General features: G+C 39.5%; 1 protein-coding gene across 1 annotated transcript; it reads left to right on the top strand.

Annotated features, from left to right (window-relative positions):
• Positions 1-20,163: 20,163 nt before the first annotated feature.
• On the top strand, positions 20,164-105,863 carry ARMC3 (armadillo repeat containing 3). Its single transcript, XM_045588063.1, has 18 exons — positions 20,164-20,218; positions 32,332-32,449; positions 36,707-36,832; positions 48,550-48,618; positions 49,062-49,237; positions 52,048-52,242; positions 53,070-53,253; positions 65,418-65,570; positions 65,672-65,777; positions 80,627-80,876; positions 84,596-84,732; positions 85,519-85,687; positions 91,179-91,276; positions 91,889-91,987; positions 92,416-92,511; positions 100,114-100,314; positions 102,488-102,650; positions 104,953-105,863. The coding sequence occupies exons 1-18, from the start codon at positions 20,171-20,173 to the stop codon at positions 105,160-105,162; spliced, it is 2,598 nt and encodes an 865-aa protein (XP_045444019.1). The 5' UTR covers positions 20,164-20,170; the 3' UTR covers positions 105,163-105,863.
• Positions 105,864-144,179: the final 38,316 nt, after the last annotated feature.

Raw genomic sequence — 144,179 nt, forward strand, 5'->3', positions numbered from 1 at the left:
GTCATGCTGAATGAGAATGGGATTTAATCCAATGGCAGATGTCTTTATGAAAAGTAGGAAATTTGGACACAAATACTCAAGGAAGAGAATGTTATGTGAGGACAGAAATACAAACACACAGGGGAGAAGGCCACTGAAAGACTGAAAGTAAAAATAAATAAATTTTGTATAGTAAAAAGCTAATATGTTAATTAGACTGAACAGCAGAACGACCATCTGGACGATCTCCCAGACAACCATCCAGATGAAGCCAGGGCTGCAAGGGCCAACCCCCTTGCACAGACTTCGTGCATTGGGCCTCTAGTAAGTAAGTAAATAAATAAATCTTATCTAATAAAAGAGAAACCTGCAAATTGACCATCACTCCGCTATGCCCACCAGTCAATCAGAGAGAGTATGCAAATTAACCAAACTAAGATGAAGGTGGCCATAGAGCTGAAGCAAGCAGGAGGTGTGGGTTGCCCCCAGTGATGGAGGAAGCCAAGCTTTCCACCTGACCTGGCCTGCCTTGGCCTCTGCTCAAGGAGGGGCAGGGAGCTTGGGTTGTCTGGGACAACCCAGGCTACCAGCCAGCCCTGGCCTCCGCTCAAGGCTACAAAGTTTCATTTATAAAAGATAAATAAATCCCAGATACCTGCTTCCAGTTGGCCCTGGACTCCACTTGGGTGGCCAGGGGTCGTGGTCAGCCTGAAAACTACCATAGGCCCCTCGCCTAGGGACCCCCCCCCCCCATATGCCCCAAGAAAACCTCCAGCCTGATCTGGGAAATCCTTCAGGGAAAACCAGCCAGCCCCCACCTATGCACCAGGCCTCTATCCTATCTAATAAAAGAGTAATATGCAAATTGACCATCACTCCAACACACAAGATGGCTGCCCCAATGTGGTCAAAGATGGCCACCACAAGATGGCCAGCAGAGGAAGGAATTTGGGAGGGACAAGACCTGCAATGGAGAGCAATTGGGGATGATCTAGCCTACAGGGAAAGGCAGTTAGGGGGAACACAGGCCTGCAGGGGAAGGCAGTAAGAGGGGAGCAGGCCTGCAAGGGAGGGCATTTGGGGGCAATCAGGCCTGCATGAGAGGGCAATTAGGGGTGACCAGGCCAGCACAAGAGGGAAGTTGGGGGTGACCAGACCTGCAGGGAAGGGCAGTTGGGGGGGACGCATGCTTGCAGGGGAAAGCATTTGGGGGGGGGGGAGCAGGCTTGCAGGGGAGGGCAGTTGGAGGTGATGAGGCTGGCAGGGGAGGGCAGTTAAGGGTGACTGGGTCAGCAGGGGAGGACAGCTAGGAGGGGGGACTAGGCCTGCAGGGGAGGGGAGTTAGGGACAGTCAGACTGGCAAGGGAGCAGTTAGGCATCAATCAGCTGGTAGGGGAGTGGTTAGGGGTGATCAGTCTGGCAGGCAGAAGTGGTTAGGGGCAATCAGAAAGGCAGGCAGGTGAGCAGTTGGGAGCCAGCAGTTCTGGAATGTGAGAGGGATATCCAACAGCTCATTTAGGCCTGATCCTACTGGTCCCAGATTGGAGAGGGTGCAGGCTGGGCTGAGGACACATATCCCCATACATGAATTTCATGCACTGGGCCTCTAGTAAATAAATAAATAAATAAATAAATAAATAAATAAATAAATAGTTGTGGTAAGATATACCATGCAATCATCAAAAAGGTTAAATTAGATATTAATATAAAAAAGTAAATTTGAGGAGGGATATTTCATAAAACGATTCATTTGACAAGAAAACATATAAATCCTAACTTTGTATGCTGCTGATATCATAGTTTGAAAATATATAAAACAAAATTTGAAAATACAATAGAAAAATTAACAAATCAGCATTATAGTTAGAGATTCACAAACCTTTCTCAGTCACTAGGAGGGAAAGTAGGCAAAACATCAGTAAGGATAAAAGATGTGAATAGTGCAATTAACGAACAGCTATGGAATACACATTCATTTTAAGAATACATGGACATTTATCAAAACAGAACATAGCCTCGTTCATAACAAAGCAAGTCTTATCAAATTTCAAAAGAAAAAATTATAGTATGTTTTTTGATCAAGGTAAAAATAAACTAGAAATCACCAAAAAATATCTAAAAATGTTTGAAATGTTTGGAAATTAAGCAAGATACTTTTGAATAAACCATAGTTTAAAGAAAAAAAAAACATAAAAAATACTTTTAATGAATGATGTGTCAAAAGTTTCAGGATACTGTTAAAGCAGTGTATTCTTTCTTTCTTTCTTCCTTTCTTCCTTCCTTCCTTCCTTCCTTCCTTCCTTCCTTCCTTCCTTCCTTCCTTCCTTTCTTTCTTTCTTTCTTTCTTTCTTTCTTTCTTTCTTTCTTTCTTTCTTTCTTTTTTAATTTGAGAGAGAGTAGGAAGAGAAAGAGAGAGAGAGAAACACCAATGAAAGCATGAGCCATTGATCAGCTGCCTCCTGCACACCACCTATCCGGAATTGAGCCAGCAATCCAGGCATGTACCCTGACTGGGAATCCAACTGGCAACCTTTTGGTACAAGGGATGATGCTCAACCAACAGCCACACTAGCCAGGGCAAGCAGTGTGCTCTTAATGCATATGTTACAAATATTTATTCATAATGGTCTCATACTAGAAACTACCAAAATATTTATCAACAATAGGAACAATACATTATATCAATGAAACAGATTGAACTACTGCTATAAGCAACAATGTGGATGAATCTCACAGACACAATGCTGAGTGAAAAAAAGCTACACATAAAACAGTAGATGTCCTATGATGCCGTTTACATGAAGTTCAAAAACAGTCAAAATTGTTCATGATGTTACAGACCAAAATAAGGGTTACCTTTGGAATGTATTGACCGAGAGGGGTCCAAGGCAGCCTTCTTCAGAGCTAAAAATGTTTTCTGTCTTGATCTGGGTGGTTGTTACACAGGCATATGTATGTTAAAATTCATCAAATTACACTTTGCTGTATTTTACTGTGTGTAATTTGACTTCAATAAATAAGTAAAAAATAAATAAATCTCATGAAGTTAATCCAACTTCACTATTCTCTTTGAAATTCTCCTGGCTCATCTTGTTTTCTTTATTTTGCCATCATTAAAATTTTAGAATCGTTGCGGTGGCCGCGGAGATGTACTACTCGGATTTCCTTTCCAGAGGAGCTGCAGTGACATAAGTAAGGGCTGCTTTCATGCTGTCCTTGCCGCCCCCCCACCCCCACCCCCCCGGCCTTTGATGAGGACACAATGAGGTAGTGAGCCGAACAATGTTTGCTTTGGGGATCCTCATCAGGCTGCTGGGGACTTGCTCAGAGCTGCATCGCAGTTTCAGGCTCCCCTTCCACAATGCTTTCCATCCCCCCTCTTGGTTCACAGGTTCAGTCCTGCATGGTGGTCCACCTACTCCTGTTTCCTCTCTGCTTTATCGCTCCCAAGCGTTTCCTCAATAAATCACTTACACATCTAATTCTGTTTTGACATCAACAAGATCGGAAAGGCGGAGCCTCTAGTTTTTTCTCCCAAATAAACAACACTGCCATGCCTCTCTGGTTCCAGCAGCTTCCTGTGGCACTGACTGGAAGCGGAGCTTGGTTCTTTGTTGTGTAAGACCCACAGACATCTCATCTTCCACCAGTCTGAAGGAGACCCCCTCTCACTTGAGAGAAGGCATATGCTGTCACAGCACATCTGTGATCGCTCTTTTTCTTCAAGTGGGATGCACACTGATTTCTCTTAAACCTCACGACCTCTGGCAAACGAGTGAATATCTCAACAGTGCAATTACAGAAGCCGCGTTCAGAGTCAAAGATGTAAAAACCAGACTAACAACTCAATGACAGCTACTTATGGGCCCCGTCCACTAAGTTAAGCTGATTGTAAAGGCCCACGAGCCAAGTACACAATGAGCATCGTTTACTTTGAAACTCTATCCTTCGGGCTGGGAAGTGCTCTTTTCTGTGGTGTGGCGGCCTTTCACGTGAGGAGATCCTGTTTTTCACAGTGGGTGCTGAGTAGCATTGCCCTTTTGAATAGTCTACAGGGTCCCCCACTGTTTCACGACCATTTGCAGAACAGAGTCAGTCCCTGAGGCTCTTCATTTTTTTTCTCCTCAGTGCAAGACAAATACACTGAAATTGTGCCAAGATTTTGCTTAACCAGAGCATCAGATAAAGAGGATTTACAGGCAAAGAACTCCCTTGAACAACAGCCAAAAAAGCAGATAACTTTTAAGAAACACAATGTGGTGGAAGAAGCTGCCCGTGGCAATCCGCTGTTGAGAAAAAGAGCCAGTATTTAGAGTACATGTTGGCAAAGTATACGTGCTTAAGCTCTAGAAAAGGTGAAAGTTCACCATGCTGCTTATGGGCTTTCTTACATTGCTAAGACTGTAACCATGAAGTTAATCCAACTTCACTACTCTCTTTGAAATTCTCCTGGCTCATCTTGCTTTCTTTATTTTGCCATCATTAAAATTTTAGAATCATTGTGGTGGCTGCGGAGATGTATTGTTGAAAGCATTACAGATGTCCCCTTTATTTTTGTTTTTTGCAATTTTATTATTTATCTTCAACCGATTTCAATTGATTTATGACACTCATCTACATGACTAATTCAAATCAAATAAAAAAGAACATATTATGATAAATTACCTAATATTACACATATGTACCCCCTCACTTTAAGCAAATTTAGATTTATAAAATGGATAACTAATAGATAATTGCTTTCCTTTACCAAAGGACTCTTCTTTTTCTATATAAAGTGATTCATCTTCAGATTTCACTAAATGCTTTGAAAGTATAACAAGATTTCAAAAATTATTTTCAGAATCATATTTTCTGGAATATATCTGCTGAATCAAATGAAGTTTGTTATGCTAAAGACTCTCAAGTTGTTAACCTGGGAGACATGATAGTATTATGAGGTTCAATGAGCTTCCAAAATCACAGTACCTGTGGGTGGTGCATGAGATGACTGTACCTAATGACATCGATTTTAAAACATGCTTAATATGAGGAGACAAATGATCTCCTCAGCATGGAAATAACTATGTAGGTTGGAGCAGAGTCCAGGAGAGAAATGCTGAGTCTGAAGGTCAGTAATAATCCAGATATCTGCGGTGGGATAGAAAAATCCATCAGATTTCTCACTCTCTTAGTTCATATTCACCAACCATATTCAGATAGTTAATTTGCTGCTCAAGTACCTTAATATCAGGAAAGAAAGTATACTGATTTAGAGGAAGTGTGAATAGCTCTCATAAATTGTTTAATATGTGTTTGATGATCTCACCGTATATGGATAATGTCAAGTTACTGGATGGAACTGTTGGAGACAAAATCCTCTAGACCCAGAACAGAACTGCTGGTGGTCAACAAGACTTCAGATGAGTGGTTTTCAAACATTTTCACACATGGCAAATTCAGAAAGTGATAATATTTATAAATCACACTGAGATGAACTAAAGGAGATTTGTGGGAGTCAGAATGAGACTAGGCGAAAAATATTATTACATTTTCTTTATAGTACATATTTATGATAAAGAAAAAAGAAAACGTTGTAACAAATTTACAAATAAATTACTCTTACATTTCTATTTTTATTTTAAAATTTATCTTTATTGTTGAAAGCATTACAGATGTCCCCTTTATTTTTGTTCTCCCCCCCCCCCCCCCATGGACTCCCTTCACCCGGCAACTGCCCCTCCAAGGCCTTTGCCACACTACTGTCTGTGTCTATGGGCTATGCATATCCTATGTAACAAAAGCCTAATATGCAAATTGTCCCCTTGACTGGAGTTCCACTGGGAGTTTGACCTCTCGGCCAGTCGCTATGATGCACACTGACCACCAGAGGGCAGAAGCTCCAACTGATAGGTTAGCTTGCTGCAGGCTCTGGTGGGCTGGACTGGAAAGTGAGATTTGAGGTGAGAGCCATCAGAAGTTCCCAGGGTTTGGCCCAAACCCCAGGTAGAGGCAGGGCCTGGAGCGAGGAGGGACCAGGTGGCGTGGGAGGCTGCTTCCCATGATCCCAGAGCTGTGAAAGAGCAGCCCCACAGCCTGTGGATTTCTCAGTGTGCAATTTATAATCTTCAGAGCTGCTTCTTTTTATTTAAGTTTCACTAACTACTCCAGGAGAGTGGGGAGATGGGCCAGGCACACCTGAGGCCAAGGGTAGCCTCGGGGTCCCTGGGATGCAGCAGAGAGGGGGGTGGGACTGAGTCAGAGAAACTGAGTCCAAAACTTGAAAGGAAGCAGATGGTAGGGAGGGGTGCAAGGGCTAGAAAAGCTGCTGGGTGGGCGTGGCCAAGGAGCCCAATGCCTCTCCCATGGGGCAGGCTCCATGTCCCACCCTCCTCCTCCCCATGACCTGTCACCCCAGCTCTCCTCCCAGGCCCGCCTGGGCTCTCCCCACACAGCTCTGTACTGCACCAGTGCATGGCCAGCACAACCTGCCCCGCAGAGCTTTTGGGGAGCTCCCCTGGAGGAGAAAACGGGAGGCTGCAGACAGGAGGTGGCAGGAGGAAGGGGCAGAGCAGGGCCCACCAACTTAGAGGGAGGGGACAGAGAGAGAGACCCCACAGAACTGGGGACAGAGATGGGTGGGGAAGGAGGGCCATGCAGAAGTGTAGCCCTTAGTTGAAGCAAAAATGCTGACCCCATTTTACAGACCCCAGCAGAGTGTATGGGCGGGGAGGGGGGGGAAGGGCAAAGACAAAAGAAGGTGTGAGGGGACTGGATGGATGAAGAGCAGCGATGTTTGATTTATGGTCTATTTATTTTTATTTTTGTTAATATATTTTTATTGATTTGAGAGAGAGAGAGAGAGAGAGAGAGAGAGAGAGAGAGAGAGAGAGAGAGAGAAACATCAAAGATGAGAGAGAATCGATCTGCTGCCTTCCACATGCCCCTTACTGGGGACTGAACCCAAAAACCAGAAATGTGCCCTTGACCGGAATCAAACCCAGGGCACATTCTATCCACTGAGCAAAACTTCTAGGGCGATCCATGGCCTATCTAAAACTGCTGCGGTGGGCTGAGCAAGGTTCTTACCACCATGGTGGTACCTGATAATGAGAGTGTCTCTCCTTATGTTGGAGAAATCAGAAGCACAGGAAAGTAAAGACACACCCATGGAGCCTGCAAAGGTTTCCACCCACACAATGCAATTTACTTCGTGTGGCAGCTGAAGAGGGTGAGCAGAGCCTTGGAAGGACATGAGGTCACCGAGGCCAGGGGCTGGACGGAAAGTGCGTGCCAAGCTCTCTGTGCTGTGAGTTTCAGTCTCTATGTATAAAAGCTTAATATGCTAAGTGTCTGACCCAGTGGTCAACCAACTGGTTGCTATGACATGCACTGGCCACCCAGGGGCAGACAGGTTAGCTTGCTGCTGGGGTCTGGCTGATTGGGGCTGGGTGAGACGGGGCTGGACATGCCTTAGAGCCGCAGTCCCTCCTGTGGTCCCTCTCTAGGCACTGACCCCGATCCGCCCTAATCAACCCCTATTGCTGGCCAGGTGGAGGGATCCCACCCATGCATGAATTCCTGCACTGAGCCTCTAGTCTGCATATACGTTTCCCCATTAATTTCTCTCCTTCCCATCCCCTGTATTCCCTTTGAATTTCATCAGTCAGTTTCATGCTTCTATGTCTCTGGTTTTATTTTGTTGATCAGTTTATTTTGTTTATTAGATTCCACATATGTGTGAGATCATCTGATACTTTTTCTCTGACTGGCTCATTTTGCTTAGCAAAATACTCTCCAGGTCCATCCATGCTGTTGCAAATGGTAAGAGTTCGGGGGCCTGATGCGGCAGGGGCCAGACGTGGCAGGGAGACATGGCGGGGATCTCCCTTTTCTGCATCCTGCACAGAAAAAGGCATGAACGAACCAGTTCTACATGGAGGTGGTCAGGGATTGAGAAATATTAGAAATAAGGAGAGAAGACACAGAGATAGATTTTAAGCTGGGAGCTGGGTGGACCGCCATTTTGTCTGCTGGAGAAGCAGGAAGGCAACGAAGACAACCCCTCCCAGTGCATTTATTCTATACCCCCAATACAGGAAGTAACACCAACTTATTTGAATTCTTAAGTAGGCCCTAGCATGCCTGGATTTACATATCTAGTCCTGCCCCTGCCAACACCTGGGCTGATATGAAGGCCAAGCTGACAACATGTTGCCCATCTTGGGGAAGCATGCTCCCAAGGCATGGCTCTGCCTACACCCTGAGTTCAGCTGGCGATAATTAAGGGAAATTGCCCATGTGCCTTCCCAGGCGGCCCTCTACATAAGAGTTTTTCTTTCTTTCTTCCTTTCTTCCTTTCTTTTTTTTTCTCTTTTTCTTTTATTCTTTCTTTCTTTCTTCTTTCTTTCTTTCTTTCTTTCTTTCTTTCTTTCTTTCTTTCTTTCTTTCTTCCTTCCTTCCTTCCTTCCTTCCTTCCTTCCTTCCTTCCTTCCTTCCTTCCTTCCTTTCTTTCTTTTTCTTTCTTTCTCTCTCTCTCTCTCTCTCTCTCTCTCTCTCTCTCTCTCTCTCTCTTTCTTTCTTTCTTTCTTTTTTTCTTTTACCAAGGCAGCAGAGTATTCCATTGTATAACTATACCACAGCTTTTTTATCCACTCATCTGCTGATGGGCACTTGGGCTGTTTCCGAATAGTTTTTCATTTTTAAATGAAAATGTTGAGTTTGCTTCTGTAAATATTTTACACACACACACTCACACACACACACACACACACACACCTGATTTACAGCTCAAAATTGTTATATGTAATTCCTAATCAAAACCTTTCATATTCTTCACAGTTACCTTGGTCAGAATTATATTTACATAAGTAGAAATAGTAAATAGCAGATTATTATTATTATTTTCAATGAGTGAAACTTGCTTTCTTGACCTTTGTCAGATAATTTGATCTTTTAAAATTTTACTTATTACGGTAGTAGCATGGCTGCCTTTCATGTTTATTTGATTAACCCCAAAATAAATGTACTGCTATTTCAGAATTGTTAAACTTTGTAAATCCCTGTGAGGAACAACCTTACCAAGTAGAATACACTACTTAAATATATATCGATATATAGTTCATTTGTCTTCAGTCAAAACACAATTTTCCAAAGTTATTTAGGTCAGCTCTATTTTCCCTCACCCCTTTCAGTGAGATTATGTCATACACTTTTAATGCAGTTAAATTATTTTATCTTAGTCTGCATTAAATATTAGTACTTTTCAACCTCCTGATTAATTTTGCTTAATTTGCATATAATACATTAAAGTTTCTTCTTTGTGCTATAAAGTTTTATGGGCCTTGACAAATACATGGCATCATATATCTACCACTATAGTACCATATTAATTCCATGACTTTAAAAATTCCCTATGCGTGCCCTAGTCAAATACTCTCCTCTCCAAAAAGCCCTGGCAACCACTAATATGTTTTAATCACCACAGTTCTGCTTTTTTCCAGACTCTATAATGAATGGGACATTTTCTAGTCCTTTTAGGTTGTCTTCTTTAACTGATCAAGATAAATTTAAGATTCATCAGTTTTGTTGTGTGAATTAATAGTTCATTTCTTTTATTCCTGAATAAAATTCTATTGTAAAATATTTTTTCAGTTCTCACTTGAGGATATGTTTTTATTGATTTAGAGAGTGAGAAAGAGAGAAAGAAACATGAATGTGAGAGAGTAACATCAATCAGCTGCCTCTCATATGTACCCTGACTGGGGATCAAATGTACAACTTAGATATGTGCCCTGACCGGGAATGGAACCCACAACCTTTTAGTGGATGGGACAATGTTCCAACCAACTGACCTAACCAGTAAGGGCCCACTGTAAGAATATTTGATATACTTTTTATTAAATCACATATTGAAAGGCTTCTTGGTTGGTTCCAAGGTTACAAATAAAACTGCTATAAACTTTCACGTGCAGTTTTTGTATGGATATATCATTTTAAATCAATTTCAAAGTGACAACATCAATAATGAAAGAGAAAACATCAGTATAGGTACTATAGATATTAAAACAATAAGAAATATTATGAAAATTTTATATTAATAAATATGGCAAACTATATATAGTGGACACATTTCTTTAATTACAAATACTACCAAAGGCCACTCAATGATAATAGATAACCTAAATAATTGTGTATCTATTTTTAAAAAGAGTTCATCATTTGAAACCTTTCCAAAGAAAATATTCCTGGCTTAGATAACTTCAGTGATAAATTCTAAAGAAGCAATCTTACCAATTCTACATAAACACTTCCAGAAAACTAAAAAAGAAGAAACATTCCCCAATTTATTTTATGAGGCCAGCATCATTTAGATACCAAGACCAGGCAAAGACATTCAAATAAAAGGAAATTACAGACTAATATTCCTCACAAACATAGATGCAAAAACTTTAAGGGAATGTTAACAAATCAATTAAGTTTTATGCACCATGATCCTATATACTAAAGAGGTAATATGCAAATTGACCCTCATGCCCTCACAAGATGGCTGCCTATGACCAGGCAGGGAAGAGGGTTAATGAGGGATGCCCAAACGACTGAACAAGCAGGCTGTGTGGAGTGACCAGGCCTGCAGGGGGGTTAGTGAGGGATGACCAAATGACTGAACATCAGGCTGTGTGAGGCAACCAGGACAGCCAGGAGGGTAGTTAGGGGCAATCATGCCAGCAGGAGGGGTGCAGTTGGGGGAGACCAGGCCAGCAGGGGGGACAGTTGGGGAATATTAGGCTGGCAAGGGGGGTAGTGGGGGGTTACTAGGCTGGTGGGGGGCTGTTGCGGGCAACCAGGCAAGCAAGGGGGGCAGTTAGGGGTGAACAGGTCAGCAGAGAGGGGCAATTGGGGGCGACTAGGCTGTCAGGGGGAGGGAAGTTAGGGGTGATCAGGCAGGCAGGCAGTTGAGTGATTAAGAGCCAGCAGTCCAAGATTGTGAGAGGAATGGGGATCCCAGATTGAAGAGGATTGCAAGCTGGGCTGAGAGGACCCATCCCCCCATGCATGAGTTTTGTGCATCAAGCTTCTAGTAATACATAATGATCAAATAAAATGTATATCAGGAATTTAAGGTTAGTTCAAAATTTGAAAATAATTTCATGTAATGCTATTATATTAATAGACAAAAATAGAACCATCTGACCATCTAAATAAACAGAGAAAAACATGAGAGAATTAAACTTTATTTATGAGAGAAACCCACCAGCAAACCAGGAATAAAAAAAAATTTTCTCAACATGACAAAGGGCATTTACAAAAACCGTACAGTTTATGGTAAAGACTGAGTGCTTTTTCCCTAAGATTTGGCATAAGGCAAAAATGTTGCTTATACCACTTATATTCAACATTGTACTGGAAATTTTACCTAGTGCAGTGGGCAAAAAAAAAAAGGAAAGACTTCCAGACTGAAAAGAATGAAGTAAAAATGTTTTTATTTATAGATTACATGAATATCTATTTCAAAAGTGTGACTGGTGTGGGTTGTGGTTGAATGTCACCCTATGAACCAGGAGGCCATTGTTTGATTCTGGTCAGGGCACATGCCCAGGTTGTAGGCTTAATCCCCAGATTGTGGTATTACTATAAGGATATATATATTAATCAAGGGAACAGAATAGAATATAGATATAGACATGAATATAAAAAATAAATTTATTTTTATTTTTTAAAATATATTTTATTGATTTTATACAGAGAGGAAGGGAGAGAGATAGAGAGTTAGAAACATCGATGAGAGAGAGTCATCAATCAGCTGCTTCTTGCACACCCCCTACTGGGGATATGCCCGCAACCAAGGTACATGCCCTTGACCGGAATCAAACCCGGGACCCTTCAGTCCCCAAACTGACGCTCTATCCATTGAACCAAACTGGTCCCGGCAAGATAAACTTATTTTTGAAGAAGATGCCAAAGTAATTAAAAAAAGAAAGGGAATTGCTTTCTTCAAATGGTACTGAAACATTTGGATATACATATGTAAAACTGACACCCTCAACCCCATCTTGTACCATTTACAAAATTTAACTTGAAATAAATCACAGACCTAAATGTAAGAGTCAAATTAATAAGAGTTTTAAAGCAAGAAATAAGAAAAGCTCTTTATTTTATACTTTGGCAGTGGTTAGACAAAGATTTCTTAGGGCAAAAGCAAAACAAAAAGTCCTTACCTTAAAAAAAATAAATGAATTGGACTTTATAAAAATTGAAAGTTTCTGCCCTAACTGGTTTGGCTCAGTGGATAGAGTGTTGGCCTGTGGACTCAAGGGACCCAGGTTCGATTCCAGTCAAGGGCATGCGGGCACATACCCAATGGGGAGTGTGCAGGAGGCGGCTGAATGATGTTTCTCTCTCATCGATGTTTCTAACTGTCTATCTCTCTCCCTTCCTCTCTGTAAAAAAAATCAATAAAATATATATATTTTTTAAATTGAAAGCTTCTGGTCTCTGAAGACAATTTCAAGAAATAAAATAAGGCATATACTTCAGAAAATATTTCCAAATTATATTTATATGATAAATGTACTATACCCAGAATATTTAGAGAACTCTTACAATTCAACAGTAGTAAGATAAACGACTCAATTAAAAGTATAAAAGATATTTGAATAGAGACTTCACACACACAAAAAAAGATATAGAAATGGTTAACAAGTATAGAGAATGAGTACAGAGAATGAGTTTATCACTAGTCACAAAGAAAATGCAAATTAAAACCAGATGGAAATACCACCACACAGCCACTAGGATGGTTAAAATTAAAAGGACTGACAATATCAAGTGTTGTAGAGCATATGAAGCAATTGGATCTCTCACTGCTGGTGGGAGTGCAAATATAATTTCTTTGGAAAACAGTTTAGCAAGTTCTCATACACATGGCATAAGACCCAGAAGTTCCACTCTTAGGTAATTTTCCGAGAAGGGAGAAGCATATGTTTACACAAAAGCCTGTATATAAATGTTTAGAGCAGATTTATTTATAACAGTCCAAAATTGGAAAGAACCCAAATGTCCATCACCCGATGCATGGATGTTGTGCATCCATGTAATGTAATCCTATTCACAATCATGAGACAAGCAACACCATGGACAAGTCTCACAAGCATTATGCTAAATTAAAGAAGCATATACAAAAGGCAGCACATTGTGTGGTTCCATGTATAAGACATTCTAGAAAAGGCAAAATTATAGGGGGTAGGTGGGACCAGGCCCATTGTTCCCAGGGTAGTGGGGGTGGAGGAAAGGTTTGATTTCAAAGGGGCAGGAAGGAAATTTGGGATGATGGAAATTTTCTGTACCTTAGTGGTCACACACTATAAACAGTTCTCAAAAGTCATCCGACTGTGTATAGTAAAATAAATAGGACCAAAAAATAAATAGACATTTGTAGTAAAGAGTAAATCTGTGGGAAAAAATTAAGACAGCAGTTTTAGTGATTTCATGAAAGCTCTTTACAATTTGTTATAAGATTGTGTTGGTTCAGAACTTGGCTATAAGGGTCAAGTTGACCTTGGTTCAAGTCTTGCCTTTGCCAGCCATCAGGAGAGAGAACTTATACTAATTATTTCATTCATCCCTCATAAGGTTATTATGGGGATTTAATGATGTACTTTAACCACTTTATAATTGCCTCATCATGAGAATTCAGTAAGTATTAGTTATTTAAAGAACATTTAGAAACAGCTTAATTATCAATAGGTCGAGATACATAGAAGCTAATAATTTATAGTATAATGTGAAAATAGCAGATATAGAACAAGGGTAAAATACAGTGATGGCATAAAATGAGAAATGTTTTATGATGTCTAGAGAAGTCAATGAAGACTGTCTGGAGAAAATCATAATGTAAAATTTGAAAGATCAATAGGTGGTTTTCAGGCCAATTAGGAGAATGAAGGGCATAAAATGCCATGGTATACTTGGAGTATTACAAGCAATTTGCTATTTAAAAAAAAAATTTTTTTAGTGATTAGAGAAGCTATTGCAATAGTGTGCAGTCATTCAGAACAAGGCCTTGAATGCCAATTTAAGAATCTTATTACATCATGGAATACTAAGCAGCAGTAAAAAAAAAAAGGGGGGGGGGGAATCTCTTACCCTTTGGGACAGCAGAGGGACCTGGAGAGTATTATGCTAAGTGAAATAAGCCAGTCAGAGAAAGACAAGTATCACATGATCTCACTTATATGTGGAAAATAAAGAACAAAATAAACTGATGAACAAAATAGATCCAAAGACATAGAAATGTGGAACAGACTGATGAATCACAAAGGGAAGGCCTCAGGGATGGGTGGATGGATGGGAAGAGATTAACCAAAGAACTTGCATGCATATATGCATAACCCATGGACACAGACAATAGTGTGGTGAAGGTCTGGAGTAGGAGTGTGGGTTCAGGCTAGAAGGTCCCAATGGGGAAAAAAGGGGACATCTGTAATACTTTCAACAATAAAGATTTAAAAAAAAAGAATTTTGTTGCATTTCATTATGTATGTGACGGAGCAATTGGGAGCCAGAAAAGAGAGAGGCATATTATAATATAAAGATAACTGATCATCCTGATAAGATGGATTGAAGTTCGGATGAAGCTATTGATAGAAGCTGGGAGAGCTGTCAGAAGGCATGTTAGATGAATACAGTAAGGGATGGTGACATTCTGTAGTTGGGCTATGGAAATGGAAAAGTCAGAATAAATTCAAGGGATTTTGGGGGAATCCAATAACTGACTGTTTATGAAGAATAATGATTCTAGAATAAGTGTTAGACTTCTTGTTGGGTATTTAGGTAGATGGTATTACCCCTTGATAAATAGAAAAAAAACAATGTTTATATTTAGAAAATGATGAGTTTAGGTGGATTAATGTTGATATTTGAGGTGCCTGTGAACATGTAGATGGAGGCGTCCAGAAAGAGGATGGATATATAAGCCTAAAGCTCACTATTGGTGTCTGACTTGGAGCTATATATATATGGCAGTGAAATCACAAATATATAAAATGTCACCTGGAAAAGCATAAAGTATGAGAAGAGATTTAGGAACAGATCCTTGGGAAATATCAACATTTTAGACCCTGTAAAAAAACAAAACAAACAAACAAACAAAACAAACTTAAATAGTAGTCATAAAAATAAGAGCTTAGGAGCAAATAGTATCAAGGAAACTGAAGATGGTGTTTCAAAAATGAGGTATCATCAAGAGCGCTATATGCAGCAGTGAGGTCAAGGAAGATGAAGACCAGAAACCAGCCAATAGATTTTGATACATTCTATGGCTGGACCAAACCAGATGACTATAGTTTGAAGAGTGAATGAGAGGTTAAAAATATGGAAGTATCAAATGCAGGTTACTTTTTGGAAAGTCATGATCAAGAAGAGAAAGAGAAAAATAGATGATCGCTAGAAGGAGATACAGGACCAAAGGAGGTTTATATTTATTTATTTATTTATTTATTTATTTATTTATTTATTTATTATTGTTTGCATAAGGCATAGGAGAGAGTTCACATACACAGAAGGGCAAAGGCCTGGAAGCAAAGGAGAGGCTCAAGGTCCACCAATATCGAACACCAGGTTAATGAGTGTAGGCTATTTGGGGAAGCCAGTGAGCTTTGAGTAGGAGAGGGACACGTCTAGAGCCATGATTTCTGGAAGTTGATCTGTCTGCGGTATGCAGAAAGACCTGGAAGGAGAGAGAAACCAGTTGTCAGTTAGGAGGCCCTGGATTGGGGTGATAGTATGGAGCGAGGGGGCAAACTAGGGGCCAACATAGAGATGGCTCATGAACTCAGCTGCTGATTGCAGTTGGCAGCGGAAGAGGATGAAGACAAGCGGTTCTTGTCTTAGCCCTTTGGGAGGAATGCAGGAAGAGGAAAGAAATGAGGGTTTCGAAGGGACGGGTGAGTTCTGTGGGGAAAGACTAGATGCTCAGTGCTGGGGAGCTGGCAGTGCGGGTCAGCAGCTCAGCGAGGTCCTGGCAGGACTCAGCGATGGGTAGGCTCTCCGCACGGATTCCCACCTCGGCCCGGGTGCACCCATAGCCAGTGCTCGGGCAGCATTGGCTGCTGCACCGCGGCCCCATGTACAGCTTTCTACATCCTCCGGCACTTGGCAACTACAAAGAGGAGGATCCCAGTGTCTATCCTGTCCCCAAACAAGGGACGCTGGAGACTGAGAGCGAGCGTGGCCCCCCAGGTAGCGGCCCCTCTTCCCGGGGCTTGAAGGGAGCGCAGGACCTCGGAGCGCGCTCCCTAGACTGGACCTGGGTTCCCGCTGCGCAGGCGCCTCCCGGCGTCGCCTAGCAACCGGGGACAACCTTGGACTGGGAGAAGCCTTGGCGGGTGCTGTTCGCGGAGTCTAGGGAGCAGTTGCTCGCGGGGATCTCCGGGCAGGTAAAGGGAGGGGGCGGCTGCACGACTTCCACGCGGTTTGGAGAGGCCCAGGGCAGAAGGAAGGCCCAGCAAAACTTGGGGACCGGAGCAGGTGGGGACATCAGGGACAACCAAGGGAACCCTTTGTGAAGGGTGGTCGGTCCCAGTCTACACCCACAGTGTTAGGCTGGGCTAGGAGTGGGTTTCATAAGCATCTGGTCACCTCCCCTTTAACAGACAACAAAACTGAGACCCGAGAAGAGATCTGAGGGGTTCAGATTCCGTTACTTGACTAGGGGAGTGGGTCTCCACTTGCTCTAGCCCTCTCCCTCCCCTTTAAGTCTTCTCAAAATAAACCTCCCCATTGGAAAATATTTAAGATCGCCTAGACTTGAAAGTTCACGAAGGAGAGATGTGAATGATCAATAAACTAAAAAAAATTAAAAAAATAAAAAAATCAAGCAGCTGCAAAATTAAAGCCAACTTGTTTTCATACCCAGTGCGTTGAGTATGAGGTTCATAAACTTTCGTCTAGTTCTTCTGTAGCTAGGGATTTATTCTAAAAAAACAGTTGAGGATGTAGATGAAAATTGTATGTCTAAGGATGCATTTATTTATGTCTAAAGTTCATTGCTGCCTTGCCCATAGTCAGATAAAATTGGAAACAAATGCTCAATAGAAGGATCCTGGCTAAATTTATAGTGGCTTTTTGACTGTTATTTTAAATGACACATGCTGATTCATTGGATATAATTGGAGCAATAAATTGAGGCAGAGGTTTCAAAACCTGTTCATTAATTTAAGAATTTAGTATGAAATGGTCCCAGGAAAGGAAGTTGAGAATAGGGGACAGAAATCCAAGTAGGATGGTAAAATCACTGTAGAAAACACACACACAAAAAAAAGAACTATATTAAAATAGTGTTAACTCACAGAGCTTATTTATGAGTGATTTTTAGTTTATTCCATGTGGCCTTCTGGGTTTTACAAATTCTCTATAGTGAAATGTATTGCCTTTATAAGTGGTACACTAAAAAATGGTTAAAATGGTAAATTTTATGTGTGTTTTAATACAATAAAATAAATCAATGGGCAGGTGGTAAAATAGTCAAGGGAAACAGGTTTAGTTTGCTTCAAAAAATCAAAGGGATTTATTTTTCTTAATTCTACACCTCTGTAGCTTTAAAGGAAAACAAATCTTCAAAGAATAAAGTAAGATAATTTAATTGTATCATATTGATTGTAAGTGAAATAAGTTTAAAAAAAAACAACACAACTTATCTAATAGGATCCATCTCTGAGGCTCCTTGTCTGTGGCCTATGTCAGCTTTATACATTCTCCTCATTAACTATTACATACAATATAGTAATAAAAACACAAACTAAACACTTCCTACTTTATAACAGCTTCCTCACTGTAATCCTGTATGTTTAGGCTCTCCCAGCCTCTGTATTCTTCAACATACAATTACTCAAAAGCTGAAATAGGAAATATAAGTTCCTCAGTGGAACTCAGATGACTTAAAGCAACTTTATGCTCTTAATTGCTTCTCAAATTTTCATAAGGAATTATTCTGTTAAATTTAAGACTACTTTATTTCAGAATTTATTATAAAGAGCTATGAAATCCCATTTTTCTAGAGGTTAATAATTGAACAGACTTTGATTTATCCAAAATAGTTTCACAAAACATTTTAGGCACAAAGGCTAGAGCCTGTGTTTTAAAGCATCAATGAAAGAGGTTTGAGATTTGGGGGAAAGTGGGTCTAAAATATGAAGACAAGGGAAAATTTAATTTTAAATTAAATGTTTTACATTAATATTAAATTTTGAGTACATTTTAAAATAACTTTCTTATTTTGCAACAGTTTTCAAGTGCACAAACTGATTGCTGAGTGGTTTCAACTACAAAATTTTTAAACAGTTAATAATGAATATTATACAGTATATAAGTAGGGGCCCAGTGCACAAATTCGTGCACCTTGAAAAGAACTGTGGGCCACAAGGCTGCAATGGGCACAGGGGCAGGTATCAGCCCATCCTCCACATCCCTGCCCAACCCCTCCCAGTGCAGCCCCAGTCCCCTGTCTACTAGCAGCCCCGTTCCTACTGCTGCCACTCCCATGCACTGGTGGTGGCCCCCCTTGCACCTATTGATGACGATGAGTGATTGGAGCCAGCATCAGTAGTGGGTGTGAGCAGCAGCTGCTGCCCTGATAGCCCCTTAGGAGCAGGGGGAGGTAAAGAAACTCTCAGGGGTGATCAGGGCTGCAGCCTCAGCTTACACCCACTGATGGCACCAAGTGATTGGGACCGGTGCTGGGTGCTGGCAGTGGGTGTAAGCAGCAGCTCCAGTGCTGGCTGCAGGTGCAAGCATCAGGTGGGACCATCGTGCCCAGGAACAAAGAATTTTCAGTAACCACCAGAGGCTCACCCTGATGACAGCAACTCGTGCCCCACCTTGGTCTGGAGCCCCCACTCACCTGCTCCACCATTCTGCTGTGGCTGCCACCCACCATGTTCTGCACTCTGCAACCTGCTGCCAATGACCACCATGTTCTGCGCACGCCCCCTGGTGGTCAGCACAAATCATAGTGATTGGTTGCTCAGTTGTTCTGCCATACAGTCTATTTGCATGTTAGCCTTTTATTATATAGGATGGGGAATGTGGGTATATTTTAACATTTTAATATATTGGATATAGTGTGAGGAAGTACATCACAGAGTAAGCTTGTCCAGGCCATCAAAGATCTTGAAATTTATGTGAACTGAAGTTAGGGACTTGAAGTAGATGTCTTTCAAAAGTCCCTATGAATGTGTAGAAATATGTGGGTTTTAACATATGTGATAAATTCCGGTCAGTGTTTCTCATGCTAGCAGCTGCTTTTCTTCCTTGATAAGCCATTTGAACTAACACTGACATTATAGATTCTCTCCAAGGATTTTCTATTTCTCAGGATTTCTTTTGAGACTGTAGGTCATTTTCTTAAAACTAGAATATATCATCTGAGAGAGATTGCTTAATGCTAAGTATTGTATAATCCCACAAACTCCCATTGGAGAAAATTTGAAAAATTTCTAGGGTTGTTCTAACAATCACCAACATCTTGAAAAGTTTTCTGTACCCAGGTGGAGTTAATCCTAAACTTTTCCACACAGGCATGGACACATGAGGGCAGGTAGGAAAGTTTTTGCAAGGAGTAATCCTTATTTCCTAGGAATGCATTTCTTTAGATTCTCAATTAGTTTTTATTTAGCTTTGTATTACATCAGATACAATTTTGTTATTTGGGAAAATGACACAAATGTTCATCTGGAGTTGTTAAATCTTGGATACAATTCACAAAACCACTACTCCCAGGAAAACAGAGTTAATTATTTTTATAAATGCTGAATGTCTACTATGTGCCAGACACTCTTTAAGATGTTTGGGATAGATCAATGCAAGAAAGCAGACAAAAATCCCTCCTTTTGTGGCAAATATGCTTGCAGATCTCAAAAGTAACTTGGAGTTTGTCTCCCAAGCCCTACATGATAAACTAAAGATTGAAAGTTATGTCACTACTATATTCTCTTTCTTTCCAAACTGGGAGCCAGGACTAATTCCCAAAAATCTTTGAATAGGGATGTAGGTAACATATTTGTACAATCTGCAGTAATTTCTACATGTATCTCATATTCACTTTTTAGGTAAAATGTAAAGGAAATAGATCTCATAAAGATATAGATAACTGAGAAATTTGTACATATATAATATGTAAATGACACTTTAACCATTTACTGCATCTTTTCCCAGAATGGGTAAGAAGATAAAGAAGGAAGTAGAACCCCCTCCTAAGGATGTGGTAAGTTTCTGATTTGTATTCTAGTAGCACGTCAACAACCAGTTTTAAAAATAAATTGTTCAAACAGTTTGGCATGTACCAGTATATACATGTGTACATGGTGGCAGAAGTCCAAAATCTGACTAATGATAAGATTAGTCAGAGAAATCTAATATTATATAAACAAACATTTATAGTATTGTCATTACCTAATTAGCACAATTAAAGAGTAATTATTAGCTTTTAGTGTGTGGATGGCATCTTGATAAGCCAAATTAATGAATAAATAGTTTTGGTTTGTTCTTTTAAATACTTTACATTTGTCAGTCTCTCAATAATCTTAATTATCCAAGTGAATTTTCACAATTAACTGGGAATTATGCTATAGATATTATATTTGTATATAAGGTTGTCAGAGGATGACCTTTTGGATGTCAGAAGATTTGTATTTTCCAATTCTGTGGAGAGAGAAGTCTGGATTCATCATCAATTTCTATTACAAATGCTTAAGTAATGCATTCCTTATAACACAAAGCCCTTTTTCTGTCTTTTAAAAACGTGTTTTTATCTTCTCTCTTCACATTTTTTGAATTACTGAAAAATGGTGTTTAAAATAGAAAATGACCCTGGACAATTTTTAGTTTAGAAATTTGTTTTGAAAGTTACTTGGTATGATTTTCTTCAAATAAAACAAATGGAAAAAAATAAGCATGTATAGTCAACTTACAGCATTTTATAGTTTGAAAGAAACTGAATTTAGTGCATTGGAGCATTAAGCTCCAATTACAAATGAAAGCTTGGTCCCTGTTCTGTCTCTTACAAATGGTGTGTGTGTGTGTGTGTGTGTGTGTGTGTGTGTGTGTTATGAAATTATGAAATTTGGACAAGTTACTTCAGTTTTTATTTATCTCTTCAATGAGAATTGTAACAACCAACTCATTTAAGTTGTTGTATGAATTAAAATGAAATAAAACATATAAAGTTCTCATTACCTGACACATAGCTACTACTAATAAGATTTAAATCATGGGAATCCTTTAGACTCTGACACACACACACACACACACACACACACACACACACACACACTTCAGTACAGTTGGGAACAGAGGCTATGGCAGCACCCATCTGCCCAGGTTTAAGAAAACTTTGCATTGTGGTCTCCTGATGTATTTTCATCACTGTGGCTGCTCTCCTTTGAACATACTCTTAAAACATAACAATTCTTTTAGTTTTCATTACATTCTAGGTTTTCATTACCTCTCCGTTTGCTGCAAAAGAGAATTATTGACATTTTATTACTAGAAAGTGAACTCATGAACATAGTACTTAATGACAAACACTTTGGATTAAAATGAGAATTAAGGGACTATTAATGGATGTATTAGTCTAAGACGCTTTCTGTAATTTTATCATGTATTTCTAATATTATTCTCTGTATCCTAATCCTTGGGTATCAAGACTTGAGAAATCATTCCAACCCTAGCTTTAACAGAAATCTAGCTCTTGCTTTCTAAGTTCACAAAAGCCTTGGGGCAGTCAGAGGCATGTGCAGCAATTACCGTATTTTTCGGACCATAAGACGCACTTTTTCCCCCCCCAGAAGTGGGGGGGAAAAGTCCCTGCGTCTTATGGTCCAAATATAGCCTACACATATACTGTAAAAAAAAAAGTTTTTTTACTTGCCCGGCTCTGTGTGGTCTCTGTGTGCTTGCCTGGCTCTAAAATGGTTCTAAATGCTGCTGTTTACTTTACAGGGTTGATTACATGTGTTTATGACTGTGATGTTGGGTTTTAATGCACATAAAATATTATATTTTAGGACACTATTTGTTTCAGAATCTTTTTTTCTTCATTTCCCTTCTCTAAAAACTGGTGCGTCTTATGGGCCGGTGCTTCTTATGGTCCGAAAAATAGGGTACCAATGGTCCCTGACTACCAATTGCCCTCGGGTCCTTCCATCTTTCCCCTACTCTGACTTTATGCTAAAAAGTTGATAGATTAATATTAAAATATTTAACTATGTTTCTGTCTTGTAAATTCTAATACTTTAATACTACAATGTAAGGCATCTGAACTTGGAATTTGTTACAAAGCATTCTTCTTCAAAGTCTAGGCAAGGTTTGATGTACAAGTTATAAATGAAAACCACTTTTAAAAGAGATACTGCTGAAACCGGTTTGGCTCAGTGTATAGAGCGTCAGCCTGCCGACTGGAAGGTCCCAGGTTTGATTCTAGTCAAGGGCATGTACCTTTGTAGTGGGCACATCCCTGGTAGAGGCTGTGCAGGAGGCAGCTGGTCGATGTTTCTCTCTCATCAATGTTTCTAACTCTCTATCCCTCTCTGTAAAAAAATCAATAAAATATATTGGAAAAAAATAAAATACAAGAGAGATACATAGCCAAGACAGGTTTGGCTCGGTGGATAGAGCTTCGGCCTGCGGACTGGAAGGTCCCAGGTTGGATTCCGGTCAAGGGCGTGTACCTTGGTTGCGGACACATCCCCAATGTGTGGTGTGCAGGAGGCAGCTGATCAATGATTCTCTCTCACCGATGTTTCTAACTCTCTATCCCTCTATCTTCCTCTCTGTAAAAAATCAATAAAATATATTTTTTTTTTAAAAAGAGAGTTACATAACTGCCTGAGAAAATAAACTTTCTGTGTCAGCTAATGTTTTGCTTTTTTATAGATTTCCTAAAATCATTGTTTCCAAATATATTCTTTCTGTCCCCAATTTTAAGCTTTTTATTGAAGCATAATATACATACAGAAAAGTGCACAGATACAGTTCAATTAATTTTTACACAATAAACACACCCATGTAACCAGCACCCAGATAAAAACAAAGCAAAATATGACCAGTGTCCCAGAAATCCCCCAGGCCCGCCAATGACTCTGACATCATAGAATAGTGTGACCTGTATTTGAAATATATAAATGGAACCATAAAATATATTCTCTTTTGTCTGACTTCTGTTTAATAGTGCATTTTTGTGATTTATCTATTCTATTGCATATAATTGTGATTTTTTTCCTTTATTGCTTTATGACATCTCATTGTATGACTATACCTCAATTTACCTATTTATTCTAGCATTTTTAGTAGTTTCTCATTTGGGGTGTTATAAATGTGTAGCCATGAACATTCTAGTGCATGTCAGCAAATTTTATTTTCACTAGTCTTTCAACTACTAGTTAAAATGGGTAAAAGTGCTTAGTGATATGTTTAAAAGAAAAAAACTCCTTTTGCTTTTCTTAATATTCTTCTTGACAAAACATACATTAATATGTGCATATATGGTTTATTGATCTCTGTTCCTTCTCATAAAAGGGAACACTAGCTAAGAAGATGCCTAGATGTTGGAAGATGTGGATTAAATAAACAATACAACTACTGGTATATTCTGCTCCCCCATGCTTGGTTGAAAGGCTGTTAGTAATGCTATAATACATGGCAGGTTTATTGTAGAATGATTGCATAAAATAATTACTAATAGAAATTACCTTAGTGGGAAATACTTATTATAAGGCAAGATATTCAGCAGCTAAAAGTAAGGTTCTGGAATTAAACTATCTGAACCCTCACTCCATCATCCACCATCCATGTTCTGGGGCAAATTTCCCAACCTCTGTATACCTCAGTGAGGATGCAGTGATATCTACTTCACAGGACATCCACTTAATATCTACTCATAGAGGTAAGGTTATATCAATGTAAGATGTTTAGAACAGTGCCTGGCACTAGTTAAGAGCTGAATAAATGCTAATAACATAGTTGAGGGTACTGTTCATTATCCCATAGGACTGTAGAAGTTTGAACCATCAAAGGAGACAAGTGATCAGCTGTGGGAGACCAGCTGGCCTTAAAGTCCCAGGAGGCCTGGTGCATGGCCATCATGATTAGCGGCCAGGTCTTCGAGTTTACGAGCATGGGCATTATATTATCTTAATACTTCAGGGGCAACTGAGCTTCAGTGGACAAATCACAGCAACTAAACTTGAAAGAGAATGTGACCTTGCTCTAATCAGAGTATCAGTGATTAAGTATCAACTGAATATTTATGTTAAAGGGTCAGCACTTCTCCCCATAGTTAATTGTTTCTGGGGAAGCTAAGCTTGGTGAGTATTGAATCGGAGCAACATACAATAGTAAAACCTGTTCCCTCATCTGGGCAACCAAACCCAGTTCTTTGGAAGACTGGGATGTCTCCTGGGGCTTGTTTTTCCTCAAGCTTCTTCATCAACCTCAGAATTCGATCTTAAACATTCTGTCAAAGACTGCCTCAGACTGTTTTCTAGAAATGAAGCCTCATTTTGACTTATTTTCCTTCATCACAGATAAGCCAAGCCATCATGAGTAAGAAATGTAATATAAATTTATTAATATGCACATATATGAAACTGGGTAATTATCAGCTTGCTCCCCTTGCACTAAATGTTTGTTACCTTGAATCATGTTGTAAAGCAAACTAGAGGCCAAACAAATTAGCTGTTTTCATTTTAACCTTTACGCTTTTTAGCAGACTTAAAATCTACTTAGTCTTACTGAAAGTTCACACTGCCTTTTGTATCTGTTTTTCTTTTCCTTTGTAATCGATTCCATGTGACCTGAGACCACTGATGTGGTTAACACCTTCAAAAAAAAAAAAGGCTTTTTATTTGCACTTACCAGCACCATAAAAATCATTCACTTGCCATGATTTATCTACTTTTCACTGAGTTCAACTTTGTAATTTTGTATTCTTTTTAGACTTGTTCTATCCAGTAATCACTAGCCACATGTAATTATTTACATTTAAACTTAAATTATGTAATAAAATTATGCTAATTAAAATTAACAATAAAAAAATTAAAAATCAAGTTCCTCAGTCACATTAGTTATACTTCAAGTGCTGAAGTGTCACATGAGGCTGTGACTACCGAATCAGAGACACAGATCAGCAACGCCATCGTACAAGTTCTGTTAGACAACCTTACCCTGGATAGTCTTATTTTCTTCAGACATATAAAAGTATCCCTATAAATTGATGGCTTCTCTAATAGACTGGGCTTAAAATTCAAAGCTTAGCCAAAATGGTTCCCCCTTCTTTCATTCTTTTTGTAAATAATTGGTTTTATCATTTATTTTGTGCAGAGCGTGAAATTATAATTTCACAGCCAGCTTGTCGGTGACTGATTGTGAGTTTCTCACAGGAAAGCAGATGGGATGTGTGATTACAGCACAGCATTATTTATTTAGTTGTGTGGCATTCTGTTAGAGCTATCATTTTATTCTCAGCACCTTTTTAAATAAAAAATTACTATAATGCTGTAGGCTCTGTAGGAGAAACAAATGCCATGCCAAGTTTCTCCGCTGTCTGCCAAACACTGACATTTCTCCTCCTTTGACAGCTCTGTAGTCTGTGTCTCTCACAGTCACAGATGCCATCTCATCTTTCCCTAATGATGACCAGAAGATGTGGCAAAATACTGAAGTGTTTTCTAAACACTTGAAGAAGGATGAAGGATACTTATTATAGTTGTTGTTTAAATGTATTTTCATGTACTCTAGTCTTTTAAGCATTGTAGACATTCTGCGAAGATATGACATATCCATGTTCCAACATAGTATATTTATGCACAACCTTGAAAATCAGCTTTAAAAATATTGAAATGTCAGAGGACTCTGAAGTGAGAGTTTGAAAATGGAAGGGAAATTTGTTCTGAATGAGGGTTGAAGGAGAAGGTAACCTGCCAGAATGCTAGGGAAACTGTCTTAAGCAGTAAAGCTGATCCAAAGCTGTGACTCTTAAGGATTTGGAGGGGGGGCCTTTTGTGGGTAGAATGGTAATGGTGGACTCTATCCCCACAAAAATCACACCAAAATTTTTGCTTGCAGTTTCAGTGGGCAAATGTGTCCGAGAGCAGCCCAATGATGGTTCCATGAATCTCTGATTTAGAACCTTCTCTCCTCACATAAACAAACAATACACAGTTAAGGTACTTTAGGCCAGAATCATAAAAAAGAAGTTTCCAGAGGCACCTTACAGACTTGTATTGAGTTTCCATGCTGCAGATTTATTCTAGGTAATGGAGATAGAGAAATAACATGGTTCTTAGCCTGACGAAACTAATTCGTTTATTGAACAAATACTGTTTACACCCTGGGCATATACCTGAGACCAAAACAAAGTTAAGGCCTCAAGGCAGCATCCATTCTGGTGGGGGAAAATATTCAATTAACAAATAATAAACGATTCAAGTAGTGATAAGCTCCATAAAGAAAAGGTAGGATGCAGGATGGAGAGTAATGGTATCTGCATCACTTTAAGTACAATAGGACCTACATTAGGGAAAGCCTTCCCAGTGGGGTCTCATTTGAGAAAGACTTAAATGGGATGAAGGAATCTGCTGTGCAAATAGCTGAGTGAGGGCACCCCAGCCTATCAACAATAACTAAGGCTTGACCTAATGTTTGAGGAATGCCAAAGAAGTCGGTGTGCTTGGAGATTGGTAAGCAAGAGATTAGGAGGTGGGTCACAGAGGTGGCGGGGTGGCAGTGATAGGGCCTTTTGGACTATATTACAGATGTTTCCCCTCTACTTTTTCCCTCTATTTTTCCCCCTCTAATCTAAAAAATGGGAGATTCGTTGGGAGGTTACGAGTAGAGGAGTAGCAATAACTAAGTTACATTTAAAACAAAAAAGTAAGGTCATTCTAGCTACTACTAATGTGAAAGAAGAGAGAAAACGGAAAGACCAGTTTGGAGGCTATTACAGTAGGGCAGCGAGGATTAGGCTGTAACTGTGGAGAAGGTGAGACGTGACCAGAATGAGGACACATGCTGATGGTAGATTTGACAGAATTTGCTGATGGATTGTATGTGGGGTATGGGAAAGCGAGAAGCTGAGATGTTTCAAGGTTCTTGGACTGAGTAAATTATGGTAAAATATACTACTAAAATATACATGTAAAACAAAGAAACAGAGCCATGTGCTAAGTGCTATTTTATAGAAATTCAGAGGAATATAGCTGTGGGAAAGAAAAGAAAGCCCCAGAATTTCTTCACCCAAACAACTATGAACAAAAAACAATAGAAAAAGTATGCAGAAAAATGGAGACCTGACTATCAAACGAGCCATCAGCTTTCATAGTTTCAAGTATTATTTTATTACCTTATTTTTTTTAGAAATGAAATAAAACTATCAAAAAGTGGTAGTGATATCATCTCACTGTTGATGCCTTAATGAGAAACATTTTGGTGAGCCAGTGAGGGTGAACTTCAGATAGGAAATGCTTACCCGAAGTAAGAGTGAGAAAATGAATAAAAGTAAATAGTTCATAAGATTTTTGACAAAGAAAAGGATGACTGGGTGCAAATGCCAAGAAAGCAAAAACTAGTGTTCATTCATGGCTTGGGTTTTTGAAAATTGATTTGATGAAAAGATAGAGGGACAGAAGATCTAAGGTTTGGCAGGAATGTTAGTAAAATAATAGATCATAAAATCTAAGCAGCATAATAAATGAAGAAATGAGGAACCCGAGGAAGTAAAAGCAGAGAGAGGATGGGTGGGGGGGTATCCCAATGAAACTGATGGATAGCTGTAGTGAGAGTAGCTGAATAATGAAGCTGAATCAAGAAACCTTAAAGTCTGAACATCATGGGCAGTAAGAAGGCAAAGTGAGTATGAAGAGAAATTGGTGAGACATCAAGCATAAGAGCAGAAAACAAAGATGAACGATAGCTGGATGCTACTGAGTCAGAATGAAGTAGAGGACGTAGAAGAGAACTTTCTAAAGTAATGAGAACATTTCTGCTTCTGGATGGGATGTAGCAGTGGTGGGTAGCAGTAGGGCATTTCCCCAGGATAGCAACTCAAGCTCTAGCTTCTGACAGCAAAGAAATCATCAACAAATGAAGAGAACCCACTCTATGGGAGGACCTATTTGCCAACTATCCATCCAATAAGGGGTTTATTTCCAAAATATATAAAGAATGTGCGCATCTCAACACCAGGAAAACAAACAACCCAATTAAAAACTGGGCAAAGGACCTGACTAGGCACTTCTCGAAAGAGGACATAAAGAAGGCCAAGAGACATGAAAACATGCTCAAAGTCACTATCAGAGAGATGCAAATGGAAACTACAATGCAGTACCATTTCACACCTGTTCAGAATGGCAATCATCAGCAAATGAACTGATGATAAGTGCTGGTAAGAATGTGGAGAAAAGGGAACCCTTGTTCTCTGCTGGTAGGAATGCAGACTGGTATAGCCACTATGGGAAACAGTATAGAATTTCCTCAAAATATTAAAAATGGAATTGCCTTTTGACCCAGCAATCCCAATTCTAGGAATATATCCTAAGATCCTGAAATATCAATCAGAAAGGATGTATGCACCTCTATGTTCATAGCAGTGTTATTTACAATAGCTAAGATCTGTAAACAGCCCAAGTGTCCATCAGTATTTGAGTGGGGGGGGGAGGGGGAAAGCTGTGGTACATTTACGCCATGAAATACTATGTGGCAGTAAAAAAAAAGGAAGCCTTACTATTTGTGATAGTATGGATGGACCCGGAGAATATTATGCTAAGTGAAATAAGCCAGTCAGAGAAAGACAATATCATATGATCTCATTAATATGTGGAATCTAGTGAACAAAATAAACTGATGAACAAAATGGAATCAGAAGCATGAATACATGGAATAGACTGCTGGTGCCCAGGGGGAGAGGGGCGATTATGCTTTATGCTGCTGGATAAAGAAGGTGAAGGAAATGGCTAAAGAACATATATGTATACCGCATGGACATGGACAATAATTTGGAAGGGGTAGGGGGGAAGAGAGAAGAGGGCAAAGGTGGAGAGGGAGACTCCTGCAATAATATCAACATTAAATTTTTTTAAATTAAATAAAAAGTATATGAATTTAAAAATACTAGAAGGTAAACTAAAAAGACTGATAATACCAAGTGTTGGCAAGGATATGGAACTCTTATTAATAAATGTTGAGAATGTAAACTGATAAAACCACTTTAGAAATCTGTTCAACAATATCTTGTGACTCATCAATTTTATTCCTCAGAATATACCCAGAGGAAATGAAGGCATATATTCACAAAAATACAATAACAAGAATATTCATTTCAGCTTTATTTATGACTAAAGACCCAGTGCATGAAATTTGTGCATGGGAATGGGGTCCCTCAGCCCAGCCTGCACCCTCTTGTAATCTGGGACCCCTTAAAGGATCTCTGACTGCCAGTTTAGGCCCAATTCCCCAGAAAGATCAGGCCTACACTGGCAGTCGGACATCTCTCTTGCAATCTTGGACCACTGGCTCCTAACCGCTCACCTGCCTGCTTGCCTGATTACCCCTAACAACTCTGCATGCCTGCCTCATGCCCCCTAACCACTCACCTGCCTGATCACCCCTAACTGCTCGCCTGTCTGCCTGATCACTCCTAACTGCCTCTGCCTCAGCCCCTGCCATTATGGCTTCTTCCAAAAGGACATCTGAAATGATGTCTGGAAGGTCGTTGGCTGTCTGGTCTAATTAGCATATTATGCTTCTGTTATAGATAGCTTCAAACTGAAATAAAAAAAGCCAAACTGGTATATCCATACAACGGAATACCATATAGCCATAAAAATATGACTCAATTATTGGAAAATATGAATGAATCTGAGGGACATTGTGCTGAACTAAAGAAGGCAGATGTGAAAGAGTACATGTTGTGTGATTCCATTTATATGAAGTTCAAGAACAGGAAAAACAAAGTTATGATTTTAAAAATAAGAATAATAGTTACCTTTCTGGGAGAGTTTTGGGGAAGGAGTTTGAGGAAATATTCAGGGTAATAAAAATGTTTTGTAACTTGATCAGAGAGGTATTGTATTCTGAAAGATCAAGTGAAAGAAATATCTATCAGTCCACAAAAAACAGAGTAGAGTTTGCTTTTTAACCCAATCTTCGTATCTTAATAAGGTTTATTTGCCATATAGATAATTATTTAGATCATTGATATATTTTATTTTATTTCTATCATTTTACATTACATTTTTGGTATTTCTTTGCTATGTTTTCATGCGGTATGTATATATTTTGTATCTTCTTTTTCTGAATTGAGCAACTTTCCCTTTTTAACCTTTGTTTTTTGGGAAACTCCTACTACTCATCTGTAGCCTTTAAATACACATATCTAGCCTGGCTGGTGTGGCTCAGTGGTCAAGCCTTGACCTATGAACCAGAAGGTCACGTTTTGATTCCCAGTCATGGCACATGCCCAGGTTTCAGGTTCGATTCCCATTAGTGGATGTGCAGGAGGTAATCTATTAATGATTCTCATAATTGATGTTTCTCTCGCTCCCTGTCCTTTCATCTCTAAAATCAATAAAAATATATTTTTTAAAGATACACATATCTAAATTTGTATTTTTATCAATGTAAAGAATGGGCAATAACAGACAACAGTCCTGTCCCCTTTATGAAAAATTTCCTTTACACAAGTTTTGTTGAACAAAAACTAGAATCTAGCTTTCCCCCCCCCTTCCTTATAACATGTCATTATTACTTTAAGAATCCTTTCTTTAAAATTACATTATGATTCACAACATCATTATGATTGAATTTAACTACATATTTTATTGTCTCAATCCAGCACTAATGTTTTTATATTTTGTCCTCCCCAATTCTGGCTGGAGTTATTTATATACTTGTTGAGTCTGTGAATGCCTGAACATGTCTTTTTTATGTATGAATATCACTTACCCAGGTATAAATTTCTAGTGTTATAATCCTTTTCCTTCTGAACATTGTTGCTTATCCTCAACAGAAAGTTGGTTGAGCCGAAACCGGTTTGGCTCAGTGGATAGAGAGTCGGCCTGCGGACCGAAAAGTCCCAGGTTCAATTCTGGTTAAGAGCATGTACCTTGGTTGCGGGCACATTCCCCAGTGGGGGCTGTGCAGGAGGCAGCTGATCAATGATTCTTTCTCATCAATGTTTCTAACTCTCTATCCCTCTCTCTCCCTCTCTGTAAAAATATCAATAAAATATATTAAAAAAAGGAAAAAAAAGTTGGTTGAAAGGAAGGTCTAGATTATTTGCTGATACATCATCTTTCCTTATTATTCAATATTATTTCTGCTTTCTATTATATATTTTCTATATAGTCAAGTTCCTATTTTATCACTACAAATACAGCATTCATTCCTATTTTAAATTTTCCTAGTATTATTTTCCCTTTTTATTTTTCAAATATATTTTTATTGATTTCAGAGAGGAAGGGAGAGGAAGAGAGAGATAGGAACATCAATGATGAGAAGGAATCATTGGTTGGCTGCCTCCTGCCCTCCACCCTTTTCCACTGGTCTCTGGAAATTTAATAGAAATAGTGTAATAATATATTTTCTCCTTCACAAAGAAAATCCATAGGTTCATTCAGCTGCACGTGGATTCTCACGACTCTCAAGATCACAGCAGGATATACTAACCGGTCTTCTTACAGTCCCATACTTTTTCTTTATATTACCACTTCCTCTGTTCCAGACTTTTTCCAATTTTATATATTGTTTTCTTTTGGGTTTTAATTGTAATAGCTACTTTCTGAGAAAGAGTAGTAATCAGAAAGCAGGTGCAGATTATTGAGACTGTCAGGGCAACTACTATATACATGTACTCAAGGATTCTTGTGTATTGATTAAGAATTATACTTGCTATTTAATAAGTCATATACAGTCATATGCTATTTAATGAGCATTTATTATGTGTCAATATGCTCAGTGTGGTATGTAGATATTCTAATTATCCCCTTAATAATTTTGCCCATTAAACAGAAAGGGAAACTAAAATTTTAGTGGGTTAAGTAACTTGTTTGATTCCACATAGCTAAACTGAGAGACTAAGTCTGCCAGATTCCAAAATGCTTTGCTCTTTCGCCCATACACCAGGCTTTCCAGAGCTGTCAGTGTGGACAGCTGTATCTGTATTAATGATGCTTTTTAAGTAAAAACTTTGCAATGCATTTACTGAGCAGTGACCACATCCTTTTTGTAAGATTGTGTTCTATTTAAGTCTCAAGACACCATTCATTTTTTATGTGCTTTTCAAAGCTCAAATGTGAACCTGATATTTCTCTCTCTGCATTTCAGTTTGATCCATTAACAATTGAAAGCAAAAAGGTAGCAACTGTGGTGCTAATGCTTAATTCTCCTGAAGAAGAAATTTTGGCCAAAGCATGTGAAGCCATTTATAAGTTTGCTTTAAAAGGTTTGGATTTTTTTTTTTTAAGTTGCTTAAAATATTTACTACATAAGGGGCACTCTTCTCCCCAATATTTTACTTACTTCTTATCAGATGAATTCTTTCAGACAACCAGAATATCATTTATTGCATCACCTGAAAGTAATGTATCTCCCTAAGTGCCTAACTTAATATTAAGGAGTAATTTTTTTCACTGGGAGAAGAGTCGTTTTGAAGACTTTATTGTTTAAAAAATTTTAATGACACAGGATCTGAAAGAGCTCACAGTGGTCAAAGCCAAACAATTTGAGCAACAAAATAAAGTAGTATTGGACTATGACCCAAAGTAGAACATAAGTATCCATGAGTATATTTCAATACATAAATGATTGGGTGAATTTATAAATGGAAGAGAAAAGATAAACCTCCCAAGTGGAAGAATTCTGAATAACTTATGTAGATACTATGCTCTCCAGGAGGCAAAATATAACTTCTTTAGATGTGGGCTGTGCCTAGTGACTTATTTCCAAAGAGTACAGTAAGGAAATAGGGAACAATTAATAAATTTATAGTTATAAACCTGGCAAAACTACTTCAGCCAAGTGATCAAAATCAACATCAGCAGTGATAAGTCATGCTGATAATCTTGTCAATAAGTCAAGATTACATTGACACAATGTAATGAAAATGGCACTTTATTTCTGTGTTGTTTTCCCCAAAAACCTATAACCCCAGTCTAATTATTATTTAAAAAGAATAAAATTCCCACTCAGGGACATTCTACAAATATGTAGCCAGAAATCCTGGGTACCTCCCACTGCCAAGAGGAGCTAAGGTATGTGATAAGAAATCTCATGGGGGAAATCCTAGATAAGATCCTGGAACAGAGAAAGAATATTGGGCTAAAATCAAGGAATTCTGAATAAACTATTGCTTTTAATTAATAATAACATCAATAATGGCTCAAATTGTATCAAATGTACCAAAATTGGTATAAAATATTAATAACAGAGGAAACTTGGTGTGGGATATGTGAGAACTCCCTGTATTATCTTTACAATTTTTCTATGAAAATAAAACTATTGTAAAAAAAGTTTATTAAAATATTGTAAATGTTACAAATCTAATTCTATTGAGAGATTTACTCATTGAGGACTTACAAACATAAAATATTATTATACTTTAACTCATTCCAATGGTGGTAAAATTAGATTTTTATTATACTGTATACCATTTTAATTTTGACTATTTGAAGAGTTTAGTGTATTTTTAACAAGATATTTTAAACTAAGGAACAATTTGATTTTAAATAAGTAATTGAACATTGGTTGAGATAGAACAAAAACAATATTCAATTAGCAAATGATAAAATACTCATCTCATTATGTCACTCTTGTCATCACTGGGAATCCAAACAAAATCCAGAGTGGTTCTGGAAGGTATAGTTTATGAACAGATTATATAGAATACTGGATCCATTTCATGGAGACATTGGATTATGCATCTATGGTAGCATAAGTCTTATTCAGCCTTATAGAATCATCATAATTCACCTGGCTGTCCTATGTACCTAATTACATATCATCTTTTATATAACATGAGATAAATAAATAGATAGGCATGTATTTTATGTTTAATCAATATAGAAGTTATTGTAAGTCTGGTGTTTTTACTAGCATTATTTTCTGAAATAGTGTCTAAGATAAATGATGGGACTTTGCTTTCTGGCCAAGATGGAGGAAGGGTCCAGATTTACCATCTAACCAAAATAACCAATAAAATAGACAAAATATATGAAGTAGCAGTTGGCAAAACATTGACTATGAGGCAATGAAGGACAGTGACCATTGAGAGACAGAAAACAAAGGAAAGAAGTGCTATGACTGCCAGAGCTTACTGACTTCAGAGTTTCCAGGCTTCAGCACAAGAAGGGGTAGCCTGTGCAGAGCCTATTGGACTCTCTGAATTGAGAAGTCAGATCTGAAAGTCCTGAGTTTTCAGCAGAGTTAACTGAGAGAGAACTCAGGAGATCTGTAAAGCATCCCAGTCAGGTATTGAGCTGAGTACTGATCAGCATGTACATGTGAGAGAATTGCTTGAAGTCAAAGAATCCAACAGGATTATTGGCAACAGTGCCTGGTGCTCACACAGGGCCAGAAATAGAGCTGACCAAAAACCTCAGGATGACTGGACCATTGTGCACAATACAGAGTCTTGGTAGTTAGAAATAATCTACCCTAGATTGAGCAGTGTTCTGAAAGATCTAAAAGGTTCAAATTGTTTCCAAGAAACTGTGTCCCAGAACAAATTTTTAGAATACAAACATATCTATTACTCAAGTAGGTAAAATGCACAATGTCTGACATCCAATAAAAAATTACTAGGCATGAAAAAGAAGCAGTAAAATATAACCCATAATGAAGATATAAATCAATAAATAAATTGAAAGTAAACCAATAGTGACTAGAATCTCTAAAAGAAATAAAGGAGGGGGGGATTGAAGAAATGATTGAAGAAATACCCCCAATTTGATGAAAACTCCAAACCCACAGATCTAAGAAGCTCACCAAAACTCAATCACTAGGGTATACACAAATGATGCCACATTAAAATATGGATCTACACAAAGAATAAAGGTAGAGTACTAGAAATAGTAACATTTAAGATATTTTTTTATTATTGAAATCGCTTAAAAAGCAAGTTGGTTATTTTAAACCAAAATAATAATCATATATTGTGGTCTGAAATATATGAATATGATATATGACAACAACAATGCCAAGGTAGAAATGGGAAAATGGAAGTATATTATTGTAAGGTTCTTGTATTACCACTTGAAAGTTGACTGTCAGAGGATGTATACTACAAACCCTAATACAAACAGTAAAATAACAGAACAAAAATATATCAAATAAGCTAATGAAGTAAATAAAATAGAAAAATAAGAAATATTTAGTTTATACAAAGAAGGGAAAAAGAAAAAGAATAATGGGGTATAGAAAAACAAATGACAAGATGGCAAATTTAACCCTATCAAAAATCAAATTGAATGTAAAATTGTCTAAGTACTTCAATTAATAGGGAGAGAATGTTATCTTGGATAAATAGCAAGACCAAACTACATGCCACCATCAAGTAATGCACTTAGAATATAATAACACAAATTATTTTAAAGTAAAAAGATGAAAAAAAAATCCTATGATAATACCAAACAAAAGAAATATTTATTTTATTTTTAAAATAAAAGAGCACATTTATTAATATAATAAAAGTAGACAGAAAAGATAGTACAGAGGTAAAGAAAGTCATTTTATAATGATAAAGGAATCAATTAATCAAGAGGCTATGAAAAATCCTAAATAGTCATTACTTAATGTCACATCTTTAAAATACATGAAACTAGAAATTCAAGGAGAAATAGATAGCCACAATTGTTGTTGAGGATTTTGATGCCCACCTCCCAATTAATGAAAAAAAAAATAGTAAATCATTATAAGACTAAAAGATTGAAGCAGCAATATCAATTAATTTAACCTAATTGATGGTTATAGACCACTACAAAAATAGCAGGATATACATTCTTCTCAAGTGTATAGAGAACATTTTTCAAATAAATCATATTGTGGGCCATCAACTAGCCTTAATCAATTTAAAAGAATTCCAATGATAAAAAAAATATGCCATGCCACAACAGAATTAAATAAAAAATCAATAGCACAAATAACTCGAGATCATCATGCAATAGAAAATAAATAACATACTCCTATGAATGTTGATTAATTTTATAACTAACTAAGCAATCATTCAATTAATTATGTCATCACATAACTGGCACTGTGCTAGGCACTGAGTAAGGATATGAGGGAATAGAACAGAAAGGGTATCTGTACTCATGGAAAGTTAAGTTATAGCAGAGTAAGCAAACCGTGCAGAAAGGCCCTTCAGTGGTATATATTTTCAGAGGAAAATAAAGCAGGAGAAAGAGAGATAAGGAAGACTTGGAGGTGGTGACAACATCGGACAGACAGGGGAAGGAGACCTCTCAGGAGGCTCAGGGAGAGCTGAGAACTGAATGGCAAGAGGAAGCCAGCTTGATAAACATGGGGGAAGGAAGAGCAGCAGACAGCAAAGATACCTGTGCTCAAAAATTGAGTCTGGGAGAAAGGCATCTGGAAGGAGAGAAATGGGAAAGGCAGATGGCAAATAAGACATTGGAATAACACGAAGAAGTTTTGGTGAAATTGACGGTAGCCATGCATTATTTTATTTTACCTGTAATGTCAGGTGAGGAAAATAAAGCAACCCTCCTTGAACTTGGAGTAGTGGAACCTTTAACTAAACTGCTCACCCATGAAGACAAAATTGTAAGAAGAAATGCCACTATGATATTTGGAATCATGGCTTCTAATAGTAAGTAAAGATTTTTTAAAATAAATAATCTCATAAATGCCTTGTAAATTTAATGTTAAGATATTTATTTTAATTTTATTTGAACTAAGGTTAATGTTAACAAAAAAGTTAAGTATAATAAGATGTATCAAATGTATGATTTCAGTCTCGCCCGGCTAGCTCAGTTGGTAGAGCATGAGACTCTTAAATGTATGATTTCATATTTTAAGGGATATTTTTAAAATATAAAAACATGTGCAAATACTCTCCAAGTTGGTGATGTTCCAGAATTACCAGTTAGGAGAACAATTATTATTTTTTAAAATTGAAATAGTTTTTTTTTCTTGAGTTAGTATAATGTAATTTGTCTGACTATATGTAAATTACTCTTCATATGTATTTCATAGTGAAGGAAAGTCAGGGTAAAGAGTTTTGATACATTTATTTTTTGAAGTCACAAATTATATTTTTGCCAAAAAAAATTTCAGACATGCATTTAAATCAGATCTATTATTTGTTTGAATATTTTCATATATTTAATAGGATGGAATAATAATATTAGTTAAAATATGCTATTATGTTTATTAGAATTTCAGTTTGACCAAAATCATGCAAATAAAAGCAGTCTCTCACTAATGAACAGGGTAAGTTTTCATGTGTAAGTCATTTTTATGCTGTAATGGTAGGTTTCTGAGTTACCCAACAAAAGCTTTGTAATTATAATATATAAAATGCGAGGGTCTGTTACAGCCAAAACAACCGGATGGATGACTGAACAGTAGGCTGTGTGGGGCAATCAGGCTGGCAGGGGGGCAGTGGGGGTGACCAGGCCTGCAGGGGGTCAGATGGGGGCGACCAGGCTAGCAGGCAGGTGAGCGGTTAGGAGCTAGCAGTCCGAATTGTGAAAGGGATATCCCGGATTGGAGAACCCTGTGCACGAATTTTATGTGCCAAGCCTCTAGTTTATAATAAAAAATTACAATACATTCTTGGTAGAGACTGAATTCTAACATGAACCTCAGGATGCTAGGAATGAACATGTCTCTATTATAGCACTTGGCTAAAACTATCAGACTTTCTCCCTGTGTATATACTTTCCCCCAATGTTCTGCCCTCCTATTTCTCCTTTTCCCTGGACACTGTTGAAAGCAGTGGCGTCTCCTTATTGAGTGGTGTCCAGCAGGACCATGGCCTGAGTGTCTTCAGAGACAGTTGTGAGTGGAGGCTAGGGAGGTAAGGGGGAAGAAAGCTTTGTCTGGCATCTGTGCCTTTACCACCTCAGCTGCGGAGACTACAGGAGCAGCACCTGTGTGGGGGAGAAACTGGATTCCATCGGGAATTTTGGTGGAGGGGTTCTGGCAGCAATTGCAGGAATTCCAAATGGTGGCTGAGGTGGGCTCTGGGCATGTTTCTGGGGGTGAGAGCAGGATGAGGACAGTTGTGAGGGAGTAGGTGTTCCATCAACTTGGATTATGATAACATCGGTCAACACAATGTAGTACTTACCAGGCATTATTGTACGTGCTGTTTATGTATTAAATCTCTAATGAGGTTGGTGCTATTATTTTTTCCTTTACATATGAGGTAGCTGAGGCACAGAGAAGTTAAATGGAGTAGTAATCATTTATATTGCGGGGACTTTGTAAACTTTTCTCAAGGATTGCCATACTGAATGTGCTGTTTTGAATGTATTTATAGCCAAAAAAAGGAAAATTAAAATTTTTCTTATGTTTTTATTCTGTTTACACACTACATAATTTGAGAACCAAAGGTGCTGTGTAATACCTCTTGTACAACTCCTCATTTTAAAAACAAGAATTATCCCTAAAGGATTAGGTTCCTGGCCCAAAGTCATGCAGGTGGCTATTAACAGAACTAAGATTAGTTTTAGAATTGGAACTTTACTCTCTGACTCATAGTTTAGCAGACGTTTTATTTACCAAATATTTTATAATCCTTAACTTTAGTGTGAATGCTAAGTCAGGTTCTCCTTCTAAATGATATTGGAGAAGAATGCATATCATTTGGAAAGGAGAATTATAATTTATTGTTTATATTTATATTTTCTAGTTTAATGTCTAATCCTCTATGACTTCTTCCTGCTTACTTAGCTCTTAATTTCTGTTCATTTTAATTTGAGCACGGGGGGGCAGGGGTTGTCCCTCAGCCCAGCCTGCACCCTCTCCAATCTGGGACATCCCTCTCACAATTCAGGACTGCTGGCTCCCAACTGCTCACCTGCCTGTCTTCCCGATTGCCCTAATTGCTTCTGCCTACCAGCCTGATCACTCCCTAACCATTCCCATGCCAGCCTGATTGGTGCCTAACTGCTCCCCTGCCAGTCTGTTGCCCCTAATTGCCCTCCCCTGCAGGCCTGGGTTCCCCTCAACTCCCTTCCCTGCAGGCCCAGTTGCCCCCAACTGCCCAAACCTTGCAAACCTGGTCCCTCCTAACTGCCCTCTCCTGCTGGTCATCTTGTGGGCAGTCATCTTTGACCATATGGGGCAGCCATCTTGTGTGTTGGAATGATGGTCAATTTGCATATTACTGTTTTATTAGATAGGATAGAGGCCTGTGCATGGTTGGGGACCAGCTGGTTTTCCCTTACGAGTATCCCAGATCAGGGTGGGGATTCCCTTGGTGTGTGCGGTGGTCTGGGCGAAGGGCCTGTTGTGGTTTGCAGGCCAGACACACCCCCTGGTGACCCAAGCGGAAGCCCTAGAATCTAGGATTTATTTATCTTCTATAATTGAAACTTTGTAACTTGGAATGGAGGCCTGGGCCAGCCTGGGCAGGTGGAAAGCTTAGCTTCTTCCATCTCTGGGAGCAACTCAAACCTCCTGCTCTCTTCAGCTCTGTGGCTGCCATCATTTTTGTTGGAATTTATTTATCTTCTATTGTTGAAACTTTGTAGTATTGAGTGAAGGCCTGGGCTGGCAAGGGCAGGTGGAAAGCTTGGCTTCCTCCATTGCTGGGGAAACCCAAGCTTCCTTCTTGCTCTCCGTGGCCACAGCCATCTTGGTTGGGTTTATTTGCATATTTGATCCTGATTGGCTTGTGAATGTGGTTTGTGGGTGTAGCAGAGATACAGTCAATTTGTATATTACTGTTTTATTAAATAGGATTCTCATGTTCCAATATATAAGAAGTTTATAATCTGGGAAGCCCTTCAAACTGGTTGCAAACTCTTTTTCTGAGCAGATTTATAGAAGTAATTTCATGAGTTTCTAAAGGAATCTGTGACAAAAAAATATTAAGAATTATTGTTGCATTTAGGTACTAAATGAATTGACTTTCTTAGACCTACCAAGCCATATTCTGTAAGCTGGTTGCTAGACAAGGACCAGTGCTAAGGGCCAGTGCAATCTGCAACCACCAAGCTTAACAATGGAAAGAACTTTACTGCCTTCAAGGTCTCCATTGAATGCTTGAGTCTCAGGTATGCTGAGTGAACTTCTAAGAGCTTTCCATTGATTCTATGAATTGGGTAAAAAAAACAACACACACAAACCAGTTTGGGGATTAACTGAACTGATTTTTTGTCTGTTCTATTGTGGACACAGATTAAACACATGGCATCCTCAACTTCGTGTGAACTTCCTTTTTTGTTAAGAGAGCCATTATCAGCTATTGCTTCATTTTCACACATGCCCATGGAAAACTTAGAACAAAAAGTAAGCAGTCATTTAATCTCAATGAAAAGTCATGTTTCCAGAATAATCTCTAAATACACAGTTAATTTATCATCTTTGGGAAGTCTTTAAAAAATGGCCGATTCTTCAGAAATTTGACTCTTCATACCCTTTTTATGCACTCAATAATATAACTATGTTCATAATGGATAAACCAACAGAAGTTTCAATAGAATTTCAGGTGCTAAAAGGATTGCTATGAGAGCCATCTTTCTCTTTGGCAGTTGCAAACAAATTCTTGCTTCTTTTTTTTCCCTAGAGTGGTTGAGCTGTGTGCCTATGCTAAGCCTGAGTCATTTGAGACAGGCACATAAATTACTTTGTTAAACATTTTTATCAAAATGGAGCTGCTGTCTTTTTTTAATTGAAAGTTTGTATTTAGTTTGATGAGGCCTTATAACAGAGACTTATTTAATGAAGTCAATTAAAGAGAGAGTTCATCAGGATCCCTGTGAGAAGTAGCCTTCGAAGCCTAGACTTTGTATCACTTTAAGGCAATCTGAAGAGCTTGCCATTTTAGAAAAAGGTTGATGTAAGCATATACAAGGTCAAGGATAAATTAGAGGACCAATATTATGCAACTAACAAATTGTAGGGAAATCCAAGATAGCAGCAGAGTAGGTGGAAGCTATACTCACCCCTTTCCAGGACCAAAATGGAATTACAACTGAATTTTAGAACAGTCATCATGAATAACCAACTGAAGACTAGACTGATAACGAAGAATTTACAGAAGAAGCCACATTGAGCTTGGTAGTGCTGCTGGTGCCAATAGGGCTCGTCCACAGGGTCATGAGAAAAGCATTTCAGTGGCCCATACAATAAGAATGAGATGTACTATGGTCTGTTATTGGAGTAGAAATGAAAGACTGTCCCCAGATTCCTGGTATCTCATCTCCATCAATTCTGCAGTGGTAGAAGGGCCAGGATCCAGAAATTCTGTGCCTCACATCAGTCCCTGACAAAGTTTAGTCCCATTCACTCTCTGTCCCAATTCTTCTAGCTTAGTCTCTGAGCTCAGCTGCATTCAGGCTGGCGCTGTGCTGCTGTACCCAAGCCCACACACATGCCCAGGTGGCAGGATCCATCCCCAGAGAGGGGCATGCAGGAAGCAGACAATCAATGATAAATGTTTCTCTCTCATCCATGTTTCTATCTCTCTATCCCTCTTCCTTCCTCTCTCCAAAGTCAATTAAAAAAATTCCTTAAAAAAAATATTTACAAACCAAATCCAGCAATATATTAAAAAGATCACACACCATGACCAAGTGGGATTTATTGTATAATATTCACAAATCAATAAACATGATACTACAGAAGTGAAACGAAGGATGAAAAAAAAATACATGATCATATCAATCTATGCAGAAAAGCATTTGATAAAATCCAGCATCCATTTATGATAAAAACTCTCAGCAGGAAATAGAGGAAGCAAGCATAACTCAACGTAACAAAGGTCATACATATATCACGAACCCACAGCCAACATCATATAATAAAACCTCAATAATAACAGACTAATTCAGGTGAGAGGGTGTCCGTTAAAGCTGAAAGTTCATTATATAATAAAGTAGGTTTCCTGAATGTGCGTGTTAAAAATCTGACAAATTAGTTTACTTTTTTAAAGTTATGTAGACACATTTTTGTAATTGAAATTAAGTATGTATGAAAAGCTTAATTTCACAGAAAAGTTATCTATATGTATTACAGTAATTTTAAACTTATACTGAGTAGGCCTAGTAAATGTGTGCATTTACAAGTCACTGGAGTAAACAAATGCATCCAACTGGGGCACAACTCACTATATGTAGGAACACTGGCCAGCAAGCATTAAAATTGCTGCAGAAGATCATGCCACAAAACATCAGAACCCAATTACCACATGTGAAGCGGTGTGATCACGTGCTGATCATTCCTTTAACATTTCTTATGAGTGGTGACTCTTGGATTTAAATATATAGAGTATAGTTGTAGATATGTACTAATAATAATTATTTCTGTTGGCAAAATCACTACAGTATTTTTCCAACATATGGCCTATTCGCTATAATTTGTTAAAAATAACAGTAAATTAATAACAAAAAAATAACCTGTTAATTATAAGCAAATCTTGGTTAAAAGCATTTTAAGATTAACATAACAGGGTGTTATTTTTCACATATAACATAGAGACTAGATATTTAATCCATTAAACCCAAAATTCAGTACATTGAGATCTGCAAATTTAAGGGTTTACTGTAGCCAAAGGACAACACTAGAAATGTTTCCCTAAAGATCGGAACAAGTCAGAGATGTCCGCATTCAGCACCCTAATTAAACATAGTAATGGAAGTCCTAGCCACAGCACTCAGTAAGAAGAAACAAAAGGCATCCAAATTGGAAGAAAGAAGTAAAACTGTCGCCAAAACCGGTTTGGCTCAGTAGATAAAGCGTCAGCCTGCGGACTGAGGGGTCCCAGGTTTGATTCCGGTCAAGGGCATGTACGTTGGTTGTGGGCACATCCTGGGTGGAGGGTGTGCAGGAGGCAGCTGATCGATGTTTTTCTCTCATCGGTGTTTCTAACTTTCTATCCTTCTCCCTTTATTGATTTAAAAATCAATAAAATATTTTTTTTAAAAAAGAAGTAAAACTGTCATTATTTGCAGATGACATAATACTACCCAATATATAGAGAGAACCCTAAAGATTCTATCAAAAAACTACTAGAACTGACAAATGAATTCAGCAAAGTAACAAGATACAAAATAAATCAGTTGCATTTTTATATACCAATAATGAACTATCAGAAAACTACCCCATTCATAGTTTCTTCAAAAGGAATAAAATACTTCTGAATACATTTAATCAAGGATGTAAAAGACTTGTATTCAGAAATTATAAGACACTGAAGAAAAAAAAAATTGAAGAAGATACAAATAAGTGGAAGCATATACCATGCTCATGGATTAAAATGCCCATACTTCCCAAAACATATAGATTCAACACAATTCTTATCAAGATACCAATGGAATATGTCACAGAATTAGAATTGTGACAAAATTCCAAAAATTGATATGAACCACTAAACACTCCAAATAACCACAGAATAAGTTCAGGAACCACACTACTTGATATCAAACTATACTACAAAGCTATAGTTAATCAAAACAGCATGGTACTAGCATACAAACAGATATTTACATATTAATGGAACAGAATTAGAGAGCGCAGTAATAAACCCACACCTTTATAGTCAATCTTAGACAAAGGAGGCAAAAACATACAATGGGGTAAGGATAATCTATTCAATAAATGGTTTGGGAAAATTGGACAGACACATGCAAAAAGTTAAACTAGACTGCCTTTTACACCATACACAAGAATAAACTTACAATGGCATGGGAGATGTTCAAGCAATGTGTTATAGAATTGTGCACGTGAAACCTGTATAATTTTGTTAACTATTGTCACCCAGTGAATTCAATAAAAGGAAAAAATGTAAATAAGAATGCAAGTAAAACAGATTTCATGATGTACTCCAGGAAATAAGGTGCTGGCAGTTCTGAAACAACTAAATTTGAAGGTGTCACACTGTTTAACTAGAACATGTTCATGTGACCAAACCACAAGTTGGAAATTCTATTCAGTTGTCATATCTGAGAGTTTCCTCTGTTGAAAAAGAAGGGGACAGAGATCCATATTGTGTTTAAAGTGATGAAAGTAACAGCTTACCCATTATTTTTTTTTGCAGATTTAGCCTTAAGGAAAGATTCTTTGAATAATCTGCTGCCAAAAAGCAGAATAATAAGTTGATCAACGATGCCACCAATTTACAAAAGCTGCCAGTGAATCTGAATTGTCCATTGAACCATAAGGAACTGGTCTAGTGAATGGACTTAAGAGATCTGTTGTTGAACAGATTTGGGCTACATTCGTAGGTGGAAAGGGATCTCATGGCACAGAGAATCCTCTGACAGAACAAGACATGGTGTCACACACAGAGGCAACAAGGGGCCTCTCCCCGTGGGGGAGCAGATCCTTCCCGCAGAGAAGTCAGAGGTGCAGAGAGTACACGCAGCCTGAACCTTCTGGACCTCATGGTCCGTGTTGCAGCAGAAACTTTGAAGCTTACTTGGTGGAAGGTTATTTTGTATACCAAATGGGGGGATGTTCCTGGAGAGCTAGAAGCCCAGAAAAAGAGGAGACTTTATTATGGCCTTCCCAAAAATAATTCCTAGCAATACACACTGGGCTCGTGAGAGAAGAGAATACCAATAGGTTCTGCCAGAGGGTGCAGATCTCCACAGTTCACCGGAACACTTAGAATGACCTATTATTTCTTAGCCTGTGGAGATAACGTGTCTTTTAAATGAGTTTCCACTATAAAATGATTTCCTCCACCTTGGGACACAACACTTCTCAGAAGTTCAATTATTTGTTTGTACTTCAGGCGTATTCACATACATGTAGCTGGCTATCATTTTGCTGGCCCTCATTTAGCAATTTTGAACAGAAACAGATAAATTGAAGAATAGACACGTCCCTAAATTTCACAGGAAAATGTGTCCAAAAAGGGGGGGGGGGGGCAAGAATATCCAGCAATTAATGTGGAAGAATTCATTCAGCAACCATCTGCTTTGGCTGCTACAAAGTGAACTTTTCAAAAATGTTGGTAACGCTAATTTTTGCTTACAGACAAAGATAACTGACCAAGAAGAAAAATTGCAAAACAAAAGTAGCAGCCATGCTCTATTTCTCAGAAAAGGGGGGTTAAGGATGGCAAAAAAGAGGCATGGCCATACCTGTCTAGCTATGATTAGGCTTATATAAATAACACAAACATGAACTTTAAAGAAATCAGTGAACTTATCATTAAGCATTTTTGGCATTTTGATAATGAAATGAAATGTAAACCAGATGTATTAATATAAAAAAGGCTGAAGATAATGCTTATGCATATTCTGTATAACTTTTACTAAAATCAAGTTTAAAAACTCTGTCCCACCAAAACCAGTTTGGCTCAGTGCATAGAGCATCAGCCTGCTGACTGAAGGGTTCCGGGTTCGATTCCAGTCAAGGGCATGTACCTTGGTTGTGGGCACATCCCCAGTAGGGAGTGTGCAGGAGGCAGCTGATTGGTGTTTCTCTCTCATCGATGTTTCTAACTCTCTATCCCTCTCTCTTCCTCTCTGTAAAAAATCAATAAAATATATCTTAAAAAAAATAAATAATAAGAGTAGTGCCCTTCAGAGGGAGAAACCAAGATGGCGGCATAGGGTAGACACCTGAATGCAGCCTACCACAACAAATTTGAATTTAGAACTGGAAAACAGGGGAAACATCTCCCTGAAGCACCGAACGGCTGGCTGAGAGGAGGCTCTACCATCTGGGAAGGAGAGAGAAGGCCCGCTGAACCTCAGGAACTGTGAAGGTGTGGAGAACTGTGCGCACGAAAAGGCGGCTGCCTGATTTTGCTGCTGGCTTGCTTGCGGAGTGCAGAGAGGGCGGGCTGAGTTCGCTGCTGGCTTACTCCCTGCCCACGGAGAGGGCGGACAGCTAATGCGTGGCTGGCTTTCTTGTGCGGGAGGAAAACAGAACCACCCTATTGCTCTGATAGACAGCCCCAGACAGGGAGAGGCCAGACTGTCAGGCAGTGGGCAGAGATCTCTCGGAGGTATGTGAAGCCAGTGGCCATTACTGCGGGACTCAGAAACCAGATCCTCGTAGGGAGGGGCTGAATACAGCTTGTCTGCACCATCCGAGACTCTGCCCCATCCAAGTGGAGCACAGAAGCCCTTCCAGTGGCTAGCTTCCTCGTTCGCTGCCAATAGGACTCTCCTAGGGAGGGGCAGACAGGAATCCAAAGCTTGTCTGCACCTATACCAAAGAGGTGCGCGTGCCTGCAACCAATCTTCGGGTTTCACCAAAGCTTGTCTGTGCCACCCCAAGACTCTGCCCCATCCAAGCAGAATATAGAAACCCTCCTAGCTGAGACACTTCTGATCTTCATAGCCAATTGGCTTGGAAATCAACGCTTCCCAGTGATTCCAAAAACAAGCAAGGCTTAACAACAAGACTGCACCCACAGCCCATAAAGGGCTACACCAAGACTGTCCACCTCAGGTAACTGGGAGGCTGACCCACTGAACCATATAGGACACCACCCTACCAACTCAGGGAAGCTGTGAAAATGCCGAGACAAGGAAATAGATCACAAACAAAAGATATGGAGGACAAGAGAGACTGGATATAGAGTTCAAAACCACGCTTATAAGGTTTTTCAAGAGTTTCCTAGAAAAGGCCGATAAAATAAATGAGACCTATGAGGAGATGGAAAGGGATCAACTAGAAATAAAGAATACATTGTCTGAAATAAAAAATATTATACAGAGTTCGAAAAACAGAATGGAAGATCGCAAGAATCAAGTCAAAGATTTGGAATACAAAGAGCCAGAGGACACTCCTCCACAGAAGCAAGACGATAAGAGAATCCAGAAAGTTGAAGATAGTGTAAGAAACTTCTGGGACAATTTCAAACAAACCAACATCAGAATTATGGGGGTCCCAGAAGAAGAGAGAGAGCAAAATACTGAAAACATACTGAAAGAAATAGTGACAGAAAACTTCCCCCACCTGGGGAAAGAAATAGACTTACAAGTCCAGAAAGTGCACAGAACCCCAAACAAAAGGAATCCAAAGAAGAACACACCAAGACACGTCATAATTAAAATGCCAAGAGCAAAAGACAAAGAGAGAATATTAAAAGCAGCAAGAGAAAAGCAGGTAGTTATCTATAAAGGAACACCCATTCAATTGTCAGTTGATTTCTCAACAGAAACCATGCAGGCCAGATGGGAATGGCAAGAAATATTCAAGGTGATGAATAACAAGAATCTACAGCCAAGCTGGGACCGGTTTGGCTCAATGGATAGATCATCGGCTTGGGGACTGAAGGGTCCGGGTTCGATTCCGGTCAGGGGCATGTACCTTGGTTGTGGGCATGTCCCCAGTGGGGGGTGTGCAAGAGGCAGCTGATCGATGAGTCTCTCTCATCGATGTTTCTAACTCTCTATCTCTCTCCCTTCCTCTCTGTATAAAATCAATAAAATATATTTAAAAAAAAAAAAAAGAATCTACAGCCAAAATACTCTACCCAGCAAAGCTATCACTCAGAATCGAAGGTCAGATAAAGAGCTTCACAAATAAAAAAAAAGCTAAAGGAATTCATCACCACCAAACCAGAATTATATGAATTGCTGAAGGGGGTTCTTTAGGAAGAGGAAGAAGATATAGATAAAAATTATGATCAACAAATATGCAAATATGAACAAGTGAATCTAAAAACCCAGGGAATAAAAAACCTGACGAAAAATATTAACTGGTGAATATAATAGAATCAGAGGTATGGAAGGGGAGTGAACTGACGATTCTTGGGGAAAAGGGGAGTGGGGAGTGTGGAAAGAGTCTGAACAAAAACTGTGCACCTATGGATGAGGACAATGGGGGGTGTGGAAAGGGCAGAGGGTGGGGTGGGAACCTGGTGGAGGAGAGCAATGGAGGGGGGGAAAAATGAGGAACATTTGTAATAATATGAACAATAAAGATTTATTTAAAAAAATAAAAATAAATAAATAAATAAATAAATAAAAATAAAAAAGTAGTGCCCTTCAGGCAGTTTTCTTTAAAAAATAATAATAATAAAAATGAAAACACTGTTCCAACAAAACAAAAAAAGAATTACTCTTATATACTAAACAAGTGTAGGGCACAATTACCAGTTTTGGCATATGTTCTAATCACATTTTACAGTTTTATGGTTATTTTTTCTAGTGCTGTAGACGGTAGCACAATAGCTCAGTGATCAAGGAGCACAGGCTCCTTGTGTCCGGTCAGGCAGGCCTGGATGTGAAACCTGCCCCACTATTTATTTGCAGTGTGGCTTTTGAGCCTCGTTTTCTTTATTTGTAAAAAAAAATGATAGTGGAACCTATCTCATAAGGGACTAATCAACAAACATGGCCATTATTATTAATAGTAATAAACATTAATATTTTGCTTCTGTTGTAGATGATGTTAAAAAACTGTTGAGAGAGTTAGATGTCATGAACTCTGTTATTGCTCAGCTTGCACCAGAAGGTAAATTGGCATCCTATATGTGTTTTAAAAAATGGGACTGGTGAACTTTTCACACTTGATTACACTGCTTATTAAAACTGCTTAAGAAATATCAGTGGTGAGTTGTCATTAAAATCTCTCCAACCAAGAGGGCCTCCAGCCAAGGTAAGATTTGTGGAGCTTTGGTTTTCGGAACATGTTTTAAAACAGGCGTCCTCAAACTTTTTAAAGTGGGGGCCAGATCACGGTCCCTCAGAGAGCTGGAGGGCCGGACTATATGAACTACTAATTCCTACTGTAACACCTCGGCTGCGCTCACTGCCCAAAAAACCTGGCGGGCCGGATCAGACTCCTCTGCGGGCCGCATGTGGCCCGCGGGCCGTAGTTTGAAGACGCCTGAAAAATTTAAAGTAATGGTTGAATAGGTATTTAGCACACTCATGTCATTTATTTTTCGCATGCAGAAGAGGTAGTTATCCACGAGTTTGCTAGTCTTTGCCTAGCAAACATGTCTGCGGAGTACACCAGCAAAGTGCAGATATTCGAACACGGTGGCTTAGAGCCCCTCATCAGACTGCTGAGCAGCCCCGACCCCGATGTGAAGAAGAACTCCATTGAGTGCATTTACAACCTGGTCCAGGTAAGTTTCATTCCTAAAATGTATTTTGACCAAAACTTGATTGTAGGATTTGCTTTCCTATTAAAAAGAAAAAGCTTGAAACTCACCAGTTTTAATTAGTACTTCTTAGTACTATTTAATAGTGATCATTCAGGAATAAAGGAAGTTTAGTGTAGATTCCTTTCAATTTTTGCAAGTATTTTGTCTCCCATGAAAGGGCATTTTTAGAGATGTATTTTTTAATTCTAAAAGAATGGCATGGTTTACAAATTAAGATGGAATTATACTAGATAAAATGTATTTCTTCTGGAACGGGAAATCTAATGTTCATGTTTAACTAGGTTTGACCTATTGATCTAGCCTTGGTGCCCTGAGCACAGTGGGTGTAATAGACGCCCTCCTCGGTGTCTCAGGATTTTGGAACAGGTGTATTCATTGGTGAAAGCCTGTGAGTTGAGGACACTGAGCAGAACTCATCATTCACAACTGTAAGATGTGACCTCACTGTTCTGCTCTCTTTTGTAATGGAAACTGACAACCTTCTTCTCCCCAACCTGGCTTGCTCTCTGTTCCCCACCTCTGCCCCAACAAACATTCAAACTCTTTAAAAAAAAAAAATTTTTTTTTATTGATTTCAGAGAGGAAGGGAGAGAGAATCATTGATCAGCTGCCTCCTGCATGCTCCCTACCCCCCCCCCTACTCCCCCCGGGATCGAGCCAGCAACCCAGGCACATGGCCTGGACTGGAATCAAACCTGTGACCCTTCAGTCCTCAGGCCCATGCTCTATCCACTGAGCCAAGCCGGCCAGGGCAACATTCGAAGTCTTACACCCACAGCAGGTCAGTTCCCTGACACTATGAGCAATTATGGACACCCTTCTCTGCTTCCTTTCTCGCTCAGGTTCCTGAACAATTCTCACACACATTTGATTAGCTTAGATCAACTGAAAATACAAATATACCACTGTAAGTAGCCAGCAGTAGAGTGTGAAAGGGAGAGATGGCAAAGCAAAGATGAGGGAGGGTTCTGGGTAAACTGTCTCGACGTATCATACAGAAAAAGAGAGACCAAGAGGCTTATGCCAAAGGCAGCAAAAGCACTCACTTGTGGCCTAGCAGCCCTTGCACTTGGCTGGGCAGTGACTGGTTTTACCATTGCTTCTCCCTAAAGGGCATCCTGAGAGAACAGCTCAGCTTTGTTTCCCTTTTCTGGTTACTGAAGGCTTTACCTTACCCGATAGGCCAAAATAATCCTCCAAGACTGTGTGTGCTTTATATCCCAAGTTTCTTTCCAGCTCTTTTTGGCAATATTTTTAAGAAATATGTTTTTACTGATATTAGAGAGAGAGGAGGGGGAGGGATAAAATTTTAAAGAGAGACATTGATGAGAGAGAAACATCAATTGGCTGCCTCCTGCATGCCTCCCACTGGGAATGGAGCCCCAAATCCAGCATGTGCCCTGACCAGGAACCAACTGGTGACCTCTTGTGCAGGGGACCATGCTCAATCAGCTGAGCCACACTGGCTGGGTTCCCATATACTTTTTTTTCATCAATAAACAGGAATGAAAAGACCTCCACTATTCATAACAGAAGCACTAGTTAATAATCGTGTTATTAATTTCTCAGGACTGTGGTAACAAAGTACCACATACTGGGTGGCTTCAAACAATAGGATTTATTCTCTAACAGTGCTGGAAGCTGGATTTCTGAAATCAAGGTGTCAGGAGGGGCATGCTCCCTCTGTGATTCTGGGTAAAACCCATCCTTGACTCTTTCCAGAGTCTGATGATGGCATCAATCCTTGGTGTCTCTTGGTTTGCAGCGGTAGCAGTGCAGTCTCTCCCTCTGTCATTTCTTCTCTTGTTACAAAGACACCAATTTTTATAAGGACACCATTAAGAACCCACACTAAGCTATTATGGCCTTAACTTAGTTATATATGCAATGACCCTGTTAAAATAAGGTCACATTTTTTAGGAACTGAAGGTAGTACTTCAACCTATATTTTGGGGGGTACAATTCAACACAAAACCCATTTTTTTATGTCTGAAGGAAGCTGAATATTAACAGTTGAGGATGGCTAGAGGAAAGCTAAGCTGTAAGTGAGGCCTTTTCCACTCATAATATTTTTTTTTTTTTTTTTTTTTTTTTTTTTTTTTTACATTTTGACATAAAATGTCAGAGCTTGGGAGCTTTTTATGGCATTTTGTCTTGTTTTCTCCATTGTTCATTCTAGCCAACCCCTTCCTACCAAATCACACACACCAAATTATAGACAATGCAGAGCAATTTGCCTAGACTCTAATGACCTCTTGATATTGTAAATTTCTTAAATAAAGGTCATGTGTCTGAACTAAACCTGATGTGAATTTGCATGCACAAGGCCTGCAAATAGCATTGCATTTCATAAACGATCCTTTTGAATAAAGATAATAAAGAACTGATGCCATAATTTCATTTTATCAAATACTATTTGACACAGGACAGAGAATGTGAAAAGAATTTCATTATGAGTAGCTTTCATTGTAATACTATTCATGGTAATAAAAACTTGCTATAAAATAAAAAAACAATAGATACTGTATAAGTCATAGATATGTCTGTTTCCTGTTATTGGCAATGTCTGCATAGTTACAATAAATATTTTGGTGTTGTCGAATGAGGGTTTTCTTATTTTCGTTTATGAATTATTTTGAAAAGGAATTTGGAATGAAAGATTTCAAAACTATAACTTAGAATATTCTTTGTTAGAAAATTGAAATTCTCCATTATTGAGACTATATTTTGCTTTCAAATTTACTTATTTGATCATTTGTATTTCATGGCAGGAATTTAAATGTCGAACTACACTTCCAGAACTAAATGCCATCCCTCCTATATTAGAGCTTTTTAAGTCAGAATATCCAATTATTCAGTTGTTGGCTCTCAAAACCTTAGGTGTTATTACAAATGATAAGCTGTCGCGAGCAATGTTAAGAGACAATCAAGGGATGGATCACCTTATTAAGATTCTGGAAACTAAGGTATTTAAAACATTTGTTCAACTGTCTATGAGGAAATGTATCGCTCCTAAATGCTGTTATAAAATATGAAAATTATAGAATATTTTTAATTTTTTAGAAGAATTTGTAAAATAAAATTTTATTATATTTAAGCATGGTACTAAATATAGTGGACTAATTTGCTTATCGCTACATAATTTTATCAGCTTGATTAAATCAGAGTAATGATAAAGGCCATTGTAAAATAATTTTTTAAAATTTCCTTGGAGGTTTCTCAAAAAATTAAAAACAGAACCACCATATGACTCAGCAATTCCACTTTGGGGTATTTATCTAAAGAAAATCAAAACACTGTCGTGGTATTCCACACAGCATCTTTCTGTGTTTCTCTCACTTTAAGGATGTCCGTCTTAAATTTCTAGCTCAGGTGAGGCTGCAGTTTCACTGCTCTGGGGGTTTGGGAGATTCCTCAGGCAGGAAAGCGAATTTTAAGGAATATAATTTTCTTCAGCTTCTGTTTGCTTTTTCAAAATTTTTTTCTCCAGATTTGAACATTGTTTTTGGTGAAACATTGTATGAGTACCTTCACTTGAATATCATTACCAGAAGTTTCCAGGAATTGTTTTTATCTATAAAACCCTTTGGAGTAGGGAGATGAGAAAACCTGGGGCAAACTGTCAGGGAGAGTGATGTCATGTTAATGAGCAGAACTGTTTCCTGGGGCCTCTGTCCCATCAAAATCAATTACATTATGTTCTGAATGACCAGAGTTCCTCTTGTGTAAAATTTGGAAAGTATAAATTTATTTTAGTATAACTTTTTAAAATTGTGTTTGCTTTTATTGTTAGGAATTGAATGACCTTCATATAGAAGCGCTTTCAGTGATAGCCAATTGCCTTGAAGATAAGGATACCATGGTGCAGATTCAACAGTCAGGGGGTCTTAAGAAGCTCTTAACATTTGCAGAAAACTCTACAATTCCTGATATTCAGAAGAATGCAGCAAAAGCAATTACAAAAGCAGCTTATGACCGTATGTCTCAATTTATGGAGTCTAAGCACACATATTCCGTCTGTATTCTTGATTTTGATTAGTACTAGCAAACACTAGAATATTTGTCTGCGTTTAAATGAATAGTTTGAGAATAGTGCTAATACTTACTGTTTAAGACCAAATTTCATCTTAATGCCAGTGAGTTAAAATAGATATTGCTTTGTCAAGGATATAATAAACAGAACATGATTTAATTATAACTCTATTTTAAATGAATAAGTCCTAAATTAAGTTTTAATTCTTTATTTCTCTTGATTTTGGAGTTATGCAGAATATGCTCATTGCTTGTGATCCTGAAAACATTATTTCAATAAATCCACATTTAGAATGATATCTATGTAGTAATTTCAGATTTCAGCTGAGTCAGTGCCATGTTATAGAGCTGTGAAAAATAATATGCTCATACTCTATATATAATGCAATTTCATTTCAGTGGCAAGACATAATGACATAAATCTGTAAAATATGAGAGATTAATTATATCACAAGCTCCAAAGATGAAGTTATAGTTTTAATTTATGTATATTTGGAGTATATGATTTAGTAAAAGATGTGACTTTATTTTTCCCCTTCCACATCACTCCTCATATAAATGATAACAACTCTGACTAGTTTAAGTGATTTATATTCTAAACAAATATACTCATATCTGTATATATGTCTCTGTGTATATTATGGGAAACATTTTCTTTTCAACCCATACTGGATTTCTTCAAGGCAAAGTTTTAATACAAAGCCAAATTTCACTGTCTGGTACATAGTTGATAATAGAGTGTGCCTTTGAGTTACATTATATGTGCCATATCTAAAGATAGGCTATAAAAAACAAGTTTTTTAATATTGGCAAAAGTTGGTTGATGGAACTAGACCTTACCATATCTGGTCAGTTCTGGTTGCTGTCTATCGCAGACCTCAGCTGTCTGAGACCCAATGAAAGGATAGCAGGAAGACAGGAACAAGGTCACACTTAAAATTTGTGTATATCTCAACTTCTCTTTGGATTAGTGTGTCAGCCCCTTTGGGGTTAGTGAGTTCCACGAGTTTATCACCTTCGTGTGATGCAGCAGAGGGAAGAACACTGCAGGGATAGTGTCTGGCGTTTTAGTTCTACTGCTAGTTCCACCGCTGGCACAGCACTGACCTCGATATGTGACTGTGCGTGAACTACAGCTTCTCTGGACCTATTTATTAACTCATTTATTAATGATTTACTGAATCCAGCTCCCTGGTGTCAATAAAGGCAGAACAGGCAGATAAATAGGCAATCACAATGCAAATGGGTTTGATGATGGAAGAATGAGGTCACCCCAGGAGGGCCACCTAAGACAGACTTGGATCAGAGAAGTCTTCCTGAAATAGAAAGGACCCGTTCAGACTAGAACCTAGAGTAAATAATGGAAATTGGCTCGGCAGAGGAGTTCCTGGTGGAAGTGGGGAGGATCAGCAGCACTGAAAGGTGATGGAACAGTGTGTGTAAAGGCCAGAGGGGGACAGAGCCTGGTAAGGTCCAGAACTGTAAGTTTTCAGAATGGTCAGTGAATAGAAGGTAGCAGAAAACTGAGAGTTAAGGTTATCCAGTAATGAGGAACCAAACGCTAATGGATGTTCTAAGTCAAGTTAAGGACTTTGAGCTTTATATTGATAGCAACAAAGAGCCTTGAATTGACATAGAAAGAGGAGGGAACATTGCAGATTTTCACTTTTTAAAGAAAGAGCACTTTTGTTGCAAAGATGAGGAAGGGGGTTGCTGGGGGAATTTTGGAGAGAGGTGAAGGTATCCTGAAACAGAGACATGGTACTTGGAATGGACTCAGAGGCAAGGAGAATGACCAGGACAGTTTGTGTGAGTGACCACATGCACTGAGGGAAGAAGCAGGTGATGCCTAGGATAAGGCCAGCTTTCTGGTCTCCACAGCTGGAAGTAGAAGGGTGAAACTCATAGAAATAGGAACTGAAGAAGAGAAGCAGGTTTTGATGGAAGAAAAGGAAAGTTCTATTCTTTTATTAACTGTCATAGAATACACATAATAGAACTTTTTCATCTTAATTATTTAAGTAACCAATAAATAAATTCACTTAACCATTAAGTAAATTCATGCTACTGTGCTGTCATCACCACAATTCACCCACTGAACTTGCTTCATCTTGCAAAACTGACACTTTCTCCCCATTAAACACTCCCCCCTCCCTGCAGTCCCTGGCAACTACCATTCTTTCTGTCTCTATGATTTCTAAATACTTACGTAAATGGAATTATACAATAATTGTCCCTTTGTGATTGGCTTATTTTACTTAGCATGCTGTTCTCAAGGTCTACTATTAGAATGTGTCAGAATTTCCTTCATTTTTAAAGTTGAATAGTATTCCATTGTATGTATACACCACATTTTGTTGATCCACTCATCCACTGATGGACATCTGGGTTGTTTCCACCCTCTGGCTATTGTGAATAATGCTGTTATTAACATGGATGTACAAATATCTCTTCAAGTCCCTGCTTTTAATTCTTTGGGGTATATACCAAGAAGTGGAATTATTAGGTCATTTGGTAATTCTATGCTTAATAGAGGATTCGCCATATTGTTTTCCCCAGCAGTGCACATGGGTTCAAATTTGTCCACTTATCACCAAAACTTATTTTTCATTTTTAAGTTGATTTTATTGGAGTGACATCTATACTAAAAAAAAGCATAATATGCTAATTAGACCGGACAGCTGAACAACCTTCCGGACATCTGGACATCCTTTTGGACAAAGCTGCAATGGGCAAGGGCCAAGGCAGAGGTGGTTAAGGGCAATCAGGCAGGCAGGCAGGTAAATGGTTAGGAGCCAATTATTTTGATATTGCCAGAGGGATGTCCAACTGCCGATTTAGGCCCCATGTGGAATTGGGCCTAAACCGGCAGTTGGACATCCCCAGAGGGGTTCTGGATTGCAAGAGGGCTGGGCTGAGGGGAACCCCCTCCTCGTGCACAAATTTTGTGCACCGGGCCTCTAGCTCGTTAATAAAGTTACAAAGATTTCAGGTGTACAAGTAGAGAATACATTATCTGTATAATATATTGTGTGTTCACCACCCCAAGTCAACTCTTCTTCCACCACCATTTATCCCCCTTTATTCCCTATTCAACCTCAACCCACCCCTTTTTTTAAAATAGAAGCCATTCTAATGGGTGTGAAATGGTATTTCACTGTGTTTTGATTTGCATTTCCCTAATGACAGCTATTTTGCTCATCTTCTCCCTGTGGTTATTAACCATTTATATATCTATTTGGAGAAATGTTTATTCAAATTCTCTGCCAATTTTTTAACCAGGTGGTTTATTTTTGTTGTTGTTGAGTTGTAGTAATTCTTTATATATTCTGGATATTAACCTGTTATAAGATACAAATATTTTCTCTCATTCTGTGTGTTATCTTTTCACTCTGTTGATTGTATCCTTTGATGCAGGAAAGTTTTTTATTTTGATATGGTCCAATTTATTTTCTTTTTCACCTGTGCTTTGGGTGTCAAATCCAAGAAATCATTTATGATATTAAATCCAATGTCATGAAGTTTTCCCCTTATGTTGTCTTCCAATAATTTTAGGTCTTTGACTTAATTTGAGTTGTTTTTATATATGGTATGAGGTAAGGATCCACCTTCATTCTTCTTAAAAAAATTTAAAAATTAAAATTTTTAAAATTGATTTCAGAGAGGAAGGGTGAGGAAGAGAGAGAGAAACATCAATGAGGAGAGAGAACCACTTACCAGCTGCCTCCTACATGTCCCCTACTGGGGACTGAGACCCCAATCTGGAATTGAACTGTGATCTAGTTCAAAGGTCGATGCTCTATCACTGAGCCCCACCAGATGGGCCAACTTCATTCTTTTGTACATGAATACCCAATGTACTAAGCACCATTTGTTGAAATCCATTCTTTATTTGTAGTACAAAAAAAAAAAAATTGACCAGATAGTCTTTAACTCTCACCTGGCACTTAATATTTTGTAAATCTACTACATTTCAATTCCAAATTGTGTCTCTTGACTATTTTAGAATCTAATACCTAAATCTGTATTTAGTTCACTAATTCCATTTATAATTTTTTTGCAGTCTAAAGAATCCTTGTCTTGTTTAGTCTCTCCCAATAATCATGTTCTCAGGTTATCCTGTAATCATTTTCTTGCCTTTTCTGGACTTCCTTGTGTTCATGATGTACAGTGTTTAATATATTGTGTGTTCATTGTATCTTTTTGAAGTACAGTAACAAGTATTATGGCCAACATTTAAAAAAACATATATCATAATGTATTTTATATAAAGATGAACTATTTTATTATTCATTTTCAATTTTAGTCTTATGGAGCAGGTATTTTAGTCAGGCTTTTGACCATATCCACATATTGAGCCAATCCCAAATTTTATTTTTCATTCAGCATGCAGACCTCAAAGTTTTTAATCTTAAATTCTACATTTTTTTTTATTTTGAAAAAATTCAAGTTTTGCTTTGCATTTTCATTAAGGCCTAGTATAATATATTACCAAATGTGTCCAAGAATCCTACTAGTATACAATCGTGGAAAAGTATACTCTTTGCCTACTATTTTAGCAGATACATGTATTGTATGCATGCAAAACACTATTCTAAAAGATAAGGATAACAATGAGATAAGTGATTAAATATTTGTTGAATAGACTAACAGGTATGTTTTTTGTAGAATGTAGAGCTTGCTATTTATCTTTTAGCTCTACTTTATAAATTATATTGTACAACTCTTTTGTCTTTATATTTTATTTTCTTTGATCTATCACTGATGAAAAGTGGTATGTTAGAAGCTTCCCATTATGTTGTTTCTGTTGCTTTTTTTCTTTATAACTTTAACTTTGCTTAATTTAATATTATTTTATATCCACTACTCATTTAAAAAAAAAATTCACTTACTGCTTTTAGCTTTAAATTCTAATGTATATTAAGATTGCCATGGCCCTACCCGGTTTGGTGCAGTGGGTAGAGCATCAACCTGCAGACTGAAGGGTTCTGGGTTCAATTCTGGTCAAGGGCATATGCCCGGTTGTGGGATTGATCCCCAGTAGGGGGCGTGCAGGAGGCAGCCAATCAATGGTTCTTTCTCATCATTAATGTTTTTATCTCTCCCTCTTCCTCCTCTCTGAAAGCAATAAAAATAAAAACAATCACTTGAAGAAAAAAAAAAAAGGTTGCCGTTTTATTATCAAAAATGGTCTTGACCTAACACAGCTTTGCAAACTCCAGATGGTTTAAATAAAGAGAAAATGAAGAGACTATTTTACAATTAGTTAAGGGAAAAAACAAGAGATGGTGAGGTCCCCAGGAAATTAGCAATATTGAGAAATCCCCACTACCACTAGATTCAAAGGCAAGATATAAAACATTGTTAGACTTATTTTTACAACTTTTATAGTTGGCCTTATTTCTGACATCATGTTTTATTCTTTTTGCTTTTTATTTTTCTATGCTCTCTCCTTGGTTTCCTTTTAATTCTTTTTGTTACATAGATTTTTAAAATCATGACTATTTTTTCAAAATATTTTTTATTGATTTTTCACAGAGAGGAAGGGAGAGGGATAGAGAGCTAGAAACGTTGATGAGAGAGAAACATCGACCAGTTGCCTCTTGCACAGCCCCTACTGGAGATGCGCTCACAACCAAGGTACATGCCCTTGGCAGGAATTGAACCTGGGACCCTTTAGTCCGCAGACCGACGCTCTATCCACTGAGCCAAACCGGTTTCGGCTAAAATCTTGACTATTTTAAAGATAAATTTGCTATCTTAAGATATTTAGCATTTTGCTTTGAAAACTTTTTTTCTTCCTGATATTTGTACATTTCATAGGGTGTTATAGCTTCTCCTCTCTAAAATCTATATAGCTTGACAGGCATGGCTCAATGATTAAGTATTGATATATGAACCAAGAGGTCATGGTTGAATTCCATGCTCAGGTTGCAGGCTCAATCTACAGTGTGGAGCGTGCAGGAGGCAGCCAATCAATGATTCTCTCTCATCATTGATGCTTCTATCCTTCTCTCCTCCCTTCCTCTCTGAAATTAAGAAAAATATATTTAAAAAATAAAATAAAATCTATATAAACCTTTCTTCTTTTAAGAATCACTTAACCATTTTTTCCATTTATTTATTTGTTTATTTATTTACAGAGAATGGGAGGGAGAGAAGAAGATAGAAAGAAACATCTATGTAAGAGAGACATTGATTGGTTGCCTTCTGCATGCACTCCAACAGGGGCTAGGGATTGAACCTGCAACCTAGGTACATGTCCTTGATCGGGAATTGAACCCATAACCCTCTAGTGAGGGGTCCAATGCTCTAACTACCGAACAACACCAGCCAGGGCAAGATTTTATTTTTCATTTGTTTCTCAATTGACCAGAGTATATATTTTTCAGTTCAGTATTTTTTTTTTTCAGGAATAGTCAGGAGTAGCATATTTTTTTAAGTCCTTATCTGTGAATGTCTATTGCCTTTATACATACAGGGTGGGACAAAAGTTGGTTTACAGCTGCTCATATGAAAAAGAATACAATAATTAATAAATAATAATACAGGAATAAACCCTGTTACTTGTACTCACAACTGTAAACCTACTTTTGCCCAACCCTGTTTATGACAGTGTAGCTGAGTTTGGAATTGTTCTGCCATAACATTTTCTCCCCAAAGTCCTATGCACCTTGCTTTTGTAGAGTCTGAGTTTAAGGCCAACTTGTTTGCTACTCAGGATGCTTTCTTTTTGTATTTATAGGTAGAATCCTTTATCCTGTGAGTCAAAATTTTTTGCCAAAGTGTGTCTGAGACTCTGTCTCTCTGCCTATTCCATAGTAAAGCCTTTTGATCTCCAGAATCATGCTTTGTTTTCTATTATACTTTTGATCATTGTTTTTATTTTATTTAATATTTTCCCCAGGAATATTTGTTAACTTTAGAACACCTCTGTCCTCTTTCTTCTATACCTATTCCAAACTCCAAAATGAGGAGTGCTCTGCCTAGACCTGATTTAATAAACATACAGTGTCCTTTGTCTTTTCCCCCATCAGTTCAGATGATCATAGAATACTTTTGCCCAGATTTGGATGATGACTCTCCTCTCTAATATGGCATTGCAACACTAATGTGCTCTTTTCCTCCTGGTCCCATCAGTTATATAGGAGGAAGCTGGTATAAATTTGGATCATTCTTTGGGGCCCATAATTGTTCATTGAATAGGGGTATTTATGGAAATTTATTTCTTCCTCTCTTGCCCATGCTTAGGGGCTTCTTTTCTTCTCAATCAACCTTCCAACCAAAAGATTAGTCAATTTAACCCTAGCCGGTTTGGCTCAGTGGGTAGAGAGCATTGGCTTGCAGACCAAAGAGTTCCGGGTTGGATTCCAGTTAAGGGCACATACCTTGGTTGCAGGCTCCTCCCTGGCCCAGGCCCTGGTCAGGGCGTGTGCAGAAGGCAACCAATCGATGTGTTTCTCTCATATCGATATTTCTCTCTGTCTTTTCCTCTCTCTTTCACTTTTTCTAAAAATCAATGGAAAAATATCCTTGCCGAAACCAGTTTGGCTCAGTGGATAGAGTGTTGGCCTTCGGACTGAAGGGTCCCAGGTTTGATTCGAGTCAAGGGCATGTACCTTGGTTGCGGGCACATTCCCAGTGGGGGGTATGCAAGAGGCGGCTGATCGATGATTCTCTCTTATCGATGTTTCTGGCTCTTTATCTCTCTTCCTTTCTCTCTGAAAAATATCAATAATTTTTTTAAAGGAAAAATATCCTTGGGTGAGGATTAAAAAACAAACAAACAAAAAACTAGCCAATTTAAATAATTTCACCTCTTCATCTTTTCTCCATCCCTTAACCTCTTTCTTCCACCATCCTACAAAAATGGTCATTGTAGAATTTCCATCTAACTTTCTAATTCCTAAATCCTATAGATATATTTTCAGTTTTTTCTTTATTGATCTCTTTGTGGTCTCCCACGCTGTTGACTGCCCCCTCCAGCGGGAACTTCTTACATCCCTTGACTTCCAAAGCACTCCTCTTCCCTGGTGATGATTCTAATCATCAGGCCAGCCCTTTGTCTTTATCAGCTTTCTCTCATCTGACCAACTATCATCTATCATTTCAATATTAAACTTGCCTTCCCAACTTCTGTCTTGTCTTTCAAATCTCCCCGAGTAACCACACTTGTAACTCATGTTTCAGCTGACTCCTTATTTGCTTATTAATCCCAACTCTATCTAATTATGACCTGTCTTCTGAATTCCAGCCTATATTTCTGATGACTTCCAAGCACATTCAACTACATTATTCAAACTCAGTTTTTGAGGGGTCATTAATTCTTTGAAAAATCTAATGAAAGAGACCCACCTCCCAAATACACAAATGCTCAACATTTTGCCTATAACTTCAGGGAGTGAATGAACTGCCAGAAGCTCATCTTTGCCTTTGGATCCAGACTCCATGTTAGTCACTCTTGAACTAGAATAAATAGGATCAAGTCCAGATGCCCTAGCTCAAAATCAGAGATTTTTCCATCTTGTACTATGATATGGTCATTGTTTATCAATGTTTTCTTGCTCAGATACTCTCCAATGTGCTATTCTCAGGTAGTTTGACCTGATACTTTGGAATACCAACCAAGCACAAGACAAAAGTTAACTTCCATTGCTTAGTAGAACCCCCATCTTCCAGATGGAACAAGAGCTACAGCCACTCTGACATCACTTGACCCACTGCCCATGCGTCTTGCAGTAGAGATCCTTCACCTTTGCCTTACAGGCTTCATTTGTTACTCTAAAAACTTATAGTTGGAAACCTTTGTTTATAATTTCTGGCATGGCCTCCTTGCTTCCTAAATTGTTTCCACCTTTGGTGATTGTGCAAACCCTGGAAAAGTGAATCAAATGAATCTGTAAATCTCATGGATGCACAGGTGGTTTAATTTTCTTATAGTCTGGTTTGGCAACTTGATTCTTTGAGCCTCTAGAAAAAGATGATTCCACAAAGACTCAAACTTCCTTCCTATACACATATCCCAAAGAGTGAGGCCTCTCCTGGTTGGCAGGACAGGGCTTTGAGAACATCTCTCCATTTCAAACTTCTGCAGAAGCAGAATTCCCCTTAGGACTCAGCCTTAGCCATAGCATGTGTGGTTGGAGCTGCCCGCTGTGCTGAAAGCCAATCCTCTCCCCGAGGGCCAGTGCCGGAGGGTAGACAGGCGTCTTCCTCATTTACCTGATTTTTTCCTTCTATGTTTGTTGTCTCACTGGCCTTGCAATGCTGTTCACCTGGCCAGCTTCACGCTCCCCACCTCTTCCTTCTGCCTCCATGCTAGACGGCACCTTGTTTCCAGGTCCCACCAGTGTTTCTTGTCTACCCCTTTTTGTATCAGCCATTGCCTGCCTTGCCCTCCCCACAGACCCAGCCAGGTTGGCATGCCTTGCTTTATTTTAGACATGCCTTATTTGATATCAGTAAATCAAATTTGCCTATCAATTTGAAATTAGATAAACTCTAAAAGCTTATAAGGATTAACAAAGTTATCTTCTAATATTTCTGTATTGAAAGCAAATAATCTTGAAGGAGTTTTAAACAATTTTCCACCTATAGAAAATTCCATTCTTAACTTTTAACAAATATTATTCCTTAAACTTTTGTTAAGAACAAAGTACCCATCGGTGCTTATTTATAACATTTTTTTTTTTTTTTTACTTTTCATCATCATAAGAAAAAATCTGTAGGCTCAATAATGCAAAACACATAGCACAAATGCTTTAAGTTTTGCTTGTTGAGTGAAGTTTTAACATATATTTTAAACATGGAAAACCCAAATCTGTATGCCTGTGACTTGGCATCAGGAGGAGGAAGGTGTTAATTACCACGTTGCCAGGAGGTTTATGAACAGGCATTAACATCTCAGCAGGAGCACAGGTGGCACAATAGTGACTTATGGGAAGAGGTGAAGAAAAGCATCATTACATACAGATTTATTTTCAGTCACAAAAGCTCATGGTTTTCATTTTAGGGATATTGAACAAATGTAATTTTTAAAGGATGTTCCTCTTTAATAGCATAATTACCTTGCCATCTTTATTATCTGCATAATTAAAACAGAAATACTTCACTTTTCCCTGTAGCAATTCAATAAAGGTATGTGGTTACTATGTTAATTCATCTTTTTAATTTATTATAGCCACGCTGCAGTCAGCACTTTTGAGGTTTGGTGAACACAGCTGGATTTTGAGAACACTATCAGCAGGGTTGAGAAACTAATTGCCCATTTAAATTATTTAAATTATTTTTAAAAATCTCTCCAATAATTGCATATATACTGTTTTTCTTTTAATACAACAATCACATACTCCAAACTTAGTCTTTTCAAATTAATTATTTTGGCCAATTTTCCTGATAGAATCTGCATTCAGGGTGTTGTGTTTAGTAAAGTTGATTTAGAGCTGTCAGGGAAGTCTTAATTATAACTCTAATCAATTTAGGTCAGAGACTGGAAAATTTTCAGATCTTGATTATTCAGAAAAACAAATAAGGACTATATATATTTTAAAATATTTAGGAACCACATTCTTGTGATATAACTATTAATTGCAGTTTTTTACTGAAACCACTGCCTGAATTCTAATTTTAAATGAAAGGAACAAGGGATTTAAATGATAGGATTACGGGTTATGGTTCATGATTGGTTTAAGACGAATGAACAGAAGTGTTAGTAACTTAGCTTGGTGCCATTCATTATGCCAGATCGCTCAGCACATATCAGTGTATCAGATGAAAGGCGAAAGTATTTACAAATATGGTGGCATCTAAATGTGATACTGCTTCTATGAAAGGGGTGATTTAAAAGTTATGGTTGAAAAAAACCAAATCATATATTAGCTTTTTAAATAAAAACCTTGCAGTCATTTCTGAAAGTCTTCTGAAAAACACAATTAAAATATGTATAAATAATGAATTAACTCCACATGTACTAGTGGCTGTTTTTTCAGTTAGTATCAGCATTTTTTTTGCAGAGATGTTTATTTTAACAGAATATTATCTCATTTATCAGCATCCTAATAACATATATTCACATTCTTCTATTTTAATCATGTAAATTGACTTTATAAAAGTTAACTAGAGAATCAAACTTACAACAAAGTTTAATGAAGGGACTAAATAAATTAGCAAAAAATTATTTGTAAGCTGTTGCTTTTCAGAGTAGTTTCTGGTATTTCTTGTGGCATTAAAACTGAATTTGCTTCAATATATATTTTGTAGTACATACTTTTTAATAGATAGCAACTTATTTAGAATGAACTATAAATACAAAACAAAAAAATAGGTTTTTAATGTTCCAATTTAGTTGAATAAAATATTTGCTTTAATATATTAATAGTAATGAGACTGTAATTTATTTTAAAAATCAAATGAAATAAAGAAAAAACAAGGAGTGGAAAGAACATTAAAAATACTTTGGTTTTTAATTTAGTATATTATAATGGGGTGAATTATCATTGTATATACTTAGTTTCATAACTACTTGTTTTCAGATAAAGAAAACTATGCTGATATATGTTTAGATTATGTGTATAGTAATTTAGCAATTTAATTATTTTAATTTTTGCTATGTCACTATGTATTATAACTTAAGACTTTTAAATATAAACTTATAAATTCCTAAGACTTGAAATAATAGTTTATCATTCATTTTTAATTTCTCTAGCTCACTAATTTATACATCTTAGATATTCTTCAAATATTGGAATTTTATTTAAAATAAACATCAAATAAACAGGTATTTGTTCTTAGTGAGATGATAGTGTATGTGAACACAGCACCATACCAGGCACACGATTGGTGTTCAATAAGTTCTTGCTAAATCTTAAACTTGCCTTTCTCTTATTATAGAATTTTCTTTCCTGAAGTGATATCATATAAGGAGATAGAAAAAAGAGCAATCAACGTTTTGTGTAACCGCTGTGTTCTAAAGGTTAATTAGGTATATTTTTTGTGTAGTTTAGACTTTCTGTGACTAAAGCTAGCAAATAGTTTGAATTCCTATTATATTTTGGACATTTTTGCAGAACATTTCTTATTTTCTTTCTTTCTTTTTTTTTTTTTATGAAAGCTGAAAACAGAAAATTTTTTCATGAACAAGAGGTTGAAAAATGCCTTGTAACCCTTTTGGGCTCTGAAAGTGATGGAACTAAAATTGCTGCTTCCCAAGCGATTTCAGTAATGTGTGAGAATTTAAGCAGCAAAGGATTTTTCAACCATCAGGGTAAGGAAGCTGGAAAAAGCCATTTTGTACATTTTTAGGTTACCACATTCCAGTTGATGTGGATGTTGGCAAAGTTACATTTCGCTTTTCTTTTTCTGTAGGGATCCCACAGCTAGTTCAGCTGCTGAAAAGTGACAATGAAGAGGTAAGGGAGGCCGCAGCCCTGGCCCTGGCTAACCTGACCACTTGCAATCCCACAAATGCTAAGTAAGTACAAAAAGACTCACTCAGCACTGCCTTGTATGGGAAATCTAACAGTGCAAGAGGTGCGCATTTTAATACTTTGGCTTTCAAGGAAGTTTCCATTCTTTCAGATGATCTACCTTGGGATAAACTCTTAGGAAACCTTCAAAACCCATGTGAACATAAGACATCAGATAAGCCTGTTTTGCAAAGATGCAGTCATGTGCCAATAAGGACTTTTCAGTCAATGACTGACCACATACATATATAATGGCAGTCTCCAAAGATTATATTGGAGCCCCTATTATACTCAGTGACATTGTGGTCATTATAAGGTCACAGGACAACACATTACTCACATGTGTATGAGGATGACAGTCATGTAAAAGTACTATATACCATATTTTTACTGTACCTTTTCTATGTTTATATATGTTCAGACACATGAATACTTGACACATGACTATTATAAAATCTTGACTGTTTCTGGGCTTGTTTGGACAAATGTGCAGACCATTTGATTCAGGTAACAGGTTATCTCTTGTGGAAGATTCCAATATAAATAAAACTGGGTAATGATGGAAAACTTAAAGATAACATATAACAACATTTGATAAATGTAGAAAAACTTAAAATATCCATTTTAAATATAAACATAATATACAAACACTAGCTAAATTTGAAAACATTTAAAAAATCAATTTAAAGCAACATATTATGGGTAAATAGTATGAAGATTGGAAAGGAGTGCCCTCTGTATTCCAAGCACTGTGGTATGAAACTTATAGTCAATGAAAAATGTAGTTATAAGAGAACCCTACCGCTAATGAAGAAACTGCTGCTCTGCAAGGTTACCTAATTTTCCTGGTATAAATATTTATTAAAATAGCCAAGCTGGAAATTAAATCAAGGTCTGTAGGACTCCAAAGTCGGTATTCTTTTCTCAACAGGAGAAAACAGAAAGAATTTCCTTATAAATCAGAAAGAATTTCTTGAAGGAAACTTTTATAAGTAAACAATAATTATTTATCCTCCCTAACTATCAATTGGTATGTGTATTAGTCAGTGTTCTCTAGAAAAACAGAACCAATAGGAAGATAGATAGATAGATAGATAGATAGATAGATAATTTTATATATTGGAATTGTCTCATTTGATTATGGAGGCTGAGAAGTCCCACGATCTGATCTCTGTAATCTGGAGACCCAGGAAAGATGGTGGGGTAATTCAATCCAAGTCTGAAAGCCTTGGGAGTCTTCTAGTCATACTTTTCATTATTTATTATCTGCAGAATTCTTTATTATCACTTAAAATGGATAAAAATGTAAAAAGGAAATAGAAAATAGGAAAACAGGATAAGAGCAACCAGATTCACTTATTTAAAATAATAGAAAGAGAGAGAAAAGTAAAATTATTTTTAAGTTAGTAAATAAAAAGTGAGAAGGCTAAAACAGCCTTCTATAAAAATAGATGAAAATAAAAAAATGGAATCCAAGAGCAATAATAAATTTTATGTAAAAATATAATTCACTAGCTGGTATGGATTCTTTATCTATCCTTTACCCTTTATCTATCCTTTCTTGACTCACTGCTAATCTTTTTGACAACTCTCAATTTGCAATGCTTTTTGGAAAAGAAAAAGTTAATGCTTTTTAAAAGAGAAAATGCTATTTTCAGCTAAATTTCATATTATATTTATCTATACTCTTCTATCCAATTCATCATAAAAAAGTTTTACCCTATTCATGCAAATACTAAGAGAATTCTTCTTTTTTTTAAAAATATATTTTATTGATTTTTTACAGAGAGGAAGGGAGAGAAATAGAGAGCTAGAAATGTCAATGAGAGAGAAACATCAACCAGCTGCCTCTTGCACACCCCCACTGGGGATGTGCCGGCAACCAATGTACATGCCCCCTACCGGAATCGAACCCGGGACCCTTCAGTCCGCAGACCTACGCTCTACCACTGAGCCAAACCGGTTTCGGCGAGAATTATTCTTGATTGACATTCATCTGAGGGGCAGATCCTACATATTATAAGAAAATTTTAAACTATTAATTTATAACATCACTGCCATCTGTTGGATTTGATCAGAATTAGAGTTTTTAAGTTATCCCAAGAATGAAAAGTGCTCAATGTTTTTCATTGCCCTTTGCCAACACTAACTAAATTTTGTTTATTGATAAACTATAAAAAGATTACAAAATATTATAATTATTGACTAGATGTTTTTCAAGAGAGACAATTATTTTAGAAAGTAAAACACAATGAATAAAATAAAAATATAAAAGTAAAACCTGTAATTATTTTAGTGCCTATAGGTAAATCAAAACTGCAGTTTTGCTATAAAAATAATCAAGAAGAGTATTTACACATAGATCATACTAACTCAGATTCTTCATCCTTATTCTACATTATCTCCATGAAAAACTGGATGATTTCCCAAAACTTGAGAGTCCTTTTATTTCAATTTCCTTGTTTTTTTATTCTTTATTTTTTATACCCTTTCTTGACTTCCCATAACAGTATTGACTCAATATAGTTCTGATGGCAGCATATATATATATTAGTTACTGGGAAAAATTGATTGATTGCTGGGCCACTGCTGGCCTCCACAACAGCAAACACAAAGAGCTTCTCTCTGGGGGACGGTCCCGCTACTGTGATGTAAGCAACAAAGGAAGTGAAGAGTCAGAAAGGAGTATAGCCCTAAAGGACCCCAGAAAGAGCCAGAATGCCCCAAAACTACACGGATGTGCATTTGAGAGCTTTAGGAACTATGGAATATCCTCATTATAAAGGTAAAGCATTAACTAAATTTTAATACCTACTATCGATAGAATTATTCATGGAGGACCATGCCTAAGAAAGCCATGGGATTTGTAGAGAAAATGTTTAAAAGGTATGCCGCATGCAGCACTTCACACAGAAAGCACTTTAAGAAAGGGCAGTACTTCATTTATTCACAGCGACCCAAACTCTCAAGGACATTTCAGTATTGTCAGCGAAGGGCCTGATCTTAATGAACTTCTTGAAATGTTAAATCTCTAATGTGCACAGAAAGCGCTTTTCAAGGCTTTTGTGTTTGTTTTCATCCCCACCGCATTAAATAGAATTGGGAAGAGATAGTATATATTTATTTTTACATTTCTTTTCATTTCTTTCATTCTGTAAATATAAGTATAGACTAATGTTATTCCTTAGAATTGCCTACATTTCATTGCGCACTTAAGACTGTAGTGCAGTGAGCTGAAAGACATTTTGAAGGAAAAAAACCCTGCCTCTCTTAAAGTTGGCAAAACACCACAATTTCACTCCCCTACACTTCATTCCTTGAGGAAGAGATTGGATATCTGCCTTTGAAATGGGGAGAGAGGTGTACTATCACCCTTTGAAAATAAATTTTAATGTCTGTTTCAGGTCATAGGCCCTGGCCAATAGGCAAGGATTCACTTAGCTAAGCAATCCTGTCATTGAGAATGCTTTTAAAATTATTATTAAAGAACCTCGACCATATAAATAGTCCACGGTGATTTACAAAATTAAAATACAGTCTTATGATAAGTGTAAAACTCATGTTATAGATTTGATGTATCAATCGGACTTAGTAATGCTACAGTTGTGTGGTTATTGTCTTTGTTGCCTGGATTTTTCACAGGGGAATGTTTCTCTGAACCCTTCTCCCTAACAGTGAGAGGAACTATGTCTTTATACTGACCCCTAGTGGTAGTTTGGGAGGAAGTTGGGGGAGGGGTAAAAAAGGTAATGGAACGATTGCTCTGCATTTTAGTGAACCGCACCATAATTTAATTGGAAGCATTCTCCAATGTGCCTAAAATAATATTTTTAAACATTTTTAAAATAGGGTGATCTGGAAAGCATTTAATTGTGATGCTCTTAAAAAGATAATATCCTACTGCTAAATGTGTATTAAGAGATGTTTGGGTTTGTCTTTGTCCTTTTTTTAAGGTGCAATCACTTCAAAATGTGTTGACACATTCATTATTCTGGTGGCTGAATACCTGTTGTGGGTTAATCTTATTGTTACTGTAGTTATTGTAGGGTTTATTTTTTTTTTTTTGCTCTTGACTTTGTATAGGAAAGATGATTTTGTTTTAAAATTCCCATGTATTTTGCTTTGTTGAAAGATACTTTGTTCTTTGAATTAGAATGCTCACGAAATGAGTGCCCTACATGATAATGTGAGCTAGTTCCAAAATATCTCAGGAAGTTCGGGTTCACATTAAGGATGTTTCAAACCTAATGTTTCAAACATCCTTTGTATTAAGGATGATTCTTCAAAGAACTACACAAAATGTTATTTATTACTTTAAATGGCTTCTGAAATGAACAGATTAAGTGGATGGGCACAGTCATCATGGTAAATTTAAGAATTATTTCTGCATTGTTGCTAGCCAAGTTTACTGAATGGATACTTTTCCTTTTCTGCCTGATGGAATGTTGTCATAACATAAACTATTCTGGATTGAGAAAATTATTCTGGATTTGAAGAAATATATAAAATGAAAAGCTGGATTTTGCAATTAAAACAAGTTGACTCCACATCCCCATTTTGGGTCAGTTGATGCCCATTTGACCTTCTCAATTTGAACTTTATTAGTTACCCGTTTTGTGAGGCTAGGTGAATTCCTTGAAATATTCAATTACAAAATTATCCATGTGCTTTTATTACCTAGAGATCAGTGGCTGACTTTTGCATAGTACTATTTTTAAATTGCTGGTACCTCTTTTAGGTTTACTAGTAATTTCCAGTGCTACTGATTTTCAGAGGAAATGAACAGTTTGCCTATCTTTACATTTTGTGAATTTTCTCTCACTCTTTCAATATCAAGCAGTACTTTAAAAACCTATATAAATTTCATTTTTACTCATCCGTGACCTTTTACATTTGCCTTTTCCTAAGATTTGTTTCCCTCTAGAAATTGCCTTTGTTGCTCAATGATTGCACACACCTAAAAGGAAAAACTTGGGTGGAATTCCTGAGGAAATGCCCCAGTTCTAGCACCACACATGTTGGGGCTTTGGCTGTCTAGCTGAGTTGTCTGAAAATGAAAATTGTACACACACACCACGTATGTAAATTTTGAATTATGATCATATTGTCCCATGAGCCAAGAAACTGTAACAGGCTATAGGGAAATCTCTGCCCTTGTGACTCACAGAATATGAGCAGATGACGATGGTGGCTGGCATGTGTGTGCCAGGCATTGAGCTAAGTGCTTGAAATGGATTACATAATTAAATCCTCAAAACAGCCCTCTGGGGTATGGAATATTATTGTCACCTCCATTTTGCAGAGAGGGAAACAGAGACACAGTCTTTGCTCAAGGTCACAGAAGGGGGATGGACTCACACCAAGGCAGTCAGCCCTGTACATCCCTAGAAAGCTTGCAGAGTTTGAAGTTCTTAGTTTCACCTTTGCAACTTCTCTCCCTGCCTTGTGCTCACAGCCTCTTTGACTCTGAACTTCTCCAAATCCTTCCCACCAAAATGTTTCCCTTTGTTGTCCTAATCTCTTTAAATTTCTCCAGATTGGAAGGGCCTGGATCCTTGAACTCCAATAGGCACCTTTGGATGAGTGAGTTTTCTTCTCCTTCTCTCCTTCCTACCCTCTTTCCACTCTGCTCCAGGTTCCTCTCCCTGTTTTCCCTCTTCTCTCCCTCTATTTCCTCTCCCCCCTCTTATAGAGAGTAAGACAAGGCAAAAAAACATGTCCAATGGCTAGTAAAAATTTCCCATTATACTATAAATCAAAATGGTCTGCCTCATTTCTCATTTCCCAAGAAATGGTGAAATGAACCAAGTAGATTCTGACTTTTTAGTTTCCTCTAGAAAATACTCTACTTTTTAAAGCTTAAGAAATTGATAGTCCTAAGAAAGGTAATGTACAAATAGAACACCATAGTTTTGATCCTGTGTCTGTTGATTGAATTGGTTGATGAACAAGTTTTTAGCCTCTCTAAATTTTACCTTTCTTAACTATAAAACAAACAATAAAAAGTGAATCTAGATTATCTACAATATTTTATTCTGTGCCTCTTAGTGATTGCCTTCTACCCAGTATCACAAGTAGTCTAGAGCACAACTAGCAGGAACTTTACCACGTCATCGTTTTATTCCTAAAGCCAAGAAACCTATTACCTCTGAACATAGGCTTCTTTCGTAATCTTTTTCACCGTTACTCGGGTGTTCTTAATGTGGTAGGCACCGGTCTAGGCTGCAGAGTTATAGTAGGGTACATGAGAAAGGTTCCATGAAACTTTTCATGAAACTTACGTTTTTAGTCAGGGAGAGAATCAATATTTGAGAAATTTTAGAAAGGTAATTTCAAAAGTGATAACATTATCTATAATAATAAAAGAGTAATATGCTAATTAGACCGGACATCTTCCGGACGTCCTTTCTGACAAAGCCAGTGCCAGAGGGAAGCCGGTGCTGGCAGCCGGGGGAAGGAAGGCCTACCTTTGCATGAATTTTTGTGCATCAGGCTTCTAGTAGATTAAATAAAACAACACAGTGTCATAGAGAGGGCATGCTTGACACCGAGACTGTGCAAGGAGTCGTAGGCAATGTCACAGAGTTCATCAAAGAAGGCCTTTCTGAAGAAGTGACATTAGAGCTGATGAGGCTAAGCCATTCCTGGCAAGGGCCCAGGGTTGTTTTTGTTTTTTTGTGTTTTGTTTGTTTGTTTGTTTGTTTGTTTTTTGCTGTCTCACTAAAGCATTTAGTGTCCTTATTATTCAGTGAAGAATATCAGCAATAGGATATCTCTAATTATGTTGGGATTGTGTCCCTCATCATACAGATATGTAAATAGACTGATTTCCAGGCTAAACAGAAACATTTGGTTACTGCAAAAGCCATTTCTTATGACTAGAACACCTTAACCATTATATCTATTTTATCAGGAGACAAGTCAGCCGTGTAAAATGAAGACAGTTGTTCTTTCCTGATGGCAGCTGGTTAATTACTGGCAGCCATTCCAGCTTCAGAGACAGAAGGTGGTGTGTATAGATGTGAAGTATTGTGATTGAACAGATAGGTCAATAAGGATTCCATGTCACTAGTAAGAAAATAACGTTTGACTTCCCTAGACAAAAACCTGCATGCTGTTTGCGGAGGTTAGCATGTACTAGCCTCTTTGCAACCAGCATTTCTCTGTCGAGAAACCATGATGTCACAGCAACTACAGCAGGAAAGCACATTCTGAAAGTCTCAAAGTCATGCCTACTACGGAGAATCAAAATGATAGAAACAGTATGGTTTTACATACTTGTAAATAATTTTTGCATTTTTCTTATTTTGCTGTGGGATGGAAAACTTCATGCATTTGTTTCTCTTGCTAGGCTTTTACTTTATTAATTATGTTACTTAAATCCTCTTCATTTCAAGCATTTGCCTGCAACTAATTGTGATTCTCCCCTTTATTACTGATAAGCTTCTTTAAATAATATTTCTTAAAAAGGAGAAAGTTTCCTGGCTACTTTTGTCAGTCCTGGAGTTCAGCCAGAGTTCAGGGGCACATATCCCAGTCTCTGCAGCTGTGGGGCTGCTTTGGGGTCAGAGCTGCTGTGGACTCTGAAACTGATCAATTTAAGGAACAGACATCTTGAATCATTACCTTTGTTGAGAAACTGGCCGGGATGAGAGTCAGGAATCCTGTTTACAGCATTCCAAATCTGGCTGTGATAACCAGGAGACCTGTTTCTCATAATGACTGTGTCCCACCCCTGCACACCTGTATAGACACTGGGAGTCCGAGGCTTAACCACACCGGCCCGCAGTGGCTGCTGCACAGGCACCTCTCCTGACCACTTGCGGTGTGTCTGCTGCCAATGTGTCTTCCTTGGTGTGACAAACTCACGGAGACATATGAAAATCCATGCTGGTGGGAATGGCTGCAATCACTGTTAGCAAACAAGGTTCTGGTTGCCAATATCACCATCTGTTCCACCAGGTTCCACATATTACCCTGTATGTGGGCTCTGTTAAACAGATTTCCACACTACCCAAGGTCACCCTTGATTCATGTAACCAGTCTTTGCAGATGTGGTAAATGGGAACCTCAAAACTGCAGCAAGGGTCAAATTCTGGGAGGTACCAAATAGTGTCATCTGATGACACATCAAAATAAACCGAGTCAGCAATATCTGCAAAGACAAAATATAGACATCCCTTGACGTCTGAATAGGCAGATTCCTAAAAAGTCGTCCGAAGTGCAAGATTTCATTTATTAAACTTCATATAAATTACTTCATGATATAACTGCAGAGCATTGGGAGTGGAGAGGAAATAGTCTGATTTCAACAGCAGCTGTAAAGGGTAAAAGTGAGGATCACAATTTTGTTGGGTCCTCTCCCTTCTTGCAAATGTAAATTTGAGCTGAGTAATTTTTCCTGATCCCTTCTCAACACCCACAGAGGTTTTCTTACATTGAGTTGATCTAAGTCAATTAAAATATATTGACTTGTCAGCACTTGGGATATAAATAAGACTCAAACTCTGCCTCTAAAAAGGAGGTCCGAGGTGCAGACAGAGCAGAGGAGGGCGTGATTAACAAGGAGAGGCAGTGATGCCACAGATGGTTTCGTGGCGGAAAGGGTGGTTGAGCAGGTTTAAAGGGTGAACTAAACTTCCGCAGGCAGAGGTGACGGAGGTGTAGGGAAGGGTGTTTTGGGCAAAGGGAACATAAGTGCAAAGGCTCACAGACATAAAATCACACAGTATTTTCAGTGAGCCATAAATAGACGCTATTTTTGTAATTGAGTTTTTCCTTAATGATGTTCTAAGTGCCCATGGTGTAAGGGCACTTACATAAAAACTCTGTGCTGAACAAGCAGACTGTCAAATTACATCAGGGAGGTTGGGGAGATCTGGGGGAGATAAGAGATCAACCGAAGGACTTGTATACATGCATATAAGTACAACTAATGGACACAAAACTCTGGGGAGGGAGGGGGGGAGCATTGGTATATGTACAAAAATAATAATTTAATAAAAAAATATATTAAAAAAAACAACTCTGCTGAATTCCTTTCTTTACAAGTGCTGTAAATTAATATTTCAAGATTGCTGCTATTCTCTGATTGTGAACATTTGTATCAAAAATCATTTAAATATATATATATATATATATATATATATATATATATATATATATATATTGATTTCAGAGAGGAAGGGAAAAAGAGAGAGAAATAGAGACATAAATGATGAGAGAGAATCCTTGATTGCTGCCTCCTGCATGCTCCGCTCTGGGGATCGAGCCTGCAGCCCGGGCATGTGCCCTGAGCCCGGGAATTGAACTGTGTGATCTCTTGGTTCATACATAGGTCGATGCTCAACCTCTGGGCCATAGTGGCTGGACCAAACATCGTTTTTTAAAACAAAAATAAATGTATATATGTTTAGCAAATAAATACTCTGAGCTCATGGAGAGAGAGAGAGAGAGAGAGAGAGAGAGAGAGAGAGAGAGAGAGAGAGAATGACTTAACCTAGTTTTGAGATGAGGAAATTCTTCCTTAGACATTTGTGCAGACCTTGGAAGATGAATGGGAATATCCAGAGGGAAGAGTGTCAGGAGACAGCATATGGGAATACCAAGAGCCTGGCCAGTGGGAGAGGCCCTGAGCACAGAGCAGCCCGAAGGCACGGTGGGGATCGTGGGCAGATGAGGCTGGCAGGCTGGCTCAGGCGGGACCTGGAGGGTTTGTGAGAAATCTGGAGCTTCATCTGAGTAGTGGGAAGCCAAGGAAGTCCAAAGCAGGGGAACAATATGATTACCGGTATATTTATAATTTTAAAAGATCACTTTAGCTGTAAGATGGAGAAAGAATTGCAGAGGAAGAAGAGAGACCTGTCAGGACAGTATCTATACTAATACACCAGAGAGCCTAGTGGACTGGATTCGGGGGGAAGAGATGGAAATGGAGAAAGGGGAGAGATTTGAGAAATACGGAAATATGGAGGTGGAAAACAGTCAGGACTTGGTAATAGATTGGATACACATGACATGTCAAACTTCACTTCTTTTTACATATATCAAATGGTACAAACAGATGTTTTTGTACATTCCTTTTTTTTTATTTCAGCTTGGTTCTTCTTTCAATTTACATTTTAAACTCTGACTTGAGTAAACTCCAACTGGATGGAGACTAATGACAGTAAATATCAGAAAACATTTTCAGATTATTGTGATGACATATGGCCCTGTAATTCTGGATCTTGTAACAAAGCAGTTTGACTTCTGTCCCATTCGTTTGGATAACACTGTCCTGCCTGGGAAACCGAAATGTGTTTCAGAATATGACAGGCTTCAGCTTGTGTGCCTATAAGATGGGAAAAATAAAACCATGTCTTTTATTCCTAAAATTAGTTTCTTTGGGTGAGAATAAAGAGCTTGAATTTTTACCATAATAATGTAATCTCAGTGATGGTTTTTGCACGTAAACAGAACTAACGGCACATGAATTATGGGCAGATATGTACACACCACGCAAGCGGTTCTCCCAGCTGTGCGCCTGTGATTTGTCTCTCTGTGCTGGCAGTTATGTCCGATTTAGTAAAAGCTATATTCCACTGTGTTACTAGAAGCTTTGGTTTTTTAAACAACTAAGTTTTATGTACTTCCCTTTACTGCCTCCATAAAGAGCGAAGGAAAGAGCCGAAGGTGGAGTATATATGAACCGAAGCCAAGCATGGCTTTGTGCAGGCGGAAGGCAGAGAGGCCCCGAGCACAGGCACGCCTGGTGCAAACCCCCGATCTCCACGAACCCGTTTATTTATGAACAAGAGAAATTAAACTGATGCAGCAGGACCCTCTGCATCCCTCACATTTCCCCAAAGCTCCCTGGTCCACACAAGAGACAGCCTTTGAGAGCTCATTGGTATGCGTTTACCTGGCACGCTTCTGTCCTGGATCATGTGTACTTTTTTTTTTTTTTTTTTTTTTTTTTTCCCTGAGATGGTTTAAAAGTGAACATTGTCAAAGGAAAAACTATTACGTACCAAAGGACTTGTGCATTTTAGCCAAAGTATGTTTATAAAGATTAACAGCTAAAAAGTATTTGGCCCTTTAGTTGCTTTCTCACCCCTTCCCCCCAGTCTGTCCGATGCTTCTATGTCTCTGGATCTATGTCTTTTGTTCATCATTATATTCCACAGATGGGTGAGATCATGTGATATTTATCTTTTTCCGACTGGCTTATTTCTCTTAGCATAATGCTCTCCAGCTCCATCCATGCTTTTGATAAGTATAACCAATGGACACTGACAGTAGTGGGTGAGGGTATGTGCTGGGGGGTGGAAGTGACCAAATATATATATATTTTTTTGTGAGAGAGATAGAGAGAACACAAAAAATAAAAATAATTTTGGAAAATGTGTCTATTCTAATGCAAGTGTTCTTCAAGTGACTTTGTTAGGGATGTAAGAGAGCAGATGATTAAATCATTGATATTGCCGAAACCAGTTTGGCTCAGTGGTAGAGTGTCGGTCTGAGGACTGAAGGGTCCCAGGTTCAATTCCGGTCAAGGGCATGTACATTGGTTACGGGCACATCCCCGGTAGGGGGTGTGCAAGAGGCAGCTGGTCGATGTTTCTCTCTCATCGACGTTTCTAGCTCTCTATCTCTCTCCCTTCCTCTCTGTAAAAAATCAATAAAATATATTTTTAAAAAATAAATTAAAAATAAATAAATAAATAAATCCTTGATATTAAAATTCCATAGTTGAAGGTTTCTGTATGATTGCCTACAACTTCACTCAATAATAAATAATTAATAAAACCTAAATAAATAAATAAAGTATTTGGTCTAAGGAATTAATTGCATTAAATATGTGAAAAATAAGTCAAAGGAAAATGACTTTTTGGAAAAGTTAAAGTACATATTAATTAATCAGAAAACATTAACCATTTGAAATTCTTGCTGGAAGTTTTCTTTTTTTAATTCATTGTTTCAACTATAAGTTAAATATGTGTCCAATGAACAAATATATAAGAGCTCCCAAATTTTCCCTTATTTATATATAAAATCAAAAAACTGCCAAGTCGATTAATAATATGAGAGAGAATTAAAAGTGAAATCATCTTAAATGTGATTATTTTATCCCCTAAGAAAGGAAATTAAATGCTAGCCACCAGGTCATCATAGTGAGATGCTGTGGACCTTCCTCCCAATATCTTTATATCAATGAATTGGGGTTAAATGTCATCTAACCGAACTTTAGTTTTCAGGGATGCCTTCTCTGAGATGTCACAGGAAGAGTTAAATATATATCAAATGTAGGAGAAATGGATCTAAGTGCTGACTTAGCCTTGGTATCAATATGGTGTGTTTTCTGGGGGGATTTACACCGAGTGTGCAGATTATTATGATCTCTGAATGCATAATAATCTGGCCACTTAATATATATATTAGAGGCCTGAGCACGAAAATCATGTATGTGGGGGAGGGGGTTATCCCTCAGCCCAGACTGCACCCTCTCTAATCTGGGACATCCCTCTTACAATCCAGGATCACTGGCTCCCAACCATTTGCCTGCCTACCTGCCTGATTGCCCCTAACCACTTCTGACTGCCAGCCTGACCACCCCCTAACCATTCCCATGCCTGATCAATGCCTAACTGCTCCCCTGCTGGCCCGATTGCCCTTAATTGCCCTTCCTTACCAGCCTGGTCAACCCCAACTTCCCTCCCCTGAAGGCCTGGTCCCCCCAACTGCCCTCCCCTGCAGGCCTGGTCCCCCCAACTGCCCTCCCCTGTAGGCCTGGTTGCCTCCAATTGCCCCCCTCCCCCGGGTGCAGGCCTGGTCACACCCATCTACCCTCTCCTGCAGGCTTGGATTCTCCCTAACTTCCTCCCTTGCAGGCCTGGGTCCCCCCTAATTGCCCTTTCCTGTTATCCAGTTTGCCCACAACTGCTGTCCCCTGCCAGCCTTCTTGTGACAGCCATCTTTGACCACATAGTGGCAACTGTCTTGTGTGTGGGAGTGATGGTCAATTTGCATATTACTCTTTTATCAGATAGGATTTGGCCAGTCTGCCTGCTGATCAAACTCCTGGTCAAGGGGACAATTTGCATATTAGCATTTTATTATATAGGATATACACTGAGTGGCCACATTATTATGGCCACATTATTATACACTGAGATCATAATAATCTGGCCACTCAGTGTTTATCAACCAGAGTGGGAGGCGCCTTCAAGGTTAACATCAACCGATACTTACTCTCCAGAGCTGCCACCTCTTGTCACTTCTGTCCTCAGTCTCTGCTGTTCGGGCTTCTGCAGAGCTGGCTTGTGCCACAATCATAGCTCCTTTCCCCAACAACTACCAGTCTCCTTATCGAGAATTTGTTTTCTGGACAATTGTGACAACTTTTATTGTTGAAGTTGTCAATTCTTTACAATCAGCAAATTTAAGTGATAGTGCCAATTTAAAATCAGTTAATCAGCATACAGGGTGATGGGCTAAAATCATATAGCCTCACTTATTTTTTTTTCTTCCCCCACCCTTTGTTGATTAAGGTATTATAAAATGTGTCCTTATTGCCTCATTGGCCCCCCATCCCTCTACTCCTGCGCTCCACCTGCTCCCCCGTTGGTTATAAGTATATCCATTGGTTATACTTATAATGCATGCATACAAGTCCTTTGGTTGATCTCTCCCTTTCAGTTCTGCCTTCCCCTGCTTTCACTTTGAGATTTGAGCTTCTGATCAATGCTTCTCTGTCTCTAGATCTATTTTTGTTCATTGGTTTATGTTGCTCATTATAATCCACAAATGAATGAGATCATGTTATTTTTTTTTCAGTGTTGGTAATTATCATAATTTTAAATGAAAAAATATTTCAATATAAACTTAAAAGAGATGTTGATTTTTTTTATTAAAGTCTCAAGTATGCTTTTATTTTGCTTTGATTACCTCTATTCCCATGATTATTTACTTGGATTTTAACTCACAATTCTGGGAATTCCTTTAAAACCAGGATGCTCTATATATCTTATTGCTTGGAACATCTCTTATTTGAAGCTATTTCAAACATTATAACACATAATTAAATTGTCTTCCACTCATTAAAATTATCTCCTTATTTTTACTATTTCATGAACTTTTAAATTATATATGAAGCAAGGATTATAGAAAACATGGTGTTCGTAAAAACAGTCTTTCGGTGAGATAATGTTAATATGTTAATGGATAATGTAGTCTTTTTATACTATTGATAGAAATCAGAAATTTAGCAACTGAATATGCCTATATTTGAAATTATATTGGATATATTTATTTATGTCAATGTCATGACTTTGAGTTTTGTTGTTTAACTTATGAAACCAATATTTACATGCAAAATGGTCACTGCCTTCAATTGTGTTAACTTCTGTTATAATTAGCAAGCTAATCTGAAAAGGGGAAAGATGGGCTAAAGTATTTTAACAGAATCAGAGTTCCCATGCTCACTGATTCATCATATCTAAAGCTTTATTTTTTTGCTGGTTGGGAATATTTCAAGAGACTTTATTTGAATAGAATTGTCTGATCTTATATGTATCACTGATTTTTTAAAAAATGAACAGCAGCAGATTTTCTAAGAAGTAGTCATACATTTTTCTATAACCAATGCAGTAGATATAGGAAAAGAATTATTTAAATTCATTCATATCTGACATTTCCTCAGACTTCATTGAAGTGACTAGAGCCTCAATTCTGGGCTCATTGCATTGTAAATTAATTTCTTTCTAAAACTGCGTTTAGGTACTCATTTATTTTATAAGCTCGGTTGTACACACTCCAAAAATAAATTCTTGAACTTGGATGAATGACACTCATTTCGCCTTCATTTACCCAGTGCTGCTGCTGCAGCTGATGGTATTGATCCATTAGTAAACACCCTGTCCAGTAAACGAGATGGAGCCGTGGCCAACGCCGCCACTGTGCTGACCAACATGGCAACGCAGGAGGCTCTGCGCACGAACATCCAGAGCCGCGACATCATGCACGCCCTCATCGGCCCGCTGCATTCCTCGAACATCGTCGTGCAGAGCAAAGCCGCTCTCACCATCGCTGCGACTGCGTGTGATGTTGAGGCCCGGGCAGAGGTGAGTGTTTTAATAACATTTGCTCTCATTTTTCTGGTCATTACTTATGGGTGGATTAATGTGAAACATTTTCAAATGTTTGAACTGATCCATCATTTAAGTTTTTCCAAATTGATGCAACGCTTTGGAAAACAAATGGGGATTATCTAACAAAGAATGTGTGCAGGCCTTGTAGACCGGCAGTTCTGTTTCTAAGTCTATATCCCTAAGACAATCCCTTATCTCTAAGCTACAAGAAGCATTGCTTATAATATCTAAATAACTGGAAACAAACCAGTTGTCCCACTGTTAAGAGAGTGGGTGAATAAATTATGGCATATTCATAAAATGGGATCTCACAGCAGTAAAAATGAATGAACTGTTGCTACAGACAACAGCACAGATGAATTTCAACAAGCTTAATGCTAAGCAAAGGCTAGTTGTGAAGAATGTATCTTATGATTCTGTTTATATACCATTCAGAAATGTGCTAAGAAATGTGCTAATGAAGCTAAGAAATTGTTTAGGCACACATACATACATACATACATACATACGTACCTAGCAGTTAGAGATATAAAGAAAAGACAGAGAATGATCAATGATCAACCCCACTCTCGAAAGAGTGGTTTCCCCTTGGGGGATTAAGGGTGTGGATGTGATTCAGAGGAGCGCCCAGGGGTTCAAGGATATTGAAATGTGCCATTTCTTAAGCTGGTGGTAGACGAACAGATATGCTTTTCACTGTGATTCTTAAAATTACACATATGAGTTATACATACTCTCTTGTTTCTCATATTGCAAAAATTTAAAACATAGTATTGCATTTTCTGCAAGTCCATCACCTAAAAGTGTGTTTGGTCCTTGTGATTGACTCTATTAAGGCTTCGTAAAGATTTCATATAATCCTACAAGCCTCCATTTACTTCTTGCTTTTCTCATATTCATTTGTCAGCCCAGCACTCATTCAAACAGCCTAGCACTTTGTTCCTCTCTCTTCAGTGAAAGGGACAGTAGCTGTCATTTATTGAGCACTTAATATGTGCCAAGCACGTTGCATTCATTTAAGCCCCACTTGGAATAGGTATGTTTGTAATTCCTATTTTACAGATGGAACAGCGAGGCTTAAATAAACACTGTGCTCCAAGCCGACGTGCTATGTGCTAGATCAATGTCAGAGCCCATCCTCTCACACTGGGCCATCTGCCCAGACAGCTATCAAGTCTTTCCTCACGTGTCCCTTACATTTCTGTTCTATCTCCCTTCTTTGTGCCCATTAACTCAGTTCATCTGTTTTCATCCAGTAAAGTAGTAAGGTAGTCACCAAGTATTTACTTACCGTCTACCATGTGCCAGGAACTATGCTAGGGATGGGGGATACAGTGATACACAGAAGTATCTTGGTCATGCCTTGCAGAGTAGTCCATCTACTTCCTGGAATATTGCAGCTTGCTCTTTAATGGGGTCCCTGGCTCTGTCACCTCCTCCTGCCCAGATTTCCTCCAGGCTGACCTTCCAAATATATGAGCCTCCTCACATCATTGCAAGTCCCCGGTGGTGTGCAGCTGCCTGTGGTAAAAGTTGAGCTGCTTAGAGTGATATGCCAGGGCCCTCTGTGAGGCGTGCCTGCCTGAAGTCTCTTCCTAAGTGGAGCTCTGTGCTATTTGTAATTCTCTGTGTACCCTGTTCTCTCATTTATACCTTCTGGTTTCCTCTGCTTGGCAAGCTAACTTCCCTTTTGTCATCCTGATAAAACTTTAGTTTTCTCCTTTAAACCCCAGCTCACCCATCTTCTTTTATGAGTTCTTCCTTCAGTCCTCAAACGTAGGTGGTCCCACTTACACCCTACGCAGGCCTCCCTGGTCCTCCGTTTTATACTCTGTGGACCTCTTATGAAAGGTGAAATAAGCTTCTTTAGGGAAGGGAACTGAGGCCTTTCTTCCTCGTGCCCATGTCGTTCACACACACCTGTGAGTTGACTAAATAAAATGAAGGAATATATGGAGGACTGGAGGAGTGAGTGGAGGGGTGAATAAATAATTACGTCTTTGACAAAAGAACACCTGGACTTAGATTACTACATATCTTGTGTTATACTCAGAAGTAAAAGTGTTCAGAAATTTGGCCTGCTACACAGATGCTTCAGGATATTCTTCTAAGCTTCCCACATCACATATTCTGCCATGTAGTCTCTGCTGGAGCCCCTTCGTTTGAGAAGGAAATGACTGAAAGTAGATGCTGCTCCTCTGGGACTCTTGTCCTTCGGCACCACTTATACAGGCGGGCAGGGTGTTATTTTTGTGTTCTGGGCTCAGATATAGAGTATTGCATTTAAGACAGTGAGATGAGCTTTGTCAAATCTGTGCCGCGCCCAGCATGGGCAGGTTTGGTGAACCTGAGGAGGGCAGGGTGAAGGATTAAAGAAGACAGACTAGAGAATACAGCTGGGGCTCCGTGGGACACTGCTTCTCTGGTGTAGAGACAGTTCTATGGCCTGCAAACGCAGTCTTTATTTTATAGTCAGAGCACACAAAGCAAAACAAGGATAGCGGTCAACATGTTTACAATGTTCTTGCGAGTTTCACCTTGTTTTGTCGGCACTTGCTGCACCGGCTCACAGCCCATTAGCTACCTAGGAGGGAATAGGGAGGACTATTAGGTGAAGCTTAATTATGCTGAGAGGGCTCTGCCCTCCAAGCTGGGACTTGTTTGTGGCACTGATACAGGTCAGTCCAAGGCTTGACCCTATAGCTGCTTCCTACACAAATCTCTTTTTCTGGTTGGAATAACTTTATATGTAAGCAATTTATTTTAATAATGTAATATAGTTCTGTCGAGTTATCTTATTATTTTCTTCTCTTTTTGGCTTTTTAGAGAAATGAAGAAAAGACAGTGTGTAAGGACAGCAGAAACTGGTCTCTTCCTAGGGAATTGCTCAGTATTGCTTTGGCCACTCTGCCAGCTCAGTACAGTGTCCGCAGACACAGGTGGCTCCTGCCTCCAGCAGTTCCTCCTGTCCAGCCTTGGGGACTATATTAGTTTCCTTTTCCTGCCATAACAGATCACCACGACGTAGTGGCTTTAAAGCAATACAAACCCACTGCCTTACAGTTTGGGAGGTTAGAAATCTGAAAATAGGCTAAAATCAAGTGTTGGCAGAGCTGGGCTCCTTCTGGAGACTTCAGAGGAAAACTCATTCCCTTAGCCACGGCCCCTTCCTCCATCACTCTAACTTCTGGTTCCACTTGTCCCCTTTCTCTGTGCCTGCCACTCTTGTTCCCCACTTTTAAGGACTCTTATGATTACATTGGCCCTATCTAATAATACAGGACATCGTCGTTAACTTACCACATTTGCAAAACCCCTTCTAAAAACAAGGACTTCTTGGTCTACCTTGGGGCCAGATGGACATTCAGTATTGAGGAGCCCACAGGGCATCCCACTTGTGAGAGTGAGAAGATGGCACCTTCCCCAGCCCCCACGCTGTGCAAAATCACCGTGACCTCCCTTGATTACTTTACTGTGGCTTCTTCTTGACTTTGAACAGAAAATTGAGGTTTTGTTTGTAAGGGTATGTGATTGATTTTGCCCCCTACATTTAGTACATTTAATATCTTAAAATGTTTTTACATAGTTGCAATCTTTAAACAACCTAATAATGAGATTAATTTTTTTTTTTGAAAAGCATAATGCTTATATTCTGGACTTTTAATGCATACAATGTTGGTGTCCACTTTTAGCTAAGAAATTCGGGTGGGTTGGAGCCCCTCATAGAGCTCCTGCGCTCCAAGAACGATGAGGTCAGAAGGAATGCCAGCTGGGCCGTGATGGTCTGTGCCAGCGATGAGCTGATGGCCGGGGAATTATGCAAGCTCGGGTGAGTGGAGGTGTCTGAAGTTTCTGGCTCAGATGAAGAGCACACTTTTCAGGCAAAAGGAAGGTCAGGCAGAGTCTACACAGCCCCTCTCTGGTCTAGGGAACACTCAGGGTGCTGCAGGTCACAGCAAGAGAGGGACTGCCTGGTGTAAAGAAGGTCCTTTCCTCCTCCCCACCTTTATAAAATCATGTCCAACATTTCCTTTTCCACTTTTTCATCTTGAGAAATGCTTTTTTCATTTCCCTCAACTATTGTAACACAACCCTATCAGTCCCTCAATTTTCTAAAATAAAATGGGTGAGCCCTGATGACCATTCCATTTTGCTCCTTCCCAGATCTGAATCTTTCCATCAGAACCCAACATTTGGCCAGCCTCCCCAGACCCAGTTCCTTACCCGTGACAGATAGGGTGTTTAGCATATCAGTAGGGTTGTTAGATTTCACAGACAGGATTATCCTATTTCCCAAACATTTTTATTCTCTGTATATATTGCCTGCTTAGTTGCAAAAGTTGGAGTCAAATACTAATTTTGCTTTAAATGAAGAATGTTTTTTTTTTTCTTTCTGAAAGTGTCCTTTTCAACTTTTTGAATATGAGTAACTACAAGGTATATATGTTTTCAGAAAGACTGATTTATCTCCATAATGACAGTATTACTTTATCTAAAAGGGTGGGATGGCTATAATCTTTCCATTGCATTCAGGATCTTGGCTAGGTCGGTAAGTGAGAACTTAATCTTGGGTGGCTTATATAAAGCAAATAATGCCTTTTGCTTTTATTGACAGGGCTTTAAATATCCTTGAAGAAATTAATCTATCAGTAAGTCGAAAAAATAAATTCAGTGAGGTAGCTTATAACAAATTGCTCAACAACCACCTGTCTCTGAAATACAGCCAGACTGGCTATTTGTCATCAACTAACATCATTAGTGATGGCTTCTATGATTATGGCCGGGTAAGTGAGAGCACTGACTTATATTTTAGTATTTATGTATGATAAGAATTTCTTCCTTAATCATGATGCCATTACATAGTAATTTCATAATCACCTAACATTTTTTTTATTTTTACAGACTGTCACTTGGTAATCAGAACTTCATCCTTAACTTTGTCTGGCTACAAGATTTTGCCTTTACATATACTTTTAACTAGAATCTGATTACTTTTACTTAAATCAGCTTGCCAAGTTGGTTCAAGTTTCAGAGGAGATATGAAAGAACTAGCATTTTCAGTTTGGGGTTCTGTTATTTCCAGGGCTCAATGTTAGTGATAAGGACATAAGTATAAGTTTTTAATTTTATCCTCGTATAATTGAAATTAATCAATTGTAATACTGGATTTTAAAATGTAATATAGAAAAAGAATGTTTCACTTACCTGCATTTCTGATTATGATTTTTAAAACAACTTACACTGCCATTCAGTGTTAATGTTGGCAGAAACGGGAAGCTAAAAATTAGAATCTTGAGGACTTTTTTTGCTTTGGGGCATTAAGCCAGTGTTTTCTGCTTCTTCTGGAAACCAAAAGTAAAAGCAATAAGAAAAATTAAGAACATTTTAAAATCCACAGATTCCATTTTAGGCAAAACTAAGAAACATATATGATCCTCAGACTTCAAACAAATTTAAAAGTTACTAAAAATCCCTGAAATCAGGCAGAAGCTGTTCAAAAGGAAAGATTAAAAGGAAACAGAAAGTACAAGAGAGCTGGTGGTGGCAAATCTCAGAAAATACCATAAAAATATATACTTCCTGTCCATCTCTGTAGCCTTGTCGTTGAGTGTCAACCTATGAACCAGGAGGTTACGGTACAATTCTTGGTTAGGGCACATACCTGGGTTATAGGCTCAATCCCCAGTGTGGGGGTATACAGATGACTATTTCTCATCATTGATGTTTCTCTCTCTTCCTCTCTGAAATCAATATCTATATATTTACATATATATTATATATACATTTCTAATATCCTGTCTAATAAGAGATTAATATGCAGATTGACCATCACTCCAACACACAAGATGGCTGCCTCCATGTGGTCAGACATGGCTGCCTCCATGTGGACACAAGATGGCCACCACAAGATGTCCAGCAGGAGAGGGAGGTTGGGAGGGACCAGGCCTGCAAGGGAGGGCAGTTGGGGGCGAACAGGTATGCAGGGGAGGGCAGTTAGGGGCAATCTGGCTGGCAGGGGAGCAGTTAGACATCAATCAGGCTGGCAAGGGAGTGGTTAGGGGGTGATCAGGCTGGCAGGCAGGCGAGCAGTTGAGAGCCAGCAGTCCCGAATTGTGAGAGGGATGTCGGACTGCCCAATTGGGCCTAAATGGGCAGTCGGAAATCCCTTGAGGGGTCCCAGATTGGAGAGGGTGCATGCTGGCCTGAAGTAACCCCCGCCGCCCCGTGCACACATTTTTTACACCAGGCCTCTAGAGTGTGTGTGTGTGTGTGTGTGCGTGTGTGTGTGTGTGTGTGTGTGTGTGTGTGTGTGTGTTTCCTGAGGTGATGGTAGAACTCAGAAGTACAAATGGAAAACTCTGTTCCAGGTGAGTTCGGGACCTGGAGCTGGGGTGGGCAAGGCTGGCAGCAGAAGTCCTCTTGGACCAAATTGGTCCAAAGAAGCAGAGGAGACAGGGCCATAATAAGAACTCCATAGCTAAGCCACATTTTCAGGAAACACTCTATTATGGTAACAGAATTAGAGGTATTTTGAATAAGGAAAAATAGCTATACTAAAATTTTACTCTAGCTCTTGCTTCTGCTTCCCCTGGCCACCATCACCACCATAACATGGAACAAACCCCTACAATGCACGTACAAACTGCTGAGCAGTGGCTCTGAGGAAGCTCCTTATGGCTCTGAGGAAGCTCATCTCATTGATTACTCTTTTTTTAATTGGCACAATAGTAGTATAAAGATGCTTTAAGAAAAATGAGGGAGAAGAGCAGAAAAACCAACAATGAACATAATAGAAAACCATTGCCTTGGATCAGAAAATGAAGAAAAATTTTATCTTGTTCATGAGTTTTTTTAAAAGTTAACCTGTGAACCGGGGAGTTCCCTTTTTAATTACGCAACGTACAACGGGCGCATACTTTTTCACTAGGACGTGTCAGTATGTCACGCCCAGTGGACATAATTTTATATTATTATTTTTTTATTTATACTTAATTAAAATAAATGAAATATATATTTTTCATTTATTTATATATAAAGCACAAAGGAAAATACAAAGTTACAAACAAATAGAAAAGAATACCTACAAAAAATGGAAACATTGAGTTAAAACATTTTAAATTTTATAAACAATTATAAAGATTACAAAAAATATATATTTTTTATTTCTATACACAATAAAAATAAGTTAACAATTACAGAACAATAAACAAAAGCACACAAATAAAGTAGAAATATTGAGTTTAAAAATTGAAATATAGATGTAAAAATTCAAAATATAATTTCCATGTAATATATTTTAAAACAATTGTTGATACATAGTGCTACCTTGCAATCCGGACACCAATATGTAGATTCTTTCCTAACACCTTTTTTGTAGCAAACTCGGCATTTCCTGGATTTAGTTTTTCCTATATCGCTTTTCATTTGTTCTGGAAAATGCCTTTCAACTAAGCGTGATGGTTTAGATGTAGAGCTGCTTGTTGATGTCTTTGGGTGGGTTTTCACTATGTTGTTATCTACCAATTTCTCTACATACTCTATCAAAAAGTGTAATTGATCCAAATGACCTTTATCTTTTTTGTATATAATATATGCATTGAAGCAGCACATATCAATTAGTAATCGTAGAAAAAATTTTTTATAAAATTTTTTTACCCTATTACGGGCAGCTGTATAGGCCACCATAACTCCATCTCCCAAATCTACGCCGCCCATATTTTTGCTATAATCCAGGACAACATTCGGTTTTTCTTGCCTTCTTCCTCTCTTTTCAATCATTGTCTTTTCGTCATTATGAATAGAACTGAGCATCAATAAGTCTTTTTTATCCTTCCATTTTAAAACCGTAAGTTTGTCTTTGATTCTTACATATGTTCATTTTTCTGTAATTTTTTTGTTTTTATTTCACTGGGGATTCCAACTCTGTTTATCCTCATGGTTCCAACAATGTCTGTATTGTTTTGACACAAGAGTTCAGCCAAATGAATTGACATATAGAAATTATCTAAGTAAGTCCTATACCCTTTATTCAGTAAGTCTTGTGTTAACTCCAAAACAATTCTTGTTGATTGTTTTTCTTGTGGATAGTTCGAACCATAATTTGTGTCCTTGCTTGTGTATAAAACTATATTTTGTACGTAGCCAGATTGGCTTTCACTCAAAATAAACAACTTCATTCCAAATCTAGCTCTTTTTGTAGATATATATTGTTTTCAAGATAAATTCCCTTTCCATAATAAAAGAGATTCATCTACGCATATTTCTCCTTCACATACATAAAAACTTTTCAACTTTTCTGACAAATTAATTGATGATTGGATCAATTTTATATGTTTTTTTATTATATAAAGGTTGGAGATATAAAAAATATAAGTAAATAATATATAATACGAAAATAGGTAGGTAAGTGTAAGTACATAGCCATCACTGCTCACCCAGAACACGTCCACCACTCTCAATAGCGAAATTATACTGATTCCCTCTGTGTCTTAAATTCATGTGGAGACATGTATGGATGACTAATACCTTTGTTGTTCGGAAATATACGTCCCGCCCATTTCAGGGCACAACATATATTTCAAGGACGTATTCTTATGTCCTACAATGAATACCCGATATTGTTTAAGTTTGACGTATTTATACGTCCCGCTCGGTTAACAGGTTTAAGGAGACAGGCTGAAACTGATATTGCTCAGTGGATAGAGCGTCGTCCTATGGACTGAAGGGTCCCAGGTTCGATTCCGGTCAAGGGCATGTACCTTGGTTGCAGGCACATCCCCAGTAGGGGGTGTGCAAGAGGCAGCTGATCGATGATTCTCTCTCATCGATGTTTCTAGCTCTCTATCCTTCTCTCTTCCTCTCTGTAAAAAAATCAATAAAATATACTTTTTTAAAAGTTAAGGAGACAATATCCTTTATAAAAAAGAATTCTCTGATTCATCCAAAAAAATGTTAAATTTCTAGTATTATAGGCTCTGAATATGTCAGTGAATAAAAAGAGTCAAGAATCTCTACTCCCGTGGCACCAGTGGGAAGAGGCAGACAATAAACAACTACATAAACTACATCACATAATTAAAATAAGAGCTACGGGGGAGAGGTAAGTAGAGCAGAGGCAGGATAAGGGGGCTCTGTAGTGCCGGGGCAGACTGGGGTTGATGGTTGTAATTTTTAAAATTGTGGTCAGGGCCGAAACCAGTTTGGCTCAGTGGTAGAGCATCAGTGTGCGGACTGAAAGGTCCCAGGTTCGATTCCGGTCAAGGGCATGTACCTTGGTTGCGGGCACATCCCCGGTAGGGGGTGTGCAAGAGGCAGCTGGTCGATGTTACTCTCTCATTGACGTTTCTAGCTCTCTGTCTCTCTTCCTTCCTCTATGTAAAAAATCAATAAAATATAATTTTTTAAAAATAAAATAAAATTGTGGTCAGAGAGGCCTCACTAAGAGGTAATTCCTGAGCAAAAAGTTGAAGGTGCAGGTCTTAGCCACGGGCATACCTGGGGGAAGAGCTTTCTAGGCAGAGGAAACTGGTGCGGAAGCCATTGGGTGCAAACACACTTGGCATATTTAAGAAATAGCAAAGTCATTGCAGTTAGAGCTGAGGGAACTAAGGGGCGGAAGAATGGAGAGCAGATCAGAGATGAAGAGAGGCCAGGTCATGTCAGTCCTGTAAACCATTAGAAGGGTTTTGGCCTTACTCTGAAGGACCTATGAAACTTTGGCAGAAGAATGAAATGATCTGTCTTATTTTAAAAGGACCATGAAAAGCTTCTTGGATGAGAGAGGAATCTAACTATTATATAGTTGGAAATGACTTCAGAAGGTGATCTGTTCTACTCTTCTTCACCAGGCTCATAAAATTGCTAAGTGTAGAGCTTTGTCTAACCTATTTTCAGATAGTCTCACAAACTTTTTTTTATAATCTGTTTGGTAACTAGTTACTCTTTCAGACAATAAGTTCTCCCTTATGTATATAGATGGATTTTCAAACTCAGATACTTTCAGGGGCCAAATTGATCATTATGGTGTGAAAGAGCTGAGAAGAAAGCAACAGAGATTGTGGGGAACTGGAGAGACATATCCTGCTCAAAGGCAAGATGTCCACAACCCCAAGTTCCTATTTCTAAGAGTGTGTGTATGTGTGTGTGTGTGTGTGTGTGTGTGTGTGTGTGTAAAATCACACACTTTAAACTGTCGAGAACATGTTGTAACAGCAGTCATATTAAAAAAATATAACCCATGCTGATATTACTTTACAATCTTTACATTATCCACAGATAAATCCTGGCACCAAATTTTGGCCTTTGAAGGATCTCTGCTTACAAGAACCAAATGACCTACGTACTGTACTCTTGGTTAACAATAAATCTGATGTGTGAGTCTTTGGGGGAAAGAGGGATACAGGGAAGCACGCATACTTTTGCTTGTCCATCCTCCTGTGACTGTGTAAAGATCCCCAGTATGGTATCTTTCCTTTCCCTTGTGTATCAGGCACCATGGAAATGAACACCGATCTATAAATTCATAGCCTGACATAGTAAAGTCAGGAAGAGCACTATGGTTTTCCCTCTGACTCCGTGTTACCAGCCAACCCCACATGTATTTCAGCAGCCAGGGTCTCTTGCTTTCCTGGTGACATGAAGTATAATAATTGAAGAATGTATAACCAGATAGGAGCAAACCAAGCAACTATCCGGAACTGTATGCTGGTGTCCAACACCTTTTTAAATGGTCACATGTATCTCTATAACACACTGTATGGGACACACTTTATAAACATATGTTTTATTCTATAATAATTCATAGAAAGCTTTATAATATTTCTTGTCTTTTTCAACCTCTCCTCTATGCTTTTAAATTGATGTTACTGTTAAGAGTCAACTCCAAATATGATTTCCTGGGAAGAAATCTGTTTTGTAGGACAAAGCCAATATTGATGAGTAAATTATTTTAATTCATCCATAATTTCAAATATGTAAAATTGTAGTTCACCTCCATCTACGGAAGATAAATCCTCAGAAGTTGGTTATGGGCGAAGTATTTCTTCTTCCTCTTCTTTAAGAAGACCTAGTAGAGAAAAGGCCAGGTAAGAAAATGATCTTTTATCTATGCTCAAATAACTCCTCTTAATTTGGGAGTAAAAAAAATTAGATTTTGGAAACCATTCTTTGATTCTTCTTAGAGTAATATAACTTCATAGTTGTTGTTTTTTGAATAGCTATGGAAAAGATCTCTGGAAAAGGAGACAGGAAACCTGGTTTGACATTCTGTCTGCTGTGAACCCACAGTGAGGTCTTGAGCCCATGAGTTAGAGTCTGTGAGCAAGCTTAGTTTCTTCATCTGTAAATGAAAGCCTGGTGCCCGCTTTGTAATTGTGAAAGGAATTAAATCATATAAGAGAAGTGAAAATACCTTATAAATTATTAAATGCCTTCAAATGTCATGTATTTTTCATATGGTTGTAATTGGTTGTGGTTTTTTACATATGACAAGCAAAAATACTTATTATTTTAGTGCTGGATTTGGATCTCCCATAGAAGATAAATCAGAACCTGCTTCTGGACGAAATACTGCTGCTAGCAAAAGTGCCACTAAAGAAAAAGCATCAAGGTGAGAAATGTGGTACTTACTCTTCTCCTAGTGTAATCAGGTCAAGTTTTCATTATCCCCAAAGAAAGTTGGTGAAAGGGAGGGTTGGCTTTTAAATAGGAAGCTCTTCTTGTGGCATCAGTATGTTGTACTAAACAGGACTCATGAAATGTAATTAAAATTAACTTTACTTTTGTCTCTCACTGTCTCTCAAATTTACCCAGAGGGATTTCTTCTCCTGCCTCTGGGTGAGAACTCAGGTCACTCTGATCATTAGTAAGTCCTACAGTCACTTTGATTCAAAAATGACAACAGAAGCAGTTTCTAGTCAGTCATTTAAAAGCCCAACCCAGAGTAGTAATCACCTGGGGGGGAAAAAACAAACACTTTTCTGTCCTGTTCCAGCGGCTGTCTCTGCAAGTGGCAGCACATGGCTGGAGGGAGTCCTCTCTCTCTCTCTCTCTCTCTCTCTCTCTCTCTCTCTCTCTCTCTCTCTCTCTCTCTCTCTGCTGTGTGCACCCCGACCCAGCCCGCCACACCCCGCTGCTCACTGAGGTCTCTGACCCTGCAGGGAGCTCCGATGGGGAGACTAGGGAAACCAGACCAACTTCTTCTTTGGCTGAAACACGTAGAATGTGGTTTTGTGTTTTTCAGGCCTGCCATACTTTAAACATACTTCCTACTTGTTTACATATTTTTAAATATATTATTTCTCTGTGAGCACTCTCCTGGACTCTTCAAAACCCACCGGCACCTCCTGCCACACTCCATAGCCCTTTAATTTTGAGAACTTAAGCCTTCAAAACCACTGTGGAATTGAAGTGTATTCAGCTCTAATCTGGACCAGCTACTTTCTAAACTGGGACTGTCCCCTAAGATCCCTAAGGTTTAGGTTCCCCAGATCGCAGAGCTGTTTACTTTCTCTTTCTGACCTTGTTTTGCATTGTCAGTCTCTGTTGCTCATTATTCTGATCTCTGCTTCTAACCTGCCGCCATCGGTCCAGCCCTGACAATTTTGCCCTTCACTTCCCTTTTCCTCCTCACGGGGCCTCTCTGCTTCTCCTCTACTGGACTGAGAGTTCCTTGAGGACAAGAACATGTTCTGATTGAATAATTTCTGTCTTCATCCCACTATTTAGCACAGTGCTTAGTCGGCATCCTTGCCTGAGTTCCCTCATCAGTAAAACAGAAAAAGTAAATTAACTGACCATACACTAGGTTCCAGGAATTGTTCCAGTGTAGGGAAAATAGCAATGAACAAAAAAATTCATCCTCATAGAACTTAAATCCTAGTGGGGAGACAGACAACAAACAAAATAAACCACACACACATACACACACACACACTATATATATGCACAGTATATCTCCTATCTAATAAAGGCAGAACATGCTAATTGACTACACACCCTCACAAAGATGGCAGTGCTCACAGTCAGTAAGGAGAAATATGCTAAGGGACTTCCACATCCTCAAAGATGGCAGCACCCATAGCCACAAGATGATGACGCCCACTCCCCTCAACCCTGCCGGGGCAGCAGGCATGCAGCACAGCCAGGCCCGGCCCCAGGCAGGGTTAGCCACTCTGTGAGCCTGCCTCCGGAGTCCCCCAGTCCCTTCAGTCCCCCAGCTGCTCAACCGACACCAGGGCGCAGGCAAGCCTCGGATGGCAGCTGCCCAGCCGCCCAGGACCACCCAAGGCTCAGGTAACCAGGGCCAGTCAAGGCTTGTTCTGCCATCAGTGGCAGCAGTGGAGGTGTGATTGGGGGCATTGCCTCCCTCTGATTGCCAGGTCGCCTCCTGCCCCTGAGAGCTCCAGGACTATGAGAGGAGTCAGGCCAGGCTGAGGGATCCCCTGCTTCAGTGTATGAACTGGGCCTCTAGTTTTTGTGTATATACTAGAGGTCCGCTGCATATGTGTACGTGTATATATGAATATATATGTATATACTAGAGGCCCATTGCATGAAGATTCATGCAAGAATAGGCCTTCCTTCTCCTGGCTTTGCTCTGACCTGCCTGGGAGCCTTTGTAAGTCTTGCTCCCGGCCACTGCCCAGAAGCCTTTGCAAGTCTTCACTCCTGGTCAGAGCACTGCTCCTATAGTTCCCTTCGCCTTCTCCTTCCCCTTCATAGCAGGCATTCTGCCCCATCCAGCCACTTTCCCCCTGTGTATGCAAATTAACCCACCATCTTTGTTGAGTTGATTTGCATACTCACTTCTGATTGGCAGGGGGTATTGCGGAGGTATGGTCAATTTGCATATTTCTCTCTTAGTGTACATATATACTAGAGGCCTGGCGCATGAAATTCATGCATGGGAGGAGGTGTCCCTCAGCCCAGCCTGCACCTTCTCCAACCAAGGATTCCCTCAGGGGATGGCTGACTGCTGGCTTAGGTCTGATCCTTGAATAGGGCCTAAACTGGCAGTTGGACATCCCTCTCACAATCCAGGACTGCTGGCTCCTAACCACTCCTACCTGCCTGCCTGCCTAATTGCCCCTAACCACTCTGCCCACCAGCCTGATTGCCCTCTAACCATTCCCCTGCTGGTGTGATGGATGCCTAACTGCTCCCCTGCTGGCATGATCATCCCCAACTGCCCTCTCCTGCTGGCCCAATAGCCCTCAACTGCCTTCCCTTGCAAAGCTGAGGAGACTGGTGGATTCTGGCTGGATGAGGCGGTGCCGAGGGACTGGGGGACTGAGGCTGGATTAGGTGGACCTGTGGGTACTGGGAGATTGATGCTGGATGAGACAGGATTGAGGAAACTGGATGCCACCATCTTGTGGCTGTGGTCAATGCCTTCTTGTGAGAGTGTGATGATCAATTAACATATTCCCTCTTTATTAGATAGGCTCCTCCTAATCTGAATAAACCATATCTTCACTTGATACAATACTCCCTTCTCATTCTGTTGGAATAGACTGGATGGAAATAGAACAACCAATGGACATTGAACTCCTTGAATTTCTTCTTTTTTCCACTCAAATAGAATTCATTGAATGCTACTTGGTATTATGATTATTTTTCACCTACCAAAATCTTCCCACCTAAATTGAAACCCCAAGTGGGTTGGATTCATGACTTATTTCTTCCCCCAGCCTTGTTCTATAGTTTATATATTCAACTAGTTGATGATATAAAAATAAAAAAGATTTAAACTTTGAAAATATCAGTATACAATTTTGGGCCAGACAAATCTATTTAATTACCTACCTACTCATCTCTTATGGAAATAAATAATATCCTAATTGTTTTGGATCCACGCAGTTAATCTCTGCTTTCTGAGGTCGTTTTGGTAAAGTCTCTGCAAGAAAGGTAAAAGTTCTGCTATTTTTAATCATAAATTGATGTTCTTTCTGGTGGTTACTTTTATGGGAATTAATTTTGTAATTTCCAAGTGCTTGTTTCTATATTTATTTAGAAATGAAATTCATGTAGGTATTGAATCCCTTAATAACACAACTTGGCAGCCTTCATGGGAAAGAAGTCCAAATGAAATACTTCTATTTATAGCCACAGGGAAGTAGCATTTAGGAGTTCCAGTAAATTATCTATTTGTAATCCTCAATGAGACAGCCCTCCCTGATGTGCTTAGCCCCCTGTGCTGGATAGCATCTTCTACATGCTGAGTGACGCTTATTGCAGGCAGCACACTCTGTGAGAAGTACACCTCTCTGTTTTATAGAAGGCTCTGTGTAATCACAGGGTGGAGCTCTTCAGTCTTAAAAACTTAGCCCGTAATTTTAGAAAGCAATGAAATTTAGCTGTGCTCTCTACTATTCTAATTGACCTCCCTAGTGTTGGTTCCTAGTGTTGGTTCCTAGTGTTGGTTCCTAATTTGCTATGTATGTGATTATATTCAGTTTATCTATTTTACAAAAAAAGAAAGGGTTAAGATGATACCTCTGAGAAATATTAAATTTTGCCTAAAGATTTTAAATTACATTGTATCTTAGGTTGATATATCTAATGATTTTTTTTATTCAGATATTCCCAGTTTTACTGCCAGTGTGTCTCTCTCTCTCTCTCTCTCTCTCTCTCTCTCTCTCTGTGTGTGTGTGTGTGTGTGTGTGTGTGTGTTTCTGTACAGTTTCACACATCTGTAAGTTCATGTGTCTATGAATACAATGAAGAAAATGTACGTTTCTGTCACCACTAGGATCTTTCATGTCTAATTACTTCAGCACAATGTGTTGAAAAGGCTATACTTCTTTCACTGAGTTGCCTTTATATCTTTGTCAAAAAAAAGTCAGTTGAGCATATTGGTGGGTCTGTTTCTGGGTCTTCTGTTCTGTTGCATTAATCTGTGTGCCCATCTCTCCACCAATAGCATCCTGGATTCTGTAATTGTATAGTGAGTACTGATATCAAGTAAAGAGTTTCTTCCCACTTTATTCTTCTTGGTCAAGGTTGATTTGGCTATTCTGTGCCTTCTTGTATAATATAAATGTTAGAATACGATATTTTTATGTCTACAAAGAAACTCTGCTTGGATTTTGATAGGAGTTACATGAGACCTAGAAATCATTTTGGGGTGAATTGACATCTTTAATATGTTGCATCTTTAAATCTATGAACAGTATGTTTCATCCTTTATTTAGATCTTTGATTGCTTTCAACAGCATTTTTAATATTCAGCACTCAGATTCTTTACATATTTTGTCAAGTTTATACCTAAGGGTTTACTTTCTTGGAGCAATTGTAAGTGCTCCAGAACTTTTTCACTTTTTACATGTTTGTTGCTTTTATGTAGAAGCACAATTTTTAAAAAATATATTTTATTGATTTTTTTACAGAGAAGAAGAGAGGGATAGACAGGTAGAAACATTGATGAGAGAGAATCATCGATCAGCTGCCTCTTGCACACTCCCTACTGGGGATGTGCCCACAACCAAGGTACATGCCCTTGACCAGAATCGAAGCCAGACCTTTCAGTCCGCAGGCTGATGCTCTATCCACTGAGCCAAACTGGTTTCGGCTAGAAACACAATTTTTGTATGTTGAGCATATATCTTGAAACCTTGATAAACTCGCTTGTCAGTTCTAGGAGCTTTTTGGGTTTTGTTTTCTTAGTAGATTCCTTGGGGTTTTCTACATAGACAATTATGCCATCTGCTTTTAGTTTTTGATAGTTTTATTTTGGTGTGTCTGGAGTGGGGTTTATCTTACCTATACTTACTAAAATTCTTGACTCTAAATTTATCTTTAACCAAATTGAGGAAGTCATCTCAGTCCTAATTATTTTTTCTGTACTTCATCTTTCTCCTACTTTTCTGGGTATTTGATGACACCAATATTAAGTCTTTTTTATCTTACAACAAGTCCCTGAGACTGTCAGTTTTTTCCCAGTCTTTTGTTTTTTGTGTTGTTTAGATTGGTTACTTTTTAAAATTTGTCTTCAAGTTTATGGATTCATTCTTCTTTTATTTCTATTTTATTAAACCACTTCAGAAAGTTGTATTTTTCTAAGTTTCTGTGTTATATTTTCCAGCTCCAAAATTCTATTTTTATATCTCCTATTTCTTTCTAAAACTTACTCTCTATTCACTTCAAGAGCATTTGTTACTAATTTCAGCATTTGTATCTGTGCAATCTTGGCATTGATGTCTGTTGATTGTCTTTTCTCATATGAGTTGAGGTTTTCTTGGTTCTTTGTATTATATGCTGAGTAATTAGATTGTAATATCATGTTTTAAGTGCTGCAGTTTTTATTTATGAGTCTTTTATGCATTCTAAGGAGGATATTCCTGTGTGTGTGTGTGTGTGTGTGTGTGTGTGTGTGTGTAATTGACCCAGTTGCTTTCAGTCTTCAAATTCTTACCAGTGATCTGTGAGTTGTCATCCACAGTCAGGCCCAGGTTCAAAGAGTTTGCAGTTTTCTTTGGATCTGCCCTGCTTGTGTGCCAACTAGTGTCCAGTTGGGGACTTGGGCAGTGATCTATCCCATGGTTCCATCTTCAAAACCCATGTAGGTGTTTTCTTGGGTCAGAACCATGCACACAAAGCTTGGGAGTAAGCCTAAGAATTCACAAACAAATGTATATGGTGGCTTTCTTGAGCTCCTTTATCTACACAATCTCCTTTGTCTTTTCTGGTTCATTGGGACTCCCCTATATATGCTCTGCCCTGATACAGTTTTCTCATGACTGCATCCGTATATACAGCCATACAGCAGGGGATCTGAGTCTAAGGCAGTCTTAGGCTCTTAGGGACCCAGATAACACCACTGTCACAGGATTCCTTAGGGGCTGGAGCAAAAGAGAATGAGAAAAACAAAGGGGAAAAGGGGCTTTTCTCCACTCCACTGTCTCTTTCCTATGTCTCAGTCAGGCTTCTCCTTGAGCTTTCACAGCCTGTGCTGATGCCCGCTTCCAGATTTGGGGCTATCTTTAGTTCAGCTTATAGAATAGTGGACAAAAATAAAGTTAGACTCACCAACAGTTCAGTGTCTTCTCTGATCTTTTTGCTACTAATTATTTTTCAGAATCTTCAAATAGTGATTGCATACATTCTGTCCAGGCTTTAGGATTGTATTCAGTGGGAGAAAGAACCCATGCCATTGTTTTTGTTAAACTCATCATTAGAGAGAATCAGTACGATGACCCAATATTGGGCCAAAGAACATTTGAGAAGCTAGTTACTTAGTTAAGAAATGTTAGAAAAAGACTGACAAATTACAAAACAAAACGTACTGTAGGACATTAAGCATCCTATGGAACAATAAATTGTAACCTTTGAAAGTATCTTTTCCATTAGACAAAATAATTTGCATCTTTGGTTAACAAAAACCTATATAATAATTAGTAATTTCTCTAAATCTGGAAATTTTAATTAATATTATATTTTAATTAACTAGTATATTCATTGTTTACTAAGTATATTCCATTTTTCCTAAGTACAAAACAAAGTACATTTCAGTGGGTAATGGGGGGAGGTGGAAGTGAGTGAAGGAGGGATAAATGGGGACAGGAAGAGACTTAGCTTTGGCAGGGGCCCATGATGCTGTGTGCAGATGATATTTTATTGAGTTGTGCACTTGAAACCTGCATGTTTTATTAACCAATAAATTTAATTTCAAAAATAACTAACTACATTTCCCCAGATAAACTTTTGGTGAGTCTTTGTTCCCTGCATGATAAGAATTCTATGCCATCCTTGTTTTGTTTTGCTTTTTTCTATGCTTTCAATAATTTCTCCTAAAAATTGTGAACCACATTCTTCCTTCAGAAGGTGTCAACTGAAGCAAGAGATTATATGAAATTGGCAAAGACTCCATGAGAAGGCAACCTATTTTTTTTCAATTCAATAAATATTTATTACATACTTATTCCATCAAGCCAGGAATCTTGCTACACAATTGTTCAGAAAACCAATAGATAATTTTCATAATATATATGTGTGTGTGTGTGTGTGTGTGTGTGTGTGTGTTCTCGAAATTAATATCTATTGCAAAGCATAGAAACTCTAAAAATCTATCATTGTCATTGAAAATTTGACAACAATATTGTATAGTCATTGAGATATAAATACTTTATTTCTGGGATGTTCTTTAGATGAACTCAGAGAAGTTTGTGCTTATTCATTTTGTGATTTTGATGGTTGTTGTTTACTCTTAAAGGAAAAGTAAAGGTAAAAAAGAGGAGGAAAAACAAAAGGAGGAGGAAGAGGCTACAGTGGTACTAAGATGGGCTGGAGAAGGAAACACAGATAAAGAATGGTCCCCTCCTGCTGATCCTGATTTCTGTGTTTATGTGTATGAAGTGACCAAATCAATTCTTCCCATAACCAATACAAGGGAACAGATTGAGACTCTTGCAAAGTAAGTGGTTTATATATGCATATACAATTTGTGGAAAATATGTTTTATTTTAGTGGTTTGCATTTTTCAGCCAATTTTTAGACAATGACACCATAATAAAATTGAACTTTATAGTTCCCTACCTCTAACTCTGAAACAGAAATACAATGAATTGGGAGGGAAATTTCTCAATTTCTATTTTAGATCAGATTTCTGCCAATAAAAAGAAACAGTAGCTTGAAATTGCCTGAAGAAAAATACCTATGTATATGCCAACTATGTTTTACTAAAATAAATAAATGAGTATAGGCAAAAAATTCCTGTCATTTTTCCAGGAAAACCATGAAAAGCATCTTTCAATCTTCACCTTGAAGAAGTTATAAATAAAATCAAAAGTTTGAAAATGAAACAATTCCCTGGAAATATAGGGTGCTCAAGATTTAAAGAAATTCTATTGTGAATTATTTGTAAACCCACAAGTTACTTTCTAATACAAATAACCAACCCCTATTTTTATGTTATATGTTTCACATTGCTCTAAAGTGGGAGCATGAGTATTCTAAAATATTTGGGCAGGCCCAGCATTCTGCATAAACAGTGAAGTTACCTTCTTATTGGGAGCATTTAATCTGGTTCCACTAAGACAGTGGTTCTCAACCTTTCCGATGCCGCGACCCTTTAATACAGTTCCTCATGTTGTGGTGATCCCCAACCATAAAATTATTTTCGTTGCTATTTCATAACTGTAATTTTGCTACTATTATGAATTGTAATGTAAATATCTATGTTTTCTGATGGTCTTAGACCACCCTGCTAGCGCGCGAGAGCTGCTGTAGAGACTAAGACCATCGGAAAACACAGATATTTACATTACGATTCATTACATTACCACAACGTGAGGAACTGTATTAAAGGGTTGTGGCATTAGAGAGGTTGAGAACCACTTCACTAAGAGAAGCTGAGAACTTAACGTGGGAGCTGTAAGGGATTAGGAATCACTAGAAGCGGAGAGCCTCCCTGACTGACACCAACCAGCAGCTGAACTACTGGACTGGCAACAGCTGCGGTCTCCGTGGGAGCTCATATCTACTCCAAATAGAAGGGAGCTGCAGTCATCAAACCTGGATGCAACAACTGCAAGAAACACAGCCACCAGCACTGGAATAGAACATTTTTGGCTGCTAAAGTTTTCCTAATGTCCTTGGGAAGTGATGACTCAGCAGAACTCTGATTTAGCTCATCTGGACATTTGTCAAGTTTCCTCGTGCTTTGTTCCTATCAGAAATATGCCTCATCAGTTCCCAACTAATTGCCTTGTTAACCCAAGCCCACATGAAGATAGAGACACAGAGATTTGTCCCCATGTTTTGGTTGCTATCCCTCATTGCAGTCCCCGCGGCCAGGTGGGTCTGCAGGGCAGATAACTAGCTTTCTCTAAACTCTTTCTTTTGGTTGTCACTGTTGTTCTTTGCTCAGTTCTACATACAAAAGGAAAATTCTTTCTTTAAAATATGCAATTCCACCTTTACTCCAAGATGTAGTAATCTTAGTCTACAGAGAATTTTTGCCGAGCATTTACTGACTTCTTCAGTGAGAGCCTAATACTAAGAGAAGTCCACAGCCAAAGTATACATCCAAAGCACCTGCTCACCTGTTTACTAATTTTTCCTTTTTGCTTCTTCCTCTCTCCTCCATCTTCAGTGTTACATAAATACCATATCCTTCTCCAAATTTAAAAAAAAATAATTAAAATAAGAGAAAAAAATTATGAAACTTAAAAATACTTGGGGATCTAATGGGAAAATTTCTATGTACTCTTCTCTGAGTTTAAATTTCTTTAAAAAAAAAAGGACTACGTTATTACAATGCCTTTGATTTTTAGATTGAATCATTTGCAAATACTTTTTAAGAGTAGGATAAAATTTTAAAATTGCATTGAGAGAAATTTAGTGGTACTGATTTGTATCTTGTTGTAAGTATTGGGAAAATTAGCATTCATTTCTTGTCAAGTAATGAATGAAATGTTTAGAGTATCTGTTTATAAATGCTACTTTGAATTAGTAAGCAGAATGTTATTCTAGTTATAATAAGTACATTTTTAAAGTAAACAAAATCAAGGAAAAAAATATATAATTTTACATATAGCTATACTCAAATTGTCTAAAGTGAGATTCAACTTGATTGATTAACACAGGTACGTGGCAGAAAAAATGGGCGGTAAAATTCCAAAAGATAAACTACAGGATTTCAGCTGGGAACTTCATATAAGTGAACTAAAATTTCAACTTAAATCCAATGTTGTTCCAATTGGACAGATCAAAAAAGGAATCTTCTGCCATCGAGCTTTGCTTTTCAAGGTATTTAAGATGTTTGTCTCATTTGCCATGAGGTAAAAATGTTTTCTCTTTATCATAATGTAGTGAGCAAGCTGCTAGTATTTAATTGGATAATATTAATCCCACAGTGTTTCCCCGGAAATAAGATATCCTCCGAAAATAAGACCTAGCACATGGAAAGATAAGACATGCCCTGAAAATAAGACCTAGCGCAACTTTGGGAGAAAAAATTAATATAAGACACTGTCTTATTTTCGGGGAAATATGGTATTATTTAGATTTACTTGTATTTGAGAGGTATATATGTGTATATACATATACACAGGTATATACTGTATATAGTCACAGACTACGGACAGCATATTCATTCAACATTTATCGTGTACCAACTGAGAGCCAGTGCCTCTTCTAGGGTTTGGGAATACAGAGATTCCAAAGTGACAGTTCCATACAAGGTATACCAAAGCCAGACTTGTGGATTCTAAGGTGATGTCAGGGAATTTTTTAGGAGAGAAAATGGTATAGTGGAAGTGACATAGGATTATAGCAGGTAAGGAAGAAAGACGAGAGTATTCCACCCCTCTGCCTGACTGAACAGCTATAGAAGAAGCTTCCAACAACCCCATCCTTGGGTTTGATTCATTTGCAAGAAATGCTCACAGAACTCAGGGAAACATTTTACTTACTGGATTACCATTTTATCATAAAAGGATGTAGCTTAGGAATAGCCAGATGGAGAGAAGAGTATAGGCTCACGTATGGGAGAAGGGTGTGGAGCTTTCACCCCAAATCTCTACCTGTTCCTCACCCCCGAAGCTCTCCGAACCCCGTCCTTTCGGGGTTTTGTGGCGGCTTCGTTGCATAGGCGTGACCAATTAAATCACTGCCATTGGCTGAGTCCACTCCCAGCCCCTCTTCCCTCCTCAGAGGTAGGGGGAGGGAGTAGGACCAAAACTTCCAAACATCTAATCAAGTGGTTGATTTTCCAGGCAATCTGTCCCCATCCTCAGGTGTGTCCAAGTCACCTCCTTATCATAACAAAAGGCGCCTTTTTGGTATTCATCAGGGTTTGTGATGCAGTAATTTCTCATTACTTAGGAAATTCCCAGGGTTTTAGGAGCTCTGTGCCAGAAACCCTGATGAAGACCAAAATATATTTCTTATTAGAAATCACAGTATCACAGAATGCTATGCATTCAGATAAATTACATTAATAACTGAATATAGGGATTACTGAAAAACACAATTCCCGCCCTATGGTACTAGGAACACCTCCTGGGTACGCACTGTGTGCCAGCATTCACAGCTCTATGCACTTGACATGTATTAATTCACTTCCACTGTGTACCACCCGATGCGGAGAGTGTTTAGACCAGTGGTCGGCAAACTCATTAGTCAACAGAGCCAAATGTCAACAGTACAGCGATTGAAATTTCTTGAGAGCCACATTTTTTAAACTTAAACTTCTTCTAATGCCACTTCTTCAAAATAGACTCGCGCAGGCCCTGGTATTTTGTGGAAGAGCCACACGCAAGGGGCCAAAGAGTCACATGTGGCTCGCGAGCCACAGTTTTCCGACCACGGGTTTAGACCATTGTTATCCTCATTTTACAGCCGAGGAAATGGAAGCACACGGAGGCGGAGCCATTTGCTTGAGATGACAACTAGGAAGTGGCTGAGCTGAAATTCAAACCCGGGCAGCCTGAGCCTATCCACTGTACTGTGGCTAGGAAGTTTCTAGATTATTTCCAGGGTACTTTTTAAAATAACCTCAACACCCAGACAAACAGAAGAAATAACTCCCCCAGAACATAAGTAAACCCTGAGGAGACAGCAGCAGGCAGCCCAAGAAGGACCGGCCACTCCTACGTTCCCTCCTGCCCCACAGCATCTGTCCATCACAGAAGGAATTGGCTAGAAACAGGTCCCCACCCACTCAGTCCCTCCTTCAATCCCAGAGAGCAGCCTGGGAGCCTGGAAAGATGGATAGAGGCGCTAGTGCTGAAAGCCGGTGGAATAGCTTTTCTCCGATGGCATTATCAATCTTGTCCTGATACAATGCAGTGTCGCTGCCTGAAAAATGTCACTTCCCAGCAGGACCTACACAGAAATTTTAAATCTACAGGATCTCGAGGAACCAGGGAACATATCACATTTTCTTGGCTCCTATCACATTACTCCACATGTTTCAGCCTCCTTTCTAAGCACTTCTCTGCAAGAGTTGTATATTTCACCTTCAACCAAGGTGGGTCTTACAACCGAGAATTTTTCCCCACCCCATCTCCCTCCTCACTCTTGGTTGATCTTGTGTTTTCTCCCACAGGCTCTGGCTGATAAAATTGGCCTAGGCTGCTCTCTGGTTCGAGGGGAGTACGGCAGAGCTTGGAATGAAGTGAAGCTGATGAATGAATCTCAAAAGGGAGTGATTGGAGGTCTCCCTCCTCCTGAAGTATACATCGTTGACCTCATATTCCATCCAGGAGCACTGATGAAGCTGAAAAGTAAAGAAGCAGATCGTTACAGATTTCTATAAAGTAACAAATAAACACAAAAGTGGCTCAAACAAGACATTAATCCTATACACTTTCTATGAAATTCCCTCATTAATTTTATTTCTTTAAATAAAAGCATTAGAAAGGTTCTCTCTGAGTCAGAATGAGGGTACTTGCATTGACATGGTTGTGCTTCTGACTTCAGGATTCTGGCAAAGTGTAGTCTGATTAGATCACCTTATGCTTTGTGAAAAGTCTCTTGTGAAAAGCTTATTATTGTCAAAATTAATCCAGCCCACTGTTTCCCAAGGAGTATCCCTGTCCATTGGGATTCTTGTGTAAAACACTCAGCTGCTGCTCGCAGGCAATTCTGTGGCCTCATCACTGTCGTTCTTCGTGCCCAGAAGGCCTCAGGAACACTTGGTTAAGCAAATTGGATGTTGTTTTTGTTTTTTGTTTGTTTATTTTTTAATGTCTTCCTTCGGTCTCCTTGCTCACTTGCTTAAAGTAAGATTATTTAGAGTTTGACTACTTATAGATCTATTCTAGTATTACAAATTACTTTCTAAAATGACTTTGTTCACATTTTTTAAAACTTATTAAGTTTAATATACTTCACTGAAATATAAATATTTCTAAAAACTATTTCCATAAATTGTATTTGTCCTATCTATGTTGTCTTGGAAATATACCTTCAGTTAAAAAAAACAACAACATTCTGTTTTGCTTTTATACATTTTAATGCTGGGTGACAAAAACATTATTTCAAATTTATATAACTTAAAAATTCTTTTTCTGTGAAAGTTTGAAATATGAAAATATAATAAATCTTTGCTGAGTTGTGTTTTCAGTATTAAGCACAAAATAAAGCAAACACACATTTCTAAATGGTAAGAGAGAGAAAAATAAGTAATATGATGAATCTCATGAAGTATTTATTTCCTGGTCAGGCTTTAAAATGACAGTTTCCTGTGTAATCATTTTACCAGAATGTTTTTAAAAGTGAATTTGATTTTAGAAATTAAGGCCAAGATTATTCTAGGTGAACCAATCTGTAAATTCAAAGAATTTATAATTCTTTACTTCAAAACAAAGTTCTGTATGTCAAATAGTGTGGTCATTATATTTATCATGCAATTTTATGAACTAGAGCATGGACTGAAGCATACATACTCGTCTAAGCATTTTCAAGTCTGTTTTGATCCAGAAAGAATTTAAAGGGGATTACAAAGATATAAAATATGGAACAAAATAATAATAATAATAATAATAATAATAATAATAGTAAAAACAGGCATAAGAGAGTAAAGAAAGCTCAATAAGGCCAGGATTAAGCTTAGAATTCAAATGTATCCATGTAATGCTTATGTATTGTTGGAGGTGAGTGAAAATTTGACTCTGTGCTCTAGCAGCCAGTGCAGAAGGACATGCTATAAGTTACATGCTTTATAATCAGGGACACTAGATGAAAGCACAAAGCAGTTTCTCAGGAGGAGCAAAGACCAGGGAATTCCTCTTTGGAGCTTCATACAGATAACAAATGTAATACAGAAAATGCCATCTTTGAAAAGCAACCTCCTAGTCAGTTCTGGGAACAGTTTCCAGAGGGCAGTGGCCTAAGCTCCCAAAGGGATGAGGGAGGCTCACTGAAGAGCCACTGTGACACAGTCGAGGGGGTCACCACATTTCTCAGGCTGGCACAGCAGAGACATTTCTTCTCCATTTTGAGACCTTATGTATAATGTCCGCCTTAACTAGGTTCTAGGTAATCATTGAACTGGAATGAGTTTAAATTATATTCTCAAGTCTTTAAAGTTTATTTATTCTGTTTTACCAGTTAAGTATACAGCAATAAAATTTATTATTAATTTGTTATTAATAATAATACAATCTAGTATAAAAAGAAAACATTCACAATAGCAATAAAAATTATAAAATACTGCTGAAAACGCTCAGTGATAGAGCGTTGGTCTGCGGACTGAAAGGTCCCAGGTTCGATTCTGGTCAGGGGCATGTACATTGGTTGCGGACACATCCCCAGTAAGGGGTGTGCAAGAGGCAGCTGGTGGATGTTTCTCTCTCATCGATGTTTCTAGCTCTTTATCTCTCTCCCTTCCTCTCTTTAAAAAATCAATAAAATGTATTTTTTTAAAAATTATAAAATACCTAAAAATATATTTAACAAAAAAATATGTAAGAAAACATAAAATTTTAAAGAGTCTGACTAAATGAAGATACACACCATTTTCTTGATAGAAAACTCAGCAACATATACATTTAGTATAATTTCATATAGAATCCCAATACATTTTCTTTTCTAGAACTTTATAAATTGTAAAATTTATCTAGAAGAGTGAAAGCATATGAATACCAATAATATTTTTGGAATATAGAGGAACTAGCCCCATCATATAACAGAACATATACTTAAAACACAATAATAAATAAATTAGTATAAAACAGACATAAAAATAGAAAATATCAAGTCCAGATGTAGCTTTTCTGCTCAATGGGGAAATGACAATCAGAAAATTATGAGCTAGGCAAGTAAAGGTCTTTTCTATATACGATTAAAAAAAAAAGAAGCCATAGAACATAGTTGATAAGTTTAACTACGTATATAAAACTTTTTAAAATTCTTATTCAAGAATAAGCAAAATTATTTCTGTTCATCAAAATAAATTGTAAGCAAAATTATAGTCAGGGAGAAAAATTGCAGCCTACAAAACAAATAAAATGTTCATATCTTTAAAAAACAAAGAGCTTTTATAAAACCAATGAGATGGTCCAAGGGAGAAGATGATCACCTGGAGAAGAAGCAAAGAAAATTGTATTGGAATAGAATATCCTTGGAGATCAGCCACTTAACATAAAAGTTAACACATCACATGTCAAACACAGGCCCATAGGGGAGTTCTGCTCCACATAGTCACTCAAGGAGCCAGGCTGAGCCCCTCCATTTGCAGCTGGAACACCTGATCTTGGTCACTGCAGTGGGATGACAAAGTGCTAAGGATCTCCTTCAGGACTTACAAGCTTTGGATTGGAATAACATGTTAATTTAGTCAGCACTAGATGTAAGAAACATGGGGCAATGTCTAGAACTATGGAGAGCTGAATTAGAATCCTATCACTTAAAAACTGGAAACTATGGCAATTGTATTAATAGTTGTGAGATTTCAAACACAATTTATATAAAGCTACTTGTTAGTTTGCCAGACTCAAAAGCCACAGTTTCTCTTTTGGAAATCAAACTATTTCATTAAAAGTAATACCTAACTTTTAAAAATAGCTATTAATTAAATGGAGAAATGAACATCCTAATAAAAGAGTAATATGCAAATTGACCCCATAAGCCGTGCCCACCAGCCAATCAGGATCGAGCATACAAATTAACCCAACCAAGATGGCTATGGCCATGGAGAGAGCAGGAGGCTTAGATTTCCACAGCAATAGAGGAAGCCAAGCTTTCTGCCTGTCCTGGCCTGCCTTGGCCTCCGTTTAAGGCTACAAAGTTCCAATTATAGAAGATAAATAAATCCCAGATAACAGGGCCTCCACTTGGGTGTCTGGGGTGTTGGCCAGCCTGCAAACCACCACAGGCCCCTCGCCCAGGATGCCTCACAACCCAAGGGAACCCCTACCCTGATCTTGGACATCCTTCAGAGCATATCAGCTGACCCCCACCCATGCACCAGGCCTCTATCCTATCTAATAAAATAGTAATATACAAATTGACCATCACTCCAAAACACAAGATGGCTGCCCCCATGTGGTCAAAGATGACTGCCCCAATGTGGACACAAGATGGCTGCCACAAGATGGCCAGCAGCGGAGGGCAGTTGGGAGGCACCAGGCCTGCAAGGGAGGGAAGTTGGGGGCAATCAAGCCTGTAGGAGCATCAGTTAGGGGTGACCAGGCCAGCAGAGGAGGGAAGTTGGGGGCGATTAGGCCTGTAGGCAAGGGCAGTTGGAGGGGACCCAGGCCTGCAGGGGAGAGCAGTTGGGGGGGGACCAGGCCTGCAGGGGAGGGCAGTTAGCAGCAATCTGGCTGGTAGGGGAGTGGTTAGGTGGTGATCAGACTGACAGGCAGAAGCAGTTAGGGGAAATCAGGAAGGCAGGCAAGCAAGCAGTTGGGAGCCAGCAGTCCTGGATATCTGACTGCCCCGTAGGATCGGGCCTAAATGGGCAGTCATACATCCCTCAAAAGGTCCCAGATCAGAGAGGGTGCAAGCTGGACTGAGGGACACACACTCTCGTGCATGAATTTTGTGCACCGGGCCTCTAATCCTATATAATAAAGAGCTAATATGCTAATTAGACCAAACAGCCTGATGACCTTCTGGATGAGCTTCGGGATGAAGCCAGGGCTGCGAGGACCAAGCCTCTTGCACGAATTGAATGCATCAAGCCTCTGGTCCTATATAATAAAAGCCTAATATGCTAAGTGTCCAATGGTCTGGTCATCCGTTCAACCAGTATAATATGCTAACGATATGCTAAGGATGCTAAACTGCTCACTATGATGTGCACTGACCACTAGGGGGCAGATGCTCCAACTGGTAGGTTAGCTAGCTGTTGGGATCCGGTTGATCGGGACTGAACAAGACAAGCTGGACATGCCCTGGCGCCCTCCCACAGCCCCTTCCCAGCTAGTCAAACTCCTGTGTCCCTCCCTGGCCCCAGTCATGCACTGGCAGGGTTCTTTGGGGGATGTTGGAGAGCTGGTTTCAGCCCAATCCTGCAGGCCAGGCCGAGGGACCCCACTGGTTCATGAATTCGTGCACAGAGCCTCTAGTTTAAATAGAATCCTTTCCAGCCTTTGAGCAGATATAAGTGAGGATTCATTTTGCACTGCACCTTTAGTGAGTACATATCAGATTTCAAAAGTATTATTTCCTGGTCAAAGAAACAGCAATGTCACCCATGAAAAATACTTTTCTTGAAACTTAAAAAACAATCAAATGGATACTGACCTTTTCTCTTTATTGACATACAATTCTTTAAAGAGTAATCTTTTTTTTTTTCTTTTCTTTTTTTTTTTTTCCTTTTTCAGCAAGGTATGTCAATAGCAGTCCTTTGCCAAAGGCAGTAATCGGGAGGTGAGAGGCAGGTGTGTCAGGAGATGGTCCCTTCCCTTAGAGCCATACACAGGAAGGTTGTACTCCACACATGGATGGTGCTTGTTTGTCTGAACTCAACTAAATACTAAGACTGGATAAACATACTCTATGAAAACTATATGGAAGATATCACTTTGGTGTATTCTTAGAGGAAGACAGTAGTAATCCAATTACTTACCTATAGCTTAGTATTTAAAAGTACTATTCTGTATTTAAAATTAATTGGATATTATCATATAGGTTACTAACAAAGCTTTGCTTTTAAAATTATGAATATAAAAATTTTAGTATAAAACTGGTCAATACCTATCTGAGTGTTCAGTGTGAATGTATTAATATAGTGAATCTAAATAAGGCTCTTCCAGAACTCACACGGTACCAGAGACCTGTAGGATCTGCCAATAAATAAACCACAAATCATAATTTAAAACTAAAAATAATTGTTAAAAAAGGTAAAAGGATTGTATTGTGGCGATTTTATTTATTAAGTCACTACGCCTTTAGTATTGAGAAACAATATCATAACAGAAGTAAAAAGCCCAGGTTTGGAGTTAAAGCTGAGATTAATTTCTGCATGTGTCTTTTTCTTCCTGTGTGACCTTAACAAAATTACTCAACCTCTCTGGCACTCAGTTTACTCTTCTGGAAAGCAGAGGTAAATAATAAGGACTATTTACAGATTGCTTACTATGTGCCAGAGGCTAGTTATGCCTTCACTCAATCCTTCTGGTGACCCTATGATGTGTAAGGAGCATCGCTTATGTTTACCAGGTGAGGCACAGAGAAGTTTACTTACCAACATCATTCAGCTAGTAGTGGCAAAGCTTTAAATTTGAACAAATCTATATGCTTAATAAAGATACTGTGAGGAAGAAATAAGACCATGCATATTAATGATAGATGCGGATGTGCATGTGTATGTATCCATGTATGCCCTGCCATCCTGCCCTACACATGCAAGGCACAGCTGATTCTCTCATTCTGCAGTGTTTCTCCAGTTCGCCTTTTTATACTTTGAGGAATTATGTGCCTCCTTAATCTAAATGGTGCCAATGCCACCACATATTTCTGTGCTCCTCTGAGACAGAAGGTGCTTTGGGAAACGTGGCCCCCTCCGTGGGACTGTGGGTCTGGAGATGGCCCCTGCCTGCTCACCACACGGGGGCCAGTGACGTGTTCCAAAGCTGCCACGAAACAATAAGACTCCGGCGCGGCAGCCGTAGGAGAGCATATTCGAGGGGAGATCTGTCCTGACGGAATTATACCAAGTCCATTTTCAGGATGAATTTCTTATTTCTGCCATCATTTGGAATAAATTATTTTCCTGCTTTTTATGAAAAAAATAAAAAATAAAAAAGATCTGGAATATTGTCTCCCAATACCTTAAGCAATTCGTACAGTACCCAAAACTTGATGCAATTTCTCATCTATAAAAGAGATAATTGACACCTGGTTATGTGAACTTGCCTTCACCAATACTTCTATAATTTTAAATATACTTTTACATATACTTATATGCATATACAGTTATATGTATACATATAATTATACAAGAAAGGTCACAGTACATCAGCTTGATGATTCATGAGACCAATTTTTTTTCCTCTGATAGCACAAAAGGAATATTTGTGAGAAGATATGGTAGTTATCCTCAATATTCACTGGTAATATTTTGTCTACAAGTTCAAATCTAAATTCAGATTAAGCCTCACCTTCTCCCTAAGCTTCTCCAGATGTCTTTTGCTCTTCTGATGACCTTCTGTAACAGTTTTTGTCAGGCAGATTGGCGTTTTCCCAGAGCTGGCTGCTTGGCATTGTCATTTTCCTTAAAGCACACATATAGCACGTGGGGTAAAGAGCATGGGTGTTCTTTGGCACCAGAGAAACTTGGGTTGAGTCCTGCTTCCACCATCTTTAACTATAGGATGTTGAGAAAACGTCTTGGTTTTTTTGTTTTGTTTTGTTTTGTTTTGTCTCTAAAATGGGGTGGTAATAATTGCAGCCACCTCATAAGGTTGCTCTGAAGAATAAAGGAGATAGTGCATATCACATGCTCAGCACAGTGCCAATTAACCAGAGTAAGCAGTTGACAACCAGTAGCAACTATGCTTTGTCCCCCCTCTCCCCCCACCCCAATAAAACAGAGAGCTACTTCAGGCCTGCTGAATACCGTACTGGTACAGTCCCTGGCACAGAAGAGCTTGAGCAGCATTTGCTGTCTTGATGCCTGAAATTAACTGAACTTAAAAACGACAATGAGATTTTTCTTAGTTTTTATTTTCATTTGGATACCTCTGAAAGTATTTTTGTGGTAAAGAAAATCACTCTCATCTGACTGGTTTGGCTCGGTGGATAGAGCATCAGCCTGCGGACTGAAGGGTCCCGGGTTCAATTTTAGTCAAGGGCATGTACAATACTTTGGTTGTGGGCATATCCCCAGTGGGGGATGTGCAGGAGGCAGCTGATCAATGATTCTCTCTCATCGATGTTTCTAACTCTCCATCCTTCTACCTTCCTTCTGTAAAAAAATCAATAAAATATATTTTAAAAAGAAAAAAAGAAGAAAAAATCACTCTCATCTATTGGACAGCTGCCTTGGAACATGTGCAACAGGAAGTAAAAATGCAGACCTGCCACTATCTTTGGAGCTCATGTCTGAAGTCATCCCCCGTGTGCATGTGTTCGTTTTCCTTGCTGCCTGGAGGCGTAACATGTGGCAGCTGCTTCCCTAGGAAAGGACATAGCATCACTTCCACCGTATGATGATGTTCGTTTTGCTGCTTGGCCCAACTTGTCTGTGGCCTGAATGACTCATCTTGCAATTTCACCTTTTAAAGCACTAATAGTGTGTGGAGTTAAGACTACCTAGGTTCTTGTTAACTTGCTAACAACGACTCAACATTGGCTAATCAAACCTGCAAAGAGGCAGGCTCTTATTTTTACCAGCATCTGCTTTAAATATATAGATGACCCTTGAACAACATGGGGGCGAGGGGGTATTGACTTCTTGTGTAGTTAGAAATCGGCATAGAACTTTTGACTCTTCCCAAACTTAATACTATAGCATACTGTTGACTGGGAGCTTTGCCAATAATATAAACACCAACACATTTTGTATGTTATATGTATTCTATACCGTATTCCTACAATAACGTTAGCTAGAGAATAGAAAATGCTAAGAAAATCATAAGGAAGAGAAAATACATTTACACCATTTATTTTAAAATACCTGTGTAAAAATGAACCCCCACAGTTCAAATCCATGTTGTTCAAGGTCAATTGTATTTCATCACGAATGTGGTCTGATCTCAGAGCAATGAGCTAAGAGCCCAGCTCCTAGGTATCAGCCCCCAAGTCCTGCACACAGTCCGACTCTGATTGTCTTGAGAAAGTCCCCGTTTGTTCTACACAAGAACAGCTGGCATACAAATGGAATCAAGCACTTTTAAGTAGTCATCAATCACACTGATGAGAACAGCTGAAGCAAACAGTGTTCTCTCTAAGTACTTACATATCTGACATACAAATCAAGTGATAGTCCAATTAGTTTATTTATAGGTTCCTTTCTTTGAAAAATCTGAGTTAGTGTCTACATTTTCTTTTGATTCTGTGATCTTTACTTTAGGAAAACTGAAAAAAAAAAAAAAGGATGGATGCATTCATGTTTGTATTATCAAGTCATTTATCTTGCTAAATCATTGATAGTCATTATCCTGGATGCACAGCTTTCTAGCCATGTGATTTCATTTATTTAGCTCTCCAGAAAAACACTTTAACCTCATTTTATTAATACAAATAAGAGAGGGAGAGAGAAAGAGAGAGAGAGAGAGATGCTGACTCCTTAAACTCTTACAGAATGGAAAGCTTGACTTCTATCTTTTCCATGCAAGTATTTACTTGTTTGAGAACTAGGATAAAAAAGGAACGTTCATTATTGAATGAGATGAGACTTCCCTTATGCAGTTATTTTCCTTTGTTAATAAGACAATAATAAAAGAATAAGACAGTTAAGAATGGTCAGAAATAGACTTCAGAGCCCCATTCAGAAGTGGAAATATGGAACCCATCTGGGCTGGCTTTGGGAGTAGAACCACATTTAGCAACAGGAAAGCCCTCTCCATGCCCGGAGCCATGTTCGCAGGCTGCATAAACATTATTGGTGAGTTAAAAACATTTACAGGATAACTCTAATGCTTTCTCTTGCACATGCTCTTTGTAAAATGACTGCCATGAGAATCAGGATGGCCGTGTCGAATGCTGTTACACCATCACAATCAGAGACTATGCCCATGAATGTGAAATCCCACAGAAAGGAAATGAAAAAATGAGGAAGGCCTTGGTAAATCTCTTAATACAGACCATCTGATACCTTTTAACCTTAGTTTTAGGGCTACCTAAAACTGTGTTATTGGCACGGCCCAGAAGTCCTGGGCTGGGCAGGGGGAGGAGGATGGCATCAGGCTGGGAACCTGGCCCAGAGCCTTAATGTAAATCAGTCCAGGAGAGGAGCCAGGTCTGCATTCAGCCTGGCGCCCCTGGCCACACTTCAGAGCCCTTGCTGTCAGGGTCTGGGAGGGGATGCCGGAGAGTGGCTCCCTCAAGGACACATTCTGTTATCATTTTTCATGTACAGTTGTCATCTCTGTCAAAGATACTATGTAGAAAGAATGCACAATCCCACAGAGAACAGCTATGAATTAGAAATTTCCAGAGAGAAGGTCAGAGTGGATCCGAAGTGTTCCCTCAGCTCAGGTTTCTATGTCAAAGGGTAAGACCACATATTAAGGCATTAATCCATATAGAGGCTTGCAAGTTATTGTTCATTAAAGTTAAAAAAAAATTGAACCAAATATTTCTTTATTGAATGTATTCATTTCTATAACAAGAAATGGTGCATGAAAATTCATGTACTGGAGAGGGGGTCCTCACCCCAGCGTACCCTCTCTCTCAGTCTGGGATACATCAAGGGTGGGAGGTGATTCAGCGATCAGGGGTAAGCAATGTCCCCATCACACCTCTGCTGCTGCCACTGCCAGCAGTGCAAGCCTTGGCTGGCCCTAGGTACCTGAGCCTCAGGTGGTCCTGGGTGGCTGGGCAGCCACCATCCAAGGCCTCAGACTGGGGGGCTGAGGAAACTGGGCACTGCCATCTTCTGGCTGTGTGCACTGCCATCTTTGAGAGTGTGGCAGTCAATTAGCATATTCTGTCTTTATTGCCTATGGATGTTGTCTCTTTGAGGGCAGGGCAGTCAATTAGCCTATTCTCTCCTTATTGGCTGTGGGTGCTGCCATTTTGAAATGGTGTGAGGGTCAATTAGCATATTCCCTCTTTATTAGATAAGACTAGAGGCCTGGTGCACAGGTTTGTGGATCCGAAGTGTTCCCTCAGCTCAGGTTTGTGCACCAGTGGGGTCCCTTGGTCTGGACTATGGGGAATGGGCAGAAATTGGCTTTCCAAAATCCACCAAGGGGTTCTGGATTGTGAGAGGGTGGTTCTCAGGTGAGGCACCCAGGAATCAGGCACCTCTCCCCTCTTCTCCCAATCTCATGTCATTTTCTGTCTGTATCTGTCTCACTTCTTTCATCTCACTTTACCTTAAGTTTGGTGGTAACTGAGGACTTGTGGGCATTTAGCTGCAAAATGCAATTAGTTAGCAAGCAGGATTTACTTAGCCTACTATCTATTCAGCCTAAGGCAGGACCCTGCTCAATGTCAGGCTCTGCCCAGGCCCTTCCACCCAGACTGAGACCTATGGTAGGGAACTTCCTTCTTCCCACCTGAGCTGCTCCTTCACCTCCTTCCCTCCCTGGAGGCTGCCCACTGGCTGGCACTGCTGTGGAAGGAGGGAAGCCTTGGCCAACCAAGAGTAATAGTGGAAAAATTCACTGCCTCTGCTGGAAATTGATGGCCAGGTGTCAGGGCTGCAGTCAGTAGGGCCTGCACATCTCATCTAGCTAATCCAGTCAAAGTTTCGATAAGGGCCAGACTCATGACCTCTGTAATGGGCTAGAGGCCTGGTGGGGAGCCAGAGCCGAAGTGGGGAGCCAATGGGCTAGAGGCCTGGTGCACAGATTCATGCATCAGTGGGGTCCCTCCACCTGGCCTACGGGGACTGTGAGAGAGATGTCCAATTGGAGAGGATGCAGACCTGGCTGAGGGACACACACACACACACACACACACACTGCTTTTCTTTTGTTTATCCAATTTACAGGGCCCCAGCCAGAGAACCTAAGAGGATAGTACAAAATAGTTATTTCTCTCTTTCACTGAAATGGGGAAGACTTGAGTTGGTTGGCCCACCTTCTTGTCTTTATAGATTCATGCTATGGGGATTTTTAATCACTAAAATCCTTGGGTCTTGAGAATGTTTAGATGTTGGGCTCCCACTGAGCATCAGTACCTGTTGGCATGCTATTTCTGTCCTTGGACCGTGAGTAAATATTTCCACAAGGGGAGATATTAGTGCCCTCCCTTTTCAAGCAACAGAAACACTCAGTCCCCAGCCTCCTAATTAGAGATGTGAATTGTTAGCACATTATAATTAGCATAATGCCTGGAAAGGTATTTCACTATAATTATGTTTTAAAACCTCTGTGCACAGATGTAGGCAAATCTGAATTAAGCACCTGGAAACAGATAACCTGGTCATGGTTTTCAGGTGAAGGCGGGTGGGCATCCTGGCTCTGCTCCTCACTGAATGAGTGGCCTCAGGAGTGACGCTCGGGCCCTCTGTTTCTTTGCTCAGAAAATGGCCATGAGAATAGCTCCTTTTTTTTTTTTTTTTTTTTTTTTTTATAGGATTGTAAGATTTAAATGGATGGAGAAAGTAGTCAAAATAGAGCCTGGCACAGAGAAAGCACCCAAGGAGCATGAGCTCTCCTCACCTCATTCATCCCACGCCTGAGCCCTGGGACCCAGATTTTAGGCTAAATCAGCAGAATGAGGAATCTGCGGGCAGATACCACACACAGCCCCTTCCACAAATGAGGGCGGAGCTGGGAGGAACAGAACCGGAAATCTTCCTTTTTCGCCCCCCCCCCTTCCTCTCTCTCTCTCTCTCTCTCTCTCTCTCTCTCTCTCTCTTTCTCTTTCTCTCTCTCTCTCTCTCTCTCTCTCTCCCTTCCTCCCTCTCAGGGGTTTGTGGGGTGAGTCAGGGTGGGGACAGGTATGCCCTCCCACCTTTCGTGTGAAAACAAGACCAGGAAAATCTACCCAAATGGTTTCTGACGGCCTGGCCCGAGGAGTATGATAAAAGGCTTTGTTGTTTTTTTCTTAAAAGAAAAATCACTTTGAATTTCTCAGCTTCAGCAGCTGGGACTTTCTGTTGTGAAACACAGAGCTATTCGGGCTTCCTTCCCCCTCCCCGACCCCACCCCCCGCAGAGCCAAGCCTCTGGACTGAGTGAGCCCTGGAAGCTGAAGGGCAAGGGGCGGGCCTGGAGAGTTCTTAATACCGACCATCTGATTCCCGGTCTCTAGGGCTCACTTCCGTACTGAGACCCGGTGTGCCAGGTCGCGGAGCACCCCAGGCAAGCCCTGCGGGGGGCCCACTTCCGCCCGCCTTTCAGCCCCTCCCGTCACCCCACTCCCGGCGGATCCTCAGAGCCTGATGCCGGGGGCCACCAATTCCAAACCCTCTTTTCTAGACCGATGTTCCTCTCAGCTGGAGGCTAAAAACACCTTCGCAAAGATTCTGCATTTTAAAAGCACGAAAAACTTGAAGCTGAATAAATGACTCTTTAATTGGGGAATATCAAGCACCCGCAAACAGGCAAAATGTATTCTTTTCTTTTAAGAGCTCTGTGCTCATTAGAGACAACATGGGAAATAGAGCAAAGAAGAAAGAAGTTTTCTATCAGCTGCAGAGCATTCTGTTTTGGTATATTTCTTTCCAGCCTATTAACTTGGACATTTTAAAAAAATATAATCACCTACTGCACATACAGATTTTTTGTTACTATTCCCAGCACAGAGCACATTTACTGAGGAAGGATGCTGGGAGAAGGACTGGGGCGAGAAGGTGCCACCTGTCCCAGCGGTCCTGCTGCGGCTCCTGCCCTGTGGCAGGGCGGCCCCTCCCCTTGTTCCAGGGAAGGCCCAGCGGTGAGAAGCAGACAACGAGAGCTCGGACACGTTGCGTTTCTTACGTCCTTTTTCTGTCTTGAGTCACTGGCTCTTTCTCAAAAGCCTTGGCTTTGTGGAACAGCAGCCACAATCCGTGACAAGCTCAGTGATAAATAGGATATTGATGGGCAATTACTTGACACCAAATAGCTCCATAAATCAACGTGCGAGAAGCGGGTACCACAGTCAAGGGCAGCGCAGAGGGAACGCAGGCCCCACGTCCTCCGAGGTCCATCAGTTGGAGGAGGGGAGGGTCTATCAGATGGGGAGCAGAGGTGGCCCTCTGAGCACCTTGCAGAGAACGGGAGATCTCCTTCACGGGGAGCAGACATCCCACCCCGGCCATATCGCCGCTGGAGCGCCCCAGCAGAAGGCAGGCAGCTTGCAGGGTCCGGGTTTGGGGAGCCCTGGGTGGGGGTTCAGCCCAAACGGGGCTGTGCTCTGCCTCAGCGCCTTCCTGTGGTTCCCAGCTCCAGGATACCCCCGACCGCCTTCAGAGTGAGGAGCTGTAAAATGAATTGGATTCTACAAGTAACAATCTCCTTGTAGGAGATTTTTAAAAATCTTGGACAAATATGGAAAGAAGCAAATGTCACACACAGTCCCATGACAGAGATAACAAGCACTGTAAGCATGTGGCCCCGTATAGACTTAAAGCTGAGGCGCCCATAAATCCTGGATGCTAAGAAGTTTCCCGTTTTCATCCTCTGCCCCCAGCACCTCCCATTCAAGGACAAAGCTCCCCTCGCCTCCCTCCCCACGGGGTCAGTTCAGTTCGAAAGGCAGGGAGCTCACATTTCAGGCAATCCGTGTCTGGACAAAAATGACCCCAGAAGCTTCCAGCTGCCTCGGTGCCCCAAATGCTCAATTCCGCCTGCTCCGTTTATTCAGGGCTATTCGGTGTGTCATCCCGTGGGGGGGGAGGGGGGGAAATGAGGTGGGGGGGAGGGACTGGGAGGCATCCGGAACACTATAGATGCCATCCCAGCCACGAAATATCAACAGACTGACATCCCAGGAAACCCAGGCTTAAAAAGGCACATTCTGGTGCTCCAAGCAGCCCTGTTCACAAGAGAGAAGGAAACCTCCCTCTGAGGATCACCGGAGAAGAGCCTGGCAGGTTCCTTCCACAGAGCCTCCTTCCTGGGAAGGAAGAGAGACGGAACAAAGGCCCTCGGGAGTCCTCCTTAGCCGTAACAAATGACCTAAGATCGTGTGACTTAACGCAGTCCTCTACTAGCTATTCTGCAGAACGGAAGCTTCTTAAACAATTCCTTTACAACAGCATTTTAAATGCATAAAAAGCAGGAATCGCTCACAGCAGACACTCCTGGAGCCGCTCTCATCATATACCGGCCGGTGCATGCCGCCCGCACAGGGCGCAGCACAGACTGGCTGCCTTGCTGCGGGGGTGGGTCTCATTTCTCATAAAGCTCCTCATCCTTACGTTACTGCCTCTGTGCTCAGTCACGCAAGCATATCTTCACGAAAAACACGCCTTCCTGAGCCCTCTAACAAAATCAGGCCCTCGCAGGGGAGCGGAGCTCTCGCCAGCTCTCGCATTGACACGGACATTTGCATGCTAATTGCCCAGAGCGTTTCCCAGCCCAGAAAGGGTGACAAAAACGCACGGCAGGAATCCTGGGAGCCCCGAGCTTTGCTGCCCAAAGTGGAAGAATGGGAACTGAGTTTAGACTGGAGCAGTGGTCAGCAAACTCATCAGTCAACAGAGTCAAATATCAACAGTACAACTGAAATTTCTTTTGAGAGCCAAATTTTTTTTTAAAACTTCAACTATATAAGTAGGTACCTTGCTATTAACTTTTAAATTAGGGTTAATTAATTATTTTGTGGAAGAGCCACACTCAAGGTGCCAGAGAGCAGCAAATGGCCTGCGAACCGCGGTTTGCCGACCACTAGACTAGAACAAGCATGTCAGGCTCAAAGGTAACAGGGGCCAAATAAACAAGGCTTAAGTTTATTGGGCCACAAAAAAAACAAAAGCTTCAATTTTCATAGAAATGTAGGCTTATTTCAATAGAGACGTGCTGAATACAAAGGGCTGAAATAAATGAGTAATCATTAACATATTATTTGAACATTTTAATAAAAACTAATATTTTTTCTTGAACACTAACTTACCAGACACTGAATAACTGCACACAAATTAATAAGTATAATGCAAATAAACCTATTTTTCTTGTACTCTGAAAGCGAAATATTTCCTGTTGCACACACCAAACAAGTCAGTCCAAGAATAATGACGTGGCAATCAGCTGCTACAATATTCGCTGCTGGTATTAGTGGAGAGAAACGTGTGCCTGTGGGCAAGGCGCATAAGGAAAATGAATGCAACACGATTTAATAATCAGTCATTAGCGAAGTTCATTATTAATAATTGTGTATAACAGGATTTTGTAAAAATTAAGTTATGGCATTTTTATTAAAATGTTTCATTATATACTGTTATATTGGCTGAGCTGCAAAAATATTCACTGTGGGCCGTGAGTTTGATGCGCTTGGTTTAGAGGGAAGCGATTGGGATACAATTTATTTTTAGTCATCTCCAAAACCTACGTTAGCTGAGTTAGTCATATCCAGATTAACCAGACAACGCTCTCTTGGAGTTGCTCCAACCATGGATCAGAGCAAGGAGCTTTTTTTTTTTTTCCCATTTATGAATCAGGGAGGCCTTTGCCCTGGGGCTCTGAAGTCGCTGTGTCTGGGTACAAGAAAAGACAAACTTCAAGTCTCATAAACTGCTTCAAAGAACCCCTTGATCATAGCTCCAAAAGTTCTGTTCAGTGGCTAAAACTGCGTTGTCTTCAAATAGGTTCTAATTGAAAATAGTTATTTTCTGATAGAATGAAATGACTCTATATCTATTCAGCAAAGTCAGTCTGTGACTATAACCTGAACATTGTTGGTTTTTTCCCCATTGAAAACATGCATATAAAGGAAAAGCAAAAAGTGCTTTGGTTTTCTTATTTTTCTCCAGTCTCTGTATTTGAGTGTGAGTGGGCAACATTATTTTCCTTTTGCTCTTTTTAGAAAGATACTTCTAAATTTTATTTTGCCATTTTCCTGTTTTGCTTCTGAAGGTTTTCAATGTCTGAGAAAACCAAATGGAAGTAGACACTTTCCTTCTGTTTTTCAGACTGTCTGGAGGTGGTTTGTGCTATGACTTCTTTTTCCATTTGTGTCAATTTTTATTCTGTTCTGAATGTTCCCTCACTACGGCAATCCCAGTGGCTTTGTGCACCTCAGGGCCGTGTTCCTATATTAACCAGAGAGTCCTAGAAGGCAGGGCGTGCACCTGCTTCTCATCCCTATTGAGTCTAAATCAGCCCGACCCAAGTCCCTGCAGCCAAAGCTTGAGGATAATAATAACAGGTAACTACTTTGATGTTCTCTTGGTTCAAAATCTCTCAATGTTGAAAAATCTTGAATTAAAATACTATATTGAGGTGGGGGGGGGGGGGAGTGCTCTCCTTTTAGAACTGTTCTACAGCCAATGTTGTTGAAGCTCCAGAACCCAGGGTCCTAAGTGTGCCTGAGGATGGGAGGTAGTGAAGGGGACAGGGGACAGAAGCATGCTGTATAGACAATACAATGTGTGTCTACACTGTGACATTTACCTAGAGCACTCTGAACCCTAGTTAATAGGATGGTTCTTAAACTTTCTTTTCTATTATAAAATGATGCATCTGTGAGCAATGCTATAAACATTCAAGCAGTTGCCTTTTCACAGTAAACATTGAGTCGTGGCAGCTTTTTTTCATGGAAGCATAGGTGGTTGACTCAGATGTCGTTTCCTTGCTATATCATGTAACCCAGTGGCCAGCAAACTCATTAGTCAATAGAGCCAAATATCAACAGTACGATTGAAATTTCTTTTGAGAGCCGAAAACTGACTTCTGAACATGGGCTATGAAATTTCAATCGCGCCTGCACGTGATATCTTGTGGAAAAGCCACACTCAAGGGGCCAAAGAACCTCATGCGGCTCTTGAGCCGCAGTTTGCTGACCACTGGTGTAACCCATGGTTCCAAGCTCCCCCCCGGCAAGAACATGATCTGAGCACTATGGAACTTTTCCTCCCCACCTTCATCGTTTATTTGTAAAAAATGATCAAGAACTAATTATCCAATAATTACTTAAAACTCACCCACAAATCTATTACATTGTCTTAGAAAATAGATTAGTTCCCCTCACTGACAAGAATTTTTTTCCTTGACCAAGTGTTAGACAGTCTTCTTTTCAACCAGGACTCATCCTTGGGCCTAGTCCAGTTGTAGAAAAATCCTAGTAAGTCAGTTTACTGAGACCCCATCCACCACTATCTGATCCCATAAAAATCAGATCAGATTCCAGATCCCTGTCCCTGATTTCTGTTCACTCTGGCCTTCCTCCAGCAAGAATCCTGTTAAATGGTTTAGCAAGCACCCCCTACCCTTGATGACTCCCCTCAGTGATTTTTCCATCCAGTGACCCCGCAGTCTGCTCCTCTGCTACAAATCCCCAGCTGCCTTTTCTGTATTTGGAATTAAGCCAAATCTCTCTTCCCGGTTGCAATAGGCCTGAATGAACTTTCCTTCCCATTGTAACAAATGTCAGGATAATTTCCCCTAGCACCTCCCACATCAGCTCCTACTTAAAGCTGATTGAGAGCCTACCTATTTGAATTATCCAATGGCATTTTGTTTTTACTTTTCCAGGGGGAAAAAAATAACTTTATGTATTAGTGTCCTTACTACACATAGAAGATCATTAGAGATGGAAATAAGAAGTCATAATATGTTGAAAGTAAAGGATCCCAGAGCAAATGAGTGTTTCAAATCTACAGCTGTTAAAACAGAAATTGGCCCAATTAAATTGGAATGGTATCATAATAGTACGGTTTTAGAGGTTAAGGAATTCCTAGAGACATCTTGTGTGAACTGCTTCGTTTTACAGCAGGGAAAAACGGAGGCCCAGGGAAGCAGAGTGAGTGATATGCCCAAAGTTTTTAATACGTTCCTGGCCATGCTGATTCTGAGCACAGGTCTCTGAACTCCCCGGGAAGCAGTCTTTTCACTCCTTAGGGAGGCGTGAAACCCGACCCACTAGTTCCTCAAAAGCAAATAAAGTATCTTCTTTTTTATGTCCACCACCAGGGCTTGTCCCTCCCCCCTTACTTCTCACCACCCCCCCTTCCACCACCACTCCCCCACCCCCCGACCCAGACCATCTCAGTCACAGGTGCTGTGAACGTGTGTAATGCATCCTGGGTGAGCAGGGAGTGCCAGGAGCAAGCGAAAGGGCGAGGCTCTCATCTGAGCACCGCAGGGGCCTTGTAGCTTCGCTTATGAGATGGAAGGGCTGGACAGAGAGCACACACCCCGCAAGCGCTTTCTGGTTTGCTAAGCACTGTCCCAGCAGGGTCCACGCGATGCTCACTGAGACCTGGAGACAGAGCAGGCACCTCCCATGCCTACCCACCGCTAAGAGAGGGGCGGCTCAGAGAGCTCACCACCTGCCATGGTTTTGCATAATTACTGGGTGCCTGGAGCAGGACTGGACTCTGGTGGCAGCCTCTGACTCCAAACCTTTTTGCTCTTTCCTCAATCCCAAGCTGCTGCCACTCCAGGTGATTGCTAAGGTCTTCCACAGAGAGAGACAGAAGATGGAGGAGTATGAAAGAGGAGGAAACAAAACAAACAAAAAAAGGAATTCAAATCTATAGCTTTGTGTATGTACACACCTTTCTACCTCTCCTTACTAAGATGATTCAGGCTGTCCTCTCCCTTATTTCATCACTGGCACAGCTGAATGAATAAATTTACAGTAATTACAGTTAGACTTACACCATGTGCGCATCATACATCCCAGAAAAGTTTAAATAATCCTGAAACCACTGGCCGTGAGGCTAGCCCCTTCTCCTGGGCAGAACCACATGGGGAGCGTCCTGGAGAGAGAGAGAGAGAGAGAGAGGGAGAGGGAAACTTCTCTGCCCGGGAGAAGTGTGTGCAACATGACCAATTTAGCATAGAACAGCTCTTAAATAACTTATATTTTCCCTTTTAGTGATGCCATTGCAAGTTAGCTATTTTTCCGCATTTGTGATTAGAGGCTAGAACAGATGGGAGCTGGTAGTCCAGGGAAATATAATAAATGTGCAGGCCTGTCGAGGCTGCTCCGTCTCCCTGCTGTAAGTCGCCTAAATGCCTTCCAGGAAGCCAAGGCAGCAGGGCCTGGCCTCATCCACCCCCATTACCTGCTTTCCCATTTGGGGAGACTCCTGCTTGCCCATCAGAACTCCTTCCCGATTCCTGACGGGAAGCCTCGGAGGTGGAAACTGCTTTTCTCACAGGTCCTTTCCGCCCTCCGTTTTATTCGGAGCAAATCACAAGAACGCTGTCTGTCACACGGAAGCCCTGGGCACGCGTGGGAAAGTCACAGGCGTTTTCAGCGAGAAGCATTTGCACAGAAACGCAAGGTTGCTCGCCCCCCCCCCCCCTCCACATGTCATTCTGCCCGGTAAACAAACTCCGAGTAAATAACGGCAAATGGATCCTGAGTGCCAGCATGGTGTCTGCCACATGGGAGGTGCTTAATACGTGCCTGAGAAAGAATGCTTGGCGGGGAAGAGAACACGTATAGAAGCTGAAAGGTAGTTTCGTTTGATGAGGTTCTTCCTGGAGAATCCAATCAGCCCAGGTTCTTCCATCCCAGAACTGGGAACCAGGCAGAGCCACCCCGCCCCAGGAGGCTCCCGAGCCCACTGCCCCAGCTGGGCTGGGCTGGACGACGGGACATCTCTTTGCTTTCCCAGGGTATCTCCTCTTCTCTGAAAGCATGCCCAGCTGCAACCAAGAAATTGGAAGGCCCCAGAAAATGAAAGGTAAACTTCCCAAAGGCTCAGCTCCCTTTCCAACCCTGTAGGAAGCCGTTTTCGTTTGGGGTATTGGGTAGCAGTTGAGGCCCCATTAACACGCCTCTCCCACCACAAATCACCCTGCTGCATTCTCAGATGACACTGGGCAAATAAACTCTTAGGTTGTAAGGCGCTGCCTTTTGTTGAGATGTAAAACGAGGACAAGGAAACTAGATATGGGACATTGGCCTGAGAATCAGGAACTGACCCGAAATCCACTTGGAGTCCTGCTTCTGTTCTCTCTCTGCCGTGAAAATACAATTTTGGTTACACAGCATATGGATAAAATACCACATGGCCCTCCCTGACAGTCGTTCCCGTACAACTGAAACCAGCCTGCAAAGAGCTGCTGACAGCCAACAGCTGAGGAAAGACGCTCTCACTGGCCGTGGTGAGCAGATGTGCGCTGGAGTCTTAGGCGGGCTATGGAATTTTAGTCTCTCTTGGCAAACCAGAACCGGATATTTGTTACCACTTGGAGAAGACAGAGAAACAATGTTACGCAGAAGGAGATTCTAAGGAAGAACAAACCAGACACGGGAGCTGGTTCAAACTTCTTAAGAGCATGTGCCATGATATGCGGAGTAGGTAGCAAGGACAAAACTTGCCTGTGCCATTTGTCATTTGGTATTTCTTTTGGAATGACACAGCTTCTTTCCGGTACTGTTTGAAGTGGCAGATTTCTGCCTCACATCACCTCTCACCCCACATCTCCCCAAGATGGCATCTGAGTGGTCACTGATCTGCAGAGACCATAGCCCTGTGAGAAGACCACTGATGGAGAGAACCTCGGGTATTTTATAGAGGGCTGCCTGAGAAGGCACATGGACATTCTTTAAATTGTTAGCTGAGCCCGAGGCACTGGCAGAGTACCTTTGTCCAGGTGTCAGCAGAGGCAGGTCTAGATATGTAAATCCAGTAATGCTAGAGCCTAGTTAAGAATGCAAATAAGCTCCTTTGACTATATAAATAAACATGCTGCATGGCTTGGGGGTCGCCTTGCTGCCTTTCCATAAGAGAGATGGCACCCACCTAGCACCCAGCTTGATGAATCTATTTCTGCCTCCATGTATCTTTCTTCTTTCTCTAATTTCTTAATCCCCAGCTCCTCCACTCAGGAACCTGTCATTTTCAGTGATGGACACAGAAAACAGAGAAACAGGCCCCCTCTCCCCCCAATATCTGGCTTTTTTTTTTTTTTTTTTTTTTTTAAGGAGTGGGGAAATTTTATGCCAGCACCATAGCCCCAACCATTTGTCCCTGGCCACAAATTCCAGGTGTTCTCTGTTCTAACCCCAGTTAGTCAGTCCACTGACCCCTGTATCAGAAAATCTTGGTATGAGGAAAAAAAAAAAACAACAACTGCAAATGATAATACTCAGAATAGACATCATGGTGTTCTGGGATAGAATACTATATCAGGCAGGGTGTTATCTCTGTTTCCAGAATTGCCTGGTTATTTAAGATTAAACATACTGACTTCCAGTCAAGAAGGCAGCATAGGTTAAACACAGTTCTCACCTCCTGCCACTATCACATCAAAATTATAACTAAACCAAGAACAACCACGATTCAGAACCATCTGAAATCTAGCTGAATGGAAGTCCTGCGACTAGGGAATTAAGGAAGAAGCCACATCAAGACTGGTAGGAAAGGCAGAGACATGAAACAAGTTGGTCCCACACCCCTCTGTGACATAAAAATTGGGACGCATACCTGGGCTGCAGAGGTCCTCCTTGAGGAACGAGGGGTCCCAGTCCCTCACCAGGCCCCCTAGCACAGTGTTTCAATGCCAATAAGAGAAATCCCCATAAATCTTGGCTGTAGAAACCAGCAGGGATTGAGGCTGAATGAGACAAAGGGCTGTTGGAGTCCCAGGCAGTTCCTCTTAAAGGGCCTGTACATGGATTTATGCAGGCTCACTCACTCTGAGCTCCAGTGATAGGGTGGCAGCTCAAAAGGCAACAGAGACATATAGGAGGAACTGAATTGTTTGGCATCAGGACAAGAGCTATGGGGGAACCTTTCTCCCAAACAGAAGTGCTGAAAGAGGCCAAATTCCTTTGATATGTCCTCCCTTCACACAGCCAGCAGGCAGGCACCATATCTGAATCTTGATCAACCTGGATCATACTGTTCACCCACCCTGGTGACTCCCTAAGGCTTTGCCCCACCCACCTTGCAGGACCAACCCAAGCTGTGGCTTTTCATATGAATTGCCTATCTATGCTCATGTTTCATATTTTTCTAAAATCTCTCAAACAAGTAGCATCTGGCTTCAGCCTGCCCTGTACATCTCAATAAGTGGCCTCAGACCTGGCACTTGCAGCAGCCAGCCTTGGTTCGCAGACTGGCCTCATCTGGGCACCTCCAAGCCTAGCACACATTGCAGCCATCTCCAGATCACTTTGTAGCTCATGCCAGGTAACCCCAGGCAGAACACAGATGGCAGCTGACTATGGACTGCACCTCCTGTGAGGCCTTAGAGCCAGCACACCCAGTGGACCATGTAGATGCACTATCCAACCACCTCCACAAGTGACACACTCAGGGGCCTCACTGGAGGTCCCTTGACCCAGCAGACTCCATAAGCCAGCCAAAATAAGGCCTGCTCTGTAGGGTAGGTCCCTGCACAGATGTGCTCAGAGATCACTGGTCAGTGGTCCCAGTCAGTCCTTACAGCTGATTGGCCTTAGGGGTTAAATCCTATTGATTTGCCAACAGCAATCACGGCTCATGTACAAAAAGAAGTTTTACACAGCCCACATGGGAGGCTCACCTTGATTGCCCAGCTTGGGTGATTGGGGAGGCTGTGCCATTGGACCCTATTCCTAATACAGTAGGCCACTCTATCAAGACAAGAAGGTGTAGCAGCTGTACCTAATGCATAGAAACAAACACAAGGAGGCTGCCAGAAACATGTCCCAAATGAAAGAACAGAACAAAACTCAAAAAACAAACAAAAACTAACCAAATTGAAAACAAGCAATCTACTATATGCAGAGTTCACTGGTTTTAAGGATGCTCAGTTAACTTAGTGAGAACTTTGACAACATAAAAAATATCCAGTCAGAAATGAAGGTTATACTAACTGAAATAAAGAATAATTTACAGGGGTTCAACAGTAGAGTAGATGAAGCCAAGAATCAAATCGGTGATTTGCAATATAAGAAAGCAAAATCCATCCAATCAGAACAACAACATCGAAAGAATGAAGATAGTGTAAAAAGCTTTTGGGACAACTTCAAGTGTACCAACATTCACATTATGGGGATACCAGAGGAGAAGAGAGAGCGAGCAAAAAATTGAAAACCTATTTGAGACAATGACAGAAAACTTCTACCTGGTGAAGAAAGTAGACATACAAGTAAGTCCAAGAAGCACAGAGAGTCCCAAATAGAGGAACCCAAAGAAGCCAACAGCAGGACACATCATAATTAGAATGCAAAAGACAAAGAGAGAATCTTAAAAATAGCAAGAGAAAAGCAGCTATTTACCTATAAGGGAGCTCCCATAAGTTTCTCAATAGAAACTTTGCAGGACAGACAGAATTGGCAAGAAATATTCTAAATGATGAAAAGCAAGGACTAATAACCAAGATTACTCTACCTAACAAAGCTACAATTTAGAATCAAAAGAAATATAAAGAGCTTCCCAGATAAGAAAAGGTTAAAGAAGTTCATTATCACCAAACCAGTATTTTATGAAATGTATATGTTTTTGAAAATTTTTTTTCTTCTTTAAGAAGAAAAAGTCAAACATATGAACAATAAAATGGCAATAAATACATATCTATCAACAACTGAACCTAAAAAACAAAATAAATGAACAAGCAGAACAAAAATAGATTCATAATTAGAGAAAATGTTGACGGTTTCCAGATGGGAAGAAGGTTGTGGGGGGAGGAAATGGGTGAAAAAGGTGAAGGGATAAAGAAGTATAAATTGATTGTTACAGAATAGTCATGGAGATGTAAAGTGCAGTGCAGGAAATATAATCAATAATATTCTAATAATTATGTGAGATGTCAGATGGGTATGAGATTTATCAGGATGATTACATAGTAAGTTATGTAATGTCTAATCACTGAGCTGTACAACTGAAACTAATAAAATAACGTATGTTAACCATAATTGAAAAAAATGACTTTAAAAGATTAAACATACCAACATACTATAGATATTAAAGCCATAGGGAGCATATGATTTATAGTGAATATAAAGGATGCCAGGAATCATTTTAAATAGTAATAATATTAACATTTTTTAGAAATATGTTTTTATTGATTTCAGGGAGAGGGAGAGAGAGATAGAAACATAAATGATGAGAGAGAATCATTGACCTGCTGCCTCCTGCACACCCCCTACTGGAGACTGAGCTTGCAACCTGGGCATGTGCCTTGAGCAGGAATCGAACTGTGGTCTCATGGTTCATGGATCAATGCTCAACCACTGAACCACGCCAGCTGGGCAATATACTAACATTTTGAATATTTAAATGCCAGGTAATGTTCTAAGTATTAGCATACATTATTCACTTAATTATCTCTGTAATCCTTTGAGGGTACTATTATTAGCTCCCCTTTAGAGATGAAACATGTGTCTGGAAAGTTAGATAACTTGCCAAGCCCAGGGTCATAGAATAATTAATGCCAGGGCCTTGATTCCAACCCATAGAAAATTTGTGGTGAAGAGTCACTCACTTTCCCTCCCAAGGGAAGAGATAAATTATGGAGGTTGGAGGTTGACCAGGATGCCTGGGAGGCTTCTGGGAAGATCCAGGCCCACAGGATGGCTAAGACATCCTTGTCTCCTAATTAAATGAAAACCTGGCTCCTTCCATGTGCCCCTGCCAGACCATGTGGTCCACAAAAATACCATATCTCCATATTTCTGGAGCTCCCCTTCCCCTCCCACCCCCGCCTACAAAAAGCAACTTCCTTTTCCTTCCCTTTAATCTTTTTCCCCCCTCCTCCAGTCTTCCTCTTCTCCCTTCTTCTCTCCTTTCACCAGTTTTCTCAGTCCACTACCTCTTCCTTGATCCCCCTTCTCATCCTCCCATCTGGGGGCTGGCAGGGCTCTTCTCTGTCAAACCAATTAACAGACAGATGAAGGCCTTCCAGGAACAGTTCCAGAGCTTCCCCAGTCAGGGGCCTCCCAACACTAGAGTTGGCAGCCTGCCTCGCTCTGCTCAGAGGTGAACTATCCTGAAGTGCTTGGCGCCCCCTCGTGGTGATTTATGCCAAATCCCACAGGCACAATAATCATTATACAGGGGAAGATAGACGCCTTTAGTTAGAAGCAAAAAAACAAACAAAAATAGAGACTTTTTCTGATGCTTCACTTCCAAAAATATTTTTCCAAGAAATTAGAGAAGAAAGAAATTTGTTAAACAAAGAGCCTCTGCACATTGCCTGTGAGCTTGCTAGTTTATACTAGGATATAAGTTCAAAAGCAGTGAATGCAAGTTCAAAAGCATTAAGAATGTTCTTTGGGGGAGAATATGCAAGAAAAAAACAGTCAGGCCAAAACCGGTTTGGCTCAATGGATAGAGCGTCGGCTTGGGGACTGAAGGGTCCCGGGTTCGATTCCGATCAAGGGCATGTACCTTGGTTGCGGGCATATCCCCAGTAGGGGGTGTGCAAGAGGCAGCTGATGGATGATTCTCTCTCATCGATGTTTCTGACTCTCTATCTCTCTCCCTTCCTCTCTGTACAAAATCAATAAAATATAATAATAATAAAAAAACAGTCAGTATTTGCTTTATACACTGCTTCCCTTTATTCACCCTCCTCAGGAAGTAGAGCTACAAACCACAAACTTTGGAAAGAAAATTTCTCTATTTTGAGCATAACACCTTCCTTCTGAAGATCTTCAGAGTATCAGGCTACCCCGCTGCTTTCGGAGACTCTGAAGGAGTCCCAGCCACAGATTCCGGCTCCCCCCACTGGCAAAGACCCCGTTCTCTTTAGATGGCAGATTGTTCCAAATGAAATCCTCTCCTGCACAGTCGCCTGGGATGAAAGCAGACTGCTTTAACTTATAACATTGAAAGTCAGATACCGGTAGTCATAACCTAGAACTCTGGGAAACATCATCATGAAATCTTAAACGCTTGTCTGTGGCCAAAAGTGATATGTTCCTGTATCAATCATGCATGCAATCTTGTACAGATGCTGTGCTAACAGATGTTAGTGCATATACGAGCTGGTAGGGCATCTCCATCAATAACTGTCTGCTTGTTCTGGGAGGCTGGGAGGCCTTGCTTCAGCTACAGGCTCAAGTTCAGGGTCGGTTGGAAATAGTATTTCCGTTTAGGCATTTTAAGGTAACATTAGTAGAGGCTTAGAAATTCCTGACAAATGGCAGGACATAATAATGTGACCAGTGTGACTGTTTTTAATGGATTCACACAGGCAGTAATTATTCTTTAGTCTGATTTGGTACATGCTAATTTCTACTTTGTTCAAATTGATTTGATTTGAGATCCCTGGGTCTCATAGTGACAACACAGAAATTAAGAAGAATGGTGCCCTAGCTGGTTTGGCTTAGTGGATAAGGCATCAGTCTGTGGACTGAAGGGTACAGGGTTCCATTCCAGTCAAGGGTACATGCCTGGGTTGTGGGCATGATCCCCACTGGGGTGTGTAGGAAGCAGCTGATCAATGATTTTCTCTCATCATTGATGTTCCTCTCTCTCTCCCGCTTCCTCTCTGAAATCAATAAATATATATTTTTTTAAAGAATGGAGACATTTCCCAAGAAAGAGCAGCAGTTCCAAGATATGTCCCAGAGGAAGAACAGGCTATGGTTGGGACAGGGTGGAGGGGGCTGCTCTAGGCACCTGGGGAAACTGAGGGCAGGGAGGAAGGGCTGCGATCCTGGCACCAACTTTTTCTCGTTAGTATCAATAGAAGGAAGCTCAAGGAGAGCAAAGCTCTTCCTGGCAGGCTGGTGTCCTCACTGCTGCGGCTGTTCCTGGGGGACAAGTGTGGATGCCAACGCTTATATAAGGCTCTTGTCACAATTTTATTGGAACCACTGTAAAATTCAGACATGGACATATTTAAAACGAGGGCCACAGAGGCTGTGTTTAAAGCACATGGCAAACAGGGAGGAGACAGGGATTGGCTGTGTTGGGTTTACTGCCATTTAAGAAGTTCTGTTCCCTCCAGGATCTGGTTGTTTGTCTATGATGTGCCCCTGGGTATGGCAGGGTAATCAGCTGTGGGCTGTGCCATGTTCGGGCAACTCTCCACAAGACTGGCTACTGGCCATCCAATTTGTTGATATCATTGTCTAATTATGAACAATTAAGTAATTACTGACACCATTAACTAAGTCCAAGGAGTTATGCTCCCAAAACCACAAGCCACTTAAAAAAAATAAATAAAGTAATTCCTAATGTTCTATCCATTACCTACCACCTTGCATTAGCTAAGCCTGGATACTTCCTGGTACAAGAAGCTGAAGTGCGTTTACACTTTCATGGCATGGTTTAATGCAAGACACTTGTCCTCACACTAGACAGATGGAGCAGTGGTTCTCCAACCTCAGCCGGCATCAGAAGCACCGGTAATCTGGTGATACTGCGCATTGCTCTCAGAGTTTCTACTTCTGGGGTGAGATCTGAGCATCAGCATTTGCAATAAGTTCCCAGGTTGTACTGACTCTGCTGCCTGGGGCCACCGTTTGAGAACCACTAACCTAGAATCTGAAGAAATTGCCCACCTAGTCTAGCTGGACTTTTACTTTCCCAACATTTGTGTAGCAAGACATGCAGCAGATACCAGTCACTCCTAAGAAATTAGCTACCATCTTGATTTACAAATGAAGGAAACGTGCATTTTTTGAGAATTTCTAAGTTAAAGTCCCTTCATTAATAACCCATGGAATATCCATTTTAGTTTTCTTCATGCCCTGGAGGGATTATCACTAGAACCAGGAAAACACGAAATTCAGAAACAGGTCATCTTCCAATGGCAGTTCTCACCACACTGAGGGCATGTGAGCCAAATGAAGGTATCATCAACTCTTTTTTTGTACTCTGTGTACTAAATTGTATGCCAAGTCAGCAGAATCTCTGAGTTGTCTGGGACAAAGAATGAATATAAAGAGTTATGATCTAAATGCAACAATTCAAAAGCAAGTACAGAGATTCAGAAGCACGTGGTAGCTTTATTATCTATACTAAATTGTCCATTTTAGCACCGGATATTTAAGTTGAAAAAAGAGAGAAAATTCTACTGATATCTGTATCAAAACGACTCTCCATTCACTCATAGGACCCCAGATTTGTAGACTGATGATACAGATGGGCTAATATGTAATTTTATGCTCAGGATGAGCTTTAGCTGACTCTTTTGTTTCAGAAGGATGCCCTTAACCATGAGTTCTGCAGCCAGGACCTTGAAGATTTGACACTTTCAACGAAGAACATAGACCAAATCCATATTTATTCAATGATTACTCTCCATGGTCATAGTTAATGATGGCAATAATATACCAAAGACCACTACTATACCAGCCTAGATGGGACTCAGTGACTGGATTGTTTGGTTGTTTTTTTAAATGACAGAATGAACATATCCAAATTCAACTGTGAGCATAAGTTCTGGTATGTGTTAAGAATTCTGTCACCTTGCTTCCCCGTTAAATTTTATGTTGTTCAACATATTTAACATATATCGTGTACTTTATATGTTATGGTGAGATTGGGTGGGCTAATGAGATTATGAAGTATGGGGTCCAAGTGCTTCAGGACTGAGGAGGAAGGGAAAAGAAGAAATCTCAGGATTCAAGAAGGAAACGAAGGGAGCAAATGGAGCTCTGAGCAGGGCAGGAACTGGGAGCGGAAGTATGGGGGGGGGGCATAAGAATCTAGGGATGCAATGACTCTGCTCAGTGAGTGTCCCTTCCCCCAGGGGGTGATTATTTGGAAAGTCCAGACTTATGAGTCTTCCCAGTGGAGATTTCCTCAGTCTGAACCCGAAGAACGTGAGCCCATCTTTCAGCTGCAGCAGCACTGTGCTCGCAGCACTGGATAAAAAGCAGTTGTTATAATGAAATGTTAGGCAGGCACCGACGCTTGAATGGCGCACAACCTCACTATTTATAGCTGGTTATTCATCCACGTGCAGGTAGAAGATGGATAGTTAGGTGTTATTTGTGGGACTCAGAATGATAGCTCTGTCTCCAGAAACCTAAAGCTGTCAAATGTCACATATTTCCTTTTCTGTTTATGTATTTATATTCTACCTTGTCCCACCAATAATTTTAAGAGGCTCATAACATGCGTGCCATGTTAACATAAGAAAAATGTGACTTAAGAGTCAAGGTGAGTGATAGTATAGGTGGAATGAGATAATATGACCAGAAGATCTTATGCAAATTGGAGACTAAGCCAGGAATGGGGCCCTGGGTTTTTCAGCAACCAAAGAAAAACAGGAGAATTGCAAAATTTATATTGTCCTCAAGAACAAAACATACAATTCATCTTCTAACCCCTGGGCTGGAAGAAGGTTCCTGTGTGTACATCCCCGTGGGAGATGCCCTGCTGTGCTGGGCTAACCTCACTCTTGCAGCCCATCAGGGAAAGAATGTGGCATTGGAGCCAGAAGGCCTGCGTTTGGTTGGTGGTTCCAGTTAGATGACCTTGAGTCAGTCCCTTGCCTCTTATAAAGTAGTAAGATAGACTGCACAGCTGGCATGAGAATGACTATGAGATAAATGAAGATCGCAAAGTGCTGTCTGAAGCTAAGGCAATTTAAAAATGGGTTCTTTTTTTAACCTTAGTTTTAACCTTCCTTGCATAAAGGTCATGCCTGCCCTCTTGCACATCCTCCTGGGGCTCAGTAGTCCACACATACACACTCTCCGTCTCCGGACTCAAAACCAGCCTTCACACTGGAGAGCTGATTCACTCTGGGGGCTTGCACTCAGTCATCAGTAAGTGTGAGCAGTCCCTGATTTATCACAGTCCTTCTCAAGTTCATTCTCTTGATCTACAAGTCGGAGATTAAGCTGGGGAACCCATTATGTGTTCATTTGTCACAATTTCTACTTTTTTGCCCAGCTCACTCCATCTGCCTTTCTCACCATCTTTTCTTCATGGTGCAGCTTGGCACATGTCTCAAAAGGCTCTGCACACACAGCAAAGTCCAAAGCAGAACATTGACAATAAATTCAATTTTAGTTTGTGAACTCATTTTAAAGTAAAATAAATTGTGTTTATTTATACACAAAATGGAATTATATTCATTTGTCCCTAAAACCACATAAAGATGATGTCCATTGCTTAATTTAAATGGCTTAATATAAGGAAAGATTGTTTTTAATTTTAAATCCCCAAATACCAAAGATATGCAGCTGTAATAAAGAAGGATCTCTTACCCTTTGAGACTGCATAGAGGGACCTGGTGAATATCATGCTAAGTGAAATAAAGTCAATCAGAGAAAGGCAAGTATCACATGATCTTACTTATATGTTGAATCTAATGGACAAACTAAACTGATACACAAAATAGATTCAGAGACAAACATACTAAAGATCATCAGAGGGAAGATGGGGTGAGGGGGAGAAATCAACCAAACAACTGGTATGCATATATGCATAACTCATGGACACAGACAATGGTGGGGTGATGGCCTGGGGAGGGCACAAAAATGGGGGAAAAGAGGCTCAATGGGGGGATAAAGGAGGGACATCAGCATTGTTTTCAACAAAAAAGACAAATTTTTAAAAATGCAATTTTTGGAAAAGAAAAGTTATAAAATCAAGGTGAAAATGTTATCAAATAACCTTTAAAAATATGCTCAGGCTTGTAACTAATATGCTAATATCAATGGATGTTGGTCTTGGTGGGGGTGACTTAAGATGATTAAATCTCTTTACTGAAACAAAGGATCTCATACAAGAAAAAAGAATTGGGTTATCCATTTCTTGTTCTGTAATTTTCCATTAGTTCTACTTCCTCTTCTCATGACATATGGGCACAGGTTCTGCAGATGAATTTGTAAGATACATGAGTGCAATTTATCCATGAGGTCAGCATCTGAAATAGCATGCTGTTCCAAGGCACTAACATAGGTGAATAGAAGTGGCACTTCATCCTTAAAAGAACAAAATGTCTTTTATGTAAGAAATTTATTTTACTTAGGACAATATCCATCCAAGATTCCAGTAATTTCCCTCTATTTTTGAAAACAAGAGATTAAATAGCAAGTTTGGCCTAACCAGTGTGGCTCAGTGGTTGAGTGTTGACATATGAACGAGGAAGTCACAGTTCAATTCCTGGTCAAGGCACATACCCAGGTTGTGGGCTTAATCCCCAGTGTAGGGTGTACAGCCCATCAATGATTCTCTTTTATCATTGTTCATTCTCTCTCTCTCTCTCTCTCTCTCTCTCTCTCTCTCTCTCTTTCTCTCTTTCTTCATCTCTGGAATCAATATATATATATATATATTTTTTTTTTTAAAGAAAGTATGGCAATACTTCATATGTCTAAAAAAATGTTGTATCTCATAAATTAATTTTCTAGATAGAATAACCTTGCTTTTTAAAAATCCCAAACTTAGCAAAAAATACACCATCTTGGATGGAAATCTTTCTAAAATGAATTATATATGTAAATTGTTTACCAGTAATGTCAATTATTTGAGGATATAAAGATATTATTTTTCTGTCAACCACAACTTTCAGAGATGCTGTTTCACATAAACTTTTCCGTTCTCCTAATGATATCTGAGGCAGAAACCATAATTTCCGGTTATTTTACTAAGTTATAAGAACATAGTTGGATGAATTTACAGCTCCTTCTGTCCCCATTATAGGCTAGGTTTGGGGGCCAAAGGCTTGGGGCCTGGGGTCTGGTTTTCTTGTTCATTCTTGCTCCCACTGTAGCATGTCGGCTGTGGCTGGGTTATGGGAGGGCTGCTGGTCTGGGTGCAGTCGGTGGGGAGGTAGAGGGAGGCTAGGGAAGTCACACTGTAGCACTGTGCTCACAGCACCTCATAAGCAGCAGTCATGATAATGAAATGTTTTTCAGGAGCTGATGTTTGAAGACTTTGCAATAACACTATAAATAGCTGGATCTTCAAGTGCAAGTGAACAGATGACACTGGCATGTGGTATAGAACTCAGCATGACAGCTCTCTGACCAGCCTTTGTTTGGTCTAAAACTGGTCACCTAGACCAGCAATTTTCAACTCGTGTGCCACAGAATGTGTAAAACATGCAATGCCTGACCATTAGTCAGGGACATTGACCTCCTTTCAAGTGACAAAAATCACAGCAGCCTACACCATGGCTGTTGGTGTGAATGAACCAAAATTATACCTGTTTTTTGTCTGATCGTAAAAAAATATATTTTGGCATATGGAATAAGTCTGTGATTATAGTTTATGTGTGCCATGAGCTGAAAAGGCTGGAAATCGCTGGCCTAGGCCGATGGGGTATAGCCACATGGAGGCTTATGCTCTTTCACTGGTTTACGCCCTTTCGGTCCGCTTGGTCATTGAAGACCCCTCAGAGCAGCAGTCTAGTCTCCCTTCAGCCTCTGCAGCAGCCCACAGTTCGGACACTTCCTTAGGACGGAGCACCCCGTCATTGGGCTGGGTGGCCGCTTAGGAAGCCCCCAGCTCCTACCCTTCCTCTAGGCTCCATACTCCTTCGTGTGGAGCATGGGAATAGCTAGGATACCTTTTCTTTCTCTTATAAAATAGAGAAGTTGGTTGGGGAGGGGCTGTACTGCACTTGTTCCTAGGCAGCGCCATGGCTCAAGACTTACTGGTGCAGAGTGCTTCCCTAGACCTTCCTCTCTCAGAATGCTCTAGACAAGCATGTCAAACTCACGGCCCGTGGGCCACATGTGGCCCACAGTGAATATTTTTGTGGTCCAACCAATAAAATGGTATGTAAGAAACATTTTAATTAAAATGTTGTAACTTAATTTTTACAATATCCTGTTATACACAATCATTAATAACGAACTACACATTCGCTAATGACAGATTATTATAAACTGCATTCATTTTCCTTACGTGCCTTGTATGCAGGTGCACCATTTCTCTCCATTAATACTAGCAGCGAATATTTTTTTAATATATATTTTATTGATTTTCCACAGAGAGGGAGAAGAATAGAGAGCTAAAAACGTCGATGAGAGAGAAGCATCAACCAGCTGCCTCCTGCACACCCCCTACTGAGGATGTGCCCACAACCAATGTACATGCCCTTGACCAGAATCGAACCTGGGACCTTTCAGTTTGCAGACCGACGCAATATCCACTGCGCCAAACCGGTTTCAGCAGCAGCGAATATTTTAGTAGCCAATTACCACATCATTAGTTTTGTACTGACTTGTTTGGTGTGCACAACAGGAAATATTTCGCTTTTGGAGAAAAAAGAAAATAGGTTTATTTGCATTATGCTTATTAATTTGTGTGCAGTTATTCAGTGTCTGGTAAGTTAATGTTCAAGAAAAAATATTAAATTTTATTAAAATGTCCTATTATTTTATGTTAACGATCGCTCATTTATTTCGGCCCTTTGTATTCAGCATGTGTCTATTGAAATAAACCTACATTTCTATGAAAATTGAAGCTTTTGGAGGTTTTTTGTGGCCCACATAAACTTAAACCTTGTTTATTTGGCCTGTGTTAGCCTTTGAGCTTGACATGCTTGCTCTAGACCAAAAATTGACAACAGCTCCCCTGTGCTTGTATGCCCCAAACTCCAGAGAATTCTTGCAAGTACTTTTAAATTTTCTCTTACTACTCTTTGCTCCAACTTGTGAAGCCTCCAGCCAGGGGATCAGAGGCAAGTCTCCCCTTCTTGTAGGCACTCCTATTTCTGGAAATAATTATACTGAGGCCCAGTTGGTGTAGCTCAGTGGTTAGGCATCAACCTATGAACCAAGATGTCATGATTGGATCCCTGGTCCAGTCACATGCCTGGGTTGCAAACTGGATCCCAGTAGGGGGTGTGCAGGAGGCAGCCAATCCATTATTCTCTCTCATCATTGATGTTTCTATCTCTCCCTCCCCCTTATTCTCTGAAATCAATAAAAATATGTTTCTTTAGCCGAAACTGGTTTGGCTCAATGAATAGAGCGTTGGTCTGCGGACTGAAAGGTCCCAGGTTTGATTCCAGTCAAGGGCATGTACATTGGTTGCAGGCACACCCCCAGTAGGGGATGTGCAGGAGGCAGCTGGTCAATGTTTCTCTCTTATCGATGTTTCTAGCTCTCTATCCCTCTCCCTTCCTCTCTGTAAAAAATCAATAAAGTATATTTTAAAAATATGTATCTTTAAAATAATCATTTTATTGAAGAAAAGGAGAAAATTAAGTTAAAGAAAAGGAAGACAGAGTTTGCTTGAATCCTATTCTGGAACACATTTGGGTCAATCAATAAGTGGACTAAAATAAAAGTCTTCAGGAAAAGAACCAGAAGGTGGTTTCACTCTCTGGGAAAGTGTAAGTCCTAAAAAGTTGACTATGAAGAAGAAAAGGAAACACATGGGTACTCGTGACGGTCCAGATTTCCATTTATCACTACGTATGTACCATGGTCTGCTCTTCCATTCTGCGAGCCACACTATGTCTTAGCCTTCAAAAAGAAAGCTCCTTATGCATCATGCCTTGCAACACAGGAAAATATTACCTCATGGCCCCAAAAGATCCCCAGCTGGCTTGATGCATAAGGCATTAGTATGCTACAATTGATGGAGCATTCCCTGGGGAGAAATTAATTAATAAAGCTTTTCATTAGTGATGTGCTATGTGTGTGTGTGTGTGTGTGTGTCCATGTGTGTATGTAGTGCATTTCAAAAACTTTGACTTATATAGTTTGGTCAATTAAAAATTTTGATCCACAACTGTATAGTTATCTCAAAATAATATAGGTCGGAGTTAAACCTAAGACTAGAACTTGGTGTGAGGCTGAATTTAAGAAACTCCACACTAAATGGAAACTGAGATGTAATATTACACAAGCACAAGTCTTCGCAGCCTGGTTTACAAGGTGGGTGAAAGTATATAAGGTTGGTGCTATTTGCAAAATCTTAAATAGGAATCAGTCCCATGGGCTCACAGTTAATGAAAATGGATAAAATACCACCTCGGATCCCCTTGCTGAGTTTTAGAGCACAGTGGTTAAGAGCACGTGAAATGCAGACAGGTATTTGGAATATCAAATTCTAGTCACTACCACTGCCACCACTATTGGGTGTGGCGCCTGTGGTAAGTCACTTCCCTCTGTGAACTTGAGTTTATTAATCTATGAAAGAGGGACAGAAATCAAATCTATTTCCTGTGGAAGTCTACTGCCTCATCGTTGGGGAGCTAAAGAAAGTCATGTGTGCACAGGGACCAGTGCAGTGCCTGGAATTCATGGACGGTTAGATCTCATTCGTTCTTATTTACTATCTTGCCTAAAGTAGCCCCACAGATAGCCAGCCCACTTACTCTCTCTGTTTGCTCTGTTCCTCTTGCTTTGAATGTTTTCCTTTTAGTAGCTTCACAAATACTCTTTCCATACCTGCCTTTCAATATCACTTCTGTAACACTATCCCTGACTTTCCTAGCTTTTCCACAATTACGTTTTCATTCACGAGGATTTACATCTTCACTGCACACCTTGGTGAGAACAGAAGGATAGGAATAATATCCTGTCTGTGATTTTATGGCCTTTCACAAGCCCCTACTAAATACCCATTTACTTACAACCTTAAAGGAGGTGACAGTCATAGTACTGAGAATGTACCGATGATACCTCTTTATTGGAACATATAAACTTCTATAAAATTATAAGTAAAGAGTAATCAAAGAGGCAAGCTATTTTTTATTCAAGTGAACATTATTTATTTATGAAGGTATAAAAATAGATGATATCCCATGTGGATAATTACTAGATTTACATGAACTTACTTTCAGAAAAATAGTGTGTGATAGTCTGCTTCAAGTGAGGGAAGATGTAATCAAAAGAGGCTGTAATGACCTGCTTATTCAGCTAAGATATGCAGTAAAATGGATGCTTTTAAATAAAATGTGTTCATTCATTATAACAAAAATGAATATATTCAATGAAAACTTAGGCCTTTAGAGCAATAAACTAAGAATTAAGAAAACTGGAATGATCAGCATATTCAAGACAAGATAGATATGAGCATTCCAGTCATTTCTACTCCACCATGCCCTCCTACTGGCTCTTCAGCGCCTAGAACTTATTGAAAAGCAGATCTACCTCTAATAAGACAAGAAAACCAGAATGAGAGAATCATTCATTTGCAAAGTGGAGCATAAAGAATCTACACTAAAGTTCAGAAAACACAAGCTGTCAGCCAGCTTCTGGTCCTTTTTGTGTGTGACATTGGGGGAAACCTTAGCCTTTCTGGACTGATTTGACTAAAATGAAGAGCTTGAATCTATGGATCCTCCTACTCTAATATTCTTGCATAAACTTGGAAGGATAAACTACTTGTACTATGTGTTCAAGATCTTTATTATGAATGTGAAGGTGATTGCACCTTTAAAACATTATTTCATTAACCTATAATGGGTTGACTACCCTCTAGCTTGAAGCTGGTGTGGATAGCTTTGAAGGTGGGGTTTCACTTTAACTGTGATCAAATTCAGAGTATAAATCATAAAAGTTCTTCTATTTGCTTGGGATCAAGATGCTTTCCTAGCTGAAACGGTTTGGCTCAGCGTTGGTCTGCGGACTGAAAGGTCCCAGGTTCGATTCCGGTCAAGGGCATGTAACTGGTTGTGGGCACATCCCCGGTAGAAAGTGTGCAAGAGGCAGCTGGTCGATATTTCTCTCTCATCGACATTTCAAGCTCTCTATCTCTCTCCCTTCTCCCTTCCTCTCTGAAAAAAAAAAAAAAAAAAAAAAACAATAAAATATATTAAAAAAAAAAAAAAAAAAAAAAAAAAAAAAAATGCTTTCCTAGACTAGAAAATGAACTGAATGGCTCAGGGAACTTAGGAAACTGGAATTGGAGTCCCTTGGCCTTGTCTGAGCAAAAGACATGGTTTTGAGACCACTCTTGAACAGTGAGAAATAAAACAGTTTATATGGACATGAATATGGAACTAGGATGAAAATAAGGTACACAAGTTTTCTGCGAGCTATGGCTACCTGGTTTTCTAAATTCAGCTGTTTATATGCTCCATATGTATAAACCACTCTCTTATTCCTGTTAATATATGTAAATTTATTACTGTAATTTACTTTAATTGCCAAAATTCCAGTTTGCATATATACAAACCTTGGAGAATCTTTAAAAGAAGGATCTGGATATATGGAAGAGGACAGGAGAGAAAAATGAAAGAACAGAAGTTTTCTAGAGCCACCTTAAGAAAGCAAATGAACAAATGAAAGTATAGCATTCTATCCCCCAAATATAAAGGTTTATATTTCTTAAAAACAAAAAACAAAACAAAAAACCTGAACTGACTTTTGTTTCTGGTCATGATGAGGCAAAAAGTATCAGATTCACCCTCCCAACATAAAAATGACAAGACTGGACAAAATATATGGAGGAACTATGTTCAAGCAATAGACAACAGACAGCAAAGGTTGTGATTTTTTGAAGAAAAGGGAACAGCACATTCACCCTGAAGGCATTTTCTAAACTATGGCACAGGAAAATGGAGCCCCAGCAGACAGGAGTGGTCTCTGGGGGCTGAGGAGACAGAGATTGGGTTCAAGGGTGTTCAAGTGTCTAGAATTGGGAGGATGAACACTTACAGAGGAGAGAGTTACACAGAGAAGGAGCACCAGAAATCTTGGATCTTTGGCTGAATACTAAGCTGTCTGGTGCAAAGTAAGACCCTATTGGGCAGAGAACAGCCACGGGAAGATTTAAGCAGGACAGAGTTTCCAGAAGCCATGCAGGTCTAGAAGGTGTTGGCATTCCAACTGGCCTGTGTGGAGAGAACATGCTGAAGACCTCAGGCATCCAGCTGAGGGTCAAGAAAGGCCACACCGAGCCAAAACTGGTTTGGCTCAGTGGTAGAGCGTCGGTCTGCGGACTGAAAGGTCCCGGGTTCAATTCCAGTCAAGGGCATGTACTTTGGTTGCGGGCACATCCCTGGTAGGGGGTGTGCAAGAGGCAACTGGTCGATGTTTCTCTCTCATCAATGTTTCTAGCTCTCTATCTCTTTCCCTTCCTCCCTGTAAAAAATCAATAAAATATATTTTAAAAAAAGAAAGAAAAAAAAAAGAAAGGCCACACCGAAAGCAAGGACGGCCCACCACCTGCTGTAACTAAGTCTAAAATATGTCTCAGCCAGGTCAAACTGGCACACCAGTCAACACCATGCCAACAGTAAACCCAACATTCTTCAAAGAGAAACATCCAGGTTAACACTAAGTAGCCTTTTCAAAGCATATAATTTTAAAAAATTACTACATGTGATGCAAAACAGGAAAATGTGACCCATAACCTGGACAAAAATATTAATAGGAACTGATTCAAAGATGAATTTATATATTTGTTTCAGGATATGAAGTAAAAAATGAACTTAAAAAAGTTAACAGATATGGAATCTCAGCTTAGAAAGGAAAACTATAAAAAAGGAAACTATAGATCTGAAAAATAAAATATCTAAAATATAAATTACACTGTATTGGTTTAACATTAGATTACACATGGCACATAAATCTGAAGACAGAACCATAGGAACTTCAAAACAGAAAGAGAAAGAGGGAGAGGGAGAGAGAGAGAGAGAGAGAGGGAGAGAGAGAGAGAGAAAGTTTTTAAGTTAACATTAATAGAGCCTCAGTTACCTGTGGGACTGCATCATGTAATCTAATACACACATAATAGGAGTCACAGAGGAAGAGGAAAAAGAATGAATGAGGCAGAAACATTTTTGAAACCTCAATG

The sequence above is a fragment of the Pipistrellus kuhlii genome, unplaced genomic scaffold (assembly GCF_014108245.1).
Source record: "Pipistrellus kuhlii isolate mPipKuh1 unplaced genomic scaffold, mPipKuh1.p scaffold_m20_p_1, whole genome shotgun sequence".
In the NCBI taxonomy this organism is placed as follows: domain Eukaryota; kingdom Metazoa; phylum Chordata; class Mammalia; order Chiroptera; family Vespertilionidae; genus Pipistrellus; species Pipistrellus kuhlii.

Coding starts and splice junctions, on each gene's coding strand:
- ARMC3 (XM_045588063.1), top strand. CDS start 20,171: ATGGGTAAGAAGATAAAGAAGGAAGTAGAACCCCCTCCTAAGGATGTG. Junction 32,450..36,706: donor TTATAAGTTTGCTTTAAAAG/GTTTGGATTTTT, acceptor CTGTAATGTCAG/GTGAGGAAAATAAAGCAACC. Junction 84,733..85,518: donor GGGGAATTATGCAAGCTCGG/GTGAGTGGAGGT, acceptor TTTTATTGACAG/GGCTTTAAATATCCTTGAAG.